A 144,179-nucleotide genomic window follows, 5' to 3' on the forward strand; every position below is an offset into this window, starting at 1 on the left:
TCAAGGATTCCTTATTTAAAGACACGCAGGTTACAAAAAGAATTCTAAAAGACACTGCAAAAAGATGTAGGTGTATTAAAGGGGTCATTTCTTTTTGGCTATCCATAATATTTTTCAACAGAATGGTTCAGAGAAAAATGCATGTAAATTGAATCACTTGATCTAGGATATCGTTCAAAAAACTAAGTATTTTATAGCAGAGATGATGGGAAAATAGGAAATGCATTGCCAGCTGACAAAATCCATCTGGGAACGCTAGGAAGGAGGATGTCTCCTCCAAACAAAGCAGGGTTCCCCAGCCTCAGCACCATTCACATTTTGGACTGGATAATTCTTTGTTCTGGGGCGCTGTCCTGTGCATTGCAGAATGTTTAGCAGCATGCCTGGCCTCTACCAGTAGCACCAGCTGCCAATAGCACCCCTTAAGTCTTGTCAATCAAAAATATCTCCAGACATTGTCAAAGAGGTCCTGGATGAGGGAGGTCAAAACCCTCTCTGGTTAATAGCCATGGAATAAACCAACAAATTTTTGCCCAATGTGTGGGAAGTAACACTCTTCCCAACTCACCTCCCTGGGGGATTTGTCCATTCTCACATTCTAGAAGGCTCTCCCATGTGCTCCTAGAACATTTTAGATGTAATATAGCAAAAAAGCATTTAACTCAGAGAAAGAAAAGGCAAGAGGTTCTGACAGAGATTCAGCTGAAGTTGCTGCTAATAGTGTCTTCTTATCAGAGTTCGAACTATGAGATAAGGAAAAGGCCATAAATAATAATAATAACCACCTGCATTTGTAAAGCATTAGACATCTTAAAAGTGGTTTCCTAGTCCACTGCTGCCTCGAATTCTCCCAGTGATTTTATGGAAGAGGCTATTATTCCCTTTATTTTCCAGATAAGGGAAGTACAGCTCCCCGAATTTGAAATCACATGGCCAATAAGAAAAAAAACAAGGACTTGATCCAGATTTTTGATTCCAAGTTCAGCTCTCTTCCCACAATGCTGAGTTGCCGTGTGAGGCCAAAACGAGTTATTATTTTTATAATCGGGGAGGAAAATCCTAAGCCAGTTCACTGAATTGGTCTTGACAGAAAGCCTGGAAGCCCATGCTCTAGGACATTAGTAATGCAGCCTGATTGCTTCTCTCCTCAGAAAGAGGTGACCTCGCAGAAATCAGCAGTGCTGCTCTCCCAGGGCTCGGTGAGACCATCACCTTGCACTAATCTGCATCCTCCCCTGCACCCCGACGCACACACAGAACTTCAGTATCCCTTTCAGTCCTCATATCCAATGCTGTTTTTACTTCTCATTTTATCAGAAAAGCCTATAGTTGAAAATGGGGGGGGTGGAGGCGAGTGAATTCTAAAAGCCAGTGAGTGCAAACAGCAAGGATTAAATGATGTGCCCTCGCCTCCTATATGGTTTTCTCCCCTCCTTTGGCTTACCTCTGTTGGATTTCTCAAGGCTGCCCTGTAAAAATAAGTTGTCAGCACTTGAGTTTGTGTGATGCGAAACTTACACCCTTAGCTCTCTGGTTACCAGTAATAACGGGAAAAGATACATACATAGACGTGCGTGCGCTGGGAGTTTGCTGAAGTGTGACAGAGGTTCTGTAATGTTTGGACGGGAGCCTTATTCCTGTCTGCATGGTTTATTCCTGCTTTTCAGTGGTATTTAGAAGGTCTGTTTGGCTAAGGGTTTGATCCTCTTGCAGTGGTATTTGAGTCTGACGGGCTGAGCTATCACTGCCTGTCAAACCTTCTACCTCACTCCCCTACCCTCAGATAAATCAAGTGATTTATTTATTTATCCCCTGATAAGCAAACGGGGTGTGATCCGAGCCCCCCGCCCACAAACGTCTTCGTGAAAAATGGCAGCAGTTTTCTCCAACTTACACAATAAGGTGAGGGCAGTAAGAATGGATAGAACTTGGGAATGCTAAATGACCATCGAATTCTCCTCCTGGAGGAATTGTAGGGAATTTTTTTTTTTTTCTTTTCAGTCCTTTGGAAAAATATTTGGTGAGCTAAAAGAAACTCATTTAGCAAAATAGAATGCAATTCAATAGTGATTTAAAGCAAGCTTGGCCAATATAACACAGAATAGCTGGCTAAGCCAAATTATAGGAGATAGTATTTACTGTGAAACATGGACGGCTATGTCAGCAACATAGCACTGCATAGAAAAACATCTACTATGACCTTGTTCTAAAGAATTAGAACTATAAAATCCGCTATGTGTCAAAATTATAGTGACTAGTTCTCTTTACTATCTATAGCATTCCCTCTCTCTGATAACAGGCACTGTCCAGTGGGAGGAACATGTGATCCAACCCTTGCCAATCAGAGGGGTCCATATCCTTAGCTAGAACTGATTGGTTCAAGAGTGAGCACATGACTCAAGCTCAGCCAATCAGAGCTCCTCCTCCAAATTACTTGAATCAAAATTAGTGGGAAAGACCCCTTAAACTCTGAGAGCTAGAAACAGGAGATCTGGAGCTACTAACAAAAATGTTTTTCACGTGGGAAAAGCTTATCAGCAATTCTCCACAGTCTTCCTTCAATTCTATGAGTTTCTATAATAGCCTTCCAATAAATCTTTCAATTTTGTGTTTTACCTAAGCTAAAGTTGGTTTTTGTCACAAACTTCCAACATGCTTGTTATATGCTGGCCCTTAAAATACTACTCTTACTACATCCAGCTATAGTCAGCCCCTCACTGAGGTGTTTAAATGTCAGTTTTGCATCTATTGCAAAACAGGGAATGATGAAGAGGCTCTGAAAGGGATGGTGAAGAGGATTACACAGCTGGGCAGAAGACATTGAGGGAGTGATATCCTTTAATTTATAAAAGAGAAAACTGAGAGATGCAAGATTATTTTCATGGGACTAAGAAGATAGGGAACAATTACTTTCTTCACTATAAATGTTTAAAGGAAGCAAGATTTCCAGGGGTAAGGACTCCTATATATAACCTTACAGGGAGCAGGGTGGTCTAAAAGATGTCTTCAGATCAGCTCAATGAGTATCTGAGGTCAGTGATTACCTGGCTCTGTGCCAGATGCAGTGCTAGATACTGGTGCACACAGAGAGAGACAGACATTGTGCCTGCCCTTGGGCTTCACAGTCTAGGGCTTGGAGCCACAAAATAAATCAGAATATTCTTTCCATGGCCAAGAAAGATAATTTAAAAGAAAGAGTGAAGAGCTGAAGGGGTTTTACATAAACAAAAACCAAGAATGTGCTAGAAGCCTACTATGTGCCAGGCTCAGAGTGGTCCAAAATATGTATATATTGACCAAAAAGAATCATCTCTTAGAAACTGAGATTAAAATGAATTAGACACAGGTGCTGCAAAGAAAGAACTCAGAGGGCTTGCAAACAGGCCAGTAGAGGTGCGCATACATCTGGCAACAAGACTGTTTCTGTTTCAGAAAAAACTTGGGAACTAGAGCCAGGTAACATATGGGCCTATCGCTTGCTTCCTCAAAACCAGCACAAGCATAACAGTGTAAGTGCCCTGGAGAAGAAAGTTGTCCCTGAAAGAGACACAGTACACGTAAGAACTAAATGTTTTGGATTAAATGCTGAGATCATAGCACCCACAGGGAGACCTGTGTGCAGTGTGGAGCTAGAACTGGTACTCTCCTGTATTGGGGGCCCCCCAAGACCGCCTTTGGTTTCTGTGGTTCACTAAAGGGACTCAGAACTCAGAAAAGCTGTTACACTCATGGTTTATTACAACAGAAGGATATAGATTTGAATCATCAAAGGGAAAAGGTGCAGCGGATAGAATCCAGGAAAGACCAAGAAAATGGTCTGCTCCAAGAAACAGTCACCAGATGCAAGAGAGGGGAGAATCAGTCCTCTAGAACTTGAACAAACAAGGCAATTGGAGAAAGGAAGCAAAACAAATACATAAATAATGAATAAACAGATAAAGAAGGGAGTAGAAGACAGAAAGAAAGAATTGAAAGATATGAAAATTGCATGAATTTTGAATAAAATCAAAGACCCAAAATAATTACTTTGAAATTATAAAGTGAGGGCACAGGTTAAGCAGCACATTAGACAGCTGAACTGGACTGTGTACATTTTACCCTCAAAGACTGTTTTGAATCTCCCCTGCTTTATAAACACAGTCAGCCTTAGACACATAAGGTTGCATTCACTTTTATTGACCACTGGCTTCTCAATTAGTTAATTAATCTGCCTCATTTGCATTTTCTACCCTAGCTCTCTCTGTTCACCTCTTGTGCAGACAAGCTCTTGAACAACACCTCGTGCCCTTCCTAGGGAAGCCTGACAGAGAATGAGCCATGGATCAGTCCTAAATAGTCAGTGCTCAGTAAGACCCGAGAAGAGAAGCAGAGAACTGTCAAGGAAGGAGCCAGCTGGGGAATCCAGCGATTCCAGAGACAGGTCGGCCCTTCTGGAGAATTTGCTTGGAAATGCATTCCCAGAATGTCAGACTCCCTGGTATTCACACGTAAGTGTAAAAACACCATCCCCAACCAGCCCGGATGGTTTTCTGCTCCACTGCTCAGTCTCCACGTGTGCAAATCACCGCGAGACGATTGTTGTCTGAAAACTGCCTTATCTTATTGCCCTGTTCAAAGGGTGGACGACAAGATGCTCACATCCTAGTTGATGATATTACCAAACCGCTAACTTTATACCAGGGTAAGAAAGCAGTCCTAAAAATTGCCCAAATTGTCAAATCTCTAACTCACTCATCTCATGTGGGCATTTTCATTCCCACCTAAATGTTAAATACCAGGCTAAAAAATAAAAAAAATTTAAAAAAAAGCTTGTGTCCAAGAAATTCATTGCCTACAAATTCCTATTTCTCTACCCACTCCTCCAACCCTGTCTGCCATCCACTGCCCTCCCTCCTCCCCACCACTCCCTCTGAAATCATTTCCATTTATATTAGCATCTCCTAAGCCTTCCTTTATAGGAGTACATAAATTTGAGAGCTTAACTAAATTGATTATGTCCCTTTAAATAAAGTCATCTCACCCTGTAAAAGTCAGTGCAAAGTGATCCTCCAAGTCTGGCTCTCACCTCTAGGGTTAAAGTGCTGGCTATTCAGGGGGGCTTCATGGAAGCTTCCCCCGGAAGGGGAGCTCTGGAACGTATTTTGGCGTGCTACATGCAAACGCAGCAGCCAACGGATCTCATCATTTCTAAATGTCAGCCTTGGTATAATCCCTCTGACCCGTTCCAAAGCTTATAGGTCACAGAACATTTTATCTGGCAGTGCCTTTTATATATATTTTTTTCAGGTTTAAAGTGTTATCCATTTTCCCTTCCATCCTTCTCTGAAGGAGACTTGGCTCTTCTATACATATGGTGAGTAAGGCATCAAGGAATTCAAGCAAATGATAAAAATATGTCTGCAGGGAAATAAATTTCTTTTTCTGAAATCAATCATGTGCTATTCATACAAGCAGAAGAAATAGCCTGCAATACCCCTTATCTCACCGCCTCACTCCACTCAGGCGTCCTGTGCAAACACTTAAAGGCCAGAGGCTTTCTCTCCCGGTCTTCTCTCTTCCAGAGCAGAAGGAGAGGGAGGCCCAGATATGTGGACAGATGGACCGAGGGGCGTGATTAGCCTAAAGTGATTGGCTGGCTGTCATAGGAACAGATAGCAGGACAGGTCCATTATCCTGTGCAGACAGCGTGCATAGCAATCAGCACCGTGGGAAGAGGTGCCCTCTTCCCCGCAGTTCAGAATAGAAATGGGAGCTTTCTCCCATTTCTCTCTATTAAATGTGCTATTCCCACCTCCCCACATTGCCTCATTTTGATTTTGGTGCCCATGGCTTCTTGCTTTGTGGAGAACAAGGGTATTGCTGTAAATGGCGCTTTCAAAACGGGGTGATTTGGCCAAGCCGTGGTTCTTAACCACGTCGTGGAAAGGGAAGCCTTGGCCATAATTCCTCGATGCCATAGTGAAGAGGGCTAGAGGCCAGGCTGCCTAGGGGCAAAGCTGCTCTCCCATTGACTAGCTGAGCGACTCTGGGGAAATCCCGGAGCCTCTCCAGCCTCAGAGATCATTCAGGGCTATTGTTTGGATTAAATAAAATGTGCATCTAAGCATTTAACCCAGGGTTTAGCACATGGTAGGGAGTAATATGGTGTTAGGTGGGGAAAGGAATTGAATCTGGCAATCATTAGAGTTGCTTCTAGAAACCTGTTTCCAACCACTCAAACACTACATTCAAAATTGGGGGGTAGTTACTTGGTGCCAACTTGTGCCTGTCTCTGAGGACTCATAATATGTTAGAGGCTGAAACTTGCTTTCATGATATCTTTGGGTGACAGTGGAAGGGACAAATGGGGAAACCAAGGCAGAGTGGAGTACACTGTTGTTGACTTAAGTGGTCATACTATGGATGACTGAAGCTTCAGGGTTGCCCACATCTGGAGATAACTTTTTATCTGAAATTCCTTGGAAAAAATATTTTTTGAAACTAATTCTACCTTTTGTTTTATTTCTAAAATTCCTATTGATTTCTAACAAAACAATATTTGCTTAAAGATAAAGAGACATGTGGTGGGAAAAAAAATCTGAACAAAATCTGTTCTTAGCTGAACTCATACAATGACTACTGATAATCTTATTTTTAAGGTAGTAAGTGAGAGGTATTTAAAGCTGAAAAGAATAAAATACATCCTAAAAAGAGTACTACTCATTTTGCCTTGTGTTATATAATGAATTAAAATTAAGAATAATTGCTATTTATCGAGTGCCTATTATAAGCTGGAGATTGTGTTAGGCTCTGATCTCTTATCTTGAATCCTCGCATAACCCTACGAAGTAGGTATTTGGTTGCCAATATCAGAAATAGAGGAACTCAGAGAGCTTGCATGACTTTCCCAAAGTCACACAGCTGGTCAGTGACACAGCCAAGCCTTGAATCCAGGCCTGTCAGACCCAGAGTCCATTCTCTCTCTCTCTCTCTCTCTCTCTCTGTTTTAGCCTTTATGTCCCTAAGGAGCAACCATTTAAGACATCTTAGGAACTGAGGTACAATTTTAATAGCTTGCAGGCTTGTACTAATACAAAACAAAACACAGATATGTTAGATAAAGGCAAACTTTCGCTCAGTCACTCAGATCTGCATCACCATGTTCACATCTGAACCCAGAGAAATGAAGCTCCAGGCCCAAACTGCATAATTGCAAATCTGGATGAGAATCGGAAGGCCTAACTTGAAGGCACTGGTTACAATCATCAGGTGCCCCTTCTCAGCCGGCTCGTCCTCGGATGAGATGGAGAGCAGGTGAGGACTCGGAATCGAGCGCTTCCTCGAGTTAGCTCTCCCACTGCTGTATCACGTCCTGTTCTAATTCTCTCTCACTGTCTAAATGATCTTTCATTTATTTCAAAAGGAAGTTTTGTTAACCCTTCATCTATTTAATAGCTTTGTCATCCCCAGTCCCTTAGGAGACTTTTACTTGAATGTGACCCGGCCATCCTCTGATTTCAACTCCAACCAGCCTCTTAGCTGGCCCCAGATGCCACCTGCTCCACAGAGACTGCAGCTCGCATCCAGCCCCTTGCCCAAAGCGCAGGAACACTTGACAAACAGAACGTCACCAGCCAGGCGCCTCTATTTTGAATCACATCCTTCTCCACTTTTTAAAGCGCACTTGAGCTGATGTTTCCTGGGCAGCTTTAGGGAGCCAGCAGGACCATGCACCCAGCACCCTCCAAAGTCAGTGCCATTATCCCCACTCTGCATCGATGAGGAAAATGACCTTGAGAGGTTGCATAGCTTGTCGAAGGTCACATAGCTCGTGGGAGGCTGAGCTGGAAATTAAACTATGATCTAAACCGTGATCTTTTAACTGTGTTGTGCTGCTGTGAGAAATAATCTGAGTATTTAGAACAGAGAAGAGACTCAGTGCACATTGGTTGCCTTAATGAGCTGTAACAAGGAGATCCTAGGATCATCCATTCAAATGCATTTTCTAGGGACAGAAGTAAAAGGTGAGAGTGAAACTAAAATCCTCAGGGGTCAGACTTCTGAAAAAAGAAATAATCCAGGCTCTGCACCACCTCACTGGTGAGATGTGTGAGTTTGGAAAAGTTGGTTACTAAAAAATCATTGTTTACTTATTCATTGAATGGCTCTCCCCACCAGAATATAAGTCCCCAGCAAACAGGCATTTGATCTGTTCTTTTCTTTCCACTCAGAACAAAGCCTAGCCCAGACTCAGTGTTTAAGAAATACTCATTGCCTGAGTGCAGACTTCTTTTCTGCCACTTTTCTCCCAAGGTAATTATGTCAAATGTGTTCCTTTTACTGTCCTTTCCTGCACTGCACCCCACTCCATCATCATCATCATCATCATCATCATCATCATACCATCATCATCATCACCATCATCAATCATCATCATCATCATCATCATCATCATCATACCATCATCATCATCATCATCATCAATCGTCATCATCATCATCATCATCATCATCATCATGATTATCCCCATCAAGAGTTTCTGGGTCTCTCAGTTTTAGTAACAGAAGGATTTTGTGACTAGCTAGTCACATATATCTGGTGAGATGTGTAGTTATAGTAATAAAAATATCAATAATACCCAACACTTCCTGAGAGCTTACTCTAAACCAGGCCCTGTGTAAGAGCTAAGGCAGGTCATTCTCCCCACAAAAATCCCCATCTTACAGATGACACAATTTAAGGCTTAGAGAGCATCGGGTACTCACCTGGGGTTGCACAGTGAAAAGCCAGCAATTGTATCTGAAACTGATCGATTCTAGAGCCCTTTCTCCACCATTAGACTACAGAGCTTGACAGAATTAGCATGAAAATGTAGATCTTTTATACAAAATTCTATGCTCTTTCCAAGACCTTGCCTTGAATCATATGTCATGCTCTAAATCCAAGGGATGAGATTGCAGAATTTAATACAATTCCCCTGGCTCTGAGACCAAAGGCATTTTGCCTCTTCGCAAAGTGTGTGGACAGAGAAAGTGCCTATAATGTAGCTGACTGTTTGTATTGAAGCTGCACTGAAAATCCGAAGCCTTGGATAGTTCGGAGGCAGAGCACGTGAGCACAGGGCAGTCCTCTTCAGCTGGCAGATGCATGGTGGCAGTTGCAGTGGTTCCTGAGGAGGAGTCAGAGGTCACAGACCTCTTTTCAATTAGATGATTCCAGGCCTGCCAGCTCCTGGTATGTCTGCAGTTCAGACAGACGGTGCCCGTGTGTGGGCAAGATATTGGAGCATCCCCACCAGGCACTCCTATCAGCTGCTCCGTGTGAGGCCAGAGAATAACAACCCCCAGGCATCCTGTCACCTCAACAGGGCCTCAGGCTGGACACTGGACAGCTGGCACAGTCTTTGCTGTGTAGCATTCAGGAGCAGGCAGGAGAATCTCTGAACCCACTATTAATGTCTCTGTAGTTTGAATCTGAGGAGGAGATGTCAGCTCGCGGGTCTTCATTTCAGAAGAAATAGTGTTCTATTCTATTGGTTCGGATACCATTTCAGCTGCTGAAACAGAGACCAAGATAAGTGACTTTAACAGGATGGCTTATTTTTCTCTCATGTTAAAGTCCACAGAGAGCTGTCCAGGGCTATATAGGGCTCCACAGTGTCAGGGGACCAGGCATCTTACATCTGGTACTTTGGCATTTTCAACATGAAGATTCTTTTTATTCATGGTCCAAGATGGCTGCTCCAGCTCCTTCCATCATATTCATATTCCAGCCAGCAGAAATGGAGAGGAAGGAAAGTTGAAGGGGAGAACAGGGCTATTCCTATAAAGACCTCAACAAAGAACCAGCACCCGTATCTCCCACTCACATGCCATTGGGCAGAACTTGGTCAAGCATCCAACCAGGCCACATGGGAGGGTATAAAATGTAGTCTTTAGCTAAGAAGCCATGCACTGGGGTAAATCTTCAGAATTCTATTACTAAAGAAAAAAAGGGAAAAATAGATATCAGAGGAAACTCTGATACAATTTTCTCTTTTTACCAACCAAATATTTATGCATACCCTCACTCCCAGCCACGGAACATCATCCCCAAGTGAGGCAAGCTAAAGTTGCGCCCAGTTCCTTTATGCAGCTCAAATTTAGTAACTCTGGGTGTTGCACAACTCCCTCCATTAGGTCTGTTATGGATGCCAACAGACAGAGCTATCTACAAGTCATTGTCCCCAAAGCAACGTGGTTGAGTAGAGTCAGGACAACTGCAATGAAAAATCCCATTGAGAAAAGGGATGGATGAAAAACAGAGCAGGTCCCTGTCTATAGCGATTTTCACATCCTGCTGGGCAGAGAAAGAAGTTCCTTTGAATGGCTATCTGGCAGCTCCTGGTTTTCTGGGAGGAACAGCCTTGTCCATTATCTTCCACGGCCTCATATGAAATGGGTACTGGAGAGTGTTTCCCTCTGGAGGGCTGCAGAGGTTTGCTGTCGTCTATTTCCTAGTGATACAAATAAGAGAATCTAGGGTTATTTGAGGGGCTGAATAATCACAGACTTTTGCAACCAGGCTTGCGATTTCTTTGGAAATACTACTTCCTTAAAAACTTCAAGATTTATTTGCTTCCAGACACTTCCAAGTGTAAGCAACCTCAACCAAAAGTCTCGTCAAGAGCTATTTTTGAGGTATAAAAACTCTGGTGTTTATTTATTGGCCTCTGTGCTCTGCCCAATCCCCTCTTCCCTCCTCTTCATGGTGACTTCCTTAAGCCATCTGAAACAAAATCTTTGGATAGGAAGGCAGTGCCGTAACCTGATTTTGCAGCTGGGATGGCTCCCATTGTCTGGAAAATGGCACTTATGGAGACACCTGAGAAAGCCTTGGGGCACCGTGTCATCTCCTGTTATTGCTATTTCTTCATCCACTTGAGTTCATCTCTTTGGTGGCCCTGCAAACAGCAGGAAGAATCACCCAACACACACAAACATCCTGAATTTTTATTCCAACTGGTTCCTCTGGACTCATGTGCTCTGTTGGGGTGACGTTGGCTGTCTGAGGTATTATAAGTGATAGTTTTACAAATGCTTTTCCATGCCACGCCGAGCAGCACGAACTTTCTCACCTGCAATACCTGTGTTTTTGCCACCTTCTGCTAATTGTGAAGTAAATGCCTCATATTTTGCGTCTTATTGTGGTAGTGCCCCACATCTAAATCTTAAATTCTGCATTAGTGAGGATACCAGGTCAGCTGCTCTAGCAAGAGCTAAAGTAACAGTGGATTACACAAAATAGTTTGGATCTCTTTCTGGGACAGTCTGAGCATTCATAGACCGGCTGCTATAGCAGTTCTGCACTGTCAGAGACCCAGGCTCCTTCTGTCTAGTTGCTTCTCATCCTCAATGGGTCATTCCCACCTTCTTGTCTAATGTTGCCGCTCCAGCCGCTGTTGCATTCCAAGCAACAGAGAGGGGGAAGGTCATGGATGGGAATGACCTTTATTTTGGGGTATAACATGAAATTGGCATGCCTCACTTCTGCTCACACCCCAATAAGCCAGAAGTAAGGCATGTGGCTACCCTAGTTTTGAGGGAGGCTAGGAAGTAAGAGTTTTTAGTTAGATAAACATAGAATCTAGGGTTCTATTATAAAAGAATAGGAGAAATGGTACTAGGGACAGGAAATTAGGGACAACCCATAGTCTCTGCCACTAGCCTGGACAGTCTGTTTTCAGGACTGATAACCACTAAAACTGGATAAAGTTTAGGAAAGCTTTTGATTCAGCTATCTAGCTATGTGCCTGGGAGCTGAGAAAAGAGGACAGAGCAAGATGGAGCTGGTGAATCAGTATTGCAATTCATAGTTTTTTTCTCTCCATGAAAGTCATTTGGAAATCAGTTGAACTCCACACAGAGATAGCTCAAAATTCACAGCCAAAATAAGACCAAATTTCTTGGAAACGTTGATTCTACAACACTATCAAATCTTGAAAGTAGAGATGTCAATTCTGGGATAGTGACAGGCTGAAGGTATACTGGATGTGCTAAAAAAAAAGGGACAAGGCAAATTCTGCTTCAATAAAAGTGAGTGTATCTTTATCAGAGTTGACAGAGATCATTAAAAAGTGAAAGTAGGAAACCAATGTATTGACAATATCTCTAGAACTTGGCCTTACAACCACAAGCTGTATTCAGCGGAGTATGTTTTTTCCTGTCTCATGCCGTGAAATCCAATCTCATGTAAATTTTTGTTTGTTCAAAATGATAGATAAGCCTCTAAAGTATGGTTTAAATCAATATTCTACTCCCCAAGTTAACTGAAACTGTGGGTTCGTTTAATGAATAGATATACATGCAACTTTATAAACACACAGCTATAACAAAAAAAATGGGTAGAGGGTACCCAGAACAGAACTTTGCTTTGCAGGATGCACTTGACTGGATTTCTAATACTGAAATAAATAACATATGAACATAACCCTATTGCCTATTGGCAGGCTGGCTTTATGAGCTAGCATGGAAACAGGAGATCTGGGGAGATTAAAAAGAAATTGATTCAAACAATAACAATAATAGCTAACATTTATTGAGAATGTGTATATAGCATATACATGTATATGTACAACGTCCACTTACAGCTCATTCTTCCCCTTTTAGCAAGGGAGACTGGGAACTACAGTCCTTTAATTGGGCTCACTGCCTCATCAATATGTATATGCTTTGCAACTCAGTTGATCCTCTTAATAATCCTAATAGTGAGGTACTATTATTTTTCCCATTTACAAATTTTAAAAAAGAAAAGGTCACAGAAAGGGTAAGCAATTTGCTCAAGATCACACAGCTGTTAAGTGGTGGAACCAGGCTACAGATCCGATCAGTTAATCAAAAGATCTTGAGCACCTTACCACCCAACAGGTAGAATCTGAGTCCTAACAGAACTTAGTGTTTGGTTATTTGGATTGTGGTAAACTAGAACAAATCAGGATACTTCAGTATTTAGGGGCTTCTGTGTGTGGATACTGCAAAGAATCACTTACCCTGGTGAGTCCACTATGCCCATCCTCCCTCACCATTCCAAGTGCCTCTGTCCTAACACTGTAACCTGGTAGAAAATGACAACTTTCAAATAAATTGTCTCAAGGCAACTGCAAATCCTATTCATGTCCAAATACTCCATTTCTCGAAACCCCTAAAATACAGTTATGAATGATTATCAATTATGGCTACAGTAATTTCCCAAAACACAGTTGGCACTATAACTGATTGACTTGAATTGTTCAGATACATCCTTGGGGGTGGGGTGGGAGGAAACAATTACTAAACAACTTCCAGTAATAGTCACAGTGTTGGTTTCTATAATGTAAACTGCTGAGTCATATCCAAGCCTCAAATGAACTCAAGATCCCAGACACAAGATGTGATCATAGTAGACAAGAGCAGGGGTCAGCAAACTGTTTCAGTAAAGGGCCAAACAGCAATCCTGCCGTTGTAACACAAAAGTAGCCATAGACAGATGTAAAATGATTGGGCATAGCTGTGTTCTAATAAAACTTTATTTAAAAGAAAACAGGCATCAGGCTGGCTTTGGCCCACAGGCCAAGAGTTTGCAGACCCCTGGACAGAGATTCACCAGAACTCTTCAAAGCACAAAATGTCCCACAATCTTCATGTTGAGGAATTTGCTTGTGAATGGCCAAAAGAAGCGCCTCTATTATTTCTGGTGTTGTCCTGACTTTCAATGGTATTTCCTTTTTTTCCTCTAAGTGTGCTCATGCTTGTCAAAAGAATCCAGTTTTTAGTTCAGAAAATGCATTTTTCATACCATCAATAAGTGATGTGATGCAGAGGAAATTATTGCTAGAGCATGCAACCCATGCAAAAAAAAAAAAAAAAAACCCAAGTACCTGCTATGTGCAAGGTGATCAAAGACCATACGTGGCTACTTTGCTGCCAAGTCCCAGCCAAGAGGTTGTAAGAGCATCTGACTCATCTAAACATGGTGTATCCATTAGAATTTGTGTTTGGCTGATAGGAAGAAAATCAACTGAGAGAACTGAGCTCCACTATCCTTAGGGTATGAATTCCATCCCCAAGGACACAAGATGGACATAAGCCACGATTCCAGTAAGAAGAAAAGGAAGAAAAGAGGTCCTTCCTAGCTGCATGAGCCCCTCTAAAGGGCTCCCTTGGAAGTCCACGTAAAGACATCCACTTACAGCTCATTCTTCGCCTTCCAGCAAGGCATACTGGGAACTACAGTCCTTTAATTGGGCTCACTGCTTCACCAAATAAAATCAGTATCTTCTAAGGAAGAGTGGAGAATAGTCATGGGATAGGCAACTAGGCATCTCTGCCACGTAGTTTGACACGGAGATTAGTTCTTTTTCTCTGTCTTTTTTTATGTGCTATTTATTCCCGGAAGCTAAAGTCCGTTGAGTAAAATGAAACTTCTCTTTCTGCTTAGCATGAGTACTGCTCTACTTCCACCAGTCCTGTTTTACTCTTATTTACTCTTACAAATTACAAATGGGAACTCCCTCCCAGGAGATGATGGCCAAGCCAGTTGGAGGTGGGGCTCATTGACTTTTGGTAAAAATATTCTTCAAGTGTTGATTAGTCCTCATTCCCCTTCCTCCCCATCCCCTGCCACGTGATTCTTTCTCTGCCTTGTTTGCCTGCTCTCTGCCCTGAAAACAGACTTCTGTGCATCGCATGACTGCCAGGTGTCTTTGTTGGCTGACTTCTCGTTGGGTTTGGCCAATGGGATGTCCAAGCAAAGATTGCAGGGCAGGAGACAAGAGAGGTTGGCCATAGATACTCCTGTCCTATCCTTTCTTGCTTAGGTGAGGTTCTGATAGTAGCTGCATCCATGACAGCTTCTGTGGGCAACTGGCTTCCTTAGAGTCTGTTTCCTCTGATTGCCCTTTGATGATAAGAGGGGTGATAAGAGCTTCCTGATATTGCTGGTCACTGGGTGCCTTAACATGCTCTGACTGCTCCTAAACCCTGCCCCCGCTAAATATTCTCTTCCTTGGAGAGTCTCCTCAGAACTGTCCTTTTCCTGCCAGAACGTGGCTGATACATCCTGCCTCTGACTTGTGAACCCATCCTCCCAAAGATGGAGGAAACTTGATCTGGAGATGAGAAAACTTGGGATTGCACCTCTTGTATTCAAAATACTCAAGACACAGTGCAAACTACAGAGATAATTGAAAGTGAGAGGGCGCCCCCTATATTCACAATGCTAAAGCCGTGACGCAAACAGTAGAGATAATCGATTGCAGTTGAGCCATCCCGCCACCCCCAACACTAACACCTGGCACACTTCACCTCATTCTTCCAGGCCAAGTCCAACATCATCTCATCTTTGAAGCCTTTGCTTACCACCCAGTCCCACTCCTATGGTGATCTTTTGTGTGCCTTATAAATCATTCATGCATATTAGATTGTAATTACCCATTGACATATTTAGCTCCTGCCTAGACCATGTGATTCTCAAAGATAGGAGCCCTGCCTTGTACCCTTGTGTTCACAGTGTCTAACCCAGAGTCTGACATTCTCCTTGCTGAGAACATTAGGAAGCAGCGCTACAGTGAGTCACGAGAGTGAGCTAAAAGAAAAACAAAAACAACACTGAAAGAGCCATTTTAAAAAGTGTATGCCGGGAGTCCGGCCCAGTGGAGCAGTGGTTGAGTTCGCGAGCTCCGCTTCAGTGGCCTGGGATTCACGGGTTCGAATCTTGGACGCAGACTGACATGCCGCTCGTCCAGCCATGCTGTGGCAGCATCCCACATGCAAGGTGGAGGAACTCAGGCCCAGATGTTAGCTCTAGGCCAATCTTCCTTAGAAAAAAGGAAGATTGGCAACAGATTTTAGCTCAGGGCCAATCTTCCTCACAACAAATAAATACATAAATGAATAAATAAGTGTATGCTGAATTGAATAACAATAAGATTTTGAATCTGAGTCATGAGGAGGATGGTGTGACAAATGGCAGATCCGGGTGTCTGGAAGGGAACAGATAATAGGGAGAAAAGTCTGATGTTGATTTTGTGCACCAAGGGGCAGTCAGGCACGAAGTACAGGAGGCGTTTGGAGACCAGCCTGACATTCAGAGGGACAGGACTGGAGATAATGGTTGGGGAGTCATCTACGGGGAGGCAATTACAGAAACCATGACCAGGGGAGACGTTTCCAAGGACAAGAGTGAAGAGCAGGCATAGACTCTTCAATCACCCCGTTTGGTTCCCCAGGTCAGCATTCCATTTAACACGCAGGGTTAAAACCCCAGTCCTCATCAACATCAGCTCCATTAGATCAAAGACGGAGCTAATTTGCTAACACTGTTAAATACATAAAGCCGTCAGAAGTAATTTAATGTTTATCAGATATGCTTACTCCCTAATAAACCCTCACCTACCCCTTATTTCAGCCTGATGAGCAAAATGGATTTGGAAAATGAATGTATAATGAAGATTCCTTCCATTTCTTTCCACGAAAGAATTAGAAGAGGGTTTAGACAGAAAAGGGGATTGGCATTTAAGGGGGCATTTAGCTGCTTCATTGATTTCTATTTCCTTTCAGAGCTTGTGACGCATGGCTGAGGTTTGTCAACCTTACGTTAGCCTGGGTAATTCATCATAGTTAAATATCATATATTTAAGCTACAAATGCATTCCCACCATTTAGCACGCATTGAATTTCCTTTAATTTACAAAGGAAATCACTGAGCGCCAGCCCAATAAAGGAGCCAGTTTATCCATCAGAGGGAGCCCCGTAGAGAGAGAGATCAGCACGAGGCTAACCATCTGCCCAGGGGGCACTCTCCACCCTATGCAGTGATTTCATCAGTCATCACCCTTGCCTGCTTTCCCTCGATCCATAAAAATTTATCTCTCTTCTCCAATTACCCCTCTGTCTTGCCCCGAATCTGTTGAGGTGACGGCAAAGACTCCTGTAGGTGGAAGTGATGTAGGCAATCACCTGGTCTAAACTACAAAACCCTCACTTTTCAAATGCAAACCTTTATGAAATCCCTAGGTCTGCCACTGGGACATCCCTCGTCCTTGCAGCCTTCTGGGGTTACCCGTTCATCTGATATTTGGATAAAAACGACAAGCTCCTGTTGACCGTGGGCAGTCTGTCCAGTGCTCTCCCGTGGATTCTGCTGGCTCCCTGGAAATGCTCACTCTGAGCTTCTGTCCTCAGAGAAATGGGTCTTATTTGGGTTTCTCCTCCTCTAGACATCATGTCTCTTCCTTACTTCAAGCCCATTGTGGACCATAGCCTCTTTCCTGTGATTGCCAAAGAACCACTATAATAAACTGCTCATGGATTCATTCACTCACTAAATACAAATCAAGTTACCTATTCAGTGCCAGACAGTATGCTGGGCGCCAAAGACACAGGGACAAGCGACAGAGCCATGGTCTCTACCCTCAGGGAGCACACAGTTGAATGGCAGAGATAACCATGGAGCCAGGATACACAGTAGGAATGATCACGTAATTACTAATGATAGTTAGAGCAAGCAAGAAAGAAAACAGTCAGTATAAGACCGGGACCCTCTCTGAGGCTGGGTAGTTAAAGAAGGCCTTGCTGAAGATCAGACATTTAGGCTGAGATCTGAAGACTAAGAGAGAACCACCCAGGCAAAGAGTGTGTTGGGTGAGGGGTGGGAGGGTGTTTGGGGCATGTGGGGAGAGGGCATTGAGGAAGAAAGAGTTTGAGAACTGAAAAATGGCCCAAGTGGCTGGATCACAGTGAGAAAAGGAATGGACGGTGCAAGGTGTGATCGGGAAGGACTGTAAGCTGGGAAAGACCTGAGCTGATTGTATGTAAGATCCGTGTGGTGACTTCAAGGATCATGGACTGGGGTGGACATGGCACGGCGAAAACCATGTGTGTCACTGACTTTTACTCGAGGTTTGACCCCCAGATCCAACCAGATAAGGGACTTATCTTAGGATTATATGGCTCCACAGAACAACAAACCACTGAAGGAGGACTCGTACACCTCACTGCTCTTCAGCCGCCCTGCCACACCAACGGTCACGGGCTGAGTTCTCCCCAGGTCAGCCTCCATCTTGACTGTCTTTTTACTCTCTCCCCAAATCTCTCTCCTTCTCCCTCTTCTCTATCCTTCATCTCCTTTCTCTCAGACTTGCCTCAGAAACTCAGAATTCTTTTTTTTTTTATTTTTTTAATGCAGAGGGATTCAACTCTCTCACCTTCTCCTAGACCCTGCTTTGGGGTGAGGGTGGGCTCAACTTCCATACTCAAGGAAGCCCATCAAAGTCTTTCCCTAAATAAAGACCTGTTTCTCTTGAGATTATTATCCCACACACCTTATGTATCCACTATCCATGGTCACAATGATGTTGCATAACAACTAACCATAAAATCCAGTGGCAAACAGCAATAAGTGTCTGTTGCTCAACATCTGGGACTTCTAGGATGGCCTCTGCTGGAACAATAAGGCAACTTGGTTCCACGTGTCTCATCCTCCCCCTAGGATGAGCGGGATATATCCTTTGCACAGCGATGGCAGAGGACTAACATAAGCAGAAGCACACAAGCACTTTTTCACTCTCTGCTTGCATCAAGTTTGGTAATATCCCATTGGCCCAAAGCCCAGAATCAGAGAGGGGGGACTATAAAATGACACGACAAAGGGTCTAAATGGGGGCAAGGAGTTTGGAGTCATTAATGCAATCCATCTACCATACCTTAGTTTAGGCAGAAGAGGGCATGCACAGTTTTGGGTTTTGTTTTCTCATTCCTGCATGATTGGACCCAAGTAGTTAAGGTGACTTGCCCCAGGGCACACATCTTGATAAGGACAGCCACTAGCCGGAATTCAGATCTCTAGCCAATCCGGTGCTCTTTCCACCCTATTATGTTACTTCTCTAAAAGCCGCCAACCGCAGAGGCCCACATTTCCCTGTGCCCACAGGAGACCTGGCATGAAATAGTTAAAAAAACTCTTGTGATGGAGCCAGGGGAATCACATGGCATACTTATGAGTAGAGAGAAATGCGCATCTAACTTTAAGTCTGTGCTACCACCTTGTCAGAATATTTTAAATAGCTCATTAATTATAAATTAAAATTATTTACCTATTTTTACTTCTCTGAGAGATCGTGATGCAGGCTTGAAAAGCTGAAGTTGTTACACCCACCCAGAGTCCTCATAAGGATAACACTTTTACATTTTTGCTAAGTGCATATACATCTTCCCTATTTATGCTCCACAAGTCAATGTAAACCTATTTTTCTGCATTTTGTGCTGAAAATCCTCCCATACTCCCCAATCTGTTTAGACATATGCACTGGGTACTAGGAACCTGACAGCAATTCTTTATAGATTTTACTTCTTTTTTTTTCTGTCCTGAACTATCTCTGCTTTAAATCAGTGATTTTCAATTGGGAGCAACATCTGGAGATGTTTTTGATTGTCACGTCCTGGGGGGTGCTACTGCCATATAGTGGCAGAGGTCAAGGATGCCACCAAACATCCTACAGTGCACAGGACGGCCCCCCACAACAAAGAATTATTCAGTCCAAAACGTCAATAGTGCTAAGTTTGAGAAATCCTGCTTTCAATAAATAAGGTTTCGGTGTATGGATTGCTGACACCAACAAACTGGTTACAGAAGATCTTTTAAAAAGAAATAAGATAATTTACCCTGGGAAGATAGAGCTTTACTTAAACAATAAAGATGGTGACAAATATAACCCATAAACGTTAGTCCCAAATTTTGTCATTCCTATGTCTACTTCACCTCTTCCCTTTGAGTCACACAATAGTCCCAGGAAGGCAGAAGGTTGCAGGGTGAGTGAGAGGGGATATGTAGGTTCTTGTGCTGGACAAACTTGGCATTGAATCCTAGTTGCGCCAATGACTAGCTGGATGACATTGGTCAAATTTCCTTATTCACTCTCTGCTACAGTTTCCCCTTTGGATGAATGGGAATATGGCCAACTACCTCACAGGGTTGTTGAGGGGATTAATTTAGACAGTCTATATAAACTATCTGGCCCAGAGTAAGCATTCAGTAATTGCCAGGTCTCGTTCATTCATATTAAAACCCTTCTTAATTTTAAATCTGGATCTTATACCCCAGTTCCTTGGGACTAGCCAGACTCTACCAAGAGCCAGCAAGTACCTAATAAGAAAAAATTTCTGCTAATGAGATTCCTGGATCATATTTTCCATCCCCAAGGGATCTGGCTAGTTCAGATAGGGTTTACAGGAGCATCTGAACTGAACTCTGCCCACTTGTTACTAATAAGTTTGGTGCATATATATTCAGGTCACTTCCACGTTAACCAGCTGAGAAGTCCAATGGCCCTTTGAGGATTACCGGTCTCAAGAACAGTTACATGTAAGTTTGAAAACAAGAGGCTGGGGACAAACATATTCTAACACAGCCACAGTCTGTGATGCATTCTGGAAAATGACTGAGACTATGGTCCTTGGGCAGAAGCCACTGAGCCAATGTTGGTGAGTTTAGACCAGAGCCAAGCTCACTCTTATTCCTCCTGGAGCCTCTTCAGCCTTCAGTGGAAATATAAATACCCCTTTGCAAATGTAAACCCTGCAAAATTAGTCTCTTTCCATCCAGACTCTGCTGAAGAGGTGATCTGATATTGGTTCGTAGCCTGTTGGGTGTCAAATTCAAAAGCCTCTCGCTTGGTTTTAGTAGGAATGTGTCCTGATGTATGATTTCAGAGCTATTTGTAAGATTCCAGTCATCTTTGCCAACGCATTGAGAGTTCCTTCAGGCAGTTTGGCAAAATGCCTCATAAGGTGAGATACGTTAAGTCCTTTGACCCAGCAAGTCTACTTCTAAATATCTTTCTTACTAAAATACTCAAGCAGATATGCAAGGATATATTCACAAGAATATTTACTTATAAAATTATTTGTAATCAGGGAAAATTAGAGGTAACTTGAATACCCATCAGTGGTAAATATGGTTAAATAAATGATGGCCCAGCCATTCCATGGAATACTAAACTAAAAACAATGAAGTAGCTCTATCTGTATACACATACTTGGAAGGATGGCTATGAAATATTGTTGCATGCAGAAAAGCAAACTTCAGAGCAATGTATACAATATAATCTCATTTTTGTTTTAAAAAAAAGGTAGAACTGTGTGAATAGAAAAATTCGAGAAGGCCACAAACAAGCACTATAGCATTTTAACAGTGGCTGAAACTAAGAAGTGATTTAGAGAAAGGAGGAGGTTGTAGAAATAGACTTTCTTTTCTGTACTTCTATATTATTCATTTTTCAGAGTAATGACATTATTTTGTAATTTAAAATGATACTTTCCCTTTTTTTCCCATTTTGCACACATGTATACATACACACATAAAAAATAAACATAGTAGTTCATAGACATAGTAGTTAGACCTTTCTAGATCTTTAAATCAGCCAAAATTAGATAAGGAAAACAGAACTTATTTTAAGTATTTCAGAAATTAAAGGTTTTAATCTAGGAAATTAGGAGCTTACCTAATACCCGGAAGATCTTGGAGAGCAAAGGTCATGGAAGCCACCACAGGCAATCTCAGTCTGAAGCACCAAAGTTCTCAAGAGCTCGCTGTGAAGTCTCTAGAATTTTCAACATCCTCTGGAAATCTCCCACCAATGTTTTCAGTCTATAGCAAAGACAGTAGTTCTCAAGAGTTTGCTGCGAAGTTCCTATATATTCCCACATATCCAGACAGCAACTACCACAGAAGCATAATGGCTTCTCCTTATACTCTGCCTTGTACATCTTCTGTGGGTTCCTCTCACCGGCGGAACCATACAATGAAGGGAAATGTAGGTCCCAGCTTCTCTTCTCTGATATAGAAGAGACCTTAGACGGGGTGGTGGTGATGCTCAACAACAGATAATCCAATGGCTTTTTTCACAGAAATATAAAAAGCAATTCTAAAATTCATATGGAACCATAAAAGACTCCAAATAGCCAAAGCAGTCTTGAGAAAGAAGAACAAAGCTGGAGGCAGCACACTTTCTGATTTCAAATTATATTACAAAGCTATAGTAAACAAAACAATATGGTACTCACATGAAAAAGGATGCTAAGACCAATGGAACAGAATAGATAGCCCAGAAATAAACTCATGCATATATAGTCAATTAATATTTGAGAAACAAGTCAAGATTACTCAACGGGGAAAGGTTAGTCTCTTCATAAATGATGTTTGGAAAACTAGGTATTCACATGCAGAAGAATGAAATTGGACTCCTATCTTATACTAGTCACAAAAATTAACTCAAAATGGATTAAAGACTTAAATGTGAGACCTGAAATTGTAAAATTCCTGGGAAAAAACATAGGGCAGAAGCTCTTTGATATTGGTCTTGGCAATGATGTTTTTGGATATGACACCAAAAACACAAACAATAAAAGCAAAAATAAACAAGTGGGACTACATCAAAATAAAAGGCTTCTGCACAGCAAAAGAAACAATCACCAAATGAAAGGCAATATATGGAATGGGAGAAAATATTTGCAAACCATGTATCTGATAAGGAGTTAATATCCAAAATATATAAAGAACTCATCAACAGCAAAACAAGAAATTCAATTTAAAAATGGGCAAAGGGCCTGAATAGACATTTTTCTAAAGAAGATATACAAATGACCAACAGGTATTTGAAAAGGTGCTCAACATTACTAATTATTAAAGAAATGCAAATCAAAACCACAATGATATATCACCTCACATCTGCTAAAATATCTATTATCAACACAAGAGGTCACAAACGGTGGTAAGGATATGGAGAAAAGGGAACCCTTGTGCACCGTTGATGGGAATGTAAATTGGAACAGTCAACTATGGAAAACAGTATGGAAGTTCTTCAAAAAATTAAAAATAAAACTACTGTATGACCCAGCAATACTCCTTCTGGGTATATATCCAAAGGAAATGAAATCCCTGTCTCAAAGATGACAAATAATCAAGCACAGTCTACTCCTTTGTTCTCTCTGCAATCCTATGCACCACTTTTACCCATATGCAACATCTGGATAAAGGCAATAAAAATTTCATGCTTCTGCCTGGCAACTATTCTATGTAAAACTGCAGATGAACTTGCCCTGGCCCCTAAAGGGGAGACACACATCCTACATGTCAATTTATCCATCTCTACGTAGCGTTTATTCCTTTTCTAGTTCAGTCACAATCCCTCTTTGATGTCTTGTGGCTTAAATACAAAAATATGGGTTAATTACAATTAAGACACTTTATATTTGATAGTAGGGCAATGGGAAAAGGGAAAAAAGAATAAATAATTATAATAAATAACAGTAAATGCAAATATATCAAAGTAAGTAATTATCAAGCAACTAAGAAAATATGTATAACCATCACAGTCCTTGTTTCTGCAATTGGTCACATGGGTCAGTGTCAGGTTTTGTAACATCTCTCACTGTCTATTCCATATTCCCTTTGCTCTCACGCAGCACCTTAGCTAGTCATGGTGCTCTACCTATCAGGTGACTCAAGCCTCTATTCTTGAAGGATCTGTGCCTGTATTAGGTTACTACAGTTTTCCATTAACTTTTTTGTAAGATTTTATTTCTCAAAGCAGTTTTAGGTTTACACCAAGATTGAGGGGAGGGTATAAAGATTTCCCAATATCCCCTCCCGCACACATGCATGGCTTCCCCCATTATCAACATCCCCCACCAGAGTGTATATTTGTTACAATCGAGGAACCTACTTTGACACATCGTTATCACCCCAGGTCCATATGTTACATTACAGTTCACTCTTGGTGTTCCATTATATAGTGGCAACCCGAATTCCACTTGGTGATCAGAAGCATCACCTCAGCAAGTGCAGGGTACTAATCCCTTCTTTGCTTGTTGGTTCAGGTTCAGTAGCATTAGTAACCCAAAGGACTAAGTGGCAGTCTCAGCTTCCAGTTCAATGGAATTCTTGTTATGTATCTGTAAAAACAGGTCCTGTTTTGGGAACCAAGACCACCAAAGCAGCAGAGCCCAAGTTGCAAGAACAGAAGCAAAACTTTCTCATTAGACCATTAGAGAAAACAGTGACGGAAGCCACTACCATATCTTCCCTTTGGCTCCCAGATCTAGGTATTATGCCTATGAAAAAGAGGGTATTAGATATTATATATTGGTTCAGAGCATATTCAGTATCTTGGAGGATATCACCTCAATTTTGCAATGTGTTTTCATCTACAGTGTTATAACCAAGTGTTCAACTGGCCATTCTAATGTTATATTAGGTCAACTTTTTTGGACTGATGAAATAAATATAAGACCAGTGAATTCCATGGGTATGAGCCCAGTGCTGCACTTTTTTCATTTTAAAGTGAGTTCCTGGTCAGAAGAGATGCTGTGGGGAATATCATCACAGTAAATGAGGCATTTCATAAATCCACACATGGGAGTGCTGGCAGAAGTATTATAGGGAGGACAAATTGCTGTCCTTCCCATGACTGTCTTCCAAGAAATGGAGCCATTTCAGGAGCTCAGATTTAGTCTCTGTTGTTGGCAGGTTGGGCACTCACGTTGCGTTGCACCTGATTGTTGAAAGCCTCTTCAATAGTTGTCTTTTGGTTAGCATTCGTATGGGCACAAATACATTCATACTCCATGCCCATTCTGAGAGGTCCATCCACATATCTCTTTCCCCAGACTTCCTCGTCACCAATGTTCCAACCTTGTTTGTTCCAAGTCCTTGACCTCCAGCCAAACCATCACCCAGTGCCCAGGACTCACTATAGTTATATACTGCTGGCCACCTCTCCTTCCAGGCAAAGTGAATAGCCAGGCGCATGGCTCAAAGCCCTGCCCATTGGGAGGAGTTCCCTTTCATACTGTTCGTTAAGATACTCTTGAGTAAGGCTCTAACACTACAAACATGCACTTTGAGGTAGTGGCAACATATCGTGTTATTTGCCTATCCAACAGCATTTCCCCCTACTTTTTTGCTAAAAGAAACCCAATACTGTTCACATCTTCAAAACAGTATGCTCAAGGAAGGTGAACCCCATCCCAGGGTTAGAATCATAATTGGTATAAACCCATCCAGGCAAACTCATTCCTGTATGCTAGTGATTGATTTAGGGATGGTCACATGACCTAGTTCTGGCCATGGGACCTGTCGGGAAGTCTAGGACTTTTAGGAGAGTTTCTCTTCTCCTGATACATAAAAAGGGGAGAAACGTCTGCTTTATGTGTCTTTTTGAATATCGCAGTGTAAAGTAGTGATTTTTGGAGCTATGGCTTACAGTCATGGTAGGAAAGACAAGAGCGTAGAATAAAGCTGGCCAGAGCCCGGACATCACTGAGCTGCTGTTAACCGAGCCTACAACTGCCTCCCTTCTCAATAAGTGAGATAATAATCCCCATTTTAAGTCAATTTAGTCATGCATTCTGTTGCAATTGAACTGATACCAGTTTAAAAATAATATTTTCTGTGTTCTATTTACATGTCCTATTACTTCGTCGTGAGGGCTTTATATAACCTTGTGGTTAGCAGCTTTGCATAATTTGAAGATGTTTTTGGACATAAGTATGAGAATGGAAGAGTGGAGGAGAAAAGGAAGAACTAAAAGTTCGGGGTGAATTATTTTCCTAGGGATGAGACAGAATAGGAGATCACCCCTCCATACACACACACACACACACAGGTACACATTCACCTATGTGTCCCTAGATAGAATCTGGCGAGAATAGGTTTCTTTAGCTTTAAGACCAGAGTGTGAGGCCAGGCTGAGGGCCAGCATGAAAAGAATGAACTGAGAAATGTGGGCAGAACCCATGCAGGCATTTCAGGCCAGTCAGAGGTTTGGACTACGTGGTTTACATGAAAAAAAGCCTCAGTCGGAGCCCTGGACCGGCTCCACGCAGTGGTTATGGGTTAAGCAAGGATACTTGGAAAGACAACTGTCAGATTCAGTAGCAATTCACTCTCTTGCGAGCATTACAGTCTGTGCATATGGAAGAGATAACAGATGATGCCTGCTACTGGGAATTTTATTGTTGCACAACTCCTATATCACATTCCCGCGAAATGAACTGACGAGTACAGTTGTACAGTTTATGAATTTATCTTCCTCGAATGAAATCAATATGTTTTTGCAAAGGACTTTGCCCTATGTTTGCTGGTGAACATTTGTGTCCTGCTGGGCAGCTATGACAGAATCAGCAGCAGCAGCGGGAAGCTTCCAGCGATCTCTGCTGCCATCTTCTGATGCTGGGAGTGAGGGACAGACAGAGGGAGTAAAATCAAAGAATACGCATAAGCCCCTTTTCTCCAATAAATTAAGATGCCCTGGGGGAAAGGCTTGAACTGCAGGCACTGTCTCCTTAGAAGTAATAGAAACAAATTTGTGACTCAGCCCCCATAGCACCTACCCTATCCCATTCCATCTAGTCTGGGAGGCCCGTGCTGGATTGGCCTGGTACGACTGTTGTGACTCGATAGAACCCAGGTTTGACTCTGTGCCACTGGGCAGTGTTGACCTCTCCAAGTGGTTTGTAACTTAAATAAATAGGAATGGAAGCTTCACCTTCTTCTTCATGGTGGAAAAAAAAAAGGGCATTTTGACTGAGACGCCCCAAAACAGTGAAACGGATGAGAGCTATTACAATTACAACATTACTATTAATGTCTTCCCAAATCCTTCTGCAGAATGTGAAATCTGGGGATATGCATGTCATATCATGTTAAGCATTTCTCTTAATAAAACCTTTGTACAACTGACCTTCTTTTTCTCCAAAAGGACCTCATTCCAGAGGCTAAGAGTTTTCACTTGTGAGAACGGTTTCTTTCCAGCTCTTTTCCCATATAAACTTTCCCTTTGCTTATTTCATCTCACCCCTTTGCTCTGAATTGCTGGTACTTCTCATCTTTCCCAGTTAATAATTGCTTGAGAAACCTATACACATTTTATTATTTCAATTTCGAACCATAAAGCAAGGCTTCCATCTCATTAATCACTTTGAAGTCTTTTTCTTTTCTTTTTTTTTTTTTTTACATCATTGTACTTCTATCTCTGCATAGATTACATCATGTTCACCACCAAAATACTAATTACAACCCATCACCACACACACATACCGAACTATCCCTTTCACCATCCTCCCTCCCCCCTTCCCCTCTGGTAACCACCAATCCAATCTCTGTCCCTATGTGTTTGTTTATTGGTGTTATTATCTAGTACTTAATGAAGGAAATCATACGGTATTTGACCTTCTCCCTCTGACTTATTTCACTTTGCATTATACCCTCAATGTCCATCCACATTGTCACAAATGGCTGGATTTCATCATTTCTTATGGCTGAGTAGTATTCCATTGTGTATATATACCACATCTTCTTTATCCATTCATCCCTTGATGGGCACTTAGGTTGCTTCCAAGTCTTGGCTATTGTGAATAACGCTGCAATGAACACAGGGGTGCATGTACCTTTGCAAATTGGTGTTTTCAAGTTCTTTGGATAAATACCCAACAGTGGAATAGCTGGATCATATGGTAGTTCTAGCCTTGCTTTTTTGAGGAATCTCCATACTGTTTTCCATAGTGGCTGCACCAGTTTGCACTCCCACCAGCAGTGTATGAGAGTTCCCTTCTCTCCACATCCTCTCCAACACATGTTGTTTCCTGTCTTGTTAATTATAGCCATTCTGACGGGTGTGAGGTGATATCTCATTGTAGTTTTGATTTGCATTTCCCTGATAGTTAGTAATTTTGAACATCTTTTCATGTGTCTGTTGGCCGTCTGTATATCTTCTTTGGAGAAATGTCTGTTCAGGTCTTTTGCCCATTTTTTAATTGGGTTGTTAGTTTTTTTGTTGTTGAGATGCATGAGTTCTTTATATATTTTGGAGATTAAGCCCTTATCAGATGTATGGTTTGCAAATATCTTCTCCCAATTGTTAGGTTGTCTTTTCGTTTTGTTGATGGTTTCCTTTGCTGTGCAGAAGATTTTTAGTTTGATGTAGTCCCATTTGTTTATTTTTTTCTATTGTTTCTCTTGCCCGGTCAGATGTGGTGTTTGAAAAGATGTTGCTAAGACCGATGTCGAAGAGCGTACTGCCTTTCTAATGCTAACATTTTCCTGGTCTTGAGTTATCTTATAGAGCTGAGCTTGGAGTTTTAGGTGCTTTCTCCTCACTACTATGGGGAGAGGCCAATGGCCTTCCGGGGCCACTTTTCGGATTTCTCTGCATTTGTAGCCTTCACCAGAGGCAGATGGGCTAACCACAGGCTGGTCGGTTTCCACAGGGCACTGGCCTGACCTGTGCTTCTATGCTGTGTCATTAGACTACTTTGATACAAAGCCAGTGACTATTTCTCCCTTCATTTGTTCCTTTTTCTTCCTCCCATTTGGAGAGGTGTTTGGCTCTGTGTTCTTGGCCTCAGCAGAAGAATGAGGTGAGGCATACCACGGACAGCCTGGCTTTTGTGTCCAAATTCACAAGCCTAAGAGTAGAGAGATTAGAGGAGGCATAGAAAAGATTTGTTGAAGAAATATGAAGGGCCATAGCTTTCCCTGAAAACAGGATGGTGAGAGGGGCAGTGGGGAAGGAGGGGTAGAAGATAGAGGGGTTTACACATTGCTTGCTGGCACCAAAGGAGGAAGACTGTAGGTCCCAGAACAGCATTGCCTTTATGATGTCTCTAAGCAGACAAGAGCACTGGTGGTGTCACCACACAGGAACCTCTGTGGAAAGATGACAAATGAACAGAGGTCCCTCCTCAATGCCATGGAACTACCTAAGCTCCCAGAACTTTCTCATGAACTAGGGGGAAGTGGACAATAGGTCTTGTTTAAATTTCTTGTGAGCCCAATGAGACAGGAACTTGATATCAAAGTTGAATGGTAAAAAGTAAAATAAGCTCCATTTTCCACGTTCCCACGTTTATGGACGGAGGTTCAGACCACTGAACTAGGTTCCAAGCTCGGCATGTCCTCATGTGACGTTGGGTAACTCATATGACTTCCTAGTGCATCCATTGCCTCCTTGCTAAAAATAAGACAGCAAAACCTTTTCTGCCTTCTTCACCACTCTGTCCCCGGTGCTTACCACATAGGCTGATATATAGCAGGGGCTCCGAAAATATTTGTTAAATAAGTCTCATGGAATGCATGTACGCATACATACAAGCATGAGTGTCCTGGCCGATTTTATGTTGCTGTGAAAACTCAATGAAATACTATATATAAAAACCATTTTGTACACTCTAAAGCCCTTCACAAATGTAAGGAAGCAGTATTATCATTCCCTCTTTGATTTTTATCCTCTACTGTTGGTAGTGAAAATTGATTACCTATTAAGTGCTGAGGGAGAAGGTTAGCCTTAATAATTTCATTTGGCTTGCTTACAGAAAGTTCTAGTCCTGCCATACCTTGAATAATCATAGGCGGATGTGTCAGATGCTGGATCCCTTCTTCTGCCCATTCCTACTAAGGGGGCCAAATCCTTCCTCTAATATACGTATTGGATCTGAGATCCTGTGATGTCAGTTCTGATCAAGAGAATGTCAAGTTGAAGGAAAGGAAAGTGGCCGTGTCTTTCCCCACAGCTCCTACCTAGTAACTGTGCTGTCCTATATTAGCAAACAATTCTCAAGAAATCCAAATACATTATAGAGCCATGTTATTGCGGACCTTCTTAACAGTTTCCTTGATCGCAGTAATTGTTTCCAAACACAAAAAGCATAAATGGGGTAAAAATAGGTGGCAAAGAATATTAGGAGTGTGCCGTTTGCCTGAATCAAATGGTGCCCGGCACGGAGATGTCAAATGAATAACTAAATGAAAACAGAATATTCTCTGGCGATATAGTATAATTCTTAGACACAGAATAAACAAGTTGAAAGACACTCCTGAACATACTTGATGTAGTCCCTTTTTTTTTTTCTATCAGATGAGAAGGATCTAGAAAGGACAGTTTAAGACATCCTGGAATTGGAATGTTAACTCATCACTTGCTGGTCCATTCTTGGTGTTTAAAGTCAATCAAATATCACATTAGCACATACTTTGCATAAGAAACTGATCAGTTTGTTTGCTAAATCATTTAGGGCAATACTAAAATAAATAAAACGTGATCTCTGAAGTCTGATTGAGAAGAGAAAGCACGTATGTGCAGACACACAGACAGACACGCTTGTGCAAACCACAACAAGGAAATATACCACAATTCTGCATATAACAGTCTAACAGTTATGAAACACATAAAGGCTATAGAACAATAGGAAGGGAAAACTTATTGGGGGCTTGGAGTTTAGAAGAGTAGAAAAAAATGAAGGCAAGCCTCAGGCAATAAAAATGGAGTGCCTTCATCTCACTGAGAAGATAGAAGAAGCTAATATTTGTTGGGCATCCATGGGATACAAGACTCTGTGGTGGAGGGTATACATATGTTATCTCACCAAGACCTCATGCCTACCACTGAGGTAGATGTTAGATGAGGAAACTGAAGCTCAGAAAAGTTAAGTGACTTACTCAAGATGACACATCTATTAGTAGCAGAACCCAAATTCAAACTATGGGTGTGTAACCCCAAAGTTCAAGTTCAAGTCCATGAGTCTGTTACAAGACTCTATGGAGTCTGAGTTACAAAAGTGGTCAAATTCTTGTGCTAAAGAAAATTTTTAAATGACAGGAAGAATGTAAGTATATGTGAGTGTGTGTGTGTATAAAATCAACAGTAAAAAATCCCAATTGTAACAATTCTGGTTGTTCAGAATTTGGCAGCAGTGACTCACTGTTAAATGTGCTCTCAATCTTTCATTTATACTAATTTTTTATTCCACTTTTACTGGAATTTTCACCTTCTTTACAGAATTATTTCAAAATGCTGAAAAGTACCATTTAAGGATAAGTAATGGAAGTACCTAATTTGAATTCTATCTTCCTAATTTGAATTCTATCTTTACATGCTGGCTTTCATTTAGGCTCATGGAAATCCACTCCTGACAGTTGAGGTCATGCAAAGTCTCAGTGTATTCAACCTTGACCCTGTAAAGCTTAGCCCAATCTGCACTAATTCAGGGAACTAAACCTTAATTACTCTGCCAGTAACCTCTGGTTGGAGAGAGGCTCACCTGTGTGAAAGAGGGTCCCAGAGAGGGAAAGGGCATCCCCAGGTGGGTTGATGAAGGAAAGAAACAGATGGGGCAAGAACAGCCAGGGCCTAGGGACCAGAGGCGGGCCCCACCACACCCCACTGCTTCACACAGCAGGAGCAGCACCACGAAACATCTAGACCACTATGTAGCCCTGAAACACAAGGCCTACAGTATAGGAAGCTCTACAACATGGATTTTGAAGTCACCAAAGTCGATGGCATATGAGGGGATACATAAGGAAACATAGATAATGCCACTTTGGAAGGTAATTTCCAACACAGAAAACCATGTCAATTACTTTCCCAAACGTTGGCTCATTCATTACGCAATCAGATAAACATTTATTGAGCATCTATTTTGTGCCAGGAGCTATATTGGACTTTGAGACAAAAATAAATAAAAGAAAATCTTTGTCCTTAAAGAGCTTAGAATGTTGGGTTGGAGACAGACAATCTTGTCAAAAATGAGGTGTTCAAGATGGGAAGCAGGGAACCAGTTAGGAGATATTGATGGACTAACCTAGCACAGTATAGATAGATAAAGAGGAAGGGGCAGATTTTTGGAAAATATTTAGGAGATAAAAATCAGCAGTACTTGGTAATTTATTGGATATGGAGGATATTTTCATTTTTTTAAAGAGTCAAAGTTGTCTCTCACAGATTTCTAGCTTGGCAAAAAACCAAGAGATTATATGAATTTCAGGTTTCCATCCATCTGTTTAACAATATTATTAAATACTTATTAAATGCCTGGGACTTTTGCATCTTTTATCTAAATGAATCTATATAATAGAAGAGAACATTTTTATGAGCTTTAGACATTGAAAAGGAACCTAAGATACAATGTAACCCAACTATTTCAAATAAAGAATAAAAAACAGATCCAAATAATAATAATATTGAACACCTATCATGTGCCAAGCACTTTCTACAGGCTATATGCTTTATAATTAATCCTCGGGATACTTTTAGCATCCCCATTTACAAATGAGGAAACTGAGGCTGAGAGGGACTTAGTGTTTTATCACAGACTCACAGCTATGAAATGGCAGAGACCAGATTCAAACCCAGGCCTGTCTGACTCCAGATCCCATGTCATTCCCACAAAGTCTTGCTGCCTCCAAAGAGGACAGGGCAGCATCCAATGGTACCGTGAGTGGCAGTGTTGGGGCTGGCATTCCTTTGCAACTCTCTTCTTTGGCCCATTGGCCCTCAATATAACGTCATAAATGTGTTACATTTTATTTCAGACTTGTTAATTTCAGAGTCATGTGATCCCCAGAGAGCACTCCTCTCCACAATTTTGTATTTTCTTGCACAACCAGTGGTGTGTTGGACACATCTAGTTCTGGCTCACAAGGACCAGTGTGAACACTTCTTCCCAACTCTGCGTTCAGTGATGTCATGCTGGTAGCCATGGCGAGAGTATTTACACCAAAGAAATTGAAATAAGCTATAAATCAGGGTTTTTTTCAGTTTGGTTTTGCGGAGCCGGTTGTGAAACATTTACCAGCACACCACTGTGTATAAACATTTACAGACATGCTTTTGATACACAAAAACCTATCTGAGGGCTTTAAAATCACTTCCCTAATCTGAGTGAACTCAGGCTGGCTAGTAGTAGATATTTGGATGTAACCTGTTGGATTAGCAGAAAACAGTATCATCATCTGATGCTTTCTATACAATAAAATTAAGTTCACTTACATCCAATTTTAAAATATATTAACTTATCCCAGGATGGCTTTTTGGGTCCAGATTTCTCTCTCCAGTTACCTTTGTGAATTTCATGTTTCTAAATCAGAGCATGTTTGAGAGCTTCTTTTCTTTAGGTTGATTTATGAGGTTTAGGGGGAGGAATCTGCAGTTATTTATTCATAGTGATATTCCAAGATCTCCTCTTAACAGGGACTAAACCATCAGCCCTTAGAATTACATATACCATTATCATTACATATGACAATTACATATGATCATGTAATGGGCATGATTTCTCAACTGCCAGGCTTTTTGAACCATGTAGTTCTACAGTAGTGCAGATGCTTTACCTGGAAGCACATAGTTCATTGCTGGTGGCTGCATCAGTAACCAGGAAATTGTCTTTCAAAGCAATGAATGCTGCAGTCAAAAGAATCTTCCCATACCTCAAGATGAAGAACTGAACTATAATTCTCCCTTTCACTGGGGAAAAAAAAATGTACATTTTGATGAACTATGTAGGCACACATTAGCTCAGAATGGTGGATTCGAGGAAAGCATGAATATTAATTTGCAATATTTTGAGAAGGACATGTTTACGGCAATTGGATGATTACTTACTGGTAATTGTGTCATAATAATGTTAGTAGTTTATATACCATCTCAGAAACAAATAACCCAGGGAGCTTAGCACTGCAATATCATCAGCAGCCCTTCAAAAGCAAATCTTTCTTTGAAGACAAATAACTTAAAGAAAATTAAATGAGAACTTGCAAAGAGTTCTGAATCTTGTAGGTACCAACTCTCCTTTGATTAGGAGGTATCCAAAGAAGGCTGGTCCTCGCTGGGCAGTGCCATAAACACACTCAGTCTTAACCAAAACCCCAGCCAACCTCTGGATGCTGAAAATCTGTCGATTTCCCCCACTCTTCCAGGGAGGAGGGGGAAGTCAGAATGGAAAAATGCTGCGGTTTGGGGGCAGTTTGGTAAAACCTGTAGGATATTTTAAATTGGGAATTTCAAAGTTATGCTTTCCAACCCCTGTAAGTCATTTGTGGGTGCAAGTAATTTTTTTAAAATCCGAGAAAGTAGAAGTACAGCTGTTAAAACAATAAATATTCTTTTCCAGAAAATAGCATATTGACTGTGTTATAGGTACCCTGGAAAGGAGCCCACATCCTGCCACCTTGCATCTGAAAGGACGGGCATCATGAATCACAGATACAGGACACATGGACATGTGGGAGAGAAAACTGGATTTTCATCATGTGTTGCGAATCTCCCAAACCATGCTTTAAAAAATACATATGTGACACCTTGAGAGTAACCACTTACAGGTTACCTTCCAAGGCTTTCCGTTTCACTTGTATGTGAATTCCACAAACGCGCATTTGTTATGCATTAGCACACAGGATTCCCATTGACTCAAGCTACTAGCATTTCGTTCTTTGATCATGGAATTCCAAGGCTATTTTTTCTCTAGTCTATTTTCTCCTTCTTTTACTTTTAAGAACATAGTAGGCACCTAGATTTACCACCTCCTTGTCTTAGTCAACTTGGGCTGCCATAACAAAGTACCACAGACTGGCTGGCTTCAACAACATTTATTTTCTCATGGTTCTGGAGGTTGGAAGTCCAAGATCAAGGTGTCAGCAGGTTTGATTTCGCCTGAGGCCTCTCTCCTTGGCTTGCAGGTGGTCACCTCCTCCCTGTGTCCTCACATGGCCTGTCTTCTGTGCCCAGGCATCTCTGGTATCTTATAAGGACACCAATCACATTGGATTAGGGCCCAACCCTTATGACCTCATTTATCCTTAATTACCTCTTTAAAGGACTTGAAGAGTAGCAGAATCTGCACTCCAAAATATGCCACTTTGACATAGGATCATTTTGAGCTGAAGGCAACTGAGAAGAAGCAGTACAAGAGAAGCTCCCTGCCCTCCCGCTGTTTGCCTCAAAGCAGAACACAAAAGTACAAACATGTCCCTCTTCCCCTATCTGCTGGGAAAGACAGAGGTTAATCCCCAGAGACAACTTTAGACCTTATCAGTGGAGAATGCACTGACTTAAATCTGCACAGAAACCTTACTCTTGTTTACCTGGTTTCCTGGTGCCTCCTCTTGACTGGCCTCCCCACCCTCTTATTTCCTTTGTCTTTAGCTGAAGATGGTATTGAAGCCTGAATTCTAAGCCACCTCAGAGAGTTACTCACTTTTTCTGGGTATCTCATATATATGTGAGTTATACATGTTAACAAACTTCTGGTTGTCTTTCTCTTGTTAATCTGTCTTTTTATCACAGGAGTCTCAGCTAAGAAGTCAGAAAGGTAGAGGGAAAATTATTTTTCCTCCCCTACAGTCCTATCTTCAAACACAGTCACATTAGGGGTTAGGGCTTCAACATATGAATTTGAGGGGACACAAGTCAGTCCATAACACTTATCTCTTTTCTTAGCTATAGAAGCAGTGGGGAAAATAAGAATATTGAGATCTAGATAGATAGATAGATGGCATAATGTAAAATACCAGGATTTAGAGTTAAACAGAAGAGGCTTCAAATTTGCCATCTTGCCTAGAGTTGCCTTGTAATACCCATTGACGCTCAATGATATAAGTTGCATTAGCTCTCTGAGACTCAGTTTTCTCACCTATAAAATGTGAACCAATTAAGTCATTGATTCAATAAATATTAATTGAGTGCCTACTATTGGCCAGACACCATTCTAGGTACTGGGGCTACGGCAGTGAGCAGAACACATAGAAATTCCTCCTCACTCACCCCGACCCCAAAACACACACACTCCTAGAGCCTATGTTTAAGCTGTGGAGACAGAAAATAAACAGATAAAATACATCGTATGGTGATGAGTGCCATGTAGAGAAGTAAAGCAGAGGAGGTGGATAAAGAGTGGGGGGGGTATAATTTTAAGCAAGGTGGCCTAAAGGGTTCTCACAGGGAAGAAGACGTTTGAGCAAAGGCCTCTTAGAGGTGAAGGAGTAGCCCACGGCAAGATGTGGGGGAGAGTAATTCCAGGCAAGGGGACAGTGGGCGCAGAGTCCCTGGTTTGCTTGAGAAGGGGCCAGAAGGTCAGCATGGTGGCTGGAGAGCAGTGGGCCAGAGTCAGAGTAATAGGGAATGATGACAAAGACGTAAAATTGTGTGTGTGTGTGTGTTTGTGGGGTCAGGGACACATGTAGGGAATTCTCAGGTCATGGTAAGGACGACACGTTTTACTGTGAGGTGGGACACCATTAGAGGCTGTGAACTGACTCTGCTGTGTTGAGAACAGACTTGGGGAAGGGGTAGCAAGGAGAAGCAGGGAGAACAGTTAGGAAGTCATTCTGACAGTGCAGGCCCAGGGCATCGAGAAGGAGGTGGTGAGAGGTGACTAGACTGTGGACGTATTTTGAAGGTAAGGCCAATCGAATTTGCTAATGGACTGGATATGGGGGGATAAGAGGAAGAGAAACAAAGCAAACAGGAAAAATGTGGGGAAAAAGTAGAAAAAAATGGAGTTATTTTCTGAAATGGAGAATAATAGAGGAAGGATCCAGAGTTAGGTTTTAGACAGTTTAGGTTTGAGGTGTCCATTAGACTTCTCAGTGGAGAAGTGGAGCAGACAAAACATCCCACGCATGGAGTTGTTATAAGAATTAATTGAAAAACAGTGCATGACAAATAGAAATATTAGCTAACATTTATTGAGTGCCTTCATGTCAAGTACGGTTCTAAGTACTTTACCTGTGCTATCTCATTGAATCCTCACAACTCAAGGAAGATATTATTATTGTCCCCATTTGATTGATAAGGAAACTGAAGCTAAAAACTTGCCCAAAGTTGTGTAGCTAGGAGGGTCCATGCCCTTGACTCTAGACTTTCCTGCCTCCCCTGGATAATGTGGAATACGCAAGGTCATTATGGTAAGAGGTCAAAACAGAAAACCTGTGCTCCCTGCAGGTTGATTCTCCACACAGAGTGGTTTGACTTCTGGTTATTTTGTCTCTTGGGGCCATCCATATTTTCATGGAACAGGAAGCCCTTAGCGGTTTCTACCCACCCCCAAATACTAGGCTGAAACTCAGCCAGCTTCCACTAGTACATTGTTTCAGCAAAACTCACATATTAGAGAAGTAGAAAGCAGGAAACAGACAACTACAGAGAGAGAGAGAACACAGCAGTGTGAAAGCAGAAAGCTGCAAGGGCCTTGAAAGCCACCCAGGTGTCCCCTTTGGGAGCCTGTTTTTAAGCTACTGGATTCATATTAGCAAATGAGCCCAGGACTCCTGAGGTGGAACACTGTGCTCTCCTTCCAATGCTTCTAAACAACAGGAGAGAGCCCAGCGAGAAGAGAAGGACAGCAGGGGCAATTTGTCCTTGTCAGAGCAAGAGTTCCCTCCCATCTTTCATTTTTTTGCACAAAGACTCATTCACACTCGTACACATGCAGGAGTCAGGGTAGAAGGAGGGGGCGAGGCATCCAGATTTGAGATCCCTGAGCAGTAAAGCATTTCCGATTCTCTCTTAGAACCCGCCCCACCACACACACACACACACACACACACACACACACACACTCCCCAACTCGTGAGGCACAGCCATGCTCACATGCCTTTGAGCCACTGCAATGCAGCAGGACCTCCCGGTCCAGTTCATTTTCAGCTAAAAAGGGCCCTTGGGGTGCAAAGATTCTAAAACCTGAAGATAGGGAGGAAGAGGGAAGAGAGGCCCTTCCCCACAGGTAGCCACGAGGTCAGCAAGCTTCTGAGCCACACCAGCCAGCATCCTGCAGGATCTTGTCTAAAGAGCCACCCCCTGGCTCCCAGTACTTAACTTTCCCATCTTTCCCAACCGAGAGTAGCCATTGGGTGAAGCTCTCTGGAGAAATGTGCCTCTGATCATTTGACAAGGAGCTCGGCAGACAAATGTGTGGCCATTTTTGGGAGTGGCTTGAGGGGAGGTTTTAAAAACTTGCAGGATCCCTTAGCTGCTTCCTCACACCTACTACTCAGATAGCCTGGGGCTTTCTCAGGGTCACCAGGGCATCATTCCGTGGGACCCCATTTGCTGTCCCCTGCACCCCTAGGAGGTGTCCTTTGTTAATCTGTCCCCAGATTCCATGACTTACTCTCTGCACCAAATCCCAGCCTCTAGCTTTCACAGAACAGAGTGTGTGAGAGAGGTTGAATCTAGTGTAAGACCCAGACCCACCGGGTGATCTTGGGGCTGAGTCCTTTGCCCTCTCAGTCCTTCAGCTCAAAGACGGACCGCAATGAGAACCAGAAATGACATTTGAGCTTAAACCTTTCCCAGGGAAATAAATCACTGTGGAAAGATATACTTGGAAAACCGATTTGGCTTTTTTTCTCTTTTACACCTGAATAGCTCTTCAGAGGAAGAGAAGTTCACATCACAAAAGCTGCATTTAAAGAGCATTAACTTGGAGGCCAGATTGATAAAGCAGGACAACTTTACAGTTAAGGATTAAGCCACCACGAGCTGAAATAAGTACCCGGCTTTGGGGAAGATCTTCCCTGCAAAGGTCCAGGTCGGTTCTTAATACAACAGGGTCTGACATCACTCAAGCTGGGACTTCTAAGAGCGGGCTCAGAGTCTTCCAGGGTGGGCTATGGACTTCTTATGGTATTAATGTTTATAATATGAAAAATGCCTCTTCTGTGGTTTCTAGTGCAAATCACACGAGAACATTTCCCTACAGATACTTGTTTCTGGATATGACATCTTTTTGTAGTTTATTTTGTGGATGGTCCCAAGAAACTGTTAGAGGAGAGAGTGAGGAAGTGAGACAGGGAGGGGAAGGAAGGAAGGAAGCCAATAAACGAGGTGTCGTCAACCCGAGTCACCGCACTGAGTCACCACAGCGAGTACCTGGAGCTCAGCCCTGCCAGAGGATTCTGGGGGCTGATGCAGAGCATGCAGCCTGAGTTATCCCAATCGAAGAGCTAAGAAGTAGGATATGAAGACTCCTCGTCCCTCCTTGGTCGAGAGCTCCTTCTGAGGCAATAAGGCACCGCCCCTTCAGCTTGCCCTGCCCACTGGCTGAGCAGTCCCCAGTGGCCAAACCAAAGCCCTCAGCCAGAGGTTGGCAGATGCTCAAGGCCAAGCATCTTCCACACCTTCATCACATGGCAGGGAACTAGAGGGGCCTCAAGAGTGATGGAGAAATAGATAGAGAGATATGCATGGATGTGTCTTTCTTTCTTTCTTTCTTTACACAAAAGTTGACCAGTAATATACATTGTTTTTCAACTTGCTGTTTTTACTTTACAATATATCTTGAAATTGTTTCAAATGCAGCATATACAGACCTTCACTCATTTCAACTGCTGTATAATATTCCACTCTATGAGTAAACCATAATTTTTTTAGCCAACTACATATGATTGGCCATTTAGTATGTTTTTACTCTTTATTATGAACAATATTATGTACTTCATTCTTGACCCATCTGTGCAAGTAAATCTAGATTAGAAATTGCTGTGTGAATGGCTACTTTTATGGATATAAAGAGGGCACAGCCACTTGGTCCCATCAGTAATGCAGGGGAGGGTCCATTTCCTGCTCCTTTGCCAACGCTGTGCACTATCAGACCTGGGGTTTGTGTTTTTCCTTTCTTTCGACCTTCCTGGCAAGCCAGTTGAGAATGCAGGACAGTATATATTAGCCCATTAGGTAGCTGCGATTCCAAGCCAAGTGCCCAGCCTGACTGAAGAAGGAAACCACTCATAGAAAGATTCTATGTGGGTAGTCAAGACAAGGGAAGGAGAATCATGCTTACAAACACACACACACTTACAAACACAGACACACAACCTTCCTTGGACATGAGGTGGTTGCTTGACCAAAAGCCTTTTCTCGCACATTTTAGAAACTCTGATTTTAATTGGCCCTGGTATTGATAGCTGCAAATGGCACTCTCCTTTTTCATTCCTTGGATACCAGCTACAAGCAGCCTAATAGAAAAAGGTGCCCTAGCAATGGCTTGTTATCAAGATTCCCCAGGGCAAACTGTCTCTAGTGCCCTTTCATAGAACATCCCCTTTCCTGGGTGCTTCATCTATTATAAACCCACAAAAAATGATATGGTTTTTGAAAAACAAAAAAGGACTTTTCTATCTTATAGCACTCGCTATATCTCACCTATTTCACAGTGACTTATTAGAAATAAGTGTCAGCTGTAATTTTGGAAGTGCTAAGAACAGGTGTAATAGTGCACCCACTGGTAATCTGTCCTGCTCAATCCTGACTGACAAGGATGAATTTTCTATTCTTATGAATCACCTTAATGCACTGGCAGAGGAGATTTGCAGCAGTGTGAGTCCATTTGTAAGGCTGTGGTGCTGTAAAACTTGCATTCTGCCTTTGAAATACTTAACATTTCTCTTTCTGTTTGTTCTGAAAACATTAGGTGGCAAACTTGGAAGTGAGTTCAGTGTCCTTCTCTCTCCTCAGTTGCAGAAAACTCTGCCCGTACACCACTGATAACGTCAACGGATATGTAACAAAATGAAGAAACATACATCCTCTTCATAGCTGCTAAGTAGTTCCCCATTACGAAGGGAAAGATCTATGTATGAAAATATATTGTGCATGGTAAGACCTCAAAGTTTGAGGTGGGGACAGAACTTCTCTGCTGAGAAAAGGGAAGTGAGGGTTAGTTGTGGCTCTGAGGGGTGGAATATGTGAAGATGTCACCAGAGGCATGGGAAGAGGCTGGGACCCCCTCCCATGCCCGCTCCCTCCAAACCTTCAGTAGCAGTCTGAAGTCACAGAGGGCTTGTTTTATTCATTCATGTCACAAATATCTTCTGAGTGCCTACTACATGTTTCAGGCACCAACATAATGGTGGGAGACGGGGTCTGGGTCAAGTTTGAGACCTTCTCTGAGGATTAGGATGACACAGATGCTCAAGTCTTGGACCCAACAGTTCCTGGCTTGGTGGCTGTGGCAGGTGACATAACGTTTCTAAGCTTCCATTTCTTGATTGCTGTGACAACATTAATAAAATCTCCCCTCACAGAGTTGTTGAAAGGTTTGTTGGGCTGATGTGGGCCATGCACCTGACACTCAATAAGCCTGACTCCTCTCCACACCTCATTGCATAAGCAGACAGAAGCTGTTCGAGGGTTCTATTAGGGCGGCACTCATTGTAGTTAGATACCAGGCAGTATTGTCCAGAATGGACCAGCCACAAAGAGCTATCCACATCAACCATAGAATAGTTTCCTATTGTGGGAGATCAAGATTTGGCCACCCTGAAATCTATCTCTTTACCTTGGTTGTTTTCTCTGAAGACATTTGACCTCCCCCACTAACTGCCTAAAGAATTTGACATAGTTACTCCTTCCTGGAACAGATTTTCTATCTGATGGCTGTAATATAATGTAAAATAGATGTTAGAATAGAAAAGGCACCAACAAGCCCATCTTATCATAAGTTCTGTCTCTGGCTACATTCTTTGGATGGTCCTGCAAGGAGTTGCCAGACAGACATTTACATTTATAAGAGAAATCTCCATTTGTAAAGATATCTCCCTCTCTGTATTGGGAAGAGGGGGGATGACCTCATTTCTAGAAACTTATCAATGTGGAAGGTGAGGCCTTAAATCTGCATAATAACCTTCCTCTTGTTTCCTGTGCTTTAGTGATAATCTCCTGTAACTGACTCCCCCCACCCTCAACATCCTCCTTTGTCATTGGCTGAACATGGTATTTAAGACGAGAATTCTGCTATTGTGCTGAGAAACGCAGTGTCCCTGCTTTCTCCCATGTATACATGTTATTAAACTTGGTATTATTTTCTCCTGCTAACCTGTCTTGTTAATTATTTGGCCAGCCATAAGAATCTTAAGGAAAAGGGCAGATTCTCCCTCTCTCCCGACACTATCAAGCCTAAAGAAAGATCTGATAACACCTGTGCATTGATAAGTAAAATATTAGAAGCAAGCAAATCTGCAGTCAAATATTGTCTCTAGTGCTGTGTGTCCTTAGCCAGTTACTTAACCTCCCCGAGCTTCAGCATCATCAGATCCTCACCTGTAGAATGGGGATAACTACGGCACGCATTGCATGGGTTTGTGTTGAAGATCAAATTAGATGAGGAATTACACACACACACCAGCGCCTGCCACATGATAGGAACTCAGTAAACGTTAGCCATCATTAGGATTGTGTCATACAGAAAGCCTCCCCTTACGGTTACGCATTTGACTCTAAGAAATGCAATCTGTGCACACACAAAGATACATTTGCTTCCTTGATGGGAAGCCAAGTAGAGGGGAAAGAGCACTGGGCTGAGTCAGAAGAAGTGAGTTGAAGTCCTGATTCTGTTGCCAACTAGCTGTCACATTGGCCATTGAAGTTCTCCTTTTCTGCATTAATTTCCTTACTGACCGCTGGTTGTAGGGTTCTGGAAGGTGGAGGTGTTTGTAAAGGATACAGTGCGACTGAAAGTGAAGGTTATGCTGTTGTTTGGACGAGGCAGACAGGCAGTGGACTTGCAGTCAGACAGACTTGGGTTTGCTTTCCTGCTTTACCACTCACTGGCTGTGGGGCTTTGAGCTAGTCACATAACCTCTCTGGTGAACCTCCATCTCTATGTCTATAAGATGCAGGTAATAACAGCTGCCCTCCTGATCTCACGGGGCTGCTAATTCTCAAACCTGGAAAACGATTATCAAAGAGCTTTGTCATTTCAAACACCACATGGGTGTTATTTAGGATTATGATTTATCACAATTAGGGCATTTTGGGGGGCAGCTGTGTAGCCCACAATGCAAGTAGGAAGAGCAGAAAGGTGAAGCCACTGCAGCTGGAGACAGCTGGGGAAATACCAAAACAGCAGAAGTGATTTTCCAACCTGAGTTCTGACGGGAACCCAGGACCCACAGGATTTGGGACAGGAGGGGTGGGAAGGGGGTTTGCCTCTCTGTGGTGAGAAAATGACCCCCAAGCCGCCACTACTGTCAGAGGTTCTGAAAGAGCACCCGAGCGAGCAGGGATCCTAAGTGCTTCTCCCCCACAGCCTCCTTCAAAGGCTCAAACGTTAGTGCCTGACCTGCTTAGCGTGGAGGGGAGTCAGGCTCTGCAGCCAGAGAGCTGCTGAAGAGTGTTGATCTATGCTCGCTCCCAAATAAACAGCCACGACTGTTTGGTTAATCTCCATGCACCTTTCCATTCTAGGTGGACTCATTGTCTTCCATGAATAATGCTGCCCTTCTTAAGTTATGCTTTTGATGCCCAGTCTAGTCTAATGCACAAACATTAATTACACCGTATGACCCAGTGTTTCTCTAAAGCCACCGGCAACACCACCATTGCGAATGCAGAGCAGCGAAAAAGGGAAATCTCTGAAATCATCTGACTTCCCGAGTCTTTGCTCTGAAATAAACACTTAATTCATGTTAATTGCTGTGCTTTCTTCATGCTTCTGATAGTAATCGCTTTCAGTATGACCCCGTTGGAAAGCAAGTCTGGCCAAAATACAGGCACGTCAGAAAGGGAAGTTGATCTCTCTTCAAGTGCTTTTCATCCTTTTTCTCTCTTGTAATGCTTACAAAACGAAGGAGGTGATGGGCAGGCTAAAGGTCCGTCCCATGGGGCCGGCTGCTCCGCTATCTGCAGCTGCAGGACGCTCAGAACCATCCAAGAAGTCCCACTCTGAGCACTATTTTCAGTGCCAAGGAGACAGCAAAGGGCCTGAAGGCCAGATCTGGCTGTCTTAAAATGATAGTTATTATTCGCCTCTGTTTGCTATAGCCGTTATTTTTTACCCCTGAAAAAGCCTGCTGTGGAGGCAATCGATGTCTTCCCACCGCGGTCCTCCTTCCTAATGTCCGCTCACGCTGCCAGCTGGGGGAGGCGTGCCTGCCCCTTCCCCGAATGTCACGAATCATCTGTTAAAAGACTAAATAAAATGTTACTTCGCCTGAAACCCTCAAATCTCAGAGACGCTGGAGCTTCATCAGACCCAGCAAAGGCGATTGGCCCAGGCACGAGGCCGTGGCTCTGAACAATCCTGTGTGCACGTGTTCCTCTTGGATTCTCCACCCACCCCCCATCTTGCTGTTCCACGTCACCCTTTGGGGAGAGGAGCAAACCCTTCCTCAAAACAAAACTGGTCCCACAGACTCGGCCCTGATTCCGAATTTGTATTTCAACTTGTCAGGCAAAGGATTTTAGCTCTAGGATTTGGAGAGGTCTTGTTAGATTCTCAAACCCCTTCAAATCTAATACTCTTCAGAAAAAGGATCAGCCCTGTGGAGCCTGAACTGCCGCCTCCCCTTTTCCCGGGAATCCTTTGGAGATCTGGTTGGAGAAGTTCTTCCCTCTTCCACAGCCTGTTGGCTTGGAAGCAAAGAGGGAGGACTGCAGCTCAAGTCAGGACAGGCCCACATAGATGAAAACAAGCCCGCTTCATCTGGGCCTGGTGCCCCGTGGGCCTTGCAGTTGAGAAATGCGAGTCAGCTCAGCCTTTCTCCTTGCATTTGATCATCCTGAACACCTAGAAAGATGCTTGAATAAGAGAAGAGACTTTTCCTGCCATCTGGACACAAGATCAGCAAGGAGCTGCTTAAAACACACCTGCACTTCTTTGCCAGCCTGGTAACAACACTTGCCAACTGTTGCTCCTTCGAGAGAGCCAAAAGCATGTTTCTCATGCACATACCTGAGCATGTAAACAGAATCTCAGTGGCAGTTTACAATTGTAATTAAGTCGCACTTCTTTTCAACATTGAAATATCTTTTTTCTTTGTATTTTTTCATTATAAAAAATGTTACCTGCTTTTAAAAAAACAATTTAAACAGCACAGCTGTGAATAAAGTAGAAAGAGAACATTTTCCAAAATCCCCCACCTCCAAAGACAAGATTAAATATTTTGGTGTATAACCTTCTAGAATTCTCTATAAGCATATACATTGTTTTTAAATAAAATAACAAGAATGCATATGGCAGCTTTTTTTTTTTTTTAATTGTAGTGAAAACTTGGAAACAAGCTAAATGCCCATCAGTAAGAAAATAGTACATTTAGGGCATCTGTACAATGGAATACCTTGGAGCTACTAAGAGAAAGAGATGGATCTAGATCCACTGATAAGAAAAGATGTCCACAGTATGTTGTTAAGTGAGAAAAGCAAGCTGGAGAACAATAAACAATGTTCCAAAGCTTAAACATTTGTGCCTTTAGTCTAGTGCACATTCTTCATACCTCGCTGATCATTTTATCTCATTTTTCCTTGTAAAATTTGGGTGAATGTGCAGCTTCCAGGAGATCATTATGTAGGAGGCCCAGGGTGCTCATTCTCTGGGAAATTTCTCTGTCACTCAGCGGGCTGCTTCCTGCAGACCAGCTCTGGACCACCAGCACTCTCCAGGGAAGTTCTCAGCCACCCATAGGCTAGCTCCGTGGACCAGCTCCATCGGGCCCACACTCTCTAGTGAGCTGTTCCTACAAACCAGCTCTGGCCTGAGCCCTCTGGCTGGCTTTTTCACCACCACCTGGCTGCATGGTAACTGGTAGACACGTAAATTCTGTCCTATATGGTAGAGGTTCAATTGACTTCCTTACTCCCTCTGAGAAAAAAACCAGTTTAGCCTCCATCTGCACATTCATTTCAACATTCCTCACTCTGTATACGTTTGTGCTATTTGACTTCATTTTTGAACCCGTTGTAACATCTGCCTGGTTTCCTCATAAGTGAAATAAAATCTCTAGTGCGTGTTCATTTTTACGTCTTTATGACAGTCAAGATTTTTTTCTTTTTCCAAAAGTATCTTTTTAAAAATGGTAAGAAGGTACCGCCAGTTATTCAAAGGATACAACCAGGTGACCCAGGAGTATTAGTTCTGTATGGCTGCTGTAACAAATTACCACAAACTTAGGGGCTTACAAAAGCAGAAGTCCACAATGAGTCGCACAGGCTCAGATCAATAGGTCTGCAAGCTGGTTCCTTCTGGAGGCTCCAGGAGTGTGTCTGTTCCTTGTCTCCTCCGGCTTCCAAAGGCCGCTGACATCACTTGACTTGTGGCTGCATCACTATAATCTCTGCTTCCATCATCGCATGGCCCTCACCTCTCTCTCTAAATCCTCCAGCATCCTTCTTATAATGAACATTGTGATGATTACATACTCACCCAAATAATTCAGCGTAATTTCCCCAACTCAAGTCCTTAATCACAAGGGCCCTTTTTCCATATAAGGCAACATTCACAGGTTCTAGAGATTTAGGGGGACCATTATTGAGCCTCTCACAGCAAGGAAAAGTAGGAATAGCAGAAACTAGGGGGGAGAAAAAAGAAAGGAAATATAAAGAGCTAAAATCCTCCTAGGGCTCTTCCTCGAAGTCTTAAAAAATGTTGTGAATAATAGAATTATCAAATAAATTATAATACATACATCCATAATTGGAATATTATGCAGCAGTCATAAAAAATGAGTTAAGTCATAATGTGTTGACATCACACTCCTTGACATGGAAAGATTTTCAAGACACAGTAAGTGAAAAAAGCAATACAAGCCGTGTGACTCTATTTGCATACATTAAAAAAAGAATACTATATATATATAAAATAATACTATATATAAATAGATTCTAGATACACAACAAACTGATATGTGTGGTTATCTCTGGATGGGAAAGTGGGATCAAGTAGAGACATAAAGGGAAACTTTCACTTTTTATTTATGTACTCAGGGATTATTTGGATATTCATAATATTATATTTTGCATTATGTATAATTTTTTTTAATCATAGTAATGCAAATTTTAAGCATAATCCAGAAGGGGGCAAAATGCCTTTGCTTCCCTTTCTGACACTCCTTTTCTGGCCCCTCTGAGAAGGTACAACTTCACAGCAGCCTTAGGGATCAAAGGAATGGCGCCATCCTGCAGGGCCAGGAGGAGATGTGTGGGGAAGGACAGATACAGACATGACTGGTCTCTCCCAGAGGTAAGCACGTGCCTGCTCGGTTCTCAGGCTACAAGAAATCCACAGCTAGGAAGCTCCTCGTGATGTTCCCCTGGTCTTTTTCTTCAGCAGGCAAACTCTGAACTGAGCAGTCACCCTGGCTCCTGTCAGAACATTCTACCATGTTCGTGTGCATCACTTCCTCCTTTGATATCCTGCCACTGTTAGCTAGGTTCTAATTAGCAGCCAGTACGTAACACAAGGCAAGTTCTAGCAATATGCATACGGCTTCTGTAAGCAGCCTGTTTCCCTCTTATTATGTTTATAATGAAGATATTCCCTGTGGTACCTTGGGACAGAGCATCTGATAAAAGCTAGCAGAACAATTGTATGTTCCAGACATTCATGCTGAATAAACAGAACAAGCAGATATGGAAACAGCTCTGACACAACCCTTCAAACGAATACAAATGGGTAAAAACTGCCATTTAAGGTCCCCTTGTGTTTACTCTATTAGCTGAGCACACTTCATTCCCATTATCATCCAAGACAAAAATGGTGCCCAAGTGGGGCCCAGATTAGATTATCCAACAGCACTTGAGGATAGCAGAGGCCAGGTAGCTTGCTTCTACATCCCTTGACCTACTTTGAGGATCATAGTAGTGTTTAATTAGAGCAGAATTCACTGGCCCCACTTCAAACCCCCAAACAAGCCATTGGTCTGAACCGGCATGTACGTTCATTGAGCACCATGGGCTGCAGCAGGTGCCCATTGAATCATCAGTCTTGTGCCTCCCACAGGTGATGGTGCTCCAAGACTCCTTCTCAAGTTTGAAGACCCATGTATAGATGCAAAAGAGATCACAGACCCCTATAGGATTAAAGATCTATTTTTAGCATTTATTTAAAAATATACAAATTGAAAAAATCAATTACGAATTCAGCAACTCTTTAAAATAAATTTGCATCTTATAATCAAGACAGCATTTACATATATTTGAAAATATTTATATGTGTATTTTTATATGTGTATTATATGGACTGAATGTTTGTGTCCCCTTAAAACTCATATGTTGAAACCCTATCCCCCAATGTGATGATATTAGGATGTGGAGCCTTTGAGAGGTAATTAGGTCATGAGGGTGGAGCCCTGTGAATGACATTAATACTCTTATAAAAGAGACCTCACAGACCTTCCTAGCCTTTTCTGCCATGTGAGGATACATAGAGAGGTCTATAGTCTGCAACCTGGAAAAGCGCTCTCACCAGAACCCGACCATGCTGGCCCTCTGATGTTGGACTTCCAGCCTCCTCCAGAACTGTGAGAAATAAATTTCTGTTGCTTATAAGCCACCCAGTCTATGGTACTTTGTCATGGCAGCCCACATAGACTAATACACTTATTTATCCAACAGACAGACAACAGATCCAAGGATCTCTTGCAACATTTCCTAAGCCATTGCTCCAAGGCATCCTCAGTCCATAATTTAGGAATCACTACCAGACAGTACGCAAAAGAGAGGACAGCCTGGTTTTTGCCCTTAAAGATCTTAACATTTTAAAAACTACTAGAGTCAAGATTTTCAAGTTAAGCCAGTAGCGGGCCAGAGAGAGAGAGCCAATGGAAGCCTAGAGGAGGCAATGGCGGTAGAGATGGAGAGGAAGCAAATGGAATGCGTGAGACAGTAGAGGTTAACCTGCAGGAGTTGATGGCCACCTGAAAGTGGGGTGTGAGGTGGAGGGAGGGCCTCAAGGAGATGCTCCATTGTGGGCTGAATGCTGGAGCCCTTCACCAGGACAGGCCTGCAGGAGAAGGAGTGGGTCTGAATGACTCCCTGGGCATCTCTGGTTCTGGGCTCACCAAATGATCCCTCCTCATAAATGGGACAATATCCTGAGTGCTTTTGTGGTCACAATGGAGGCCCCATTTCACTATTACCCAGAAACCAGTGAATTTCAACTCCCATCTATTTATACTCACAGCATATCACAGAATCTTGGAAGGAAACATCTTCATCTGAAGCCTCCTGTTAAGGATAATTTGAGTGTTCACATTCAATTCAGGGACTCTCCCCTTCTCTGGTTTCTAGCAAGGCCACATGAAGAGTGACAAAGCCATTTTCTCCAAGCACTTTGCTTTACTGCTTGCCCCACTGCTTGGAGGCTGCGCGAAAGACAACAGGGGAGGTGATTATAACTCCCTTCATGTTGCAAACTCCTCTGACTGTAGCAGAAATAAAAGATTATACTTTTATTTGTAAGGATAACAGCATTTGTGTGGTTCTCAACTACTGCCAGGAACTGGGCTACACGACTGACATTCATTCAGTTCCTCCTTGGCGAAGGTTTCTGGACCACCAAACATAGAGTAACCCACCTCCCCCCATTACTCTCCATACATCCATGAGTTCTATTTTCCTCACAGGACTTCTCACACTCTATAATTATCTTATTTTCTGCTTCCTTTATATATCATACACATCCATCCTTTAGATGGTAACCTCCATAATTACAGGCAGAACTTGCTTACTTATTATCATCCCTCTATTCCCAATGCCTAGAAAAGTGCCTGGCATCCAATGGACACCTTCTTTTATCATTTAATGGATAAGTGGTTCCATTTAAACCTTGCCACAACTTATGGGATAAGTACTAGTACTGACTTGACTTTTCTGAACGTGGACATTGAAGCTTAGAAAGATAAAGAAACTTGACCTAAATCACACCACCATTAAGGGGTGGCCAGTATTCAGACCCAACTCAGACTGGTGTTCTATCTGGAACTATTAAGACAATGCTGCCTATACGCCTAACCTTGACCTGCCATTCACTGCAGGAGCAGGGGAGAGTCTAGGTTGCTCAGAGTACCCCATCATGGCTCCCGAATGAGAAAATGCCCCTTGAGTATTAGTAGCATTATCCTGTTCTATAAAGGGCAGCACATTCAAGGCAGGACCCTCAGGTCTGTCTCTAAGAGTTTCATAGAAAGAGCTTAGGAATAGGGACAGAGGCTCATGCCGCACATCTCCCTCCTCAAGTCAAATATGGATATCCCAGTGGACTAAGACTTGCAAACCCAGATGTCCAAAATGGCAGCTGGAAGAACGTGTCTGCCATTGTAAAGCTAAGCCGGGTATCTGGAAACAAGCGTTTAAGAAAATCAGGAAAATGGCTGGGGGCTCATCATCAGAGAACTCAGACAGTAACCATGTAGACCTCACTTTAAATTGGGAAGGCATTTTCATTCCCCCTAAGTTAAATTGAACTTGAAATTGGGAAGCCATGCTCCTTTCCAAAGGCTGGTTTTCCCTGTGAAACACTGAGGATCATTAAGAAGGCGAGGGAAGTGCTCTGGGAATCTTCAGTCCTTTGTGATCTGGAGTCCAATGGGTCACTCCAGCCTTCCAGAGCTGGGAAGGGGACCATAATAGTAAAGGAGTAGGAGGAGAATATGAGTGTTTTAGTCTAATTCCTTCTTGCTATATGATCAGTTAAGAAAATGCCTGTTTAGTGGAATGTGAAATTCATGAGAATAATTATCTGCTCTATTCATAAGAATGGCTAAAAAGCTATTAAGTCTGCAACCATATTTAGCTATGATACGTTAAAAAGGGGAGGCACTTAATTCTTTTGTGGCTATTTTCTTTTACAGGGTTTCAGAATATCAAGGCTTTAGATTACTCACGTGATGCCTCAGTTTTAAAATACATACATAAGAATACGCACCTAATACTAAAATCTGTGTTGTTTATATATTGCTGTAGCAGCTTAAAATAACAATAAACATTTATTATCTCACACAATTTCTAAGGGTCAGGAATTCAGGAGCAGCTTAGCTGGTTTGAGGTCTTTCATGGGGTCATAGACAAGCTGTCAGCCAGGGTCTCAGTCATCTGACTGCTTGACTGGGCTGATAAGATTCACTTGCAAGATGGCCCCACTCACAAGGCTGACAAGTCAGTGCTGGCTGTTGACAGGAGGCCTCAGTTCCTTATCACGTGGATCTCCTCATAGGGCTACTTGAGTGTCCTCACAGCATGGTGACTAGCTTCCTCAGATGCTCATAATAGGACATGACGATACCTGCTTAAATAAAGCAGAAATGTGTTCTCTCATTTACTAAAAGACCTAAAGTAGGTAGTGTGTGATTGGCATAGTGGCTCCACTAAGTAATTAGGCACCCAGGTTTCTTCTAGCATTCTGTCCACCATCGTTATTACAAGAACTGAAGGTTACCTCTTTTTTCAACACAGCTACTAGAGACCCAGCCATCTGTCCACAATCCAACAGGAAATAAAAGTTAGAAGAGAAAGGCAAAAATGGGCACACATCAACTGTTCATCTCACTGTTCTAGTTTCCAGAGGATCTACTCAATAACTGCTGTTTCATTAGCCAGAAGGGCCACATCAAGTCATAACGGAAGCTGGAAAATTTATATCTCATCAGGCAAGCATATTGTCACGCCAAATAAAATCAGCTTTTGTAACTAAGGAAGAAAGAGAAAATGGACATTGGATCAGCAACAAATACTTTCTGTCATATCTGTTTTGTAGAGATCTCCAGAAAGTTGTGTTATGCCAGAATTTTTGCATGATATTTTCACAGATTGGCATAAATTTTTAAAAACTGGTGATAAAAGGTCAGAGTAGAGTAGAATGGAGAAAATTGGGTGGATGGGAAGTAACCACAGCAGAAGAGATGCCTTGTCTCTGGTAAAAGCATACATTATCCAGGGAATTATCTCATCATAAGGATCAGAAGGTTGCCATGTTCCCTAAAGGGTTTTAATGGTTCCAAGAAATGAACTAGAAAGGACAGGGGCTTTGTAGCACTAGCCCGCCATAAGTGGATTATCTCTCTCCAATGTGATTGGAACCATTTGAACATTAGGCTGAAATCTAAAGTTTTTTTTTCCATTGTCTCTCCCTGGCATTTACAGTAAAAGGCTGAATTCTCTGCCTAGTAAACTGTGGGACACTGTTGAGAGTGGGTGTTGGAAAATGATGCAGAAACAAACAGAACATTATTTATGCCAATGGAACAGTAAATCACCCTTCTTTTGCACCCAAATGACACACCTAGTGCAAATCAAAAGTTCTCACACCTCAGAAGGAAAATAATCCACGAGTTTCTCAAAGGAAGAAATTACCTACCTGCCTATACAGTGCCATAAATGTCCCCTTTAAAGTGAAATAATTTCTGAGCTCATCAGCACAAGACTTATGGTGAAAAAGCACCAATATTAAAATTTAATATACCCAATATTGTCATGTAACAATAAATCAACCAGTAAAAAGCAGCAAGCTTTTTTTTTTTCTGCTCCTAAACAGTTACAGTGCTCTAATTTGAATGGATGTTGGGTTATGATTATGGGTTATGATGGTGAAAAGTATGAATTTGTATCTCTATAGCAATCAGATGGGGTTGCACAGAGCACTTTATATAATACACAGTGCACTGCTCTGTCGGTGTCAACGAGTATTCGCTTCTCTTATTAATTCAATAGACTATAAAGATGACAAGTTTAGAAGCTGAAATAATGATGAAGTGAAAGGTTTGAATAGTTCAATCTTTCCGGCTTCATAGTGCTTGGGAAAGGTTGTCTAGTTCTACTCTTAGACATGGGTGTGTGGAAATCTGTTTGCCTATGTATTAGAAATAGAAGAAAATTCTAAGGCTCAAGAGGAAAAACTCTTCTAGTAGGTGAACTTCTCATCCTACTGTCTAAGTACAAGATTGACCCTGCTCAGACCATTTCCATCCATAGAGTTTGGAGTCAGACAAACCTGACAAATCCTGGCTCTGCCACTTCACAACTATGTGCAATCTTGGACATGCCACTAAATCTTCTCGAGTCTCAGTTTTCACCTGTAAGAATGTAGGTAAGAGGCAACCTAAGTTGCAAGGTTGGTGGAAGAAATACCTTACATGAAAGGGCTGAGCTTGGTGTAAGCACTGGATAAATGCTACCCCTGGCCCTTTCAGAATTTTAAAATCAGGATTCTGTCTCTACAGTCTGCATGGGTTCCCACCAAATAGGCATTTGACCTGCTTTCTTAGCTCATTACTCCTGGAAGATTAAATGCAGCCGTATGTAAACTGATTAATGGTGCAGGACACCTGGTAAGGTTTCACAAATGTTAGTGCTCATCATCATCATCATCATTGTGCGAGGTTGCTGGATTCTATCTATGGCGCTGCCAGAGATCATACAAATGACCTGACAGACAGATCCCTCATTATGGCATGAATGGGGGAGGGAGGGGAGGACTTACTAACAAAGTGTGAGTAGTGTAACTGCTAAAATACGTTCAAAGACCCTTTTTCAATCCTTTGAGTATTATAATTAGTCACAAAAAGACCAAACCAAGACCCCAGGAGGCCCTGGCTTCCTGAGCTTAGTGTTGTGCCCGGGTTCTGATTTATGCAAGTTCAAGGATGCAAAGGAACCAGTTAGGAAAGCTCAACTCCACTCTGGCCATAATCCTAGGGCAGACAAAAATGCCACCACCTCTCCTGGAAAAGACAGCCATGGCGGGAGTGCCTGGAGTCTCTTTGACAGAGCACAGCTTTGTGGAAAGAGAACACTCCCGAAGCTGTGCCCGAGCAGCACCTGGCCTGCATCTCCCAGCGATGATTTACAGAGCAGCCACACCTTCCGTCAGATGCAGAGTGGGACAGCAGCCGCGCCGCCATCCAAGCTGGTTTGTTAGCTAAAGATCAATCATCATGGCAGACAAAAATACAGTGGAGATTATAACACACGTGGTAAACGTGAGCGCCTTCCCAGAGAGGAAGATGCGAGGAGGGGTAGGGAGAGAAAAATGATGGATAGAGCTAAACAGATAAAGTTTCTTTTGTGGCAATGTTACATCACCCTTAGATAGAAAATGTAATTTATTTTCCCCAAGGCTGAGGACAGGCCAGGCAATGCTTTAGGGACCACTTTGCTGCTAAGATTGCGTTGAGTGACACATTTTTTCAAGCTCTTGGATAGTGAAAAGAAAAGCAGCCAATGATCACCAGAACAGGTACTCTTTATTGAGCACCAAGCCCTGAGCTACGTGCACATATTCTCTCAAGTAACAACGATGCTGAAAGTTAGTAATATCAGCCCGATGTCATACCTGAAAATAAACTGAGGGCCAGCAAGTCAGGAAGTTCACAGATGTTTACTGTACATCCATTATGGACCGGGCGCTGACTCTTCTCTATGCTAAGGATACAGTGGTGAATACGAAAGACACAATGACCCTCAAGGAGCTGACATTCTAGGAGGGAAAAGTAAAACATAAACACTTAAACAAATAGTATTATTTCAAGCACAAATAAGCACTATGAAGGGAAAGAAGTAGTTTGATTTGTTACAGAGTAATTTGTTAGGAGAGGGGCTACCACTTCAGCTAGAATGCTCTGGGGCAGAGGTGGTGACATTTAAGTAGAGTGCTCAATGATGACAGGTCAGCCATGAAAACACGATGGAGAAGGGCTTTTCAGGCAGAATGAAGAGAAAGGGCAAAGGACCTATGATGGAAGCAGAAAGAAGATGCAGAAAGAGGGCTAGTGTGGCCAGGGCGCAGTGGGCACCGGGAAGGGGGTGGGTGGGGCTACACAACGTATCCAAAGTCATGCAGTTAGGAAGTGGCAAAGCCAGAATCGTCACCCAAGACTGTCTCACAAGCTCATAGGCAGTCCACTTTTGCACACTGAAATACACACACAGCAATTTCCAGAGGAGGGCAGCCCCCAGGTTTGGAGTCTGCCTGTCCAGGTGCAAATCCTGACCTCACCCGGTATGACTTGTAGGACCAACTTGGAGGAAGTTAGTTACCTGACTTCCTTAGGGCCTCAGCTTCCTCACATGAAAAAGAAAAGGATCGCAATATTAATCCCTTGCTCAAAGAGTCATTGTGAGAATTGAAGGTAAACCATGTGAATGACTGGGTGACCGTTGAGCAAGTAGTGTTATTTTTCCTACTTCTATGGATTTTTCTAAAAGGAATGAAAGAAACATTTCCCATTCTTGCCCCAAGGGTTAGACAGGTCTTGGTTCCTGAAGAGTAGGCTCTTTCTAGAAAAAGGCAATAGCTTTTCCCAATTAAGGTGTGAAAAACCAATTCATTTCCCATTTCCTTGGAGACAACCCCAAATAAGACTTTGTTATTCAAGGTATGGTCTCATAAAGGACAGTGCATTAATCAGGGTTCTCCAGAGAAATAGAACATATATATATACATAGAGAGAGAGAGAGAGAGAAAGAGAGAGAGAAATTTATTATATTATAAGTAGTTGGCTCACATGATTACGGAGCCTAACAAGTTCCAAGATCTGCAGCTGGCAAGCTGGAGACCCAGCAGAGCTGATGCACCAGTTTGAGTCTGAAAGCAGGAAAAGACTGGTGTCCCAGCTTAGCAGTCAGGCAGGAGGAGTTTCCTCCTACTCAGTCTCTTTATTCTATTCAGGCCTTCAACTGATTGGATGAGGCCCACCTCCATTAGGGAAGGCAATCTGCTTTACTCAGTCTACTGATTCAAATGTTAGTCTTCTCCAAAAACACCCTCATAGACATACCCAGAATATTGTTTGACCAAACATCCGGACACCCTGTGGCCCTGTCAAGTTGACACGTAAAATTACCATCACAGGCAGTTAAGCTGATTTTTCTGGGGTGGGAGGGCTAGAGAGGATATGGCAGTAGCCTAATTCCCAAGAATCCGGATTCCCTAAGATTCTTTAGGATCGGTAGTAGCCTAATTCTGAACAATTCTGATTCCCTAGGATTGAGGTCAGGATTCCATAACCCAACACTGGTTTTGTATTTTCCCCAAGAAAAGACCCGAATCACGAGGACACAGTGCACTGAGGTGGCAGGAGCTCAGATGGGGTTGGTTGTAGGAATGGCTATGAAGTGTGGATCCTAAGTTACATGGCAAGGAGCGTCCCCATGGCCAGCCAGGCAAGGAGCAAGCCTGGCCACTGACGCAGCTGTCCAGATGTGAGGGACTCCAAGTTTCCAGGCAGTGACTATCCTCAGCAGAGACCCCACTATTTCATGTATAGAGGCCTCTTGCTCCTTTTTCCTGTACTGCTTTAGCCCTAGGGTCCTGGTAAAACCCAAGGGAGGGATAGACTAACAAGTTGGACTTTTCCACAACAAAACAAAATGCAGCATTAGGACCAGAGTTGATTTAATTTAGAAAAAAAAAAAATGTGGCAAATCTTCAACCACATGTACTTTGGAGGAATCTATACACATCAAACATAAAAAGTGCCTTAAAATAGTACCTGACCTCTGGAGAGAGCCTCAACAAATATTAGCTATGATGATTATTATAAAAAGTACAAGTGGTACAAAAGGTAGCTGTTAGTATTATATAAAAGTGCAACAAATTTCCCAGGTGAGACCTGGAACAGTCTAGGCCAGAATCAACTCTTCCTTAGACTTGAGTCTGTCCTGAGCAGTTCATCTGGAGGAGGAGAATTTAACAAAAAGGATGCTGTGGTTCTCCCTGTGTTCTCTATGCTTGAGTTGTAACCAGTGACAGGACAGGCCCTCAGTTGGTAAGTGTCCAAGGCAAATAACACTGCCCATATTATTTTTAAAACTGTTTTGCAAGTATAGTATTTTATCTCAAGGAAATCTTGATAAAATTGGTCAGTCTTGATCTGGAAGGAAAATTGAAGCAGCTCGAGGATATCAGGCGTGTGCCCTGAGTGGCATTGCCCGTGAGTGGCGAGCTGTAGTCCTGGGGGTGCAGGGACAAGAGATGCATGGACATTGCAAAGAATCCGCTTTGGACATCAGCTGGAAGAGGGACCTTTCATCTCTTCCTGTCTGCAGACTCCCTGAGCCATTCTAGTCCAAGGGCCTGGTCCTCCCCGCAGTGCAGCCCGATGGAGGGAGTGGGCATGACTGTGTTACAGATTACAGGGTGGAAGGGGGAAGGGTTCATGTGCCCACAAATCAATGTAGGTGGCCAGACCACCACCCAGGGGCACTTGGAGCAGATCTGCCCCCAGCAAACCAGGTGCAAACAGCTCCTTGCTCTATGCAATTCTGGCTGTATTTGTCCCATATTACATCTTCGGTATGTGCATTTGTGGGAAGGTGGGAAGACAATGCTAATTCTAATAGATCCCTAGATTCCACTGATTACCCTCATAAGCCTGTAAACTGGGCCCTGTGTCCTCTTAGGCTGTCTGGAGCCAGGTAGGCTGTAACTTCCAGGTTTTCTCCTTCATTATGTGTGACTGTCCAAAAGCAAGCCAGTTTCCCTGGGCTACCATCCGTGAGCCTTCCTCATATCTCAAGGTTTTAGGTAAGCACATTGAGTACAGCATTCCATTCCAGATAGGAGGGGTGTAGGATGGTCCAAAGGAGAGGAGAAAGAAAAAGTGGACATGGTGCCTACGTATGGACATTCCATTAGGATCTTTCTTTCATATTTTAATTATTTTTATGTGGGCAATATAGTCACTTGAAAAAATATTCCAGCAATACAAAATGGCTATTCAGTGAGATATGGTCTACTTCCGATCTCTACCAGCAGTTTCTTGATTTATTTCCCCAACAGTAACTACTGTTACCAATTTCTCAGGTATCCTTCCAGAGATATTCTGTCTACATAAACGTAAATCAATGATTGGAGTCTTTTAATCCATAACGCATGACTAATATTGACATTGAGGAAGCAGAACTTGAGATACCAAAGGAAATCACCCAAATTTGCCACATACAACTGGTACCTCTGGCACCATTTGCCCAAAAGAACTTTTACCTAAACACATCACAATGAACCCAAACAGATTGCTCCTCCGCAAAGGTGCAAAGTTTTAGTATCTGTTTCTTGAAAACCTCCTGTATTCCAGGTCCTGAACTGGGCACTTGTGAGCACATCTTGAGAGAAAAAGGGGTCCTTCTGAGCCATCCCCTGGACACAGCACCATAGGGGAGTGGCTCAGGTTAAATATGTTGGATAAATAATGAAAACAACAACAACAAAAATCTGTCTACACCAATCAGGGAGTCATTTTCGGTTTGAAATAGGAAACCTAAGCAAAACGCCTATTTCCCTCCTAAATGAGATGTATCTTCTCATTGCAGCCCCGCTATTTCTCCTTCACAAACAAAGCATCAAGAGGAGCTGTGAAGGGGACAAGAGGCCCCCGGAGGCAGGCGGGTCTCTGGGTAGCAGGTGCAGCCTGGGCGGGAGACGGAGGAGGCAGAGAACACTGTTGCTTGGCTTCTGGTACCATCTTGTATTTTCCCTGGTTCTTTTTCAATGTCTCATCTCTCCGCAGGTAACCAGATCTTATTGTTATTAATTATAGAAGGGATGCTTTGGAATGGATATACCAAATTTGTTAAAAGAAAAAGGAGCCCTTGATCAACATTTGACAAATGTGCAGTCAGATGTGTAGTTAGAAGAGGGAAAAAATTTTTTCCCCAAGAAGAGCTGATCAGAAGCAGGCACCATTAGGTAAAAGATAAAGATTTTACAGCAGCAGCCTCAAATCGCATTCCTGCTGGCTTTCAAACTGACCGATTCCTCCTTGCATCACCCTCTGCCCCCACGAATTTTTTTTTAATTCACACAGATGAACTGGGGAGGATGACGACTTTCGAAGGCCCCCCTTGGCCTAGAATTTTCCAATTCTGTTAAGTTGCCTTTACTTATAGACTCTATGCCAAAATAATCTTCTAAAAGAAATCAGCTTTGGGCAATAAATAAAGGTGTACTGAGTGAACACATTGTAAATCTTTGAAGAAAGCATTTTCCTATTTTTTTTTCTTTATTTCTAATCAAAACCCATGCCCTCATTCTCTTTCCATCCCCACGAGCACTGTCTTCTCTCTCAGACACAGTGGCTGTTCCAATCCTGGAGTGAATCAGAGGCAGGGAAAAAAATCGACCCTACTTAGACTCTCAGCTATCCAACAAAGAGGGAGAAAGAAAGCCCTTGAGAAACCTTGAAACGGGAAGGATGCAGTAAAACACAGCCTCTCCTCCTCTTCACCCACCGGTCTTGAAGGCAACTGCATCATCCTGGCTGCTTTTAGGGAGGTAAAGAGGAGGCTGTTTACTTGAATGTTTTACTTAGATCCCATGAAGAGCAGAGGATGGGTTTGAAATCATTATTGTCACTACAGCCCACCAAATCGTCATCCCATAGATTGCCCGCTCTGTGCCAGGCACACGCAGTAACAAGGGCAAAAAGGTGACAAAGACCAAGTGCTTGGCCTAAAGGAGTTCTCAGTCTAATGTCAGAACCAGCTCAGAGACAGACATGCTGCCATATACTGCGTCTAAAACAATGACAGTGTATGGGTAAAATTCTGGGGAGTGTAGAGGAGATTTCTGTGGATACTGCTAGGCTCTGAGAACCTGAAGGGGTATAAAAGAGAATCCTCAGTCACAAAGCATCACAGTAGTTTGTAAAAAATGAAAATGGGGCAGAACAAAATCTAGCAAAGAAAAGAGTTTGAAAGAGGAGAAATAAATGGGATGGTGAAAAGAGAACATAGAATAAAACCTGCGTAGACAAGGTAGAGAGAGTCATGTCAAAATGGCCACTGATTGGGGCTGGCCCAGTGGCCTAGCAGTTAAGCGTGAGCACTCCACTTTGGCAGCCCGGGGTTCGCAGGTCTGGATCCCAGGACGCACCGGCGCACCGCTTGTCAAGCCATGGTGTGGCGGCATCCCATATAAAGTAGAGGATGATGGGCATGGACGTTAGCCCAGGGCTAATCTTCCTCAGCAAAAAGAGGAGGATTGGCAACAGATGTTAGCTCAGGGCTAATCTTCCTCTCTCACACACACACACACACACACACACACACACACACACACACACACACAAATGGCCACTGATTTAAGAAAACATCCAGGAGATATAATGTAAGGAGACCAAAGAACCCACCTGTTGTAAAAGGGAACTCAGGTTACAAGGTCTGGAGCATTGGGATGTTTGATCCCACAGTTTTGAAGATGAGCCAGAGCCCTCCAGTCAAGGGAAGCAGTGGCGCCCCCTGATTAAACTGATCCAGAGGAGACCCTGCAGGCCCTGCAGAAGACATGAAGATCATCACTGTCCTCAGAGAGCTCCAGAGGAGACCCTGCAGGCCCTGCAGAAGACATGAAGATCATCACTGTCCTCAGAGAGCTCCCAGCGCTAATAAAGACAAAGCACACTGGTGCTATGTAATAAGAAACAACTGGAGGTCAGACACCAGTGCTGAGAGGCCTTGAGGTAATAGTCACGGAAGATAGCCTTTTATGACTTCTTGTGAGTCTCTCTTCCTTACCGATGGGCTCCTCCAGGGCAGAGAGTGTATCTTCTTTATTCTCTGAATTTTCAGGACCTAGACTGTAGGAACACTATATTAAATGTTAAAAACATGAATAAGTCACTTCATAGTTTCCACAGGGTTTTCCTCAATATGTGCACAATTAATCCCCCCATTTAAACCCCACCAGTTAGGTTTTAGAAATTCCACTTTAAAGTGGAGGAGGCGTGGAGAGAGTGAATGCCTTTTCTGAGATTATACAGCTGGGAAATAACAAAGCCCTGTGCGGCCCATCTTCCTCAGCCACCTCACTGTTCACCTTCCACCACCATGAGCACATCTACCCTGTGGAATTCTGACCATGGACTATGATAGGCCCTCAATGCTCTGCCTTCCCCCATCCCTCCTCGTCTCCGCACATTCATCAAGCAGAAGTGAACGAAGCTTCTATGTGTCAGAGATGGAGCTAGGTGCTGGACAAACTCAATGAATCAAAGCCCCTGCTTGCATGGAGATTGCTTCCTAGGAAGGAGACCAATAATAAGCAAGAAAGGACATAAATGAACAAGATAACCTGAGCAGGTGATAAGAGCTGCCAAGAAAATAAAACCCAGGGTGGGATAGGGAGCGATGGGGGAGGCGAGTGCCATTGGGTTGTCCAGAAAAGGTTCTGAGGAGAGACATCTCAGCTGAGACCTGGTGAGAGAAGGAAGTGACCCTGTAGAAACCTGGGGTGGAATGTCCCAGGCAGAGGGAACGGCATACGCAAAGCCCCTCAAGTGGGATGAGCTGCACATACAGGAAGAACAGGAAAGGGGTCGATGTGGAAGGGGCATGACCAACCTGAAGCCCTACCAGCAGGGATTCTGAAAGATGAGGTTCCCAGGTTTCAGCTCCCACAGAGAAGGAAAATGGTCTTGTGTTTCCATCAGACTCTCCAGCACGGGGGCAAGAGTAGAAGTAGTCAGAAGGTTACTGCAGTGGCCAGATGGGAGAGGACGGTGGCTTGGATGAGGGTGGTAACAGTGGAAATAGAGAGGATTAGAATGATCTGGGACACATTTTGGAAGTAAAGTCAAGAGGGCTTGCTGATGGGGTGGATTTGCTCATTATTGTCACTGCCTAGAATGTCCACTCCCTAGTAACCTTCTACCCTACTGGTCCTCAGGTGTCACTGTTTTTTTAACTTTATTGAGATTGAATTTATGTAGCATACAATTCACCCAGTTAAATATGTAATTCAAGGACCTTTACTATATTAACAAAGTTGTGCATCCATCACTGCAATCAATGTTAGAGCACTGCCCAAAAAAGAAACTCTGCAGCCCTTAGCCGTAACCCCTCAATCCTCGCTTTTCCCCCAGCTCTAGGCAAACAATCATCTATTTCCTTCTCTATAGATTTGCCTATTCTGGACATTTCATATAAACGGAATCATACAATATTTGATCCTTTGTGACTCGCTTCTTTCACTTAGCATGAATGTTTTCAAGATTCATCCACGTTGTAGTATGCATCAGTACGTCACTTCTTTTTAATGTCAAATAATATTCCATTGTGTGGGTACCACATCTTGTTTATTCATTCATCATTTGACAGACATTTAAGTTGTTTCCACTTCAGAGCCATTATTGATAATACTTCTATGAACATTCATGTACAAGTTATTATGTGGACCTACCTATGCTTTCATTTCTCTTGGATATATATACCTAGGAGTGGAATTGCGGAATCATATGGTAACTCTGTGTTTAACCATTTGAGGAACTGCCAGGCCGTTTTCCAAAGTGGTTGCACCATTTTACATTCTCACCAGCAGTGGTTAGGGTTCTCAGGTGTCACTTTTGAAGCATTTCTTCATCTCTTCTTTGCTTATGTGTTACCCAAGCTGAGCTAGATGCTTCTTCCATTCTCTTCAGTACCCTGTGCAAATCCCTATGACAGTTATTTTCAAGCTGTCCTATCCTCACTGATTTTCTTAGGTCTCTGTGGGCACCTTTAACAGGTACTCTCCTTTACCCATTCCCAATGTCTAGCATAATTCCTGGCACACGGTTGATTTCCAGTTTCCCCCATGATTGGGTCAAAGAGGCAGTCTGAATTAATTGGAACATATTCTCGTATATTTTTGAGCCAGTCAACAAGAGGTCTGAAGTCTTCAGGGATGCTCAGAAAAATAAAAACAAAATTTGAAAGCAAGCTGCTACAGAGCTGAGGCAAGAGGGACAAAAATTATCCACTCCTACAGTAATGGCCATCCAACAGATGGTATAAATGAGTAATTTATATAAGTGTGTAATTTACAAGACATCTACGCCAGTGCCCAGAATGCTGATTCAGAGAGAACATGGGTGAGTAAGGAGATTTTTATGGAACATTGTGTGCAGGTTTGTGTGAGATTTGTAGTATGGGTTTCTCAGCAATCACTGATGGCTTCCCTGGCCACTCCCAATCTCTAGGGCTGAAAAATATGGATTCAGACAGGATCCCAATAATACACATTTAAATAATTATTTCATATCTGACAAGCCCTACTCTTTGGACGTGATCACATGATGTTTTTCCCTGGCCATCCCAGTAAACCCAGATGGGCAAATAATCTCTTAAAAAGCTGTCGGTGTTTAGGAAAATCTATTCGGCTTCCACAGCGTAGCACTTTATGCATTTCCCCCTCTCATTCTTTATTTATGAGGCCACAGTTGCATGGAAACAAGATTACAGGTTTGTCCAAAAAGTATTCTTAGGCTTAGGGCTTCCTAAGACTCTTCTAATTATGGAGACAATCTTGGGACTGATGAGAAGCTCAGAACAGAATGCTAGCTCATCAGAAATAAATCAATAAGTTAATAAGCTCAGGTGCTAGGGCCAGCTCCACCACTAACTCACAGTGGAAATCGCATTTCTAAAGAATGTTTTGTCATGCACAACAAAAGGATTGAACAAAAATAGCAGTTCCCAGCATAGAGTTCTAGGATGGTGGAACTCCTCAAAATATGCTTTTCAGTTTTTAAAATTTATAGCAAGTACAAACATTCCCTGTAAAGGCCACCTAAATATCTAAAACTTAACATTTCCAATTGACATCTAATAGTGTAAACATATTCCAAATACAACTCCTGATTTTTTCCCTCCAAATCCACTCTATCCCAGTCCATCCACCCTCACTCAAAAATGATCATTCACATAGCTGTTCAAGGCAAAAATCCAGCAATCGTCTTTGATTTTTCCCTGGCCGTTATTCCCCACATCCAATTCATCAGGGAGTCCTGTCAGCTTTACTTTCAAAATACATCCCAGATCCATCCATTTCTCTCCATTCCCATTGCTTCTGCACCAGCCTACACCACTATGTATTCTCCCTTACCTGGCCTAATCCATTAATCTCCAGACAGTTTCCCTGCTTCCACAGCAATGGATTATACCATGACAACCCATTCTCCACACTCCAGCCTGTGACTACACTGCCTCAAACCCTGCAATAGTTCCTTTAGCCTTTGGCATGAAATCATACTCTCTACAGTGGCCTACAAGCCCTCCCTCCCAACCCCACCTCCTTCTATATCCCCCCATCCCATTAGTGTTTTCCATCCTTACTGGCCTTTCTATTTCTAGAAAAGCCAAGCTCTTTCCCTCTTCTAGGCTGTACTTGCTGTGCCGTCTTCCTGAATCCTTCCAGATCTTAAAGAGCTGACCTCATACCATTTGGGTCTCTGCTCAGATGTCACTTTCTCTAGGAGTCCTTCACTCTATCTAAAATTGAAAGAGCCACTCTGTCTACCATTGCCCATCATTGCCCTCTCACAGTCTTTATCTTCATTTCATTTATTACTATCTAAAATTAAATTAGATGTTTTTAATTAATTTCTTTCTTACTTTTTGTTTACTTTTACTTTACACTAGAACAATGTCTGGCCAAAAGTTCTTTCAACTCGGTTATGAACACTGAGTCTCTTGGGCTGATCTAAACTCTGATTGGCAGTAACATATGGCTTTGATCTTTAAAAAGGAGAAAAAATATTTGATAATTACAGTGATGACAGCTAAAATTTATGGATCCCTTACCAAGTGCCAGGCATGGTGATAAGTATTTTGTGGGCAAATCTCATTTAATCCTCACAACAAACTTATTACATAAATACTTCTGTTAGTCTCACTTTATAGATGAAACAACTCCAATGCAGAGAGACTCAGCCAAGTGCCTATGGGCATTATGAAGGAAGGTGAGAGGACCAGGATTTGAGCCCATGTTGTCTGAATCCAAAGTCTATGCTTTAATTGTCATAGTATTCTGCCTCTCTGAATCATTGCAATTTAATCAACATTTTCTCCCTAGAATTAAGTTTCTAGGCAATAAAAATAATGAATACATGGTGCCAGCCCCATGGTTTAGTGGTTAAGTTCAGCGTGCTCTGCTTCAGTGGCCCAGGGTTAGTGGGTTCAGATACTGGACGTGAACATACACCACTCATGAGCCATGCTCTGGCAGTGACCCACACACAAAACAGGAGAAGGTTGGCATGAATGTTAGCTCAGGGTTAATCTTCCTCACCAAAAAAAATAATAATAATAATAGTAATGGATACATATCATTATCTGAAAAAAACTCAGAAATATTTTTGAACTATTTAAAAGTACTGGAGTCCAGCCGGCCCCACACTGGGGTTCCTTAGTCTAACAAGGCAAACAACTGAATTGTTGGCACCCCAAGTTTCAGTTAACAATCAACCAAGTTCACAGCCACCATTTTGTTAATTTGTTCATTCACAGTGAGAAAAGAGCTGTCAAGCAGATACATACGGATGTTGGAGGATCAAGCCAATATTTCTCTGTAGGCAAATCCACACGGGGAGCAAGATTATAAGCAGAAGTTTACTTGGTAAGGATGGAATAAAGGTGGGAAAATGAGTGTAAAGATGCTTATGGCTGATGCTCCCAGCTCCTCTGGGGCAGGTGCTGGAGGTGGATAACAGATCTAGACAGGCACTGCCTCGCTTCAACTTCTTTGTGATAAGTATTTTTTTGTTGCCTATGTCAATACCTATAGTCAATTTATCATCACGTCTTAGCCTGGAAAACATTTTATTTCTAAGATGACTGAACTTTCCTGCACTGATTTGTCAGTTTTATAGCTTAACTCTCAGAGAACAATTCTACCTATTTCAAATTCTTGTGAGGCATTTTGTGGGCCCTCTATTCTATCTACAGAAGAGGATTAGTTGAACGAAAATGGGAGAGAGAGACAGTGAAAGCTCTCAGCTGGTGATCTAGGTCACTTCTAACTCTCAATTCTAAGCCTTAAATAAACAAGGAAAAAATGTTTTTTTTTTCCCTTTTTCCCCTTTTCCCTTTAGAGGTTTAAATCTGACACCAGCAATAAGGCATCCTCTGCTTATAATTCTATCTTAATTCATCATTTACGATGGTTGATCTTACAGCATTCTCTGTTCGTATCGTAATGAAGAGAAAAATTGTTGGGCATTTAGGGCAAAGGTTTTGCCAACTGCTATTGCTTTTACATCAGGATTGCCTGTGAGCATGTTTTGTCCTTGCACTTCTCTCCCTAACCCACCACATGAATTAAAAGCCATAGGGAACCCAGCAGAAACATCTCAAGCAGGGTTCTGATTTTCAGTCAGTCCCAGAGCCATGTCTTTGGGTTGGCCTCGGGGTAAGTGTCCTCTGTCCCATTTTGATCAGAGAACATTTTCTCGGTATTGGCAGTACATGGGGAAACAAAATCCTGGAAAAGAGGTTACCCTCTGAGAATTAAACTAGTAAAACACACGGTATGATTGCGATTAGCCATCTGTGAGCATAAAGCAAAAGACAGCCTGTAAATGTGTCACTGAAGAATTTGCAGACACCCAAACCTCCAATAAAGATGATGGGAAGAATCTCAGGGAGATGAGTCTGGAACGTGACAGCAATTTAGAAAGCAGAAAACTCATCAATTGCAGTGTACTCTGCCTAAGAAAAGCTTGGGGAGGGGGTGAGACTGCCACTCCAGGGAGCATTCAACACATCCTCCCCAGGAGTATCGCCATCCTTAGCCAGCGGAAGAGACAGAGCCCCAGGAAAAACACCCTGTATCTTCCTGGAGCATTGATTTTGCATGAAGATCTTGGGGAAATTATGTTAAAATAAACATGAATATTTTATAGAGTAGATAACTAGAGGGAACATTTCGTGAACCTTGAAGTTTATAATTGACAAGGAGAGAATATTTTTCTACTGCTTTCCCCAAGACCCTTCTGTACACAGATAGGAAAGCCCTGCCTAAAATGTTTCCTTGCTTGTTAGTTTCTTTGTTGACGGTTGCCACAAATTTGCTCATCCATTCTCTCCTTTTCTCCCTCTTTCTCTCTCTCTCTCTTTCTCTCAAGCACTGACCAGAATTGTCAGATCAAAAGCAAGAGTTTGCTGCAGGTCCAAGTTACCCAAATCAAATCCTTGCCTAAAATTTCCATGTGGTGTGCCAATAGGGATCCAGTCAGAAGAAGAAACCACACTGGTAATTTGAATGGGGAAAATTTAATATAAAGACTTATTAGTTAGTAACAAGGGATCAATGACTATGAGGTAAGGAGCGTGTTGAAGCAGTAATGGGCACAGGGGCCAATCTGGCCACGCCCATTCAGTTATGTGTCATCTATGGCTGCTTTCTCACTACAACATCAAGTTGGGTAATTATGACAGAGACCAATATGACTCACAGAAACCAGTATGACCCGGTTACAAAGCCTAAAATATTTACTCGCTGGCCCTTTACAGAAAAAGTTTGCTAACCCTGCTCTAGAGAATACAAGGAGAGCAGATATAGGCTCTAGGGCTGACATAGAACAAAGAGGAATAATCTGAGAAAAAACCATCCCACCACGCCAGGCTGAGATTCAGACCTGGTGTGACAATGTATGGTTAGGGCCCTATGGAGGTAGGAAAGATTAACTGAGGCGCCATAGGCCAGTGCTGGCAAGCTGGAAACTGCCTGCCGGGGTGTGATGAGACTCACCAGGAAGTCCATTAGGGTGCCACCAAGACTCACTAGGAAGTCACCAATGGGTATCTGCGAAACTCACTGAAAGGTTTGTGTCACTGGGTGTCCCACATGCCCTTGGCAGTCTGGCACCACAGGAGCCAGAGATTAAAGTCCACTGGAACCGGGAAGAGAAGCCCCTTCCTCCTGCAGTGTCCCTCTGGAGTCCCCCATTACAAAGCCTGATATCAGAGAATTGGTAAATAAGAAATGTTTACGGGGTACAGCTCCAGTATCACAAAGCAAGGCAAAGAAGCATAAGTTTGGAGCTGAGAAGCAACAAATTGGGCACCAAAACATATGAAATATGTTAAAAGAACTGTAACTTCATAACTTCTGTCGAGTATTTCTATTGCTAGATTGAAAAGATCCAAAAATTAGAAATGTGGTTTATGTTAAAATGCATGCGTAAGTCCTCCGTCTCCTGAAACCCACAAAAATGACAGTAAAAGAATTTTTTTTAAGTATAAAATTCAAATGAATAAATACAGTAGGAGGCAAGCCTAAAGAAATTTTAAAAATTCAACAATGGAGAAGAAGTAAGTGACACGGAGTGGTGGCAGGTATGACCAGAGATGCCCGCAGAGGGATGTGAGCCACTTCAACCCACAGAGACTTTGAAAAGTGTAGAATTTGGAGGCAGCAAGATTCATGAAAGTCAGGGGTGAGGAACAAGGCTGAAAATACAGGACAATAGTTTGCTCAGGCTGACATTACCAAGTATCACAGACTGGGTAGCTTAAACAACAGAAATTTATTTTCTCACAATTCTTGAAGCTAGAAGTCCAAGATCAATGTGTCAGCAGAGTTGATTTCTTCTGAGGTCTCTTGCCTTGGCTTGTAAATAGCCATCTTCTCCCTATGTCTTCCCATAGCTTTCCCTCTATAATTGTATGTGTCCAAATTTCCTCTTCTAATAAGGCCACCAGTCATATTGGATTAGGGCCTACTCTGCGTACCTCATTTTAACTTAATCACCTCTTTAAAGACTCCATCTCCAAATACTGTCACATTCTGAGGTACTTCAACATAGGCATTTGGGGGGGTACACAAGTCAACCCATAACACAGGAAACTGTCAAAAGTTTCTTTGTGGAGTGGTTGGCTCCCTATCTCCTCCTTCACCTCATGAAGCCAACCAACTACCCACAAGGATTGTAAACACACACAAACACACATGAAGGACCAGTGGTTTATTTTCAGAAGAAGTCAAATGAAGGGGCCTCAGAAGATGAGTCAAAATCCAGGCAAGAAAGACATCAAGAGTCGAAAGCAGGAGTTTAAGTGAAACTTGTACTTCTAGAAATAGGCCTTATAGGCAGGAAATTTGAGAAGTCTTCTTTTGAGAAACCTAAGATCCCCAAATAAAAGGCTGCCAAATCCTGATATCAGAACTACAAGTAGCTGCCAATCCCAATATCTTGAATATTACTTATGAATATGTCCAATCTACACTTTCAGCACTTCTAATCAGCTTTTTAATCATCACTATTAAATGTGAATGGACAGCCAGACATTTGGAGAAAAGCATCCAACATGAGAAGAACCCAAAACACGGCGAAAGCTTTAGACATTTGGGAAGAGCCCAAAATATAACTGGAAAAAGCAGGAGGAGAAGGAGAAGATGAAGAAGAAGAAGAAGGGGGGTGGAGTGAAAGAAAGGAAAACTATGAGCTGTAGTAAGTAAGCTAGAAGGAATAAAATTGGAGAGATAAGAAAAGACATTGCAGATATAAGAAAAAGATGGGATGTTGTATAGGCAAGAGTGGAGGAGGAACAAATAGAAAAAAATGGAAAACTGTTAGTCAGAATACAAAAAGCAACCCAAAGATTGGTAGATGAAATTAAGAAATGTTTCAGAAAGTAGGGCAAATAAAACAAAAAGATGAAACTAGGAGGGAAAAAGATAAGAAACATAAAGCATTGACCCAAGAAGCCCAACAATAGATTAATAAAATAGAAAAATATGAAGAAGTTATTTTCAAATTCATAACAGAGAATATTTCCCAAAACCCGGGATATGAGAATTTCCAGATTGAAGGAACAGCCTGCTGTGTCTAGAACAATGATGATAAAAAGCAAACACACAGTTTCTTCATTATAAAATTTCAGAACACCAGAGAGTAAAAGAAAAGAATTCTGTAAATTTCCTTCAGGGTGAGAGGAAAGGTCATTGACAAAGGGTATGGAATGGGATGATATCAGACTTCTTGACAACAAATATGGAGCTTAGAAAGCAATGGAAAAATGATTTCAAAATTGTGAAGCACAAAAATTAACTCAAAATGGATCAAAGACCTGAAGGTGAGACCTGAAACTATAAAACTCATAGAAGAAAATATAGGCAACACACTATTTGACATTGGTTTTAAAGGAATCTTTTCGGATGACATGCCTACCTAGACTAGGGAAACTAAAGAAAAAATAAACAAGTGCGACTTTATCAGATTAAAGAGCTTTTATAAGACAAATGAAGCCAGAATCAAGATGAACAAACAACCAACCAGCTGGGAGAGAATATTTGCAAAACATACATCTGACAAGAGGTTGATCTCCATAATATATAAAGAACTCACACAAATTGAACAACAAAAAAACAACCCGATCAAAAAACAGGCAGAGGAAATAAACAGACACTTCTCCAAGAAAGATATACAGATGGCCAATAGGCACATGAAAAGATGCTCAACATCACTAATCATCAGGGAAATGCAAATCAAAACAACACTAAGATACCACCTCACACCTGTTAGAATGGCTATAATCACCAAGACAAAAAACAACAAATGTTGGAGAGGATGTGGAGAAACAGGAACCCTCATACACAGCTGGTGGGAATGCAAACTGGTGCAGCCTCTATGGAAAACGGTATGGAGATTCCTCAAAGAATTAAAAATAGAGATGCCCTATGATCCAGCCATCCCACTACTGGGAATCTATCCAACGCACCTGAAATCAACAATCCAAAGAGACTTATGCACCCCTATGTTCATTGCAGCATTATTCACCATAGCCAAGAAGTGGAAGCAACCTAAGTGTCCCTCGACTGACGATTGGATTAAGAAAATGTGGTATATATATACAATGGAATACTACTCAGCCATAAAAAAAGACAAAATCGTCCCATTTGCAACAACATGGATGGGCCTGGAGCGTATTATGTTAAGTGAAATAAGCCAGAAAGAGAAAGACAAACACTGTATGATCTCACTCATATGTGGAATATAAACCAACACATGGACAGAGAAAACTGGACTGTGGTTACCAGGGGCAGTGGGGGTGGGGGGTGGGCACAAGGGGTGAAGGGAGTCATATATGTGGTGATGGACAAACAAAAATGTACAACCCAAAATTTCACAATGTTAGAAACCATTAAAACATCAATAAAAAAAAAACTTGTGAGGCGGGGCCAGCCCAGTGGCATAGTGGTTAAGTTCACGCACTCCACTTTGGCGGCCTGGGGTTCGCGGGTTTGGAACCTGGGTGCGGACCTACGCACCGTTCATCAAGCCACACTGTGGCGGCATCCCACACACAAAAATAGAGGAAGACTGGCACAGATGTTAGCGCAAGGACAATCTTCCTCAAGAAAAAAGAGGAAGATTGGCAACAGATGTTAGCTCAGGGACAATCTTCCTCACAAAAAAAAAAAAAAAATTGTGAGGCAAAATGATTTGCAACCCAGCATTACATACTCAGCCAAATTATCAACCAAATATGAAGGTAGATTAAAAACATTTTCAGAAAAGCGAGATTTCAAACACATTGTTATCACTGTGAATGACTTCCTACATATCTGGGAGCTTATGCTCTGGCAAAGTGAGGGAATAAACCAAGATGAATTTCCTAGGAAACAGTGGATCCAACACAAGAACACAAAAAAAGAAAGTCCAGGGTGAGAGCTGTGCAGCAGGCCTGAGTGGCAACTCTTTAGATGGAAACATAAGAGGGGAAGCATTTGGAGAGAGGAACCCAGGAAAAAATAATTAGTTTATAGGTTATTTTATTTATTTGACCATTTGGAAAATAATATGAATGGATGTATAAGAAATACAAGGGAGCATGAAAAAAAAATTAAACATAGGCACAAAAAATAGGCAAAAGAAAAAGTGAGGAAAATATTAACTCTAGGGAAAAAAAACAGAATATATACGAGAAAGAAGGTATAATTATGATATCATTCTTGGTTATAAGCAGTTTTTCATAGTCATAACGTCAATCAAACTGTTGATTGGATCAACAGTTTTTATATCATTTTAATGAGAGTGTAGAAAGAGAATGTAGGTGGAGTGGGGGTGGGAGGCAAGCGAGAGAGCTAAATCCTCATCTATCATAACAGAGTGTTAGTGCATAATATCTAAAATTGATAAATTAATAAATGACAAGGCACAGATTTTATTTAGAAATATGGAAGTAAGTACAAGAAAGCAAGAACTGAAAGAGTTGCAAGTGCTCCTTACAGGGAATTGGCCTGGAGATTTGGGAACGTTTAGTTGGGGACTTCTGGTTTTCATGACAAGCCATTGAATATTTGAATTTCAAACCAGTGCATCCATTACTTTATTAAAAATTGAATTTCAGAAGCAAACAATTGGGCTAGGAGATTGGAGTAAGAGGTGACAGGCAGCTACCTGGGAACCAAAGCACCTTTGGAACCTTATAAATATGAGAATGAGTAGTGGACTTTCCGCAGGTCGTGGAAAGGGGCCTCGTGTTATTTTAACTGTATATTAAAGGAAAGAATGAGGCCAGCTGTTGGAGAACTCAAGAATATTCAGATTAAAAGCAGAACTCAAAATTCATGAACTTTAATAAATCCTAGGGCCCTTTATGGCCTAATCTTTGCAGACTAGTAATCAAAAGTAATTCAAAAGTCACTCCATTCAAAAAAGCATGAAAGGAAATTCAATTCGTAATCCACCACAACCATTTTTAAAACCCTTCCTCCTGTCTTCACTTCTGTTGCTCGTCACAATGGCTTTGGGTCTCACAAGGCAAACCCTCCTCTCTCTGCACCATGCGCACAGTCCTTGATCATACAGATTGATTTGGCTTCTCTCCCTTTTCTCTGCATCTGTGGTCTGTCTCCCTCCACGTATTCTTTCAATTTTATATTCAGTAAGTAGGCTGGCAAGACCTTTTCTTTAGTTAGCAGAATTAGGGAAGAGAGAAAACCATAACAAGGTAATAAATCTTGTCCTTATGCCCACTCATAGAATTTTCTGGGTTAAAATCGAAGGCATGGAAAAAAATTTCACACCATGTTGCCCTTTCTTTGTGTTATTCCTCCAAAGGACTGCCTCAGTATGCTTTCACTCCTGGGGTGAGTTTGTGGAGCTTTGAACAGAGAAAATGGAATACTACACATTGGCTGCTCCCAGGGGTGAGAGACCCAGACATCTGGGCTCAAATAGTCCCTAGAACATATACTCCTTAAGAGCAGGGATTCTTGTCTGCTTGCTCACTACTGTATCCCAGTGCCTATAACAGAGCCTGCTCTAAACCAGGTGCTCAATAAGTTGTTGAATATTTGAACCATTGGCAGGTAGCATCATAGTGAGGTCATACACCAGCCTCTCTGGTTCTCATCAAGCAAACACCTTCTCCTTGCAGTGATTTAGCCACAGTGCAAGTGTTTGAAGAGAGTCTTTCTCTTGTAAACTACGAAATTGGAGGGCCAGGCTCTACCTCAGTCTCACAAGCTGGTTGACCTGAGGCCATTCCCCAGCACATTCTTAACATACTAAGAAAATCTGGTTTCTGGGCATACACTGCCAGCTACCTCACCTCAAACCAGAGTGAATTCACCTAGGAAATGCCTCTCAAGAGGCCCCTTGCAGCCTGCCAGCCTTCCCTGGTGATACCTCCAGGTTATTGTATAACCTAGTTCTTACAGAACGAGAGCCCTGGGCTAGGAACCATGAGACCCAGAACTGAAAATCAAACACAGAGCCTCTCAACCTATAGGGTGTGGGATTTACTCCAGGACTTGGTGGAATTGAAGGAGAAACACCCCCTAAAATACATACAGTAGAAGAGCAGAATCACAGAGCCACTGAGAAATCAGCCTGTGGCAGGAACCAGGGGCTCCCATGTCACTGGGAGAAACATCATGGTGGGGCGAGTCAGCCAACATGGATAACTCTAGTAAGATTATTCAACTAGATATGATCTTTAAGGACCCATCAAAATGACAGAGGGAATTTTAAAATCCATCTCTGTACAGGGGCACAGATGACCCCCAGACATATCTTGAAGCAAGCTATGTGACACAGAGTTCCCTTGACCTTGCCCTGGGATGACTCAACCACTTCATTCCCGAGGAAGACAGCACACCACATCTCCTCAGGAGGAGAAGGAGAGGGAAAAGAATGTCCCATTATAACCTGGTCTTCTTTGTTATTTTAGTGCCTACTGTCATCTAAGTCATTTCAAAAAATCTGAAAAGAAGTCTGATTTTTAAATTCATAATGTTGACCAAAGAGACTTGCATTTATTATGCTCATAAATCTTCCATACCTCCTTCATAACAAAGAAATTATTTTTAATTTTTACAATGCTTTTTTTCTTTCTTCCCAACATGAGAGGAAATGAGAATAATATTTTATGTTAATAGGAACAAAATGTTCAAAATGTACACACTATATAGAAATCTTATAAAATGTTTCAGTGGAAACATTTTTTAACCAACAAAGGAAATGAAACACAAAAAGCCACGTTAAAAGAACGCTGATGATTTTTACTTTAACGAGGAACTTGAGGGGAATGGATTATGGGTGGGTGGACAGAAGCTCTGAGAGAAAACAGTAGTCCACAGGGCTCATGTGGCGAGGGGCTGACCCAGATCCCAGTGGAAAGCCCAGCCTGGCTCTCAGGTGTTCTGTCTGCTGGTCAGCCCCTTCCAGAGGCCAGGAAAGCTTCCCTGAGAGGGTTCGACATCCCTGAGCTCAGCCTCCAGGGACTGGAGGTTTCCAACATAGAAAACCTCCCTCTGTCAGAAAGATGTCATGACTCCTTGGACCAGACCATTGCTCCAATAATAACCCAGGAATTCACTTTCACCCACTGAAGGGTTAATAGTAAGGGGAAGGGAGAAGTGAATAATGGTACAGAGAGGGGAGCCCCGCCAACCCATCAGAACCCACAGCATCAGGGGCAGTACTGGTGGGAAACAAGATTTGGAGGGGAGAAAGTCATTTCTTTGACACTGATCAGTAGCATGTGGTTGTTGCAAACATGCCAGTGAGTACAAAGGCGTGTACATTGCAGAGGGACCCTTTGCATGCGGCAGGACAGCAGTCTGAGGCAACAAGGTTTCCCAGCTTCCAGAGAGATTTATGACCAACACTTTTGGATTTCAGCACCTTCTTGAGGGAACAGCCACACCGAGTCCCACAGGCAAAGTTGATGGGGCCCTCGAGCGGTGAGGGAAGAAACCTTAACCAGCAAGGCAGGACAGGCTGAACAGGCAGCTGCCCATCAGCGTGAACTCAGAGAAGCAGAAACAAGCCCTCTCCACCCATCCACCTCCCCAAAATACCACTCACTGAGCTACTAACATCTCAAATATCCAAAATGCTTTAAATTAGTCTCATCCTCGTTAAAATGCTTTTTAGATATTTGTAACTTGTGCAACAAATGAGTCACAATTTTTGGAAAACAGATTTTGAAAAATGAGAAAAGGAAAAGAGGTGAGAGGAAGAAAATATATTTTAAGGACCTATTGTATGCCAACTGCCTTGCCTGGGTGCTTTTTATATTTTTCTCATTTAAGTCTCACAAAGCCCTTCTACATGGTTCTTAGTTCCTGAAGTGGTTATTTGTTTTTTTCATTCTGTATGCATACTTTTCTGCCCTGAGGAATGCATCAATCAGGCTCCCGTTTCTAGTAAGGATGACCAATGGGAGACACTAGCATTAGATCCCGAGTTAGGAGGAGAGAAAGATTAAGGTACTTCCTCCCTCTTCCCTCCATATTTTCAAGCTACATTTCTGTCTGCAGCTATTTTTCATTATAAGCTCTTTAATATTTGATTCTCAAACTCGTGCTTGCATTACTTTGATAAAAATTAATTGTAAGAAATGAAGAATTGGGCTAGAGGGAGCAGATTGGAGAGAGAGGTGACAAGATAGCTACCTGGGAACTGAAGCACTTCTCTTGAAACCTTGAAATTCTTGGGGACTAATCAGATGGGAGACTAATCAGATGGCTGGTGGGGGACCATGCCACATCACACACAAGCTCATCAAGCCAGAACCACAAGTAACTCAGGTTGGTAGCACACGTCTCCCAGCTTTTTGCTAATTAGGGCGGTTAATTAGGGCGGTTTCCCTGGCTTCTTTTTTTTTTTTTTTTTTGTGAGGAAGATCAGCCCTGAGCTAACATCCATGCTAATCCTCCTCTTTTTGCTGAGGAACTAGCTCTGAGCTAACATCTATTGCCAATCTTCCTCCTTTTTTTCCCCAAAGCCCCAGTAGATAGTTGTATGTCATAGCTGCACATCCTTCTAGTTGCTGTATGTAGGACACGGCCTCAGCATGGCCGGAGAAGCGGTGCGTCGGTGAGCGCCCGGGATCCGAACCCAGGCCGCCAGTAGCGGAGCGTGCGCACTTAACTTCTAAGCCACGGGCCGGCCTTCCCTGGCTTCTTGCTTGGGGCAGTTTTCATCTCTCCTCTTCATTCAGAAGTGAGAAACCTGATGGGGCACATAAGCCAAGAAGCCCCCTTTCGCTATTTGCTTCTGAGAAAAGCAGATAGTTCTCTGACAAACCGGAAGTCTGTGTCCAGCTCTGGTATCTGGGTTCTATTTAGTTTCAGTGTCCACTATGACTCACGCTAAACTACAAATGATCTCATGAAATATAAATGATGACCCGTGCTTACTCGTCTCTTTGTTCCACTGCAACAGAAAAAAAAAAAAAGTAACCAAGCCATTGCTTGGTTCACTAACAAAATTACATGAAATCTAATAGAACGTTAAACATTGGATTTTTGCTGCCCATGCAGAAATGGCGCAAAGTAAACATTCCACATAAATAACGAGAAGAATATCAACTGTTTCCATATCCCCGGGATTTTATTACCTAAAGTGTATTATATTGAAAGAGGATAGTTGACATAAAATATGATTCTCCATTTATTATGTTCCTTTTTTTTTGAATTTGAGGGGCCTATTGTTTGAAACATGCTTTTTGATGTCCATATATAAAGACATTTTTTTAGCCACACGGCTCTTCTGATGTTAACAGAGCAGCTGTTAATCTGAAAAAATTGGCCCCTTTGAGGAAGCCATCAGAATTTTACCGTGCAAAAATCGAAACCTGTGAATGGGAGCTCTGGCGCGCAGTGAACCAGCGAGGAGATGTTTCACGGTGATAACAGTCCCTCACCGGCTGGGACTGCCCCATACCCCGACCTTCTGGAAGATGAGACAGACCTGGGTGGAAAGTAAAATTCTATCAGCGAGAAAAGAAACAGCAATAAATTCACAACTTTGCTTAGAGAATGGGACTTAATTCAGGAAGGATCGCATATCTCATCACTTTACCTGTAGGAAGCTTAAGGATAAAGCCTACATATGTTGTGCTTTGTAAATAAAAGAAAGTTGATATCTTTTTCCTAAAGAGCAGTTTTATTAAAGGTGCAGAGTAAAATGCTGTCAAGTGAGCTAAAGTAGACGCAATGCCATTGAGCCAGAAATGTCTAAGAAAGCACTTACCTAAAGCTCAGAAATATGGCCGGCCTGGTGGCGTAGTGGTTAAGTGTGCATGCTCCACTGCTGGCAGCCTGGGTTCAGAACCCCGGGCGCCCACAGACACAACGCTTGTCAGGCCATGCTGTGGCGGCATCCCATATAAAGTGGAGGAAGATGGGCACAGATGTTAGTCCAGTGCCAGTTTTCCTCAGCAAAAAAAAAAGAGGAGGATTGGCATGGATGTTAGCTCAGGGTTGATCTTCCTCACTAAATAAATAAATAAATAAATAAATAAACAAATAAATCTCAGAAATAATTAATGTTCCTAATGAGGACCAATGACCTGGATGCATCACAAGATCCAAAAGAGCTTTCTGACTCCACTTGTTTACTGTAGAATTTTCCTGCTGAGTCTGTGCTACAGCATCCCGTTCCTGATGAAGTCATAATTCTCCTACAGTAGACATAATCCTACTTCCACAGTAAACAGACTATTTTAATAATCTGTGGGATTAATTCTTGAGCTAGGTATGTGAATATTTACTTTCAAAAATTTTTAAGTGAAGAAATTATAGATTAACATATCCAAGTTAAATCACTTCCTGGGGGTGTTAATTAAATCTCCTTTGTGGCAATATAGCATCATGTGATGGTTAATTTTATGTGTCAACTTGACTGGGTCACAAGGTTCCCAGATATCTCATTAAGTATTATTTCTCGGTATGTCTATGAGGGCGTTTCTGATGAGATTGGCATTTGAATCGATAGACTGAGTAAAGTAGATTTCCCTCCCCACTGTGGGGTGGGGGGATGGGGCATCATAAAACTCATTGAGGGCCTGAATGGAACAAAAGGGCAGAGGGAGGGAAAATGCTCTCTCATTCTCTATCTCTCTCTCATTCTCTCTTTCTCTACCTGACTGAGACATCCATCAGTCTACTCCTGCCCTTGGACTGCGACTTACATACTTGGTACTCCTGGTTGTCAGGACTTTGAGCTCAGGCTGTAACAACACCATCAGCTCTTCTGGGACTCCAGCTTGCAGATGGCAGATCATGGGACTGCTCAGCCTCCATAATCATGTGAGCCAATTCCTCATAATAAATCTAGATAGATAGATACATAGATAGATAGAAAGAAAGAAACATAGATAGATATAGATATATGTATACATATATTCCATTTCTCTGGAGAAGCTTGACTAATACAATCATCATCATCATCATTACTGTTATAAATAATATAGATAATAAAAAATGCTAGCTAACAGTTACCGAATACTATTCTGTACCTGGCACTGTCATGTCAAGTTTACAAGGATTCTCTCAGTTAAGCATCACAGAATCCCTTAAAGGAGAGAGAAACTATTATCATCCCCATTTTTCAAATTCAATATTCAATATCTATTTATTGAGCACTTACTGTGTTCTAGACACTGATCTGAGTTTGCACCTGCAAACAAGTCTCACTTGGAGCCTATTTTTTCATGTGAAACGTAAGTAAACCAATAGATCAACAAGATAATTCAGGCAGTAAAAAACTTCGTAAAGACAATAAAATGAGGTCATGTGAATGAGAGTGACCATGGGGGCCAGGGAGTGACTAGAGAAAGATTCTTTGCGAAATGATATTTGAGCAGAAGCTGAAGGACGAAAAGCAGTTACCCAGGTGAAGGCTGTGAGAAGATAGTTGGTCAGTGTAGTTGGGTCTCACGAGTGCTTCACTGGATGTGAAATCTCCCAGATGGACCAGACCAGAACTTTAGCCCTCCATCATGCTCCACATGCACTGCATTTTAGTCTCTATACACCCAAAGGGTTATGTTGCTCTGAGATTTCTATCCAGTAGACTGTGAGTATTTACACATCATTCTCATGCCCTCCTCTCTGGTGATGCGTGGGCAATTACATCTCTAATCTCCAGTTGCTCTTTTTATTCTAATTACATTTTCTTTCCAGTATCTAGCATTTTAGTTCTAAACCACGCAGGTTATAGCTACTGTGTGTTATCAGAACCAGCTGTTTGGCTCTTTTCAACTATTCTGAGTAGACTGAGAAGGAACAGAAGCATAAAGGTATTTCTGATGAATAAAGAACACACACACACACACACACACACGCAAGATCAGAGTTAGCATTAAAACTAAACAAATCTGGCACAGCATTCATCAGTTTCATAAATAACAGAAACACCCACATGCTTTTTGTTCAGCATGATATATTTTTTCAAGAGAGATGCTTTAAATTTTCCATTTTATGCCAAGGTAAGTTTTATACCTCTGTAATGTACAACATATGGATCTTATGACATTATGCATTATTTGCATCCCAATAAAACAGCTCATTAATCAAATGGCCTATTGTGACCTCCAGCTCAGAAACCACAAAACACATCCAAGGAGAAGGGTAGTTTTTAACTCAGAATGTGTCCTTTTAAAATAAAATTTGTCTGATCATGTTAAACAGTGGTCAAATGTACAAGAGATGTTAGTGTATTGGGAAAAAGATAGTAATAAGGACACAGCCAGTCCTGAAACACACACACAGTGAACTTCTTCGCTGACTTTGGGCCACATGTTTTGCTTTCCTCCAGTTGATTTTGAATGGTGTTTTCTTATGAGGTCAAAACAAGGTCTTTTTGTAGCAACCAGCATTTAGCTACAATAATGTACAGCTACATTAGGAACAGGTCAATCGTTGAAGAGTTCATTAGAGAAGTAAATTGGAATTTTACACCCACACCAACAATTGCAATCTGACCAAACCTAATGAAATACGCAAACAGGGCTATACACCCTAGTCTAGTGCTTCTTTATATCAGCTCTTGACACGTGTGTCAGCCAGGGTCTAATGGCAAGCAATAAAAGCCAACTCCAGCTAACTTAAGCAAAGGAGGATTTCTTTGGACGGATATTGATGGAGAGAGGGTGCTGCTGCTGACATAATAAACGAGAAGCTGAAGGATTAGACTTGGGATTGACTAGGGAAGCAGGAAGCTCCAAAGGGACATGAGGCTAAAAGCAAAAAACAGCGATGTCCCCATAACTAGAACAGCTTGGTCAGGAAGCCTCAGCTGCCAATGCTCCTAACATGGACGATCTCTGTTTCTTCCGACCTCACATCACTCACTCAAGATGCAATGTCCCAGGAGAGACTGGCTAGCTAGGCTGAGTTCAGGTCACGGGCCTGCTTGGAGTGAGAAGAGGATCATCCTCTTGGCTTCCGGGGTAGGAGGTGGGTCCCTGGAATTATTCTCCCGCTAAGACCTCTACAGCAGTAAAAGAGAATCAGTATGCTTTAAAAAGGGGAGTGATTACTAGTTGTGCAAAGCATTGGGTACCTATTACGTGCCAAGAACTGTGCTAGACAATTTTCAACAGACGTGTTCTCATTTAATTACATTTAAAATCCCACAGCCGTCATATAGGATTTTCTACTCACTTCACAGATGAGGACAATGAGGATCGGGAATATTAAGTTATCTGGACAATGTGACTGTGTTTAGTAAGGTGCAAAGTCAAATGTCCAGTCTTGGTCTTCTGACTGCTGGTCCAATGTTCTCTTTGCTGTACCAGAGGTGCCTCATTAACTGAATTCAATTTGACCTCAAATTCCAACTTTCTCACCCCTGATTATTTGTCTACAAATATCCTAAAGGTTAGAAATTTCAGAGTGATTAAAATACTCTAGGCAAGAGCCTTAGGTTTTGAAAACCAGAGGTTTCACTAAATATGTTCTTTTGCCTGTCCTCATGTCATATGACTTTCAACTTTGGGCTCAGCTATGATCCTGAGTGTGAAAAGATAAGTCTCCTAGGGTTATCTCAAGTATGGACACACAACTCCACCAGTACTAGGATCTTTCCAGTGTCCCCATAATAGAGTTGAATGGTCATGACACTGAAAGTGTAGCACACCAGTTGTCCAGAGGTTGACCAACCACCTTGTTTCGGTTTCCAAGCACTAAGAACATATAGGAAGATGATGTTGACAGTTATTTATGTCACTTGCACCCATGAGGGCTGCTACCCAATCCCATAAATCCCATATACATGGGGCCACCGTCTAGGAATTCTAGGCTGAAAGTCTGTGCTCTGTTTTATGGCGAGCACAGACTTTGGAGTCAAGCTGACCTGAGTTCAAGTCCTTACACTGCCTTCCACAAGCAAGCTCTTGGGTAAGTTATTTGTCGTATCTAAGACTCTATACTTACTTTCTTTCATACTCTATAAATTAGAGATCATGATAATTATTTTGCAATTATTTTTTTAAATATTTAAACTATTTTTTAAATCATAAGTAAATGTAATGTCTGGCTAATATAAATATATATTCAATAAATGTTTGCTCCTATAATTAACATTGCTATGAGTGATAAATTACTAGAAAATCTTTTCATCCCATTTCTCCTAGGTAGGTGAAGTGTGAGAAGTTCCTGAGTTTTCAGAATTATGTTTCTGCTACATAGCATTTTGCTTAATACAATAACTTTGTATTTGGTGATATGTATCTCATTGCATATCTACTTTGCTATTTGTCAGGGTTTCAGAGAAACAGAATGAATAGGACAGATACAATATTAATATTACTAAATATATATGTATCTTAAATGTATATTTATATAGTATCTATAACTATATATTTCATATTATATGATGTATATTTATAATATATAGTTGCTGGCTGATCACCCTGGGAAATGGTGCCATATCAGAGAGTTGGTGTTGGTTTCTGCTACTCAGCAATGACTGTAGCCAGATTGGCCTTGGTGAGTAGAAGTTCATGTTACTGACTCATTCCCTGCCACCATACACACTTTGTTCATGAGCCCATTGGGCAATGATAGGGATGACTGGGGAACGAGGCTAAGTGGTATTCACAAAACAGGTCATCCTATCCGTTTGATTATTAACATTTTCCTCTGCAGAAGTCATCTTTTAGTGAGCATTCACATAGGACACAGATATCTTTAGTTTTTTGCCCACTCAGAGAGATTCGTCCCCAGACCTCCTTGTCACCGATTTTCTGATGATTTTCCCTCAAGTCCCTGACCGTCCAGCTGAACCATTGGCCACAGCCCATGAATTGATATAGACTCATACCTCTGGCCATTTCTCTTTACAAGCAAAATGAGCAAAAACTGAGAGGATTTCCCTTCACCACTGTCCTTCAGGGATGTCCCAGAAAAGGATGGTAGTGCTGCGGCTGTCCACTTTTGTTGGTGCCTGAATAACGTGCAGAACCATCTGTAAATCAGAACTATTTTCTCTTCTTTGGTCAATTGGTCATAGGTAACTCCCCATGAGGCCATAGGTACAGGTTGGGAGAGACAACGTAATATAGTAGGAATAGGAGCCATGGGCATTTGGGTCACTTCCTCATGTAATTTATTGTGCCTTTAGGGTCTGATTTTGTATACACCACTTCCATTTGATAATGGAGGGCCGCTATACATACCCATTTTGTTTGTCAGACAACAGCAAGTTCATGATGCTGTCATGAACACATGGAAACTTGTCGTCACGTGGAAATGTGGCTAAGCGTTCAGTTTCTATTAAGGCCCAGTAACAAGCCAAAAGCTGTTTCTTAAAAGGAGAGTAGTTATCTACAGAGGATAGCAAGGCTTCGACCCAAAGTCCTAAGCGTCTGCACTGGCCAATCAGCATAATATCATCAATGTAATGGACCAATGTGATGTTTTATGGAAGGCAAAGTTGATCATGGTCCCTATGGACTAAATTATGACATAGAGATGGAGAGTTGATATACTCCTGAGATAAGACAGTGCAGGAGTATTGCTGGTTTTGCCAGCTGAAATCAAACTGCTTCTGATGGTCTTTACTAATGGGTATCAAAAAAAAAAAAAGGCATTTACCAGCTCAATAGCTACATATCAGGTACCAGGGGATATGTTAATTTGCTCAAACAATGAAACCACATCTGGAACAGCAGCTACAATTGGAGTCACCATCTGGTTATGTTTAAGATAACCTTGGTTATCTTAAGATATCTTAAGATAACCTGGTTATGTCCAAGATCCATCTGTCTTCTACACAGGCCAAATAGATGAACTGAATGGAGATGTGGTGGGAATCACCACTCTTGCGTCTTTGAAGTCCTTGGTTAGTGGCACTAAAGTCTGCAATCTGTCCAGGAATGCAGTACTGCTTTTGGTTCACTACCTTCTTAGGTAGCAGCAGTTCTAGTGGCTTCCACTTAGACTTTCCCACCATAGTAGCCCTTACTCCACAGGTCAGGGAACCAATATGTGGATTTTGTCGGTTGCTGAGTATGTCTATTCCAATTATGCATTCCAGAACTGGGAAAATAGCCATAGGATGGGTTCAGCAACTCTGTGAATCCACTGAGATATGAGCCTGAACTAAAACTCCATTGATCACCTGATTGCCATAAACCCTTACTCCGTTTGACCACAGCGATGTTTTGAGTGTTCTGAAATTAGTATAAGTTCAGAGCCAGTGTCCAATAGTTCAGGCCAGTTCTGATTATTTCCTTTCCCCCAATGCACAGTTACCCTGGTAAAATGTCATAGATCCCTTTGAGGAAGTCTGGGGAAAATATTAAAAGTATTAGTTTTTGGCAATATAGCAGGGTCCTTTCTCAAGGGGACCTGGCCTTAACTGGCTCAAGTCTGAGAATTAATTGAGGAGGCATGACTCACTGTCTTAGTTTGCTAGGGCTGCCATAACAAAATACCACAGACTGGGTGGCTTGAACAACAGAAACTTATTTTCTCACAGTTCGGGAGGATAGTAGTCCAAGATCAAGGTGTCAGCAGGTTTGGTTTCTCCTGAAGTCTCTCTAGTTGGCTTGCAGATGACTCTCTTTGTCCTCCCATGGTCTTTTCTCTGTGCTCATCCATCACCGGTATTTCTTCCTCTTCTTATAAGAACACCAGTCATACTGGATTAGGGCTCTACCCTTATGACCTCATCTAACCTTAATTACCTTTTTAAAGGCCCAATCTCCAAATACAGTCACATTGGGGATTAGGGCTTCAATATATGGATTTTGGGGGGGACACAATTCAGTCCATGACACTCTGTTTTGGTGATTCAAGTTAGACTTCTGTTCAGTCGACCTAGAACCCATCCGCTTATACAGATCAAGTAAGAATTTAGTACAATGCCTATCTATTCCTTCTCTAGGGACACCACGATCAACTGGCCATAACCATAGGTCTCTGTGAGTCAGATTATCCTCATCACTACTTTGATGTCAACAGTTCCCACTGTAGACTCTGATCTAAAGAGAAAAGCAACCACAGAGCTCTTCCAGGACACTGGGACTGCCCTCAGAAATTCAGTTCTCACAGTTGTGAAGAAAAGTGTGTCCTCTAGATCCTCTCAGGATGGATGAGCAGGTCTTACGTGATACATCTACTCTAAAATTCCAATTTCCCTAAGCCTTTAAATACCTTCCTCTGCAGTATGCCAAGGCAGTTCTGTCATTTCAGCTTAATTTAGAGTAGGCAACGTTTTGGTGCACATTTCAGCCAATCAAACAAATAAACTTAGAGCCCTTTCTAAATTCTCAAACTGAAAAATTGAATCCAGAATTTCTGCTTAGTGGGCACATGTCAATAAATTCAGCCTGATCCAACTTTATGTTCCTTCCACTATTATCCCACACCCTTAATATCCATGCTCAGACATATCCCCCCATTGTTTTCTGTATAAATTGGAAAAATCACGAGGTTCTTTGGGTATGTATTGCATCTCCTTATGCGTCATGCTTTGCACCTCACCCTCTGGAACTTGAGTCTAGTTATAATTTCAAAAGCAAAGAGGGGTAGGGTGCATTGTCCTGAGGACAGTCAGCAGTGTCTTTCCAGGGAACTACATCAGGGGAGATTATTACAGATTCTTCAGACAAAGCAGAGGTAACTTCCTTAGACAGAGAAGGAAGGGTGGCTTCTATGGACAAAGAAGACTCAGCAGAATTTAGGAGTTCAATATCCTCAGGTTCATTGGGATCTATAAGTCCCCATTCCAATTTTCATGATCTCATTCCTTCCTGATCAATGCTCTCACTCTAACAGAAGAAAATCTGTGAGGTTGAGAATTCAGTTTTTGTTGTATTATAGCCACTCTCAGGATGAAACTCAGGATTTGGCTTTCAGAAATCTCAGGCCTGCAACTGTAGAAGATAAGGGTTTCTTTCATGGCAGACTGAGAAGTTTTCAAGTCATGTATATAGCACTTGAGCTGGGAATTCAAAGCTCTGAGTTCATCCTTTTGATTCCCTAGTTTCTCCAGGGCAGTTAGAAGCAACCAGCCAATCTCATTATACATTATTATAGTCCTTAGTTTGATTAAAATGTTCTAAGATACCAATCAAATATATGGACACCTAGAACCTTGCCTTTTATACACATTTGATTAGGAGTATCCAATGACGATATTTTGTGTATCTCTATTGCCACATCATGCCAGGGACTACCAGTGCCCTCTTTACCACAGGAAATAGAGTTATTAGTGCCTTTAAATCTAATCAATCTAATCAGATTAGAGAACAAATTCCAGAAAACCTAGAATTGATTCAGAAACTCATTCTTGAGATTCTGTACTTCTAGAACTACTCTTGGTACCAAAATCTGTGTCAGTCAGTGTTCTAACATGGAAAGAGAATCAGTTTAAAGATGATAGATAGAAAGAAAGAAAGATGATAGATAGATAATTAGGCGATATGTAGGTAAGTAGGTATGTAGGTAGATAGATAGATAGATAGATAGATAGATAGATAGATAGATAGATGATAGATAGATAGATAAAATATTAGGGACTGGCAAATCTGAAATCTCTAGGATAGGCCAGCAGATTGGAAACTCTTGGGCAGGAGCTGATGCTGCCATCCTGGGAAGTAATTTCTTCTTCCCTAGGGAAAGTTCAGTCTGTTCTCAAGGTCTTTCAGATGATCGGATGATGCCCATCCAGATTATTGAGGATAATCTCTTTCACTTAAAGTCAACTAATTGTAGATGTTAGCCACATCTACAAAATACATTCACAGCAACACCTACATTAGTGTTTAATTGAATAACTTGGTACTATCGCCTAGCCAAGTTGACACATAGAACTAACCATCACACTATTGTCTGCTCAGAAAAATAGAAAAATTAGGACATGCAACATTTCAAGAAAATGAAGTCCATGTGACAGTCTATCATTTCAGGTACTGCTCTGGCATTGAACTCAGTCCAGGTAATTCTGGAAATAAATCAAAATCCAATAATTGAGGTGAAACCAGTGTTGATCTGTCAAAGACAACATCAGAGCATGGAGACCTGCATCTCAAGATAGTTAAGCCTTTGGGGGTATAGGAATTGGTCCCTCAGTGGGTGAGATTTAAGGGGCCTTTCTGCCCCAAAGTAATTCTGTGTCATTAAAGCTCACTGTTTCCAGGAGTCTCTTTTCAAAACTATTCCTGAGAGTGTTCATATTATGTCATTAGTAAGAATTATGTTAAATATTAAACAAGATTTTTGGCGAGTATCCAAGAAAATAAAACACAGGAAAGTATGTTTTTTTATGAAAGCAGAAAGAGGAGGGAGGGGCCCTTGGTTGAACAGCTATTTAACTTTAATACCACATTACATTATATACTTTACACTAATTAATTTTATCCTCAAAACAACCCCAGGAGTAAATATTATTATCCCCATTTTAAGTAGGAAAATTGAGGCTAATAATTGGCAGTGTTGAAAGTTTCTCCATCAGTCTGGCTTTAAACACACTTTCCACTACATCTAGCTTCTGTCCAATCAGAATACATTTCCAAGAGATGCAGAGAACCCAGGGAGGGGAAGAGGAGATGTCCAGAAGAGAGCTGGAATCTAACGTTGACCACTCTAATTCTGTCCTTTTCAGAGAACAGCTAAGTCATCTTTGAGGATATCTTCATTTCCAACCTAACACTAGACCAAATTTTCAAAGTCTTATATACCCGTCCAACTACAGCCAGACCCTGACAGTCCCAGCTCTAAAATTTGCAGGGCCTGTGGCAGGAATAAAAATGAAGGCTCATATACCATATTTATAGACTTTTAGGTGTTATAAACTAAGCTAGCAAACTGTTACATAAAACATATTCTATCCTTCTACCTTGACAAGTATGCCTTCAGAATGGCCTAGAAGGCCGGTTCAACTTTACCGGTCTGACTCTTTGGAGTTTCATGCTAGCACATGGTGACAGTGTAGGGGAAGTTGGCCTGGCCCTCAGCCCAGAGCCCACCCCACGTCTTTTTCTACCCCCAGCTCCCTGTTGCACCACAAGGAGCCTCATGTGCACATGTGTAGATACCCCATCCAGCATCTAAACTTTGTCCACACCTCTACTAACAGCCTCCCCTTGGCCTGGGGATCCTCATATGCAGAGTGACTTCCCCTCAGGAAGAAGGACTCTTGTAAGAGACCTGAGAAGTGAGGTTTGGCTATTTGGGTACAATGTTGTTGGAGCATGGTCTAGAAGGGATAGATATGGACTCTGGGTAAGCATATCCCTTTGCCTCTTGAGCTCTGCACCCAATGGGGAAGGACACAGCCGGAAAAGGGCCAGAACAAGACCCTCTAAAGTATGGGGACCCAGGACAGGGACCCCTTTTGCTTGAAGACTCAACATGGCCTCCCTTACAAACTGGCTACAGCTCCCAGTCCCTCAGCTACTACTGTACCTGGCCCCCTCACTCAGCCTGCCTCTCTTACTCATTGCCAATTCCAGACCCATTAAGACAATGTATCGTCTCAATGTTCATTTTACAATAACATACACAAGGCATGAATTCACAGTTACCAAGTCTCAGTACACTCTCAAACAGCTATCGCTAGAGGAAATAGTCTGGCAGGATTTTGCACTGTAATATTTACTGTGGCAATAACATAGTCTCCCTGGCAACACACACGCACACACACACGCTGCATCAGCTTCTTCCAGAATCCAATAAAAGAGAGCAACAAATAAAAAGAATACGTTTGATTAAAGTCACTAAGTACAGGCTTTTCCTTAAAAAAAAAAAAAATGGAAAATAAATGAAACAGCCCAATTTGGTTAGGCTTTATTTCTCTTGATCACAAAGCATAATTTTTTTTAATAGGATCTTGGAAGGTTTAGAAAAAATTTGTAACTTTCCTAAATTTCTCTGGGCTCCTAGAATCTCGGGAGTTTATTCATGATTCCTAACACTGAAACTAGGCATTCTAGCCTTGAACATTATAATAGCAGAATTTGCATATTATTTTTAGCTGGAGGGATGACACCTACAGATGCATTATGGGAAGTTGTTGGCCAGTGCCCTCCAGACCCTCACAATCCTCACACACAGGGCTTCTGGGGCTCCTGACCCCTTTGTTTGTGTTAGATGTTTGTTGGTCCCACCAGAGTATTTTCAGCACTTTTAACCTTTCTCATCACCTTGTCTGGATTGTCTCTTTCATTGTTAACCATGACTTATTTTTATCACATGGAATACTTCTTTATTTTCTATTTCTTGATAAGTTACAATGGTGTCCTATTGTAAAATCACTTTCACTATCTATGTAGGCTCATGATAAACCCACATATGGCATTTTCGGGTCCTGGGCTCTAGGATGTGTCCTGGACACAGGAGACAACCTATCTCCATGCCTCACACCATGAAATCACTTCCTTATTTTAAGTAAACCCAATGAGAATTACGAGTATCACGACTCACTCATGTTTGTGAATTGAAAATGCTTAGACACACAAGGGGAAGAGACAATCATTCATTGGGTTAAATAAATTGACCCCTAATGCTAGCCATAGGTGTTATTTCTTTGCTAGTCCTCCAGGAATTAAAACTAATTAATGCACAAAGTGACTTTTGTACATGAATTTTTATTTCTTTGAGAATTAAGATGATATAATGAGAAAAAATAGGCCAGTTAAAATATCAAGTTTACACTTAACTTGCTCTATGACCATGGGTAAAAAATCTACCTGCCCAGGGGCCGGCCTGGTGGTGTAGTTGTTGAGTTCACATACTTCACTTCGACGGCCCAGGGTTCACGGGTTCGGATACCTGGCACGGACCTAGGCACCGCTAATCAAGCCATGCTATGGCAGCATCCCATATTCAAAATGGAGGAAGATGGGCACAGATGTTAGCTCAGGGCTAATCTTCTTACCAAAAGAACAAACAAACAAACAAAAATCCACCTGCCCAGAAAGCCTTCTCTATCAGTAGATAGAGATAATCTCTACCTAATAAAGCTATTTTAGAAAAGAACAATATATGCCCTGATACAATAGAGATGTTCAATAAATGTTAGTTCCTTCCCTTCCTATGGGGTAATTAGTTAACTATACACTAGTCAATATGGCAGAGGTGCTCCTGAAACCAGAAAGACAAAGATTCAAATTCTACTGCTTGCTGTCCAGCCTTGGGCAAGTTACTCAGCCTCAGTTTTTCCATCTGTAAAATGGTAGCCACCTCAAAGGGTTGTAGTGAGGACTAAAGAGTTCATGGGTGGGGGATCCCTTGGAACAGCGCCAGACACAGAGTAAAGACAATAAATTTCAATACAGCTGAGTAGATGGAGTAAAGCGATCAAGTTCAAATCCCGACTCTCACTCACCGACTACGTCACCTTGGGCAAATTAACCTCTCTGAGAATCATTTTCTTGATGAATATTCTGAAATAATAATTTCTACCTCACCAGTTTTTATGAGGTTTAATGAAATAAGAAAAGGACCACATTCAGAATATGTACGTATTAATTGTTAATAAATGATAGCAATTATTATTACATTTTAAAGGAGAGATTACAAACTACCAGTGGAAGAAAACGATTAGATCCCTATATTGCAGACTCGTTTGGTTAAATTGGAGACAATTAGGTACAACTCAGAATCCAAAAATAGAGATAATCTGGAGAGTTGTTTCAGGAAACTTCCTCTGATGGAATATATATATATAATTATAAATTATATACATAATTAGAACAATTATTCTAGGGTACCAGTGCTCTGTTGAGTGAACTTCATAAATTCCTCCATTATGGCACCCATCACCCTGTATGAAACAGTGAGAGCTCCTTAAGGCCAGACACTATATGCTTTCTCCCTGGACGCTTATCCTAGAGCCTGGCACACAATAACTTCTCAGTAATTTTTAAATAAATGTTTCTGTCTCTATGGATCTGTATTCCTACAAGACCACAAGCACCTGGAATGCATAGATGGTGTATTTCATGTTTGTATCCCTTGCATTTGGTACAGAACCTGGCACATAGTGGGTCCTCCACAGGCTTGAACCATTAATTCATTAATTAAATCGATATCCATTAATTTAACAGAATTAGTGAAACCGACAGCTACAGCATTTTGAGCGTCGTTGGACTCCTCGCAAGCATGGAAATTCAGCCACGGTATTTTCTGGTTTACATACCTATCAGTCAAATGCTAAACGGCTGGGCTGTGCAGACAGTGGTAAAGCCATCATGTTATCGCTCTCTCCTCCTACTGTTATAACAAGTGTCTCCTAATAGACCGTACCTTTCAGCAAACTGCCTCATGCTGTGATAGCACCAGATAAACCAGAGTGATAATAATAAGGCTAATCTTACAGAGATTAAGGCATGGCAGCCCACAAAGGAGGGTATTGGGATGTCAGAGACAGTGATCTATCATGAAAGCACTCAAAGGAGAAGTGGGAGAGAAGGAAAATGCTGGATGCGGACCTAAGAGAACCTGTCTCTGTTCCCTGGCCCAATAAGGGCTCAAGGGGATAAGACCTGTGGCAAAGAAAGGCCAGGAACAATGAAAGGGCAAGGCTTCTCTGTTCAGAATCCTGTGTTTGCAAAAACCAAAAATAAAAAAATGAAACTAACTATTTTTGAATCATCTTAATTTATTTGACAAGAAATCTCAGTCAATTCATGGTCCAGCCTTCCCTTCCCCTCCTCCCCTCAAGATCCTGTTTAAGTTCTAGAGGGTTTATGGAGAGCGAGGGTATCGTTGCAAGTTCTACAAGAGGCTGTCTAGACCTCATTCATCACCTGTCCACACTGGCTTCAGGAAATGTCCCTGTTCCCAACTAGTCTCCTGTCCTCAGTCTATTCCTGCCCTCAGTCTACACCTGCCCTCAGACTACACCTGTTCTTAGTCTACACCTATTCTTAGCCTATACTGCTCAATGCAGCATTGGCCCCCTGTTCCTGATTTCAAGGCTTCTTTGGGTCCTGCTCTCTCATTTTCCCTGCCTTCCTCTTAGGAGCAGGACATCTTGCTGCTCCTGTATCACACAGGGGTCAGGGGGATTCTGTGAGGCTAGGACCCTCTGCCTCTGATAGCCTACTCTCCAGTGCAGGGAGATGACTTTATTGGTGCCATGCAATGCTGGGGCTTGGTGGGCTGGGTGAGTGAGGCTGTCTCAGGGCCACCTACTGGACATCCGGTGTAGCCATCTCTGTTCTGGAGCCTAACACCTCCTGAATCTCTACTTGAGATGCAGACACTGGACTACAGGCTTTATCTCCATCCTCACATCCTCCAAACCTACCTGGGGTTTATGTGAACCTCCCCTTTCCCCAGCTGCAAAACTCAGTCCCCAGTGTGAGTCTTTCTCTTCCTTCCCTTCCATTTTCCCCTCAGCTCAGGTCCAGATCTCAGAAGCTGGTCATCTCTCTTTTACTGCTGATTTCTCTCAAGCCCAAGGTCTTTGAGTATTGGAAGGCAACCATCTGTCTACTTTGTTATGTCTTCTATTTTGCCATCCCTTCCAGAAGCCATGAGTGCTGCTCCAGAGTGCAGCTGCTTGCACTGGGGAATCACACAAGAATAGGCAGAGGCAGTCTGCACTCACAGATCAGAATAGAAACTCTCCACAGCAGCTCTGACTCCCCCTGGTGAGGACACGGTGGTCCCAAACAACCTCCCAGCTGAATCTCCACTGCCTCAATCTTCATTTTCTTTGTCGTACAAGACAGAACATTCCAGAAAGGGTCTAGCTGGAGAACGGCTTGAAATCAGGTCAATAGAGGATGTGGGTGAGTGGATGCCATTCAGCAGTCCTGAACAACGAGGCTGAGGCCAGACTGGAAGCTACAGGTACAGCATGGAGTCCCACCCGCAGGCTGGACTGGAAGCAAGAACCCCCGCCAAGCTGTGGATGGGGTGTGGGGAAAGTGGTCAGGTGGAGGCAGATTCCAAAAGCAAAGAGACTTAGGTCAGACTTTAAGCCAGAAAAATGGAAACAGGTTACAGAGTCCTGAGCTTGAGGCTGGGACAGGTGACCTTCAGATTAGCATGTGGCTGCTGACCCCTGGATGGGCTCTTTCTTTGTTCTGCCCTGGTTTGACACCACCTTCCCAGTGTGGGCAGAAAGAGCCACAGGTCTGAGCTCAGGCTTGGAGGTCAGACAGCTATGGTTCAAATCCCAGCTCTGCTCCTTACCTAAGCAGGTTGTTTAACCTCTTGCTGTGTTTCTGTTTTCTTATTTCTAAAATGAGGTAAACTCTCCCCCCAACTTCAGGTTTTTGAAGTTGTTACACACACACACACACACACACACGCACACACACACACACATCATATACAAACAGACTCAGTCACCTGTTCAACTAAGTGGCCTCTATTCAGAGACTCAGGAGCTCGGGAGATGCCAGATAAAATTAAAACAACTTCCTCTGGGCTCCTCCCATTGAGACATCAGTTGGCTCCCTAGCTGAAAGGGCTTCTTTGACTTTCTTCCTCCTTCCTGACATCATCTCAAACGCTAAGGGAAAAATAAACTCTTTATTTTACTCCCTGACGTCACAAGCCCACCTAGAAATTAAGTACTAAAGCAATAGTTTTTACTTAATGAGATTTCCTAATTATCTGAGTGGTTGCAAACTCCACCTGTGCTCATGATCAATCCTGGGCCTGCAGTAATCATAAAACAGAACGGCCTGCAATCTAATGCCCAGCAAATGCCCAGTGCGGACCCATGGGGGGAAACAGCACGTGATCATTAGCTTATCTTGGAAATTCAGGATCCTCTTTATTCATTTTCTCTTTTTTTTTCCCGCTTACAAAGTCCCAACACTAAGAAGCAGCATTAAGCAAGGAGCAGAGCCTTGGAGTGGAGAAGGAAGGAGCAGGAGCTCCGGGTGCTAGGCTTAGCTTTGCAACTTTGAGCACCCACATGCCACATTTGTAAATGGATAGATGGGACTGGGTCAATGGTTCCAGTGACTAATCATCAGAAGCACTTGTAGAATAATGACGACAAAAAGATTTCTGGGCTATCTATCCACTTCAGACCTACTGAGTCAGAATTTCCAGGGCTGGTGCCCAGGAATCTGTATTTTTCAAAGTTTTCCAGGAGACTCTTAAGATCTTTCAGGTCTGAGACCCACTGGACTCTATAGACAAAACCCAGGCCACTTCAGCTTCAATAATCACCTTCTATTGCGTTTACATTTTAGTTACTGCCATTGTTAAAGATCCTGTTACAAGTGAGTAGGGTCCTTCAGCACTTACAGCAACTAACTCATGTTGGAAGAGTCCAAATGGTCCGTCTTATAGGAAACAGCTACATGTCACATTGAAGGTATGCTGGGGTGCTTCTCAGACACTTGCGGGTTCATTTAGAGCTAAAATGTTCTCAAAAGGGATTCTATTGGCATTTTGAGCTGGCCAACCTCACCTTTTAGGAAACTGTTCCATGCATTGCAGGATATATAGCATTCCTAGCTTCCATTCACTAAGTCCTTATAACACCCTCAGATTCACCGTGACTCTCAAGTACACTTCTCAGATGAACAGACCGATGCCCAGCACAGAGGGATGAGTAACAATAACTCCTAAATTACAGGAATATTGTGAGAATTAAATGAACAAATGCATGTAAGGCACTTATTAGCACAATGCCTGGCACTAAGAAGTGTCCAGTAATTGCTAACTATTATTATTATTATTAAGCTGGAAACATAATACATTTTCAAATAGATGAAAATGGCTCTATAAATCTAAAACAGAAGTTGCAAACCAATCGAACATTGATCCTTGCTCGTACAAAACAAAACCAAATTTGTCCATTAATACAAGAGTCCTCTTCCCCTCCCTCCACCCCCCATCATTATGTGCTTCCACAGTCAATCTAATATAAAAGTGTGTATACATAGGGCAAATATGTTGCCCGGTAACCATCTTAATGATCATGGATAGAAATGGAATTTTCAGTAAGCTACCTCAGCATGTATTAATATCATATTTTAAACTAAAGATTCCTTACTATAATTTAGCCCTCTTCCTATCTCCTTTGCCCTCCTTTATAATGAGGAAAATTGCCTTTCACCTTGTCCACTACATCAGCACACATATTTATAGTTATTCCTCCCCTGAGTCCTCTTGGCATGAGGCTGAACATGTTCCGTTCTCTTACTTCTTCCTCAAGGGTCTTATTTTTAAAACATTTCATCATTTTTGTTGCTCTCCACTGATCTTCCCTAGGTATCTCACTATGAGGGAATTTGTTTCAAATTGCATCACTCGTGGAAGAGAATTCCAGGGGAAAGAAAAATGTCAGGCCAATAACGAATGCTCACGAGGCTCTTCACACCTTCGGGGGGCTGCTCTCATTAACAGATGGCTATGGATGCTCCTTTATAATTTTGCCCCCAAGGAGCAAGTGGAGAAAATTCAATAAGTAGTTAGACACTGTAAGAGGGAATCACTGCATATGTTTGCATGAGGCCAGATATTTAATGGATCAGTGTAGGATGAGGGAATATTTAAAAACATTATGGGAGGATTCCGTTATAATCGTTGTAATCTTTTTACCACATTTGCACCAGTGAAAGATTGGCTCTCAAGTGTAAAATTAAAATGAAAACAGGAAAAATCACTTGCTCAGAGCAAAAAAGCATGTTTAATAATCAAAATCAAGGAGGTACCACAAGGAAGTTAATGGAAATATCTCAGGACTGAGTGTAAGGAGATTTTAATACTGTGTTTAATATCCTAGAGTGACTTTTTATTAGCTATGTGGCCTTGGGCACATTACTTAACCTTCTCGAGTGTAAGTCACTTCACCTGTTAAAAGAAAAGTTAATAGGATTGGCCTGAACTGTAGGGGTGTTTTAAGGATGAATAACACAACGGACAAAAAGCAACACTGATACACAGTCAGTATCAATGAATGGTTCTTGTTATTATTGTTGTCATAAGTATTTTCTAGCAATGAGAAAGTGCACTGCACAGTATGAGGCATATAGTAGGTGCTTATGTAAGTTTCTAAACTATGAAATCTCCATCTTTAGCCCTCACACGCTTCATTCAACCTCTTTACCTACAAGTGAAGAAGCTAATGAGGAACAAAGTAAAAAAAGAAAGATGTTTGAGAGGAGGCGGTCATGATGCCCCCTTTATTGTATTTAGAGAATATATACTAATCTCTCCTGGGTTCTCGTTTTGTCACCTTGAAGTTCAAAGACCAAGTGCTAGGAAAATGCATTCAGCAGAAGCACAACGTCTCTTGCCTCCAGTAGAATTCATTTTAAGTTGAGACTTTATAGAGCTCCCTCCACAGTGAAGTCCCCGCAGGATCTTATTATAAGATGACCTCATTTTTATCTTCTTTCCACAGACAACTCCTACAATGCCATTTTCTGAGGCCCCAGAGTATAATCTACGCATTTCTTGCCTGCCAAGAAATTCGGTTCTTTCCTTCCTCGTGTTGCTCACTAACTAAATCGATTATTTCTAGTAAGTTGGGCAACACCTCATTTCTTTATTAGGACCTGCTGTCTGATCATGTCTTAACAGTATTGAAAAAGTCATTAGGCATTTACATTGGAAACCACACTGTCCTGTTCCATACTGCATTCTAAACATTGGTTGGCAAGGTTAAACAGAAAGTAATGAGAAATGCAAAACTCAGGGGAAAAGTCTTTCCAAACATCTGAATCGTTAGGGTGCTCTGTTTAAAGCCCCTTCTTTTATTTGTAATTAAAAATAGACTTTTTTTGGTCATATTACAAAAGCAATACCTGCTCTTGCAGAAAAATAAAATACAGATAAACAAAGAGAAGGAAAATACACCAGCAGTCTTGCACAAATAGATTACCATGGTTAACCCTAGGGTGATTGATTCATTATATATATGACTATTATATATATATTAATTATATATACGATTATTTATGACATTATATATATGATTGCTATATATATATATATATCAAGACTAAAGGGGGCGCCAAAGAGTACTATCAGAAATCGCCATTTTCCCATTGTGGGAAGAGGGCAGGAGAGGGATGAACAAAAAGGGCCTTCACCTGGGACAGGTGGATGTACAGGACTGAGCTGCCAGACACGGCTTTGTCAGCTTTTACTCTGTGATGCACCTCACCGTTGCTATAGCCTCCTGCACCGGGCAGCCTTGCAGTGGTGGTGCCTGGGAGGGATGGAAGGTCAGGGAACTTGGTCCCACTAATTCTCCTCCAAGACATGATGGTGGTAACAGCAACATAAGCAAGGTGTTTGTCCCAGAGTTCCAGAAGTTGACCAGCAAAGAGACACTTGCCCAGTGGGGAAGCAGCTGTCAGAGGCCGGGAGAGAGCAGAGGTGCTGCGTGAAGCATGCTTGATGAAGGAAAAGATGTGAGACAACCTCCCTGCTTTCAAAACCAAAAACATTGATGGGAACATATTTTGAAGGTGTAAAGAGAAGTTGAATTCTTCTATTACCTGAATAAGGGTTAGCCGACAAACATGGCCTAACCAACTGGCCCGAGCCAGTGTCCCACATGTATTTTTGAGGTAAAATTCAACTGCTTTCTGTAAAGTGTGAGTGAACATGTTACAACTGTGGTAGATTGTCTCCGCAGATGGCCACATCAGTCCCTTGTATGCACATGCTGCTGCACCCACCAGGAGGTGGAGTCTATTCCCTCTCTCCTTGAATTTGGGTGGCCTTGTGTTATGCCTTGATCAATAGAATGCAGTGGAAATGGCACTGTGCCAGACAGGGGTGCCAATGGCCCCAGACAAAGACACCAGGAGCACTCCTGTGGTCAAATGGAATTGGATTTCTTATTAGCTGCATTGAGAGAGAATGCAAACCTTGGGGAGCCATGGAGCGTCTTAATAAGAGGCTGTTAGAAAGGACTTACTGTAGAGACTGGGCTTGTGGTAGGTCACTTTGGAGAGGTCAAGAAAGTGGGACTTGACCTCCTTGCTCGGGAATGGATGCTGTCGGGAAGGGAGGTAATTCTATGATTTGGTATCTTTTTTTTTTTTTTTTGTGAGGAAGATCAGCCCTGAGCTAACGTCCAATGCAAATCCTCCCCTTTTGTTGCTGAGGAAGATTGGCCCTGAGCTAACATCCGTGCCCATCTTCCTCTACTTTATATGCGACGCTGCCACAGCATGGCTTGACAAGCAGGGTGGTCGTGTGTGCCCGGGATCCAAACCTGCGAACCCCAAGCCGCCAAAGCGGAGAGCATGCACTTAACCACTTGTGCCACCGGGCTGGCCCCTATGATTTGGTATCTTAATTTTTATCTAGAAGGCAGAAAGATTCTAATGAGGCTTACATTGTAATTAGTAAAGAAGCAGCAATCACTTATGTTAGCCACAATGTTCTTGCTTTTGTCTGCATTTGGACATGATCATAGTCTTCTTTTTTTTTTCGTCTGGCTCCATCTTGGTCACAGAATGACCTTGTCTGCTGTCAATCTTCAGTGAACATGTTTATATTTAGTAGGAAAAATCACGGTCTGAGCCAGCCCTGATGGCCTAGTGGTTAAAATTCGGCACTCTCCACTTCAGTGGCCCAAATGCAGTTCCCGGGTGTGGAACCACACCACTTGTCTGTAAGTAGCCATGCTGTGGCAGTGGCTCACATAGAAGAACTAGAAGGTCTTACAACGAGAATATACAACTAGGTACTGGGGCTTTCAGGAGGGAAAAAAAAAAAAAGAGGAAGATTGGCCACAGATGTTAGCTCAGGTTGAATCTTTCCCAGCAAAAAAAAAAAAATCATGGTCTCACAGTGAGTACAGGACAGCTCTTAGCAACACCAAGGTTTAGCTGATAGTCCCTGACCAGCTCCCAAACGTCAAGGATTGTTTCTCTCTCTTATAGGGTCATAAACTTTAAGATGCCTGACACCTTCCACTTTTGCTTGAGATAAGTAACCCATGATATAAGAAGTCCAACTACTTTGAGACCAACATGCTAAGAGGAAACCCAAGCTAGTAACACAGAGAGGCTATGCTGAAGAAAATCATGGAACCCAGCTGAAAACAAGAAATGTGGCCCCAGTCATATGGCTGCAGTCAAACCATCCCAGCCAGCCCATTTTGAGCTACTTCAACCGATCACAGAGCAGAGATAAGCTATTCCCGCTACGACCTAATGGAATTCCTGGTCCAGAGAATCCTGGGAAATAAAATGGCTATGTTTTAAGCCACTACACTTTGGAGTAATTTGTTACACAGCAGTAAATAACTGAAACAAGTAGCAAGCAAGTTTATATTTTGTTGGTAAGACAGTCCTTGCTTTACCCAACTGAAACTGAAGACTTGGACACTAGGAAGATCATCATTTAAAAATTTTAAAAGATTCATCACAAGTTGGTGCAAATAATATTGCACTCCTCTTTATACTATGGGAGCAAGTTTCAGTATACTGTATCTCCTTGAAGGGTATATCCATATATTAATAATCTATTTTATACTTGTGAAAATATATAGTACTTTATTGTGATAAAACCAAGCAAAAAAGAAGCTTCTAGAAACCTGTCAAAAATCAGCCAAGTACATCCCAAACTGCAGAGACTAGGATATATCCAGAGTCACTGTGGGGCTTTCTGACTCAGTCCAGATCAGCCTTAGGAAGCAGTTCCAAAGACTATTAGGGGGTGTGTAAGAGATTGGAGCCAATATTTAGACCCATTCCAAGCAGGCCTATCATGAGTGGACCATGGCCAGAGCTGAGCCTGACCTCCAGGGCTGATCCAGAAGTGCCAGTGTCAGGCAGGCTAAGCTTCCCATTCTTGACTCAGCCACCCAGAGCACATCCATCACATCACAACAGCCCCATTTCACTCGAGCCCTTGCCAGGGCCCCCTGAGAGACTGTTCTCATCACTCATTATTTTCAGCTCCGGGGCACCACGGCAGCCAGCAGAAAGCTATGGGATTTCTGGTTAACCATCAGCTGGCGTGTCAGCTAGATTCTGGTGATGGCTGAGCTCTAATTACAGCAGAAACAGGGGGAAAGAACACAGACATATTTCCCACCACCCAGTTTGCAACAGCAGTAGTTTGGGTGGGAGAGGTTACCTTTTGCATTTTGGACAAAGTAAGTTGTACCTGTAGCAAAAATGTGAAATGGGACAAATTTCTAGCACTTTTTTGTTGCCATTTCTTTGCTTCCCTTCTCTCTTACTGGGTTCCACCACTGTCCCCTTCATAAACATTAGCTCTGCAAGGGCTTGCTGCTCTCCATGCTTCAGTTTAGCTTAGTCCAACAGAAACACAATGCAAGCCACAAATGTGAATTGCATATGTAATTTTAAATTTTATAGCAGCCACATAAAGTAAAAAGAAACAGATAAAATTAGTTTTCCTAATATTTTTATTTAACTTAGTATATCCAAAATTTTATCATTTCAACATGTAATCAATATAAAAACACTTAATGAAATATTTCACATTCTTTTTTTTATTGTTGTTATAAAAATTCAGTGTATGACTTATACCTACAGCACACCTCAATTCAAACTAGCCACATTTAAAGTGTTTAGTTGCCATATGTGGCTATGGCTACCATTTTGGACAGCACATCTCTATTTAATTGAAATTTATCTGTCTAGTATTCTATTCCCATTCTCTCAATGATTAGCTCGTAACTCTGTCCAATAAATTAATCCAACTATGAGATAGAAGCACCTTCAGTGCAACGTATTGGTATTAAGAATGGTATAGAATGCCTTGATAAACATTTCCCCAGAATTATGCAATCCATCAAATGGCCAACATCCATTATTCCTCAAATCACACAGGTGGGCTCCTATGCCTACTTATGATATCATTAGGAAGGAAAAAATAAGAAGCCTAAGAAAAAATTTTACAAAGCCCAGAACTGATCTTGATTTGGTTTAACTTTAAGGTAATTTCTTTTTCTAGAAGAATTTGCAGAGTAATAGGTAAATACATCCCTGAGGAATCTCTAAGTCATAACAATGATGTACATTCTGATTTTTCTAAAAACTAACCTTATCAGAAAAAAAAATCCTTAGGAAATTCTCTTGAGCAAAACAGCAACATCTGTAAAAAGCATAAATTAAAGAAGGACAAATCAAAAAGCATGGAAGACATCATATGGCTCTGAAAAGAGTCTGGGCTCTGAAATCAGGCACATGGATTTTCCGTGTGAACTTGGGCAGATGCTTCCTTGGCACAGTTTTCTCGGATTGCAGAAAATCCCATTTCCCTTGCAAAGTTACAGGAATTCAAATGTGCCTCATACCATGGGGCCCCTCAGTAGACAATAAATGTTTGCCTGCATGTTGTTCTAGAGTGAAGATCAATCATCTTTCCAACATAAACAGCTGCTGCATTTATGTCTGTGGGGAGTCTTTGAAAACCCCAAGAATGAGACAAGTAAGCCATAGTGCAGCGTCTACCCGTTGGAGCCAAAATGCTGCCCTCCAGGTGGCGCCAAGCTGGCTGCTCACAGGTGCTCTATCTTCCTGCAAGGCATACTGGGAAAGGCAGTTTCAGAAAGATCAGCTCCTTTGGGAGCAAAGAAGCTCTCACAAACTTTGGTTATCTTCTCAATCATAATTCTATGTCTAGGAAACAGTATTTTCTGGTTAAAGAACACAGCAAACAAATCATTATTTGCTAATGGCCCAAGTCATAGGCTTTTGGCCAGCCCATGGATTGACCACACCTTGGTCAGGTGTTCACCCTCATCCAATCAGCTGTGGCCTAGCTGGGGGTAGGGTTCTGAAGTTGGCTAGTTGTGTGGGCAGGAATTCATGCTGAAAGTGGTGTGGGCAGACAGTCCCCTGAAATATGATTACTATACCGCATTCCACAGATGAGGAAACTGAGGCTCAGAGAGAATAAGGAATTGGCTCAGCTCGCTCCCCAGGTTCAAGGACTGTGTCTGTTGCTGTTACATAGTCCTCGTACCCACCCCACTGTGTGGGTTATTGAAGAGTGCTATAAATGTTTGTTGAATGAATGATCACAGGGCCAAGGAACTCCAAAACTCAAGCTTGTTCTCCTAGACCTATTGTTCTAAATCTTGGCTTAGACACATATGAGTCACCAGAGAGCTTAAAAAATGCTATTCCCAGAGATTAATTAGGCTTTGTGATCTTTTAGAAATCTTCCCAGATGATGTTAGTACGCAGCCAGTATGAAGCAGCATTGCATTGGTCCAGCAGTTATTAACCTTGACTACACATCTTCTGGAGGGTTTTTAAATTCCCGTTGCTCAGGCCACACCCCTAGGCCACTTAAATCAAATCCTCTGCCCCCTCAGTTATTCTGATATGCAGCCGAAGTTGAGAACCCTGGTCCACAGCAGCACTTCTCAGATTTCAATTTGCGCTGAATCACCCGAAGATCTTGTTAAAATGATTTTTTATGCAGATTTTATGCTGATTTTTAATGCAGATTCTAGTTCAATGAGTCTTGGATGGGCTTGAGATTGTGCATTTCTAAAAAGTTCCCAGGTGATATTAATGCTACTGGTCTGAGGACCACACTTTGAGTAGCAAAGCACTACTGTGCTGTCACTCTAAGGCTCGAGGAAAGTTGCTTTAATGAAGTCAAGAATGACTTGAGTTAATTGCTCATCAATTGATGGTTGCTTCTGAACTGCCTTTAAAATTCTCCAATTATTATTTTCAGCAAGGCTCTTTCTCCCCATAGCTATGGTGAAGATGGATTTCATGATTTGTTCATGTGGGAGGTGGTATTGCTGGATGGTGAGGAACATAGTCTCTAAGTCAGATATCCTGGTTTGAAAACTTTAATAACTTAACTTAATAGCTGTGAACTTCGGGCAATTTCCTAAACTTCCCAGTGCCTCAGTTTCCTTATATATAAGTTGGAGATTAAAAAAGCATGTATATACTCAACACCGCTAATCATCAGTGATAATTAAATTATTCATCACAAATTACAACCACAATGAGGTAACACCTCACACCTGATAGAATAGCCGTCATCAATAAGACAACAAGTAACTAGTGTTGATGACGGTGTGGAGAAAAGGGATCCCTGTGCGCTGTTGATGGGAATGTAAATTGGTGCAGCCACTATGGAAAACAGCATGGAGGTTCCTCAAAAAATCAAAACTAGAACTACTGTATGATCCAGCAATCCCACTTCTGGGTATACATCCAAAGGAAATGAAATCACTTAGATAGAAGAGATAGCTGCACCTGCATATTCATTGCAGCATTATTTACAATAGCCAAGATATGAAAACAATCTAAGTGTCCATCAGTGGATGAATGGATAAAGAAGGTGATATATTTATATATCTATATATGTATTATATTGTATGTACTATGTATATAATATATATAAATATATATATTTATTATATTATATATATGTGTGTGTATATATATATAAAACACTCACAGTGGAATACTATTCAGCCATAAAGAAGGAAATCCTGCCATTTCCGACAACATGGATAAACCTTGGGGGCATTATGCTACGTGAAATAAGTCAGACAGAGAAAGACAAATGCTATATGTTCTCACTTATATGTGGAATCTAAAAAAGCCAAGCTCATAGAAACAGAGAGTATATTGGTGGTTACCAGGGGCCTGGGGGGTGAGGGAAATGGGCAGATGTTGGTCAAAGGGCACAAATTTCCAGTTAAAAGATGATTAAGTCCTGGAGATCTAATGTACAGGCGTGGTAACTATAGTCAACAATACTGAGTGTACTGTATACTTGAAAGTTGATAAGAGAGTAGATCTTAAATGTCCTTACCAGACATACACACAATGCTAATTATGTGAGGTGATGGAGGTGTTAACTAACCTTATCGTGGTAATCATTTTGCAATGTATACATGTATCAAATCATCACGTTGTACACCTTAAACTTACACGATATGTCAATTATATCTCAATAATGCTGGAAAAAAGTAGTTATAAATAAGTACTTATGGATATTAAAAGAGTTAACACATGCAAAAGACCTAGACCCATTCCAGGCACATTGTAAGTGCTCACTAAGAATGAGTTTATTACTATTCACTGAGCATTTGCCAACCTTTCTGGAGCTGCAACAGTCAAGGAGCTCGACCATCTGGGTTCAAATGCCACCTCCCCTCATATTAAGTGTGAGGCTTGGGCAACCTGCTTTACCTCTCTGCACTCTGTAAATAATGACAGCACCTGCCTCTGATGGTTTCTGCGAAGATAAACTCTGTGCAATGCACTTAGAATAGGACCAGACTAAAGGTAAATATGCAGCAATGTTTATGATTGCTGTCATTATCATCATTATTATCATGCGCCATGCATTGGGAAGATTAAGGTAAATAAGGAACTTCAAGCACAGCCCTTGTCAGAGCTAAAAAGAAATTGCAAATGTAAAACCTTTGATTTAATGAGATTTTACAGTGTCCAGTCATCCTTGAAGAGAAACTAGGAAAAAGGAAATTCTGTCAGTTAATATCTCCTGTATCTGGACTCATTCTCTTGGTTCACAGTGGTTATTTTTACTCTTTGCTTTAGGGCTCTCATTTGCTTAAAACTGATGGCTTGAAAAGGGAAATTCATCTGGATTCCCTCACCGAGCTGACAGCCCACTGCCACTGTTATTACAATGATTTATCATGATTCTTCCTCCGATGCCTGTGACAGGCAAAGGAAGGGGTTTGCTGTCTTACGTCTTGACTCTGATGGACACATTCCCCTGAAAAAGCAGCTTATGTTTTCTGATCTCACATCATCAGAACTGTATGCTCTGGTCCAGCTAAGCCAAAAACTCCCAAATACATGCTAGATAAAGCATAGACTCCTGCTTATGTAATTGCCAGATATGTTACACAGAAAAAAGTCAAGTTACCAAATGGTTACCAAACAGTAATTACTAACATGTATTAGTGGAGTTCCTAAGGACTAGGGTATTTATTATAGAGATTTGGGGCACACTACCCCTTATTCCTGGGAACGTTTGCTTTCTGCTCGGCACACTTTGTAATGGCTCTCTCTCAAGCTCAGCAGGGCTGAGAAAATAACCCTTAAGAATAGAAATTGATGCAAGTGAAAATGATAAAACACACATTGTTTGTATTATTTGTTAACATATACACACACATTCACCTGTGTAAGCTGGCAAAAACAATGACAGAAAATGGATTTGGAAATATGAAGGGTAAGCTGGAGTTTGAGATGTATCTGTATTCATTTCCTAGGGCTACCTTAACAAATTATCACAAACTTGGTATCTTGAAACAACAGAAATTTATTCTCTCGTACTTGTGGAGGCCAGAAGTCTGAAATCAAAGTGTGGATGGGGGGGATGGCCGCATGGCCGAGTGGTTAAAGTTCTGCACCCTCCTCTTCAGCAGCCTGGGTTCTCGGGTTCGGATCCCAGGCACGGACCTGTGCACTGCTCATCAAGCCATGTTGTGGCGGCTACCCACGTACAAAATAGAGGAAGATTGTCACAGATGTTAGCTCAGGGCTAATCTTCCTCAAGCCAAAAAAAAAGAGGGGAATATTAGCAAGGGATGTTAGCTCAAGAAAAATCTTCCTCAGAAAACAAAAAAACTGCGGGCAGGGCCATACTCCCTCTGAAGGCTGTAGGGGAGAATCTGTTCCCTGCCTTTTCCAGCTTCTAGTAAGTCCAGGCATTCCTTGGCTTGTGGCTGCATCACTCCAATCTCCACTTCTCTCTTCACTTGGTCTCCTCTCTCTTTGTCTCTCTTTTGAGTGCCTCTTATAAAAACACTTGTGATTGGACTTAGGGCACCCCTCAGATAATCCAGAATGATCACATCTTGGGTCCTTAATTTAATTACATTTGCAAAGACCCTTTTTCCAAATAAGGTCACATTCACAGGTTCCAGGGACTAGAATGTGAATATACCTTTTGGGAGGCCACCATTCAACCCACTACAATATCCAAAGACAAAATTATCTGTAATTATAATTAAAAGTAATTAAAACACCTATCATGTCAGGGACTCTAAAGTTACAAAAGAGTAGGCAAGAAAGAGCCAGGAACACTGGAGGACAAAAGGCCCATCACCTGATCGAGTGTGTACCCCCAGCACTAACGGTCTCAACTCCTAGATAGTGCTTCATTTTCAGATTACAACCAAACCAGAGGACTTTTTTAATTGAGCTCACCATTGTGGATTGAGCAGCTCATGGATTATTTCCACCTCAGACTTCAAGAGAAGCACATCTACCTACATACTTGGTCATTGGAGAGAGAGATCAGCAAGACTGCTTAGACACATTTTAATGTCCATGGGGATCTTCGATTCTTCCAGTATGATGTAGGAACCAGATTTTTAAAAGCTTGCATGTCCTTCTCTCTTTCCCTCTGTGCTCTGGCTCTTCTTTCTGTTGGTTTCTGCGTAAATCTGGGAAGGGAAAGGAATAGACAATCCTCTAAGAAAGGCGTACAACTCTGCATTCATTTGTGGCTCCTAAAAAGTCATGGAAGAAAATATAGTAGTCTGCTTCAGAACGAAAAAGTATTTAGGAATTTAAATTACGGATTTTTGAAAATCAAAGACAAACCTACAGGTAGGCATTACTTTTCCCATCATACAGATGAAGAACCTGGGACTTAGACGTTTAAGCAACTTCCCTAGGGCACAGGGAAACTGGGGGCTGGGAAGCAAAGACAGCTCATTTGGTCCCAAACTCTTTCCTTTGGGTACTAATTTTGCCAACTATTTCTGAATGCCCCTTCCAGGTGTGTGAAGGTTTTAAGGCTAGCTCTGGAGTGTTCTGGAGAAAAAAGAGGAAATGGAGTGAAGAAGCTTTCTCTAAGGCATCTTAAACAGATGGAGGGATCCTTCATGCAAGGAACAAGGAAGGGGTTGGCTGAAGAGTGCTGAGCAGGTTATAAAAGTGGTGTCTTTACTCTAATAGGAATTATTCCCCAGCTTATTGGGAAATTCCATATCATGGAGTGCAGAAGAAATTGCACGGCTCCTGGGGCCCTGGATACCACATGCTCTTAATTCCTGGCCTCAACCAACAAACAATTTCTGCTGCTCTTAAGAGAGACGGGCTTTGGCATTTTGCTTCATGCGACGCGTTCACTCAGAAGGGAGGCTGGTGTGCCCAGGGGCCAGGTGGAGACACTACTAGGCAAAAATGGTGTTGACCAATGATATCCAGCCAGCTGGTGTCCATGGGCAAAATTGTTCCACCCTTTCAGGCGTCCATCTCTCAAATTCCTCCTCCCTCAGCAGCCAAACCCAGGCCAACCAGCCCAAGAGTCACTTTCGTACAAATGTATACTCTGTGCAGATGCATATCCATCATCAAGCTAATGAAGCTTATGCTTCAGGAACCCTGAGCAGCAGAGGCCTCTCTCAGGGGGGCTACAGGCAATTCATATCCACAGTCTGTTATTATTTTTCTTTAGGGAGGCCCCCCCAAATTGTAGATGCTTCAGGCCTCAAAAATCTGGATCTCCCTAACTCCCCAATGACAGTTAAGATATGTAGAGCACATAATATGGGCTTAATTAATATTAGTCAAAGTAATTAACATAGCACCTATGATGCATCAACACTAGTCCCAGGCACTATCTTTGCCTTAGAGAATCCGAAGTATAGTGGAGAAGAGAGCTGTGAATAAAATCATCACCAGATAAACGTAACGTCATGACTTAGATACATGCCGTGCAGCTACACGGTTTTAGGAAGGGACAATTGGAGGATCTGATGTAGGCAGGGAGGTTTCTGAGGAAGCGATAGTGGAGCAGAGGGGCAGGGAGAGAATTTTGCAGGCTGAGAGGTCAGAAGTGCTGTAGAGGGAAAGACCAGGGTGTGTCCAAGTTGCTGAGAGAAGGCTAATAGCTGCAGCCCTGAGAGTGAGGGGGATCTTGGTATAAAATGAGTCTGGGAGGCAAACCAACCAAGCAGGTCCTCATCAGCCATGTGAAGGTCTTCTAGTTTTATTAGAAGAACAGAGGGGGCTAGCCCAGTGGTGTAGTGCTTAAGTTCACATGCTCCACTTTGGCAGCCTGCAGGGTTCGTGGGTTCAGATCCTGGGCACGGACCTACACATCGCTCATCAAGCCATGCTGTGGCAGAGTCTCGTATACAAAATGGAGGAAGATGGGCACAGATGTTAGCTCAGGACCGTTCTTTCTCACCAAAAAAAAGAAAAAAAAAACAGGAAGTGATGAGGTAGATTTAGTTTGAGTGTTCGGGTGGGGATGGGACGCATGGTTAAGAGGAATGGAATCCAGTTTGCAGGAGGAGCAATTGACTGAAGCCAGGAAGAGGGACATTCCTCTGTTGTAATAGGAGCAGAAGCAGAGAGGATGGAGGCAGTGGGTTTATAGGAAAGGAAGTGCCCTCTGATGGCTTTGTTTCCCTACTGAGAGGGAATGGGCTTCAGCGGGAGGAGGGAGGCAGAGGTTTATAGAAATGAGAGAAGATCTGAAAGATTCTCGCAAGGAGTCAAAGCTCCCGACACCAGGCCACATTGCCGGGAAGAGCCTCGTGCTGAGCAAAGGTTTTTATTTCCCAGATTCTCTGTGAAGCACCGAGAGGCTTAAATGGGTCTCAGCTTGTATAAAAGGATTCACACTAACCTCACCCTTGGCATGAGTGAGGGTCGGGGCAGGAGGACTTTATTTCAAATCTCCAGGCAGTTTTCTGTCTCAGCAGAATTGCAGATTTGAATGCCTCTTTGAGGCAAATGGTTTCTCTCTTCCAAGAAAACCACCAGTTTTTCTTCAGGAAAACTAGAAAGATGCATTAACCTGAACACAGACATTTTAGAGGCCCAGCGGAATGTTCTCGGTGGTGACGTAAACTGGCATGTGCAGTTGAGTCAGATTCTTCTGAGTGCTCACTGGGTCTGTGGCTTTGGGGGCAGGGATCAGATGGCACTGGGGCTGTGAGCTGTCACTCATCTGCATTCTTATTTTCACTTTTCTTCCAACTCAGGAGGCCAGACTAATAGGCATAAAGCAATTGGCACACTGTCCGTGGCCTCCAGTGATAGAAGTTCAGAAGAGGGAATGTAGTAAAATTGTGGCCATTGGGGAAGTTTCTAAGGAGAAGAAGGTACCTGAATGAGGCCTTGAAGGACCAAGTGGGTTGGGGATGTGTGGGGGAAGGACAGGGCATTCCCCATGAAGGGAGCAGCTTGCCTGTGATCTCTCTTTACCCTGGTCTCGCTCCATCACTTACTGGCTGCATGGCCTCGAGAAAAATTCCTTAACCTCTCTGTGTTTCCTCTTCCTTAACTTGAAAGATCATGTTAGCACCCACCTGTAAGGCTGTACTGAGAATTCAACAAGGTCATTCTTACAGTGTTCTGACTACAGCACCTTGGCCCTATGAAGCATCCCACAAATATTACCAGTATTTTTTTGTCTGTTTTTGTGATTATTATGTGTTAGAACATTAAAATGCCAACTATTCTTACATTCCAAAATGAACTTTGAGGCCACCAAGCAGGACTTGCCAAAAAAGTATAAATAGACACTTTGCAAACTCCTAGCCCCTCACCCAACTGAGGGTATAAAAAATTCATGATCAGGTGATGACAGGGGAAGAGAGTCTCTCTTCAGAGTGTTGTGGGTGTGCTTTGAGTCTACTCTCCCAAGGGTAAGGGTGTCCCTCACTTCAAGCTGGAGAAAGGGATTTCACAAGGACCACTTGGAGAACTTGATATGTGTCCCCTATAGATGGGGGACACAGGAGTCTGGTGTCTGATGCACCCCTGAGAAACACAAAGAACACAGACTGCTCTTTTCTGGTGGTGGGGAGGAGGGGCAGCACTGGACTGACCTGCATCCCGAGAGTTTCTTGGGGCAAAACGCATGAGTGTTTCCTGTTGACCACATTTAGGCCACATGCAAGAAGGAGCTAGCAAGAAGGCCCAAGAGGGTCACTGATAATGAAGACCTCAAAAAAAAAGTTGGAAATGCCTAAGAGCTGAGGAAGGAGCCATAAGCAACCAACTGGAATGGAGATGCATTCACCCATATTGAGGAAGAACAGGTCAGGAATCACTAATTAGGGTATGTGTTGAGAGGCTGGAAGGAGTGGGTGTGGAGGGAGAAGGAATTCTCTGGGGAAGGAAGAAATAGGAAAGCAACCCCACTCGAGGAAGAATCAGGTGTAATCTGCCAAGCTCAAGGAATGCAAAGGCCAACTCAAGAGAGAATTAGTTTAGTGTATCAGTGTATTAGTTTCCATTTGCTGTTATAACAAGTCAGCACAGACTTCATGGCTTAAAACAAGGTAAATTTATTATTTTACAGTTCTGGAGGTCAGAAGTCTGAAATGGATCTCAACAGGCTAAAAGCAAGGTATCAGCGGGGCTGTGCTCCTTTTTAGAAGCTCTAGGGAAGAATCCAGAGCTTCTTGCCTTTTCCAGCTTCTAGAAGCCACCTGCATTCCTTGGCTCATGGATCCCTTTCATCCTCAAAGCCAGCAATGGCCAGTTGAGTTTCCCTCATTTCACATCACTTTGATGCTCTCTCCACCCTGCCTTTTCCACTTGCAAGGACCCTGGTGTTTACACTGAGCCCACCTGAATAATCCAGGATCATCTCCCCATCTCAAGGTCAGCTGATTAGCAACCTTAATTACATCAATAACCTTAACTTACTTTACTATGTAACCTAACATATTCACAGGTTCCAGGGATTAATATGTGGACATCTTTGGGAGACCATTATTGTGCCCACCATAGTAAGAATTTTCTTACCCTTTCCCTCCTCTCTCTGCCTTAAATGCAACCCCAGAGGAGCCAGGGGCAGCCTGGCAAGTCTTGGAGAAGGAGCAGAAGTGCTAGGCTGAAACAAAAATGGAGGCAACTTCCCACCCCTGCCCAGCACACACTCGCCTTTCTCTCTGCAGGGTCCAGCCAAAAGCTGGGGGAGGAGGGAGCTTCAATTTAAAATAGAAGTAAGAGTTTTTACTATTATACTTTAATAATTAAAATAATTGAGGCTGTTCCTGTGTCTGGAAGTAATGGGAGGCCTTTATATTATCACAAAAAGACATGAGACTTTTCCTGGATTTCATCCAAGGGGAGAAGAGACCACCCCCATAGAGTGAGTATAACTGGGTATTGGAGGAAAATTGAAAAGCTGTTTTCTGAATACATCCCACAATTCATGTTAGTTCAATGCCCCAGTTATTATTATTATTATTATTATTATTATTATTATTATTACTATTACTTCCTTCATTAGACTTTGAGTGACCGGAGAGCAGAAACCCCACGTGGTGCATCTATATATTCAGAGCACCAGCACAGTGCCGGAAATACCATGAGTAATAAGTTAAATTAATATTCCGTGAATGTATGCATCAACATCCCTTAGTAATTGGGGGCTGAGTATGATTCCTAATGGAAGCATCCCTCGTTAGATGCTCCCAACCAGATCTGCCATCTCCCAATTAGGGAAACTCTTTTGCCAAAACTCTAAACCCTGTCTGATTCCCTTTTAAATTGTAGTCGTTGTTTTCACCCTGAACTCCAGAATTGTGTAATTATACCTTATACCACACGGCACACACAGCTCCCTGAGAAGAGGACCTCATCAAAATTTATAAGGCAAAGAGTTTGCATCTCTGATTTTAAATGGGCTTAACCTCTCAATTTAGAGCAGCTTTTCTATCCCAGAGAAAGAGGGGGGTGTTCGGGAATTCCGAGAACAATCAGGGCAGCTGTACCCTCCAGCCACTGTCAGATCCAATCTCTGCTCTGCTGGAACTGAATGTGGGACCGAGGAGGGTGCGCTTCTGAAAGAGGAAAGTGAACACGTCAGCCGATCCCAGCTGACTTTTGATTTTTCACAGAAAAGGGAGAAGAAATATTGAGAGCCAAATACAGAGAAATAATAAGGTGCCTCCTAGAGGAAGAAATAAAGCCACCTTCTGAGAGGGAAAGGCGTGAAAGTCAGCACGTGATGAAATCAGCAGCCCCACCCAAACCCATCATCCAGCTGCAGGCGCTCAGAAACACTCTAAAGTATCGGGGAGACGGGAGGGTTTCCTCAGGCCTGACTGTAACTAAAGAAAGCTGTAATCTAGGCAACTTCAGCATGAAGGATGGTGCTAACTAGACAGTCTCTGTGCATCTAGAAATGAGAGTCAGGGGCAATCATCTGTCAGGGTTTATCCAGCGCAGGCCTGGACAGAGAGACAGTCCCTGCAGAGGAGGGAGGTGGGCTCTCTTGTGGTCCAGGGAGGTTCATCAGAACTTCCAAGGGCCTGGATGAAGTGTCCATCAAAAGCATCTATTCCGTGCTCACCAAATAGTCTTCTGATTACCAATTTAGTTTCAGGGATTTGAGGAAAGTGTTTGGAATAATCCAGAAATTGACAATTAATAATCTCGTCTGTAATTTAGTAAACTTGTGTTTTGATTTATACATCTGATCTTAGGACCGCTTGGGTCATTCTCTAAGAATGACTCTGAGCTTTCACAAATCCACTGTACTGTGGCCATCCATTGCAAGCCATCCTGGGCAGCCAGTCACAGCTGTCCCTCTGAATTCTAGTGTTGGTTCCTTGGCCTTCGATTTATAAATCATTTAGAAATACTAATATACTGGAATAACCACACACACACACACACACACACACACACATATCTCATGGAGAACTCCTACTCATCTTTCAAGGCCCAACTTAAATGCTACACCTCTGAGAAGTTTTTTCTGGCTTATCCAGTACCATTAGGGGTGGAGGGCATGGAGAAAGGAAAGCATAGAATAATTGATGGAATCTTAGAGATTCACTGATTTTTAAATCTTTTTAGCTAAAGAATCCTTGTTTAGCCAAAAGCTAATATGGAAGCCAATAAGTAAATCATAAAAAATGGATCTGCTCTGGCTAAAGGAGGGGTAGGAGGCCCAGTAACTGCTCCCTGGGCTTCCCCAATCCACCCCCATCGCAATGAAGCCTCTCATACCACAGTTTGAAAACCACTCATCTAGTCTCACCCTCAATTCACAAATGAGGAAACGGATATAGAATCTGATGTCAGAAAACAGTTTATACAATTGTCCTATGTGGTTCCCCCAAACCATAGATGATAAATAATATGATATTAATGTTGGCCCTTCCCAGCCTTGGCAGGCACAACTAATCAATCCCAGATGTGGCCTCGACTCCTCAATACAGTGTTCCAGTAAGCTGCTAACAACTGACTAGAGCTGACGTGCAAGATTAACTTATTTATCATTCCTATTCTAAATATTAATTTTTTCTGTCCTAAATGTTAACATATATTATTTTATATCTACTATATTATCAACCGAAGTCATTTTTAAAAGCATATGAAAGGCTTTAATATGATACATAAGGAAACAGAAATCCATTTTTTAATTCACCTCTCCGTTTAAGTAATGGCCTTAAATTATACTTTTTCGGAGTTGACCTTCCAGATCTAGTGGTATTAGGTAAACAATTACTATCTGATTATATTTTCTTAACTAGATTAAAACATAAAAATAAAGGTGTTGGATCTGTTTCTTGGTGGTGGTGGGCAATGCCAGCTCAAAACAAAAAAAGTGAGGGCCAGCCCTGGTGGCCTAGTGGTTAAGTTCGGTGTGCTCCACTTCGGTGGCCCCAGTTCGGTTCCTGGGTGTGGACCTACACCACTCATCTGTCAGTGGCCATGCTGTGGTGACGGCTCACATACAAAAAGAGGAAGATTGGCAGTGGATGTTAACTCAGGAAGAATCTTTCTCAGCAAAAAAATAATAATAATAATAATAAGAGGACACCTTTGTTTTTAACAGTCTCGGGTTTGGTTCATTCAAGCTTGCAATGAAACAGCATGGCAAAACATTCCAAATTCTGATCCTGGCTTAGCCATTCTCATTTTTAAACATTCAGCTCTTCCTTATTAAGATTTGCCTTTGTGGGGGAAGAAATGAATGTCCTTTATCAATCAACAGAGCTGATTTACACACATGGACCACCTACAAGGCAATGCAAACTTGAAGGCACAGCATACGGCCCACCTGCCGGCTCTGAGAACCAATCTCTCTCCTTAGATTCCTGCGATGGATTCAGTACACACTACCCCAAAATACGGCCCCTTGGCATATCAAATATCTTAAGCTGAAGGAAATTTTAAAAAACAGCAGAAGTGAGAAGGCCACTCTGAACTCCCCTACCCTTCTTCCCTGAAACAGGTCATAAAACTTCTCCTGTGAGAGATACCCGCCATGTACCAGCAGGAAGGAAAACATTCTTATCACCAGAAGCAGGGAATTTGGGGCCAAGAAATCTGTACAAACAAACCCTGTTTAGCTAACCCTTATCCCTCTAGCTACTTCTTCACCATTTACTACCCCTAATCCAAACCTCTTTGTCCTGTCAATTCTTCACAAATTCTTCATTACTATTGTCTAAACAGTATAAAAGCTTCCTGCTCTGGTCACTTCTTCAGGTCTTCACTCTCTTGTGAAGGTTCCCATGTACATGTAAAAATTCAATAAAATGTGTTTGCTTTTTCCCTGCTAAGCTGTCTTGGTCAGTTTAATTTTCAGACCCAGCCTGGGACCCTGAGAGGGTCAAGGAAAATGAGGCTAGGCTCTTAAAATAGGAAGGTCTTCTCTCTTGGAAGAACTTGGGAGAAAGTCATTGCTCTCCTCACCACCACCTTACTCCATCTCTCCCATAAGGAGGAGTCATTCATCTGCTTGGGCAGGTTAAGAGAGAGCACTTATGCCCACCTGGTTGCTTCGCCTGTCTCTCTCCATCTTTCACTCTCTGGGGGGCCTGCTTGCACATTAACTGTATGCTAGCTCCTCTCCTCCATGCAGTTGGCCAGTAAGAGGGGATCCTTCTGTGTCTAGTTTGATGAGTTCAGTGAGAGGTGAAGGAACAAGCAGAGAGAGAATAGAGAGGAAGCCCATTGGGATCTCAGGTTCAATTCACAATATCTAATCCAGCCTATCAGCAATACAACTGATACTTTGACCTCTTTGTGACTCTCAGTTGTAGAATCTGGAGGAGAGAGGAGAGTCATCACCTAGTCTCTTCAGGAACCCAAATACTGCCCAAGACGGGGCTCTGTGTGCATGGTATTTGTGTGTGCCTATGCATGTTAGCACGTCTCTTTTTTCACCCTGGTTCTAGACACACTGAAAAACTTCCAAACTTCTGCTGAGGCAAACTTTGAGTGGTGTTCATTAGCAACTAGGCTCAACCACTTGGGGTAATGTCCATTCTCTCCAAGGAAGAGGTTCCCAACGTGGTCCCTCCATCACCTCCACTACCACCACCCACACACTCTCCCAATATATAGGTTTATGGAGCTTTACCAGGATCACTTTATTCCAAGCCACAGCAGGACCAGGCAAGACACTCCACACTCACTCAATACTGCCCTCACCACACATCAGCTGCCTTCTCTCCAATAGAAGCTCAGATTCAGCTTCCTATGTCTCTCATCAGGCTAGACTGTGAAACTAAGACTTCTGCTCTCCCATCCACACCCCCTCCATGCTCTCTTCCAGGTGCCTCTTTGTCTAATTGTTGCTAGGAATGATCATGCAATACCTCAGCCCCCTGCAGCTGACCACAGTTAGAGAAGACAGACCTTTTCTTTCTCTAGAATTAGGATTGAGTAAACCTTCCTGCTACTTGTCTCAATTTCTAGCAGCAAATCAGTGTTTTGGCTTCAAAGCATGAGACTTCAAAAGACTGATTTCTTGGGAGGCCAACATGAAGCTCTGATTAGCTACTACGCATATTGATATATAGCATGGTGAGGAGTAGGAGGAGTTTCAAATCCTCGGGTTATCTCTGAAATCAGAATATACATCCTACTGCCACTGTTTCAGGGCTGAAGTGTCTACGAGCTTATAATAAACTTTCTTCCAAAACCCAGCTCGTCAAGTACTTTGACTTTGAGCCCTAATTCATAAATTTTTCTGGGATCTTGGAAACCTTTACAGAAAAGTTTTCATTTCTGTTTTTTATAACAATAATAAATATAAATATAAAAAGAAATATATCCATATAGTAATACAAATTCAAATGGTACTAGATGGCTCAGAATAAAAAACATGTCTTCCTTCCCTCTGCGACCAAGAGTCCCACTCCTCACAGGTACCAGTCATAAATGCTTCTTTTGTGGAAACTTATGGGCTTACCTCCATAATACTAAATCATATGCATATACTTTATTTTTTAATTTACTAACTTTAAGCATTATATATTGACTCCCTGAAATGAAAAATGAGGAATTTAGTTCATTAACACTGCCTCCAATACTGTAGCTTCTATATTTCTGCCAGTCACATTTTTTTAATTCTGTAGGTTATAGTCACAAGTCTAAATCACGCATTTTTAGTCTTTGAACCATTGACTTTACACAATATCTTGACCCATTAACTTTAGACAGTATGTTAGAATGAGGAAAGTAGTGCCCCTACATTTGCCTTAATATCTCCTCACAGCCTTCCAACTCCTGCCTCCCCATCTGCCCCTTAGACCAACACATTATTAACTTTATATGGTCAATGTTAAGGTTTGTAACATTTACATCAAATGTTTATAACCTTTACATTATTTATAAGTTGATTCTATGCTGAAAACCAATATGATTATGTATATATTATTCACTGCAGACCATGAAGTATATAATCGGACCAACAGAGAAAGTACTGTCATCTTATACCACTAAACCTGTTCTGCTTAATTATGAAAACCTCGGAGGAGTAGAGATAGCCTAGGAGTAGCATATTTCAATTATATATATATAAAATAATTAAACAATATACTTTCACTGTATTCCTAAGATCACCCAGTCTCTTCATTACACTATTGGTTGAACGGATATCATTTTCTTGCAGATATTCTCCAGGAATTTTTCTACTCCTTGTTTTAATATGGACTAATGGACTTCCAGGCCTCTTGCATATTTATCATCCTAGGATTCCTTTTTATTGTATTTCTGGTTTGTGTCCACTTTTTCTTGCATTCAAGAAAAAGTCTTCTATGTCCTTGAATTTCTTTATTATTATTACTAAACTTTAATTTTAAGATAATTATAGATTTATATGTAGTTATAAGAATAATACAGAGAGATCCAGGTACTTTCTACCAAGTTTACCCCAATGATAACATCTTACAAAACTATAGTGCAATTGACATCGATACAATTAAGATACAAAACATTTCTATTGCCACAAGGAACCCCCATGTTGCCCTGTTGCAGCCACACTCTCTTTTTTCCCACGTTAACCCCTAGCAACCAATAATCTGTTCTCCACCTCTATAATTTTGTGATTTCAAGCATGTTATACAAATGGAGTCATACAATATGTAACCTTTAGGGGTTGGCTTTTTTTCACTCAGTATAATTCTCTGAAGATTCATCTAATTCATATGTATCTATAGTTTGTTCCTTTTTGATGCATCTCTGGAATAAATCCTATGTGGTCTTTCTTTTTATAGACTGCTGAAATTATTTGCTAATATTTTGTTAAGGATTTTTGCATGTATATTCATTTATGGTTATTGGTCTCTAGTTTTCTTTTTTTGTACTCTTTGTCTGATTTTGGTATCAGAGTAATACTAGCTTCATAAAATGAATTGGGAAGTGTTATATCCTCTTCTATTTCTGGAAGAGATTGTGGAGGATTGATGATAACTCTTTAAACATTTGGTAGAGTTCTCCAGTGAAATCGTCTGGACGATTCTTCTGGAGATTTCTTTTTTGGAGAGTTCTTAAATTATAAATGCAATTTCCTTAATAGTTATAAATCTATTCAACTTGTCTATTTAGTATTGATTGAATTGTGGTAGTTTTTGGTTTTTGAGGAATTGGTCCATTTCATCTAAGTTGTCAAATTTATGTGTCTAGAGTTTATAATATTCCCTTATTATCCTTTTGATGCCTGTAGGGGCACCAATTATATTTCCTTTTTCATTCCAAATATTGATAATTTGTGTCCTCTCTCTTTTTTTCTGTACCAGTTTTGCTATAGGTCTGCCAATTTTATTGATCTTTGCAAAGAACCAGCTTTTTGTTTCATTAACTTTCCTCTACTGTTTTGCTGTTTTCAATATAATTGATTTCTGCTCTTTCTCTTTATTGTTTCCCTCCTTCTGCTTCCTTCAGAATTATTTTGTTCTATTTCTGGTTTCCTAAGGTAGCAGCTTAGATAATAGATTTGATACTTTTCATCTTTCCTAACGTAAGAATTTACATTGTAAATTTCCCTCTGAGCACTGGCGTAGCTGTGTTCCAAAATCTTTATTTGTTGTATTTTCATATTCATTCAGTTCCGTGTATTTTTTATTTCTTTTGAGACTTCTCCTTTGGTCCATAGATTATTTATAGGTGTGTTATTCAGTTTCCAAGTGTTTGGGGAGTTTCCTCTTACTGTTCTATTACTGAGTTCTCATCTGATTATATTATGGTCAGGTAACACACTCTGAATGATTTTAATTCTGTTAAATTTATGGAGGGTTGTTTTATGGCTTATAATATGACCTTTCTTGGAATATAGTTCATGGGTAGTTGAAAAGAATGTGTATTCTACTGTTGTTGGGTAAAGTGTTCTATTAATTTCAGTCAGATCCTGTTGGTTAATATGCCATCAAGTTTTTCCCTATCTTTGTTGATTTTCTGTTATCTTATTTTATCAGTTTTTGAGAGAAAGGTATTGAAGTTTCCGATCATACTTGTGAGTTTATCCATTTCTCCTTTTAGTTCTAGCAGTTTTTATTTCCCATATTTTGTTGCTGTGTTGTTTGGTGCACAGATTTCAGAGTTTTAGACCTTGGTGGGCTGACCTTTTTAAAATTACACAATTTTCCTCTATCTCTGTGAATTTTTCTAGCTCTGAAGTCTATTTTAATGTATATTAATATTTATCTGATTTCTTCTGATTAATTTTTACATGATATCTTTTTTTTACTTTTAATCTTCTAATATCAATTTGAAGTCAATTTCTTATAGACAGCATATAGTTGGGCGATGTTTTTTAATCCACTCTGACAATCTCTCTCTTTTGATTAGCGTATTTAGACCGCTTACATTTAATGTTAATTATTGATACATTAAGGCTTAAGTCTGCCATTTTTTCATTTTCTTCTTTTTCTCTGTTTTTCAGGTCTCTGTTTTCCCTCCTAATACTTGAACATTTTTTTAGAATTCCATTTTGATTTTTTATAGTGTTTTTGAATAGAACTCTGTCTATAACTTTTTAATGGTTGCTCTAGATATTACACTACATATACATAACTTATCAAAGTCTATTGGTATCATAATTTTACCAGTTTGAGTGAAATGTAGAAAACTTACCACCCTTACATCCCTTTATACTCCCCATTTATAACATAATTGTCTTAAATATTTCCTCTACAAGCATTTACAACCATATCAGTGTTATAATTTTTGCCTTAACCATCAAACACAATTTAGAAAACTTGAGAGGAGAAGGAAAATTTGTTATATTTACCCATATTTTTGCTTACTGTGTTCTTTCTTCCTTCTTAATATTCCTTTTATTGTTTTCTTTTTGTTAAGAGAACTTAAATTTTAATAAGCATTATTTTAGGGTAGGTCTGCTAGTGAAAAAAATCTTGTAGCTTTCCTTCATCTGAGAATATCTTGATTTTACCTTCATTTCTGAAGGGTATTTTCACTAGGCATAGGAATCTGGGTCAAAAGTTCTTTTCTTTCAGCACTTAAAAAACATTGTACCACTTCCTTCTGGGCTCCATGGTTTCTGGTGGGAAATCTGCTCACTCAAGTCACTGTTCCTCTTTAGACAATGTGTCATTTCTGTCTAGACAATTTCAAGATTTTTTTCTTTGCCTTTAATTTTCAAAACTTTGACTATGATGTCTTGGTGGGAATTTCTTTGTTTTTTATCCTATTTTTAGTTTTTTTCAAAACTTCTTGAATCTACAAATTTATGTCTTTTGCCAAATTTGGGGCGATTTCAACCATTCTTTGAATGCTTTTTCAGTCCTGCTCTCTTTCTTCTCTCCTTTCAGGGCTCCAGCGACACAAATATTAAATCTTTCGTTATAGTCTCACAGGTCCCTGAGGTTCTATTCATTTTTATTTTTAGTCTGTTTTCTCTTTGGTTTTCAGAGTGGGTGATTTCTCTTTGTTCCAGCTCCCCACTATGCCTCCCCAGTACTACCCTGGTGAGGTGGAGTAGGAGCACCTTGCCACTGCTCTCCACATTGCTTTCTTACTACAAGGAATAAGGGGTGGCCTTATTACCATAGATGGTGGTGAAAGTCCTGGCTCCCTAACCATCCTTCTCTGACACCATGCTGGTGGGCATTGGGTTGCCTCATTACAGCACGACAAAGAGGAAAGCCTAGACTCCTCCTGCTGGCCTTTGCTGACATGGATGGTGGGGAGGCTTCAGTTTATTTCTGTGTTATTTGGCTTCGGTAGAGCAGTTATTGTCTAGAATTGTCTTTCTTGCTAGGCTGCCCCTTTCTTAGTCTTTTAGTTAGAGAGAGCAGGCTTTGGTTGTTTTTTTGTTTTGGGGGGGTTTTTTGTCTCTCCTGTTTATGTTACTGGGTTACCAGCTTCTTCAATTCCTGGGATATATGAGATAGAAAGGGTCTCAAGGTCCTTTGTTAGTCTACCTTCTTCTCTCCAGCTTTCAGAGTCTTCTTCTATTTGTTTTATATACAGTGTCCAAGATGTTTAGTTGTACTTAGTAGGGGGAATGGGGAAAATATGTCTACTCCATCTTCTGAGAAACAAGAGTCTGAATTTCTTTCAAATTTTTCTGGAGTATATATTTTTCTCTGGGTGGTAAAATATCTGAATCCTTACAGTCAAAAAATGTCCTTCCTTTGCCCTCACTAGATACATAGTTTGTCATAAGAATAAAAAGACTTCCAGGTTCAGGGACTTCTGGTTTTAGCTCTAACATATAGAGCTTGGAAGTTGTCACTCCCATCTTTATAGTAAGAAAAAGCTGGGAAAACTGAAAATCAATGACTCATTGTGGACCTGTCAGAGAACTGAAGTCTCAGGGTAAATCATCACCCTAAAATCTAGAGACACAGGTGAATCCAGAGAGCCACAGCAGAGGTCTGCTTACCTGGAGCAGAAGCCACTGGAGCCATAAACTGATAGGAACACTTTAAGGGTAGTTTCGATGAATTGCTGGAGGCTGGATGTACTAGTGTGAGAATGAGAAACTCCTAGGGGCCACAGTCTTAGGGGCCCCCACACTTCCTTGGGTTTTACCTCTTGGATCCCATCAGGTTCTCATGGTGAAGAGCCAAGAAAGATCCCTTAGTGGCTCTGACAGGAAGAGAGGAAAAGTTACTGTTGTCGATGTTCTCCAGAGCAAAGGCCAGGAGATAAAACTTTACCAGAGTCTTATCCCACTTGGGAGAAGGACATTTCTCCCACTCCAGCCCCTTCTAGCCATCCTGTCTCACCTAACCAGAAGGGGAAGCTGAGAAATACTTGTGAAGGTCATAGCCCTGAGACACAAGCATACTAAAAGCCTGAGATTTAATCATAAGATTATAGAATGCTTCCTCTCCTGCATACCTAACCACCAGACCGGAGGGCTCCAGTATAAAGAGCAGATTACAGCTGAAAGAGCTGCAAGACTCATACTCTCCCTGAGGAAGAGTACGTAGGGAAGCCCAAAGCAACAGGGGAGAGGAAAACAAGGACACTACAGGAATTTGAAGTCTCTGACACCTGCAGCTACAGCAAACATTAAACACAACCCAACTCCTTGCCAAATTAGCATAAAATATCCTATTGACCTCAGTTTCTGTTACCCAACACCTTGGGCTTTCAAAAAAACTTACAGGCCATGCTAAAAGGAAAAGAAAAGCAGGCTGAAGAGACAAATCATGCATCAGAACTAGACTCAGATATGACATAGATGTTGGAATTATCATACAGGTAATGTAAAATAACTATGATTAATATGTTAAGGGCGTTAATGGAAAAAGTAGACAACTTGCAAGAAGAGATGGGTAATATAAGCAAGAGTGGCTATACGTGTTCTCATGTTCTCCCTGCATAATTATTAATAGTGCCTCCTTTTCACTTTCGAACCTGTCTTGGATTATGTAACAAAACATATAGTCATCCTGTTGATATGTCACCCTACCAGACATCAGATGTTTATTTCTGAAAACATTTAATTTAATTTTGCTTTTTGAAAGCTCCTTGAGGAATAGATTCTCTACTGTTGCTAATTTGGGTTCTCTTAGTTTGTTTTTAGCAACATTTGAAACTTTCCAGGTGTCTTGATTATCCATCATAACTATTCCAGAACATTCCCTAATTTGTAGAAATCAAATTATTTATTGTTTGAATTCTTCAACCAAAAGTCTAACAGTCCTTAAATGAAGTCATGGATCATCTAAAGGTCATTTTTCTAAAAGGTATAAAAACTACTAACACAAGGTATAGAGGATACCAAAAGGATTGTTTGCTATCCTCCTTTATCTGACAACCTCCTCCCTTCTGTTCCCACTGTGAAAGCAGCCATTTTGTACAAAAAGGCCCTGCACGCTGGCCACAGTTGATTGGTCCAGGGCCAGATACTTGACACCATCTGAGCCAATCAGAGCCAACCAGAGTCCTTCCCAAGAATGCATTAATTGGATCTCAAAGAGAATCCATGATTCACTTGGTAGCTAAAAATCTAAGAGGTAAAGCTTTGGAATTGTTGGTGTCTGTCTTCTGAGCTGGTGGAGGAAAAGAGAGAGAGGAGAGAGGGAAAAGGAGAGGGAAAGAGAAAAGAATGAAGCCAATGACAGCAAGAAGCAAAAACTGGAGAGAGAGAAAGCCCTGATGACATTTGAATACCCACTTCTAGTCATTTCTGAGCCTAGCTGCCTCCTTACCTTTCCTGTCATTTGGTTGTTCGGGTCTTCCACAAAACACCCAGATTCCTGCCAATAAATTCCCCTTTCTTCCTAAGTAGAATGAGTTTGCTTTCTGTCACCTTTGATCAAGGAGTCCTAACTAATACAAGAGGTTAATGTATGTGTCCCATTTAAGAAGAATCTTATGGCAGGAAGTTCACAGAGAAACTACATAGTTAAAAGCCTTTACTTTTAAGCTGAGACGCCCTCGAGCAATCTGCTGCAATTTCTCTACTTACCACTTAGGAATCTAAAGTCAATTTTTTATATCCTGTCCTCACTTTCTGTGTATCTCTAGAGTCATTCAACCACCCTTATCCTTTCAACTGTTTCCATTAAGGAAAATAGCAGACACTTTTAAAGAAAAGGGTGGTTGGCCTCATAATCCCCCTGATTAAAAAATCTCTTTTTTTCTCTACATAGGCCATTTCTAGCACTTACTTTTAAAGCATCAAGGCCTGACTTTGAAGCTCCTGACTCCATACAGAAGGTATTTGTTATGAGCTGAATTGTGCCCCCCTTCCCCTAAATTCATATGTTGAAGAACTAACCCCTAGGGCCTCAGACTGTGACTGTATTTGGAGATAAGGTCTTTAAGGTCTGTGGTAATTAAGTTAAAATGAGGTCACTAGGGTGGGCCCAAATCCAATATGATTGGTGTCTTTATAAGACTAGGAAATTAGGACACAGAAATGTACAGAAGGAAGCGATATAAAGACACAGGGAGAAGGTGGCCACCTATAAGCCAAGGAGAGAGGCCCCGGAAGAAACCAACTCTGTCAACATTGATCTCAGACTTTTAGCCTCCAGAATTGTGAGAAAATAAATTTCTGTTGTTTAAGCCACCCAGTCTGTGGTCCTTTGTTATGGTAGCCCTAGCAAACTAATACCATCTGTATTAGTCAGGTTTCTCTAGGGAAACCGAACCAATAGAAAAAGGATGGATACATAGATAGACAGATAGATAAATTTATTAAAAGGAATTGCCTCATGTGATTATGGAAGCAGGCAATTCCCAAGATCTGCAGTTGGCAAGCTGAAGACCCAGGAGAGCCGATGACATAACTCTAGGCTGAATGCCCACAGGCTCAAGACCCAGGAAGAGCTGATGTTTCAGTTCAAGTCCAAAGGCAGGATAAAATCCAATGTCACAGCTGGCAGGCAGTCAGGAAGGAGGATTTCTCTCTTACTTGCAATGAGAATTAGCCTATTTGGTCTATTCCAGCCTTCAACTGATTAGATGAGGTCCACCCACATAGGGAAGGCAATCTGCTTCATTCAGTCTACCAATTTAAATATTAATCACATCCAGAAACACCCTTACAGACACACTCAGAATAGTGTTTGATCAAATGTCTGGGCACCCTGTGGCCCAGTCAAGTTGACACATACAATTAACCATCACACCACCTTATAAAATGAGATATATAACCTAGCCACCTAATATCCCAAATTATTGAAACCAAATCCCACCCGAGTTCTCTACAAGTGTATTAGATGTCATTTAGATAGTAGAGTCACTTGTTACCAGAATGATCCATAGATTAAGCCACCAAATTACAGAAAGCTCCAAGTGAAACTGTCCTGCCTGCCAGTAATTTTAATTTCTGACTCTAATCCCATCAGGATGCATCCAAGATGACAAATCTATGAGGGGAGAGCTCTCGTGCAAGAGCAGAGCTTGGAGGCACTTCACTTTTTAAGACTTCCTTCACTCTCTTTCCTCTGATCTCGTGCTTTTTATGAGGAATAGAAGGAGTTTTCATATTAAAGTTCTGATTCAGTAGTTTGTATATGCCTTGTTGCTGAACAGAGCAATCGGCAAGGCCGTTCTCTCTTCCACTTGCCTCTATGGTTGGTCAGCACTCTGTTGGCTTGGTTTATTCTGCTTATTTTTGGCAATCAGCTCCCTTCAGTGTTGGCATGTGTCAGGGTAATGGCTAGTTATCAATTGCAGCCCATGAAATGTGGCTAATTGGATGTAATTTGTGGGAGTAGATAAAGGAAGCCTTGGGTAGGAACTTTGTGAATTATCAGAAAAATGTTATAGCAGTGCTTTACATGTTGCAAGTGCCAGAAAGTTAAGCAAAATGGGAAAAGAGAAAACTGGCATTCTCTCCTGGACCCATTACCTTCTGCCTGTTAAGCATTCTGAACTTTTTTCATCCCCACTCATCAACTGCTTATTATTTCATCCTCAAAGTGCCTACTCTTTGAAATCTCTTTAGGAAATAAGAAAATGATCAATTGTTAGAGATGTCCATTTTGCTTTCAGATTCAACACGAGTATATTTAATACTGAAATAGCTGAGTAAATGCAAGATCATTTAAAATAATTGTCAGCCCAATATATGCAGGGATCAATATATACACAACTTTTTGAGAAAAAATGAAAGGGTGGTTGAAGAGTCCACTTGCTCATCCAAAGGACCTTGAGAGAAATGAGATGGTTTGGGCAAAACTTTCTCTGGACTCTGTGACTGCCTTGATATGTGGGTTGACCATGCATCAGGTTTGCCTGAGACAACCCTGGTTTACTCACGCTCTCCCTTTGTAATTATTCATAGCACCTCATGTCACTTTTAAAAGTGTCCTGAGTTGGATGATAAAATATTTAGTGGCCCTATTGACTTGTCACCCTGTAATTGAACCCTTGTGGAAATAGGCTCTCAAGCAAAAGAATAATCTTCCTGATAGGAATTTGAAACTCACCTCAGATCAGACCGAACTAGGTGGCTGCCCTTTCCAGCTATTCATGGGCTAGATTTAGCCAAACAGTCTTAGTGAGAAAATACCAAGAGGTATTTGGTGACCCAGCTCAGCTTATGACGCAGAGAGAGCTACGGAGCCCTGGAACACAATGTTTCATGAAGCTTCTCCTCCATCTTCCCAATATGAGTGTCCCTCACAAGATTCTACTATGACTTTTGCTCCTGTCTCTATCCTTCAGAGAGTGCTCCCTGTTCACATAACCTGAGATGTCATCTCTATACATCTCTCTGAGTTATCCCCCCTAATCCACATTTCCAGTTTGACTCCCTAGCTCCATATGCTAACAGGACTTCCCTCCCTGACTATCCCAACAGCATCTCAATTTTCGACATGCCTGTGACTGAACTCATTCTCTCCCACAATAGACTTTCCCTTGGGATTGCTACTTCTTTTAAACGGTATTAATTTCTTTTCCATTTATCCTCTTTCATGTTATCTATGACTTTTCCTCTTTTTTACCTATCACCCCCATCCAATTCATTACAATTTCTTTAGTGAATTTTCTCTCACACATATCCTTCCTCTCTCTCTTCAAGGCCAGCGCACTGGCCCAGAGTTGCACTTCCTCAGTTGAGAGGGTTCATATTATCCCTGCCTTGGCCCTCTTCCCATCCCCAAGCTCATAGTACTGAACCATTCCTTGACTATGACATCCACTTGCTCAAAAAGCTTACCCATGAACCCCACTTGTCCACAAAACAAGCTTTAGGGGCTTTACCTGGGAATCCAAGACCTATCGCAATGTTGCCCCAGCTCCTCTCTGGTTGGAATTCCTAACACTCCCGTCCTGAATGGAGAGTGTTATGACCTGTGTGAAACATGCTGTAGTTTACAGATCTCTTTCACAGCCACGATCTTATTAGCTCAAAGAACAATTCTGTGAGGATAAAGGATTCAAGCAGAACCTCAAACCCAGGCCTCACAAAGTCCCTTATTCTTCTCAGCATAAGCCCCCACCAACAATGTGAGAGAAATAATTAGCTTTTCCTTTATATGTTACTTAATATTAAGTATATATGATACTCTGTTTACTAACCATTACCTAAAAAGAAGAGAAATTGCTAGCTGCTTCCTTGCCCCCATATTTCTATAGCTTCCCTATCCTCAAAGTATATCTCAGAAAAATCCATGATGTCTTCTTTTTATCTAAAATATGACACATGTATAGACTTATGAATTGCAGCAAGTTTATGTAAAACTAATTAATATCTTTAGAACAGTTTTAGATTTACAGAAAAATTACAAAATGATACAGAGTTCCCATATACCCCACACTCAATTTCCCCTATTGTTAGTGTCTTATATTAATATGGTGCATTTGTTACAATTAATGAAACAATATTATAAATTATTATTAACTAAAGTCCACACTTTTCAGATTTCCTTTGTTTTTGCCTACAATACTTTTTCTGTTCCAGGATACCATCCAGGATACCACACTACATTTCATCGTGTATCCTTAGGATACTCCTGGCTATGACAGTTTCTTAGACGTTCCTTGTTTTTGATGACCTTGACAGTTTTGAGGAGTGCTGATCAGGAGTGCTATTTTGTAGAATGCCCCTCAACTGGAGTTTGTCTGATGTTTTTCCCACAATTACACTGGGGTTATGGGTTTTCAGGAGGAAGATCACAGAGGTAAAGGAACAGTTCTCTTGCATCCTTGCTATTAGCATGACCTATCACTGTTGACATTGACCTTCATCACCGGGCTGAGGGAGTGTTTGTCAAGTTTTGTTACTCTTTTCTCCCATTTCCATAATGTGCTCTTTGGAAGGAAATCACTATGCACAGCCTACACTTAAGGAGTAGGGAGTTGTGCTCCACTGTCTTGAGGACAGAGAATCTACATAAATTATTCTTTTATTTTTTTTTTTGGTGAGGAAGATTTGCTCTGAGCTAACATCTGTTGCCAATCTTCTTCTATTTTGTACGTGTGTTGCCGCTACAGCATGGCCACTGACGAGTGGTGTAGGTCCGTGCCGGGATCCAAACCTGTGAACCCAGGCCACTGCAGCAGAGAGCCCCAGATTTAACCTCTACGCCATGGGGCCAGGCCTCTGCATAAATTATTTTTAATTTTTCTGTACAGCTTGTCTCTTCTTTCTGATTTATTTAATTATTCAATCATTTATTTATATCAGTGTGGACTCATAATTTGTTTTATACTTTAGCTTATAATCCAATACTATTTTATTTTCTTGTTCATATTGTTTCAGTTTGGGCTATTGGGAGCTCTTTTAGTTGGCTGTTGTGTCCCTCTGCCATATCTCCACCATTACAGTGGGTTGGGGGTTTTTTCTTTTTCCATGTTTTTTTTTTTTTTTGAGCGCTTCCTTACTTTTTAGCACTACAAGATGGTCCACGTTCATCCTGTATACTTCCTCTTCAGACCTAGAATCAGCCATTTCTCCAAAGAGCCCTGGATGCTTTTATTGGATAACAGTATTAGAAACCAACATTTGGGTGCCAGACATACTCCACTAAATTTGCATTCATCCAAAGCCAACTGAATTTTCAAGGAGCCTTTCAATAAAAGCCTATTTCTCACACATAAGAGGTAATAAATAGGTAAACTCATTTCCCCATCTTATTTACAGGTATGAATCATTTTTTGGACTTTTTATAAGAATGTTTTAATCTTAGCTCCTACTGTTTGGATACATTGGTGAGGTGAATAAAATTAAAATGATAATAATAAAGATAATCGTTATAGCTATGAAGAACACATTAAGCTAAATACTACACAGACATTATCTTGTTGTATCTTAATGGCATCTTTGAGACATAGGCATTGTTATTATGCCATTTTATAGACAATGAAAATGATATCTACCTTGATTGTCATTCTGAGAACTAAATGGGAAATCACTTGCAAACCCCCTAGCACAGAGCATGTAGAAGTTGCTCAATAAATCATTTTCTCACTCCTTTGCCTCCAGATAAAAAGAAAATAGGCAAACTTCAGTAACACATTAGCTATAAAAGTTCAGCTCATGGTCTGTGAGATGAAAAATATAGGGGTTAGATTAACTCATTTGTTTTCTTTGTTGCCATATAAATGTGATCTGATTCACAAGAGCTGAAAATCAACCTGCTTCACAAAAGATCTCAAACAAAATGAAGACTTATTTATATGACCATCAAATCTGTTCATGGAGTTGTCCCTTATATAATCCAAATTCTCAGGCACCAGCAAAACGCATATCACATTTTTGGAGATATTTAAGTAGTCTAAGACACTTTTCCAAAACTTTAATGTTTGAATTAAGATAGAGAAAACATTAAATAAATCCACAACAACTCCTAAATTTTTAAAGCTATTGAAATGGTACAAAGTTACCAAATACCTAAATATGCAGAAAAGCTCTAGAAGCTTTGGCTCTCCAAGGGAGTAATTTCACCATTGTTATAAATCTTGGGCAAAGGGGTGGAACCACATGCAAATTTTCAATCTTTCTTAGAACAGACAGAATATTCTGAAAAGTAAAAGGCTTCTTTTCATTCTCTATTGTGTCTTCCAACCGTGCCCTCCTCTTAATGTTTTAGGAAGATGAAAATAGAGAGTTGGAGGAAAAACCAGGGACGTGCATCTTGTAAGCAGCAAAGGTGGCATCAAAATTTAGATCTGCTCTTGAAACTCTCCTTTTACAGCCTCTGCTGCCTTCACATCGGCAAGAAGATTTATTCACTGCAGACCCCAGTCCAAACTTCCAGGAATGACATTCCACTTGAAGAGCCCTCACCTTCCTTTCTCACACACTGGATCCTCAGTTTACAACCAGGCATAAGCCCCACCTCCTCTGAAAAATCGCCCCATGGGCAGTCAACTCTTAGTCTTGGAACTCCCCAGATTTTACTCCTTGAACCAACCTGTGGTACCACCCGTTACAAGAGATGTACTTCCAGTGTCCCCAGCTAAATTATAAGCTCCCTCAGGCCTCTTGCTGTCTTTCCATTCTCTCACCTACTAAACCTAGCCCAGACGGTCTCCATAAATACTTCTGCATTCTTTTCATTGATCGATTATGCCTGGGGTTACAGCCTTGGTCTTCGGAGGAAAAACCAGAACAAGGATGTTTCCCGTCCTAACCGTGGGCTGGCAGGGAGCTCAGAAGTTACCTGCCCTCAGCAAAGGTTTTCTCTAGACTGGCACTGGGGAAGCTCCAGAGCTCCAAGAATGTTGCTTTGATCAGATTCCTCTGCAAGGGAATAATGGTGCTTAAAACATTTTTTTAAACAAAAAAGCATAAAAAGTGAATTTAAAAGCAAATGGGCCAAGGATTTTCCCTAGGAAGTCTTTCAATTTCACAGACAGCAAATTCCTACGGTACGGACCTTTTAGAAATGCTTTTTTTAGTCTCTTTATGCATGTTTATTATGTTCCTCTATGGCTCTGGTATTGCTTAATTTGACACCGAGCCTCCAAAGCCACATCTTCTTTCTTCTCGAACTATTAAAAAGGGGCAAAATATTTTAATCATGAAGCTCTGTATAATTTAGAGATTATCTTCTGTCTGTGTGAGTTACAGCAATAATCAAAGGGAGGCTGGGGATTTATAAAACTAAGACTCTAATTTTTTGACAGGTGTTCTGTTTGGTATGGAATTAACCTCTTTTCACATCTTATACATACATAAGAGCAGGTCGTTAAATATATCCTTGGTGCACATAGGCAACAAAGAGTCTGACTCCACTCCGCTAGGTGAGAACTACCCTGCCACAGCCTTAAGCCAGGCTCAATTATTCACTGATGAGAGGAAAACAAATAGTGGGGGATTCTATCAGCTTTGTGGTCTGAATCTAATTGAACAGCCCATCTGGTGGTCCTGGGGGACCAGGAGTCTTGATCCAGCTATTGGTTACATTCTCCTTCACAGCCAAAAAAAAGATTGGGAATGGCTACTGGGACCCATGTTACTTTCCGATGCCCAATCAGTTTAACACGGTGATTAAAAGCGTGGCATCCGGAGTCAGACAGAACCAGATTTGAATCCTGGAGCCGCTACCTGCTAGCTGTGTGTCCTCTGGAATGTTACATAACCTCCCAGAGTTTCAGTCCCCTCATTTATATAGCAGTGACATTCATCACATCTACCTAGGGGGTGTTGTAAAGGAGGTACTGCATGGATAGCACCTAGCATAGTACCTGGCAAATAGCAATTTATGACACTTCCTCTCTGATTGGTATCTTGTTATCCATTCATTTTTTTGTTCACTCACTCAACAAATATTTTTCTTGTCAGACACAAGTACCAGGTAGTGACTATGTAGTAGTGAATAAAATATGCCTTGTCCCTATCTTCATGGAACTCACAATCGGGGGGGATACATGCATTAAACAAGTAAAGAAATAAATTTTAAAATTACATATAATGATAAGGGAATGAAGGAAAAAACAAGGCTAAGTGAAGGAGAAGAAGGGAGAGAGGAAACCTTTGGATCGATTGAGTACTGTGTCAGTTAGGGTCCTGGCAGGAAGCAGATGGCAAACTCAAGCAGAGTCATTGGAAAGTTTAGAGGAAAGACTACTTAACTAAAAAGTGTGAAGAGGGTTGAGAGATGCTAGCCTGGAATGGTGAGTTCCTGGTGCGGAAGAGGAAAGTTACCAATGGCTGATTGCCTTCACCAACCTGAAAGGGTAATGGGAGGAAGCTGTGGTTGCAGGAAGCATCCTCTTGACAGAAGCTTTCAGCGGAGGTACACAGCCCACCCACACGACTCATCAGAGAGGGAGCCCGAGGAATAGATACCCTGACCTCTCTCCACCTCTGACTTTCTGATCCCAAGAGGAAGCCAGAGGGCAAATCCTGTAGGTGCCTCCCAGAACACAGAATAACCTAGAGAAGTGTAGAAAGTGCATCTGAGGGGCCATCAGAAAATATCCAACACAGGCAGTCAAGAAAGACTTCTTTGAGAAGGTGACCTGTAAACGGAGGAAAAAAGATTGGAAAGGAACCAACCAAGCCAAGTCAGGGAAGGATATTCAAGGCAGAGGTAACTGCACATGCAAATGTCCTGAAGAATGAAAGTTTAGTGGATCAAGGGGCAGAAAAAAGGTCAGTGGGGCAGGACCACAATGGGTGAAGGGGAGAAAAAAGCATAATGAGTTTAGAGAGGTTCTCAAACACCATTGACCTACCTGGGTCCTAGATCAAAACAGAGAGTTTCCTTCCCAGCAACTGAGTGTCAGCTCCTATTTTTTGGCCTTTCAACTAGTATAGGCTGAACATTTGAACTGACTTCAGGAAGCCTCTTGAAACTTCTGTCTATTTCCAAATACCATTCCATCCATCTGAAATACTGATTCTTCTTCTCCAACCTATGTCTGGTGCTGACTCTAAGATCAAGCTTGAAAATAATGTCTCCTTGAAATCAGTCTGGATTAACCATATTGGAGAGAAAGAGAGGTACCTTAAACAAAGCCAGGTTGTGCTGAAAAGCAGTCCAGGGAATGCTGATTAAAATATGCTCCTCCTTCTTCTATGGCAACTAGGGAAGTGGAAGTTCACCAGAGTTAGCAGGAAGTGATATCTGCTTTCTGACACTACCATCTGAACCCAGAGATGCCCCATGATAGGGGAGGCATGGGCAGTAGCAGAGGGGTCCTCAGCTTCCCAATACTTTCCCTGGTGACACAGACAGGCCGTGAGTGTGGAGCAGCGCTATAGTAGCTGGAGGATGGATTCATTGAAGAAAGGCTCAGAAAAAGTAGTCACATCTAGAGCTTGAATTGGAGATGGTGGGAGTAGTTGACTGAGAACAAGAATTGGACAGGAAACTTCATCAGAGTTGACTGAGCATGAGCAACAGATGAGAACTGGGATGATGGTTGTATGTGTTGGATTATTGTTCCCGATTCTTTATTCCCTCCTATTATAGAATTACACATCAATGTCCTTTGTCAGATACTTTTAGCCATATGACTTGCATTCATCAGTGGAATATTAGCAGATATAATGCGAGCAGAGGCTTTAAATGGACTTGCGTGATTTGGCTTGATTTCCTAGAACCCCGTGCTCTCCCAAGAGAAGAGCATGCCCCAAGATTCCACATGAGTATAGACCTGAACCTGACTGGAGCCCAGCCTGGCCCAGCCAAATTTAGCCTAGATCAGGCAAACTACAGATGACCTGCAGACCCATGTTTATCCCACAGCATTGGCAGAGATGTTTGTTACTCACCATAAACTGACTAATACTAGATTTCTAACAAATGTATGGGGGCAGAGGCTGGGGTTGGTGAACAAATTTGGACAGGCCAGGGTGGTTTCTAGCATAGCTACATGTCAGACAACGCATACTATTATCTCAAAAAATGATGGGCCACACCTTTCCTGGAGCTTCATCTCTCTATTTTCAGTAAGTTCGTGCATGTAAGAACCCTGCATGTCACCCAAAATGACTGTTCCAGAGCCAGAGGGTTTCTACTGGCATCAGTTCAGAAGAAATATTGGGATTATGTTTCTCTTTTTCTTTGTTGTCCAAACTGTTAATTCCAAGCCTTATGATGTTCCAAGATCCTGCTCCCTCCTCAGGGGTCCTCACATGTCAGATAATTGCAGGTATTTCTTTCCTCCCAATGCCTTTACCCTCCCACCCCCATAGCCTCTCTTAAATAAATCAGACTAGCTGACCCTGTGACCATTCATGTGGCTTTTGTTCTCCACACCACCCACCTGGCTACATCTGGCCCACACTTCACTGTATTCCTTCAGGCATGATCTCACCAGAAAGACACCAGAAAGTCTCTACTGGATATTTGCAACGGTGCACAATTCAGAGGTGAAAATGTCACATGCTTTCCTTTGAAATGCCTGTAAAAGGAATTGAGAAGAGCTTAAATTATCTAGAACCTCCATTTCCCTACTGAATCCAAAATACAAATAGCAAAAGGAATGCCTCTAAGAGCTTCCGAAAGAGCCCACGTGAATGTGCTGCCCACTAGTTCTCTGAAAGCCCCATGATGCACCAGACACTGTTTGAGGCACTAGGAGTATAAAGAATAAGAATAAATTTCCTGCCCTCAAAGAGTTCATGGATTAAAAACACAAAAAGGCAAAAGCAAATGCTACTGCTAAGAACAATAAGAACTAACAGTGAAAACTAGGTCATGAACTGGTCAATTTCTTTTTTATAAAGGGTATGTCATTGAAACCTTGCAAAATGCCTGCTATGGACCAAACATTTGTGTCCCTCCAAAATTCATACATTCAAACCCTGACTCCTAATGTGATGGTATTTAGAGGCAGAGCTTTGGGAGGTAATTAGGATTAGAGTAGGTCATGAGGGTGGGGCCTTCATGATGAGATTAATGCCCCTATAGAAAGAGGAAGAGAGCTGAGATCTCTCTGTGTGCACCCACCAAGGAAGGCCACGTGAGGACACAACCCGGAAGAGAACCCTCAACAAGAATTCATCCATGCTGGCCTCCTGATCTCAGACTTCCAGCTTCCAGAACTTTGAGAAATACGTTTGTTGTTTAAGCCACTCAGTCTACAGTATTGTGTTACAGCAGCCCAAACTGACTAAAACAATGCCCAGTTTATAGCCAGGACAACTGAGGCTTGGAAAGGTCTAAGGAACTCAGCTAAGGTCACACAGCCCATAAGTGGTTGGAGTAGAACTTAGCCTGGGATCCTGACCCTGTTTGACCCTGAAGACCATGTGCTTAGCACTGCCCTTCCTTCCTCTCCATGGTCATAATGCAGTAAGACAAGAGTCCCAATGAAAGCCTTTACCAACTGAGGTGGCCATAGAGTGGAGAAAGTGGCTCTCTGCGAGAGGATAGAACCATATCGCAAATAAGATGTACAAGGAGTAGGGTAAGCATCCGATTTTACAAATAAAAATAAAAGGAAAAGGCATTTGTTCAAAGGAAACAGTATTTGCAAGAGCATAGAGGTGTGAAAGATCATAGACCATTCAAGGAGATTACAGGGAAAGGTGCAAGGGTGGCAACAAATAGGAAAAGATGACTCAGAGAGGTAGAGGTAGGTTGGTACCCAACTAAAAAGGACCCGGAAGCATCTTGCAAATAAGTAAGTTCTTGATGCGCTTATAGAAATAATTTTTTTCTTCTCTTTTTTCCCCGATCTATTCTAATTTGCATTTTTCGAAAATGAATCTCATTTTGCTGTTTATTACCCATATATTGAACCTGTCTATACCTCTTGGAATAAATTCTATCCATCATTCTTATTGGATTTATTCCAGCACCACCCCAGTTTGTATAATTTGCAAATTTCATTAACATTCTCTTTACATTCTCTTGGAAACCATTAATAACATTGTTGCGTATGATCAGGCTTAACACCAATCTCTTTGGCACCCCTACTAATCAACTACCTCTGGCTGGATGTCACACTATTCATCACTATGCCTTGTTTACAGACCCCTGAAAATTATCAATTCCTATGACAGTGTTCATATCCAAGCCAGTGTCAATTAATTTCATAAGTAAAATTTCGTGACGTGGTATCAAATGCATTACCAAAATCAAGATGTATTACAGTGACTTTGTTCCCCTCCACTGTGAATTTTAAACAGCTTTCAGATCGGTCCTGGATGATTTATTTGTAGCAACACCAAGCTGCTTATTCACTCATGATTCCATTACTTCTCAGATGTTCTGGGTTATTTTTCTCCATACGCTTAAACTTCCTAGAGGTAATCTCAGGGATCGTTCCTCTTTTGAAAAGATAGGTGAACACATTTGTTGCTGGCCTGAACTTCTGTGATCTCTGCAAATATATCAAGTCACTTAAAAAACAGTTCCCTTTTTTCTCATCAGGCAGCCTTTATGAAGGAGCTAGGTGTCTGCACTAGCTCTGAGCTATTGCCCCGATAAGCGGGTGTTAGATGTCACCTGCTGGGGCAATGAGCGTATGTTGCTGCTCATAGAGAAAAACATCACGGTTTCAGGGGCTCCTTCAGGTCCACCTGCACCTTCATCCTGGAATTTCTTCATTTGCTCAGCCCTGTGTGCAAATAATCTTGTTTACACCATGAAATACACCCAGGTCAATGTACTCCACTGCCAGCCAGTGCACTCTAGATGCTGTGGGCCTTAGGAACACAAATGAATTCCAAAGTAAACGATTAGAACTGTAAATCTGCTATTTAAAATCAGAATATATTTAAAAGCTGAACCTAGTGATTTTTGGCATGTAGAGCATCGTGTTTTGTTGTACTTTTTTTCTCATTTGTCCCTGCCTATGACTCCCCACCTTCACCATTGTTGACATGGATATTTGACAGATAATAAGATCCAAGCGTGGATATTAACGATGTCCGTCCAAATGTCCCTTTTGTCTCAAGATAAGAAAGGAGAAAATATGAGTGGGAAAAGCTTACAAAGGAGAGAAAAAGGAGGGGCCATTGGTTTGATACTTGTGGAAGGAACACCTTACAATGAATTACCCCAAAACTCAAGCAAGCTTTGGTAGGGCTTCAACGATCTCCAAATAATCATTCTTAAACCACCCAGGTTACATCTCCCAAGTACTTACACGACCACTTTGTTGCTGACTCATCCTGGTGGACACAAGAGGCAAGGTTTCCAATATACAGGCCCTTTACTGCTAAGACCAGGCTGCAGCAGGCATTTGGTCACAGCTCCTTGGAATGCATTTCTGAATAAGGCTGGCTTCCCTCTAATACATGATTCAGAGCTGTAGGGCCTCAACTTATCTCTAGGAGACTTTGAGATGAGTCAAATATGTCTTTTAAAAAATTTATATACAGCCACATAAGTATTTGTGTATGAGTGTATGTATGCTTTCTCTACCTCTGGCTACCCACAATGCAATGTGATTGTGTTCACTGTGGCAGGAGAGATCCACAGAAAGACTCAATTGAGCCTCCCTTATTCCAGTACCTGAAGGGTGTGACTTTCACTTTAAAGCAAATCTTCAAGCCTGTCTCCTGCCAGGCACAAGCCTCTGGCCTCAACATGCTGTCCTCATGGTGATGTGTGTGGCCACTTCATGGAGCTTGAGCTGATGGACACTCCCTAGGGCCGCCCTGCACACCCTATACATTAACTGCTTTGATCTCGGACCCCATTTTGAGATAAAAGCACCCCACCCTAATATTCCTCCATAAATTCATATATCAGCTATGTGTCAAACATCTATTCTATCATGGTGCTAGAAACTTTGGTGCCGCAAAGAGGAAGCTGGTTTGGTGTCCACCCTCCAGGAAGTAAGAGTGAGGGTGGGAGGGGCTCATAAGACACAAACATATAGAGAAAAACACACAAGACCAAATATGGTGTAATGAGGATTGTAAACATGAGATTATGAGAAATCAGGGGATGAAGACCTTACAACTGGTTTGTGGAAATCTAGAAAGGCTTCATGAGGGAGGTGGGATTTAAAGGAGTACTCGGCAAGTTGAGACAGGGAGGAAGGCTTTGCAGATGGAGGGACATTGGTCCGTGTTAAATCTCAGTCCATTCAGAGAACAGAAAGTAGGCAGATATGATAGTCTGACCCTGAGTGAGTATAAATGGGTGACATTATAGGGAAAGGCCTTGAATGTCAGGCTGAGTCTGAGTTTAATTCAACCAGCAGAAATGCCTTCAAGGAGGTATAATTTAAATCCCACATCCTCTGTTGTTAGAGTTGACCTGTTGACTGGTGTTTCCAAATCCTGTGTAAAACTGTGCTCTTTATGCCCTTTACACATGCATTCATGAATGCATAATTTATGGTGCTCCTCTATGTGAAAGGGGTCATAAGGGAGCCCATACAAAGACAGAGCATAAAAATTCTGCCTTCGACCTTACTCAGAGTTGACCAGTGAAGGCAGATTCAACTGGGTTAAATCCTACATATGCTGAATTTAACTCAGTGGAACCTGTATCTCTTATTGACATTCCCTTCTTTCTTGCCTCCTAGGAGAATACCCTCCGCTGGCTCTCTTCCAGTCTCTTTGAATACTCTTCTCTGTCTCCTTCCTTGTTTCTTGTCCCTCTGCCTGCTCTTATAGTGGACTTTGGTCTATTCCAGAACTCAACCTTTGCCCCTTCTCTCTTTGCAGCCTTGATGGTCCCTTTGAAGAAGCTCTTCTATTTCCATGACTTCCCCCACCATTTATGTGCCAATAACTGCTGCTCAGTTTCAACCTGTCTTCTGACCTCCAACCCACATTTTCCAATGCCTCCTGATTATGACTACTAGTAAACTTCAAAAGCAACATGGTAAAAGAAACATGAGAAAACCTGTGGATCCTCCTTAGCCTTTAACCCCACATAGTACTGATACTACTTTCAAACATCTGTAGAATCCACACTCTCTTCATTCCAATCTGAGTGTGTCAACAGCTGTTTCTTGGGTTATTCCAATAGTCCCACAATTGGTCACCCTATCTCTGGATTTCCCTCCTTTAATGATGAACTAGTGCAAGGGTGATCTTTCTAAAACACAAATTTAACAGCAACACTAGGTGAAATCAGACTCCAAGGTTTTTTTAATCCTTTTTAAGGAGAGGCTGAAAAGAAACTGTCGTGAATCAACAATAGGATGCAGAAATGCATCAGACCTGGTCCCTGTGTTCCTCATCTGGCCACATCTTGTTTACTAAGCAAACTGCTTTGGATTTCTGGCTCTTCATTATCACCACACTGGCTCTGGGTGGGGAAAATGTCTTTAGGATAAGTCACACCACCCAGACTGTACTTTGACAGGTGTAGAATCCAAATTCATTTTAGGTACATGGTTCAAGAATATCAAGCTGAGAAATTAACATCAAAACTGGTCATGGAACAGTGAAATTTCAGGGTCCCTCCCCAAAAAACCCCAAACCTATAGAAGATATTCCCACAACTCAAATACATAAGAGTCCCACAGGAGAAAAAGCCCTACTGAGGGTAAATTCACAGGGAGACAAATCACAGGGATAAAATCACGGGGAGACCAATACCTCATATCTACATTCTATTCACTACATATCATATGTAGTGAATAGAATGAGACCATCTAACATACCTCATATCTCTAAGGAGAATCAGCAGTTGCAGAAAATAGTTGAATTAGCATTCCAAGAACTAGAAATGCCTACAATACCTAAATACTAAAATTCGATATTCTTAAAATAATTAAAGGTAACAAAAGAAAGAATAGAAACACTAATGATAGAATAGGACACTAGGTTTTAAAAAATAGATTTTTAAACAAACCAAGACAGACTGAAAAAATGAAAAACACAGGGACTGAAATAAAAGATGCAATGGGCAAATTAAACAACAGATTAATGAACTAGAAGGCATTGCTACAAAAGAGCATCCAGAATATGCACAAACATATAAAGAGATGAAAAATGTCAACAAGTGTTTCAAATATGTAGTGAATAGAATGAGACCATCTAACATATATCTAATAGGATTTACAGAAGGAGAAAATACAGGAGAAAGACAAATGTGAATTTCCTAGTATTGAAGAAAAATTTAAGTTCCCAGATTGAAAAATCAAAATGAGTTCTAATCTTGATCAATAAAAACAATTAGAGAAAATTATTCATTTCAAGCATACATTGATCTTATAATAAAAAAAAATCATTCTCTACAAGTCCACAAAAAAAGGATCTTGACAAATTCCAAAGACTCAATATCATACAGACCAAATTCTTTGTATATTCTTTGATAATGATATTTAAAAAGAAAGCAATAACAAAAAAATAGTCAAAGAATTTGGAATTTGCACCGAAAGTTTTGGATGGCCATTGGAAGTCTGAAGCAGGAGAGTGACATGACCAGGTATCATGTTTTAGAAAGTTCTCTCTAGATGTAGCATGGAGGATGGCTCTGAGAATGGAAGGCTGACTGGAGGTAGGGAGGCATCTAGATGAGAATAAGTAACTGGAACCAAGATAGACACAGAAGGAATGGAGAGAGGGGGATGCATTTGAGAGGCATTTTTAAGGAGACAGAAACAGATGACTTATTGATTGGATATGGGGCAGGTGAGGGAAAAAGGTCTACAATTCAGACTTCTGATTGGGTGAATGACTTGGAAGTCTTGCATGAAGGTGGAAACCACAGAAACCAGTGGGAACTACTGTTTCTCCCCAGCTGGGAACACTATAAGATACTACCTCTCATATTTCGTGTGAGTGGTAGCTAAAGCCATGAGTACTGATGAGGTTACCAAGGAAAGCATATAGAGTGAGAGGAGCAGAGCCCCAGGAGCACTCTGAGAAACATCAACATTTAAGGTCTCAGGGCTCTTGAGAGAGATCAAGAAGGAATCACCACAGATTCATGAGAAGAACAAAGATTTCATAAGAAGAGTGAAAAGCAAGCATAAATGAGGATGATATAAATAGAGCCGATTCCCAGGAGAAGTCACACAAACCGAGGAGAGAGGTGTCCATTGGATTTCCAGTTGTGAGAGTCTTGCTGAACTTGGCAAGAAGAATTTCAGCAAAATGTCAGGCGTGGACGTGAGAAGGGTGTGGATTGAGGAGTGAGGGTAGGATGAGGAAATGTAAATGGTAATTGAGGTTACTCTTTCATGAAGCTTGACTGTGCAGGCAAGGAGAGAGACAAGATAGTAGCCTGCGGGTTAGCTGACTCAAAAGAACACTGAGCCTTTCAAATAGGTGAATCTGAATGTAGTAATTCATTGGAAGGAAACAAGGTAGGAAGAGGGAAGGAAGAGAGAAAGAAAAGGAAAGATGGAAGGATGGAAGGGAGGGAGGAAGGATCATTTCATCGAGATTTGTTCCTGGTAGAATTTTGTTTCTGCAGATAAATTTGTACCCTTTAAGCTAACAGAAAACTTAAATTATACAATTCATCTCATTCTCATCTTGGTTTAAGAAGTATGTAAGAGTCATCCTATTCCAATGTAGTCAAATATTTCAAAGTGGGTGCCTGCAAGTATTCACTACTTAATCTTCGTTCAGATCTTCAAACCCTTGTTTTAATTCTTCATTGTGTTTCCAACAGGGTGTCTTTAAAGCACATAGGAAGTGGGCAGTGGAATCCAAGCCGGGAAAAGACAGCAGTGCTTCTCTCTCTCTCATCACTCCAATCAAGAAACAATTTCTCAACAAATTAAATAAATTTCTCTAAAGTCCACCCCTTCTGGAGATAACTGAGTTATAGGGATACAGTATAAAGCAGCCTGTATGACACCTTCAGTTACGGATCCTTTCGATAGGTAAATGTAGGGGTTCCATTCTTTACCTAAAGTCGTTTCCATCAAGAGCGATTAAATAAATTCAATAAATGGCCACTCTTTAAAGTTCGGGGAACAATTTTTGTTTTCTTTTGTTTTGTTGTTGCTTCTTTGTGTGTCATAAGAGTGACAGAAGAAAGAGTTTACCTATATAATTATGACTGAATAATATTATACAATAGGGGTTTTGGGTAGAGATTTTAATGGGAAAAGCAGAAAAATACAGTATGAACAACCCCATTTAGAGTCATGATTTATTTCACTGATTTGGATTTTCTGCCCTTTTCTGAAAAAAAAATTATAAATATAGTTGAAAGCGTTTATCACCTGAGATGCACCGCTTGGAAAAGAAAACAGCAGAACGTATTTTTAAACCATAAATTTCTACCGTGTTCACCCCTCGCATAAATAAGCAGCCCCAGCCTCTGTGAGAAATATTAAAGTTCATTTAAATTGCAAATCTGACCTTATTAAAATGGCTTTCTCAAAGAGCCATAAACAAATAGAGTGCGTTAGTAATACTGCAAACAACAGAATACATTCTCAACCAGTTCTGTAATTAAAGTGGAAACACAGAATTTTCACAGTATTGAATGACTCAGAGATGGAAGAAGAAATATGTTATGACAATAACTTGAGGTGGGAAAAATGCGTCCATCTGGAGGGTCCCTTTAAAAAATGTCTCAGCACAATTACTCTTTGAAAGTCCATATAAGTTCTTATGAACAGCTTGGAAAAGTTATTATATTGTTGCTCATCGAATGTGTTTAGAATACTTTTTCCTACAGCTACCACATTCCCTCTTAATGTTGAAAGCACAGCCATTAAAGATTTACTATGTTTGGGGTAAGAATAAAAATGAACAATTAAGAATGAGCTTGTATCTGCAAATGGCTGGGAAGAGCTAATAAATTTCAGAATTAAAAGGCAAATGGGCTGGGCTGGTTACCAGGTTTATGGAAAATCCATACCTGAAAGTATATTTAAATTAGTGGATTGTCAGCAAGCAAATGGTTTTTTTTTTTTAACTTAGAAAAGTAATCCAAGGTGCAGTAGGCCACACAAATCAGATGGAGTTGAGGGGAAACTTGACTTGGTTCTAGCTGAGTTTTGCAGCTGTGGATTTACGGCTAAGTGCTTCCATGCAGATCCAGGGCAAAGTGATGAGTTTAAAAATAATAATAAAATAAAATGAAGGTGCAGGATGGACCACAAACACTTAAAGCTCTCCACTGGCTTGAAATGAGATCACCACCAAAAACATGCTCACTTCTTGAAACTTCATTATGTTCTCTTTAGATGTGTTTTTTGGTTTATTCATCGATTCATTCAATAAATGTTTCTAGAATACCTACTCTGTGCCAGATACAGAGCTAGGTGCTAAGGTGTAACATGAGCAAAATAGGATTCCTGCCCTCACAAAGTTGAAGACTAATTCTGTATAATTTTTTTAAGAAGGCAGGATAAGTTTCACCCCATTTTATAAACATTTCTATCAAAAATGGTTAAAATAAGTTTTGATGCTTAAATAAGTAGTTTGCTTTTTGTCATGCCTTTAAGAGGTGATGAGGTAGTTTGTGTGTGTGTTTCAAAGGCATTTTCATTTGTGGATATTCTCTGAAATTTTAATGATTCCAAGTCCCTTCCATATAGAGCAGTTTGTTCCTCAGACAAGCTGACATCTAACCCAAAGACATACATCTTTTCACTGCATTTGCCCAGGAGCCCTTGGCAAATAGACCTGCTCCCTGAAACTTGCTGTTCACCAACTTCCTACGTTGTTCCAGAATAAAGAGAGAACAATGTGAGGCCAAAATTCCAGCATCAAGTTCAAACTTTGCAGCATGCTGTCCTGAATGGACTTAGATAAGTACCTTAACCTCTCTGAACCCAAATTTCCTTATCTTAAGTGAGACAATAACTCCTACCTCCTGTGGTTGTTCAGAAGACTAAATGAGACAATGCAGGAGGAAGCTTGTATAAACCCTAGTCTATAGACGCCATTGCTGCGTCTACCTCTTTTACAAAATATCACAGTTACCACGACTACTACTACTACTCTGAAGCTACAGCTATGATGATAGAAGCTAGAAGGAACCTTGATAAGGCCCAGAGAATCTTAATTTGAGCCCACTTGCATGAGCAGCCAAATATCCTAGAGTCAGTGCGATTGGCAACTGTGCAAATCCACTGGAAATTCCTGGGAGATCTACAATCTGATGTACTCCATCAAAACAGAAGAATGTAGGAGAAGAAAATTTTTTCCTCTTCCCATTTTAGTTTCTCAGCTGGGGCTCTGTAATAAAAGACAGATTCATAAGAGAAAAACAAACACGTTTATTAACATATGTATTGCACATGTAACACACAAGAGTACCCAGAGATGAGTAACTCAAAGATGTGGCTTAGAATACAGCATCTTCAACAAAGAACAATAAGTTGATAGAGAAATGATAGGACACAGGAAAGTGATTTTAGGCTTCCAAGAGTGGCAAACTGTGGGAAGCTAATTATAAAGGAAACTAATGGTAGATAAAGTTAGCGAAGTTTGTTATGTAGACTCCTCTGCTGCCATCTCCAGGCTGATAAGGATCTAAAGTTGTCTCTGGTGATTAACTTTTGTCCTTCCCAGTAAAGAGAGAAAGAAGGACACCTTTGACAATTTGTATCCAGCTTTTAGGCAAATAGGGGATGGGCAGGGAGTTTTCCTTGTATCTGCTTCTCTATTGTCTTCAGCTCAAAATAATCCTTATGCCAAAGTGGCATATGCGGGGTGACTTATTCTGGTTCCCTTCAAGGACAATGGCTCTCTGCACACCACCCAACTGCATGTACTCAGCTGCTGAGGTTGCAACCAGGCCACCTGGCAGGTATATCTGTTTGACACTGACGTATCTTAAGAAAAACGAAGATTTTAAAATTCCCCAGGATTTTCAGAATATTTGCCTCCGTTTGCGTGGAGTTGAGGTTTCATTGTTTGATCCCATTCAATTCAATAATACAACGTTAATTGAGCACCTTCCTTGAACCACAGTAGGGAGTTAGATTTTATTATAGGTGCCACAGGAGCCCATTGAAGAGTTAATACAAACGCATATGTACCCAGCACAGTGTGCATTCAATTATTCTTAGTTCCCATATAATAAAAGATTTGAATACAACAAGGCTACTAAAACAGAAATAGAAAATAGAAAAAGAAGTAAACCACCAGGCTAATAGAATTACTGAACTTAAGCATTTCATTTTGTTCTATACAAGCAATTCAGAGGAAGGAGTATGTTTTAGTTCTTGTCATTTTTTTCTCTCTGTAACACCAGGAGAGAAAATTCCAAATGACTAATGACTAAAATGGCCCCAGATTTCTCATTCAGAAAAGACCATTTTCTATGTTTGAAATGTAATGAGAAAAATATCCATCAATGCTAAGTGCTTGAGTGTGGCTATTCCCAACTAATAAATCACAAACCTCGGTCAATCTGTTGATCCCAAAGCCTCTCCCAAGAGATTGCCATGCTCCTCCTTTCTACTCTGTCCACACCTTTCCACAAAGTCCGAGGTCTCATGGGTAATTGCCACCATGGATAAAGTATGGATATGAGCAACCCCCATACCACATGCACCCTCCTCTATATTTATGGATTTATGAATATATATGTGACTCATGGTGCCATTACTACATCAAATTACTATCAAATTATAGCCACCATCCCAATTTAACAATGTCTTTTATTATCACCCACAACTCCATCCTCTCAAGGCAACCCAGTAATGTTAAGACTCAATGAAACTGAAAGGTAATTCACTGTTAGGTAAGCTATTTGAACAGAATTCCAAATGATCTGATTAATAGAATTAAATTTAAGGAAATTGCCTCTGGTATAGTTTGCCCAAAAGCTGCAGAAGAATATGTTAAATTGGGAAGGAAAAAGAGAGTTTTGGGAAGAAGGCAAGCCCTCACTGGGCATCAGTTATCCCAGTTAACAACCTGTTGTCTCCACTTGGTCTATGCATGTGCCCTCCCTCCTATGAATTCCAGCTCAGGAAACAAAATCAAGAGACTGGAACTGAGGGACAACAAGAAGCAAACTTGATTTAAGCTTCGATTTTCCATGTAACACAGCTTGACAATAGCAAGCTATATGACTCCTTGAGGGGATAATAAAGAATGTGATGCATTTCCCTGAAGGCTTAGAAAAAGGCTCTCCCAGAACAGTATATGGTTTTATTTTTCCTGAAGTTGTGAAGAAAGTACTCTTCCCATCCATGCCACTATTTTTCTACGACTTATACAACGTCCTAGAAATGTCTACTAAGCAATAGCTACAAGACAAGGCTGTGGTCTAGTCTGAAAGTCGGCTGGGTGAGCAGTATTTATCAC

At 41.6% G+C, this 144,179-nt stretch overlaps 1 long non-coding RNA gene across 1 annotated transcript; it reads right to left on the reverse strand.

Annotated features, from left to right (window-relative positions):
• Positions 1–10,389: 10,389 nt before the first annotated feature.
• LOC131421003 (uncharacterized) lies at positions 10,390–76,449 on the reverse strand. The gene is made up of 5 exons (XR_009223731.1): positions 76,379–76,449; positions 60,044–60,105; positions 59,659–59,802; positions 53,865–54,008; positions 10,390–10,474 (listed from the first exon to the last, which is right to left on the reverse strand). It is a non-coding gene; the product is annotated as an uncharacterized LOC131421003 (long non-coding RNA).
• Positions 76,450–144,179: the final 67,730 nt, after the last annotated feature.

The sequence above is a fragment of the Diceros bicornis genome, chromosome 24 (assembly GCF_020826845.1).
Source record: "Diceros bicornis minor isolate mBicDic1 chromosome 24, mDicBic1.mat.cur, whole genome shotgun sequence".
NCBI lineage: Eukaryota > Metazoa > Chordata > Mammalia > Perissodactyla > Rhinocerotidae > Diceros > Diceros bicornis.